The sequence below is a fragment of the Nerophis ophidion genome, linkage group LG06 (genome assembly GCF_033978795.1).
Source record: "Nerophis ophidion isolate RoL-2023_Sa linkage group LG06, RoL_Noph_v1.0, whole genome shotgun sequence".
Classification (NCBI taxonomy): Eukaryota; Metazoa; Chordata; class Actinopteri; order Syngnathiformes; family Syngnathidae; genus Nerophis; species Nerophis ophidion.
This window is the reverse complement of record NC_084616.1, coordinates 70,850,997-70,958,548: the sequence shown is the minus strand read 5'-3', so window position 1 is coordinate 70,958,548 and position 107,552 is coordinate 70,850,997. Positions and strand designations below refer to the sequence as shown.

Genomic DNA, 107,552 nt, shown 5'->3' with positions numbered 1-107,552 from the left:
CACACAGCATCTGTTTGTCTTGTTGGTCTTTTCAAGGGGCTTTGCTTAAGTACATCTCCCCCGGCAACAGCACCCTTGCCTATATGATGAGAGTCCTGTTTCCATAGCAACCAAGACGATCCCACCTTTAAAAGTGTCTAATTAGCAGACGGAGGATGTTCATATTGGAATATCACGTGATGAAGAGGGAATGCTGACATTTGGTATAGTAATAATATATTTGAAAAAGTGAATTGGAGTAAAATTATATTTGGGATTAAGCATATTCCTAAATTAAATGTTGTATAAACTTGACAAATGGAGGCAGCACGCTGTTGCAGTATGAAAAATAACCCAAAAAGTGTCTAAACATAAACCACAGATATGTTTGAAAATAATACCAAACTGCACCGGAAGCACAAATGACTTATTTTTACTCACCGCCAACGAACAATAACAGTATGCATGTCTGCTTTTTTTGTCTAAAGGAAATCACTCAATAGGATTTTGTGGAGTGGCATGGCAGCACAGAGGACCCCTGCAATCCCTTTATAGGCTTTTACACCCCCAGGAACGTCAACAAGCAGCTTTCACACGCTTCCAGGGGAAAGAGGATGCAATTGCTTCAAGTAATTTCCTAACATGTTTTAAACACATTTAACCACACATTGTCCTTGAAGGGAACTCAACATGTAATCATGCTAGAATAGAATAGAATGGACTTTATTATCATTATACAAACCTCGTTTCCATATGAGTTGGGAATTTGTGTTAGATGTAAATATAAACTGAATGCAATGCTTTGCAAATCCTTTTCAACCCATATTCAGTTAAATGCACTACAAAGACAAGATATTTGATGTTCAAAACTCATAAACATTATTTTCTTTTGCAAATAATAATTAACTTACAACCTCATGGCTGCAACACGTGCCAAAGTAGTTGGGAAAGGGCATGTTCACCACTGTGTTACATCACATTTTCTTATAACAACACCCAATAAACATTTGGGAACTGAGGAGACACATTTTTTAAGCTTTTCATGTGGAATTTTTTCCCATTCTTGCTTTATGTACAGCTTAAGTTGTCTCTGTTGTCGTATTTTAGGCTTCACAATTTTCAATGGGAGACAGGTCTGGACTACAGGCAGTCATTCTAGTTCCCGCACTCTTTTACTATGAAGCCACGCTATTGTAACACGTGGTGTGGCGTTGTCTTGCTGAAATAAGCAGGGGCGTCCATGATAACGTTGTTTGAATGGCAGTATATGTTGCTCCAAAACCTGTATCATTTCAGCATTAATGGTGCCTTCACAGATGTGTAAGTTACCCATGCCTTAGGCACTAATACACCCCCATACCATCACAGATGCTGGCTTTTGAACTTTGCGCCTATAAAAATCCGGATGGTTCTTTACCACTTTGTTCCCGAGGACACAAATGTACAGTTACCAAAAACAATTTGAAATGTGGACTCGTCAGACCACACAACACTTTTCCACTTTGCATCAGTCCATCTTAGCCGGCGGCGTTTCTGGATGTTGTTGATAAATGGCTTTCCCTTTGCACAGTAGAGCTTAAACTTGCACTTACAGATGTAGCGACAAACTGTATTTAGTGACAGTGGTTATCTGAAGTGTTCCTGAGCCCATGTGGTGATATCCTTTAGAGATTGACGTCGGTTTTTGATACAGTGCCGTCTGAGGGATGGAAGGTCACGGTCATTCAATGTTGGTTTCCGGCCATGCTGCTTACGTGAAGTGATTTATCCAGATTCTCTGAACCTTTTGATGATATTATGGACCGTAGATGTTGAAATCCCTAAATTTTTTGCAATTGCACTTTGAGAAACGTTGTTCTTAAACTGTTTGACTATTTTCTCACGCATTTGTGGACAAAGGGGTGTACCTCGCCCCATCCTTTCTTGTGAGAGACTGAGCATTTTTTGGCAAGCTGTTTTTATACCCAATCATGGCACCCACCTGTTCCCAATTATCCTGCACATCTGTGGGATGTTCCAAATAAGTGTTTGATGAGCATTCCTCAACCTTATCAGTATTTATTGCCACCTTTCCCAACTTCTTTGTCACGTGTTGCTGGTATGAAATTCTAAAGTTAATGATTATCTGCAAAAAAAAAATGTTTATCAGTTTGAACATCAAATATGTTGTCTTTGTAGCATATTCAACTGAATATGGGTTGAAAAGGGCTTGCAAATCATTGTATTCTGTTTATATTTACATCTAACACAATTTCCCCAAATCATATGGAAACGGGGTTTGTATTTGCATATAACGAGAATAAGGACTCCAATTTAAGGTGCGGTAGTGGGAACAAATATGGGATAAAAATAAATTTCACAAGAAGTAATAAAGATAAAACTAAGAATTGAAATAAATAGATGACTATCCTATAAAGATAATAAGCAATCCTGTACAATATACAAAACAATATATAAACCCCGTTTCCATATGAGTTGGAAAATTGTGTTAGATGTAAATATAAACGGAATACAATGATTTGCAAATCATTTTCAACCCATATTCAGTTGAATATGCTACAAAGACAACATATTTGATGTTCAAACTGATAAAAAGTTTTTTTGCAAATAATCATTAACTTTAGAATGTGATGCGGGGGGGCATAGCTCGGTTGGTAGAGCGGCCGTGCCCGCAACTTGAGGGTTGCAGGTTCGATTCCCCCTTCTGCCATCCTAGTCACTGCCGTTGTGTCCTTGGGCAAGACACTTTACCCACCTGCTCCCAGTGCCACCCACAATGGTTTAAATGTAACTTAGATATTGGGTTTCACTATGTAAAGCGCTTTGAGTCACTAGAGAAAAGCGCTATATAAATATAATTCACTCACACTCACACATGCCAGCAACACGTGACAAAGAAGTTGGGAAAGGTGGAAATAAATACTGATAAAGTTGAGGAATGCTCATCAAACACCTATTTGGAACATCCCACAGGTGTGCAGGCTAATTGGGAACAGGTGGGTGCCATGATTGGGTGTAAAAGCAGCTTTTAGAACAACATTTCTCAACGAGCTATTGCAATGAATTTAGGGATTTTACCATCTACGGTCCGTAAAATCATCAAAAGGTTCAGAGAATTTGGAGAAATCACTGCACGAAAGCGATGATATTACGGACCTTTGACCCCTCAGGCGGTACTGCATCAAAAACCGACATCAGTGTGTAAAAGGATATCACTACATTGGCTCAGGAACACTTCATAAAACCACTGTTAGTAACTACAGTTGGTCGCTACATCTGTAAGTGCAAGTTAAAACTATACTATGCAAAGTGAAAGTCATTTATCAACAACACCCAGTAACGCCTCCGGCTTCGCTGGGCCTCAGCTCATCTAAGATGGACTGGTGCAAAGTGGAAAAGTGTTCTGTGGTCTGACGAGTCCACATTTCAAATTTTATTTGGAAACTGTGGACGTGGTGTCCTCCGGAACAAAGAGGAAAATAACCATCCGGATTGTTATAGGCGCAAAGTTCAAAAGCCAGCATGTGTGATGGTATGGGGGTGTATTAGTGCCCAAGGCATGGGTAACTTACACATCTGTGAAGGCGCCATTAATGCTGAAAGGTCCATACAGGTTTTGGAACAACATATGTTGTCATCCAAGCAACATTATCATGGGCGCCCCTGCTTATTTCAGCAAAACAATGCCAAGCCACGTGTTACAACAGCGAGGCTCCGTAGTAAAAGAGTGCGGGTATTTTCCTGGCCCGCCTGCAGTCCAGACCTGTCTCCCATCGAAAATGTGTGGCGCATTATGAAGCGTAAAATACGACAACAAGACACCGGACTGTTGAACAACTTAAGCTGTACATCAAACAAGAATGGTAAAGAATTCCACTTTCAAATCTTCAACAATTAGTTTCCCCAGTTCCCAAACGTTTATTGAGTGTTGTTAAAAGAAAATGTGATTTAACACAGTGGTGAACATGCCCTTTCCCAACTACTTTGGCACGTGTTGCAGCCATAAAATTCTAAGTTAATTATTATTTGCACAAAAAAAAAAAAGTTTATGAGTTTGAACATCAAATATCTTGTCTTTGTAGTGCATTCAATTGATTATGTGTTGAAAAGGATTTGCAAATTATTGTATTCCGTTTATATTTACATCTAACACAATTTCCCAACTCATATGGAAACAGGGTTTGTATAATGTACAGAACAAAACAAGAGTACCGGAGTGATAACAATCAATATTGGACGTATTGCACTCAAAGGGTAGTATTGCACAGTAGGGTATTAGGGTAGGATATTGTACAGGGGTGAATTATTTATTATAAGTTAGAGTTCAACATGGTGACAGCTCTGGGGAAGAAGCTGCCTCTGAGCCTGTTTGTTCTGGCTCTGATGCACCTGTAGCGCCTGCCCGATGGTAGCAGGACAAACAGGTGGAAGCCAGGGTGTGTGCTGTCCTCTGTAATGTTTTTTGCTCTGTTGAGGCAACGGGAGTTGTGTACATCCTTCAGGGAGGGGAGGGGGCAGCCGATAATTTTTTTTGTGCAGACTTTGTGACCCTCTAAATCGCCTTATTGTCTGCTTCAGTGCAGCTGGCGTACCACACTGATATGCAGTATGTGAGCAGAGCTCATTCTGGGTATTTTTTAGAAAATGGTGTCTGGGGTGAATGACTTCAGCGAAGCCTGCAAAAATGAGTTTAAAAAAATATTAAATTCAAACAAATGTGGGAAGATGATCTCAACATCACTATCAGTGATGTTGAAATCTACTCAGTGGCCTAGTGGTTAGTGTCTCCGCCCTGAGATCAAACCCCGGCAGAGTCATACCAAAGACTATAAAAATGGGACTCTTGGCACTCAGCATCAAGGGTTAAATCACCAAAAATGATTCCTGGGCGCGGCATTGCTGTTGCCCACTGCTCCCCTCACCTCCCAAGGGGTGAACAAGAGGATGGGTCAATCGCAGAGAACAAATTTCACCACACCTAGTGTGTGTGTGACAATCATCTGTACTTTAACTTAACTATACTTTAACTATCCAAGATGAGATATGGGAACAATGCTTTAAATTACATTCGCCATTGCTCAGTCAATGTTAGGTTACAATTGATTCAATTCAAAGTTATACGCAGGTTGCACGATTGATTGATTGATTGATTGATTGATTGATTGATTGAGACTTTTATTAGTAGATTGCACAGTACAGTACATATTCCGTACAATTGACCACTAAATGGTAACACCCCAATAAGTTTTTCAACTTGTTTAAGTCGGGGTCCACGTTAATCAATTCATGGTAAATCTACTCGAAGGTTAAATTGCATAGAATCTTTCCCCAAACTTCCCCTTTGTGTGAAAGATGCAAGAGATCAGATGCACACCAATTTTGGTTATGCCAGGAGATTAAAGATTTCTGGAGTTTGATTTTCAGATGGTTTCACGGTGGAAGAGGGGTTAATGCGTCTGCCTCACAATACGAAGGTCCTGAGTAGTCCTGGGTTCAATCCCGAGCTTGGGATCTTTCTGTGTGGAGTTTGCATGTTCTCCCCGTGAATGCGTGGGTTCCCTTCGGGTACTCCGGCTTCCTCCCACCTTCTAAGACATGCACCTGGGGATAAGTTGATTGGCAACACTTAATTGGCCCTAGTGTGTGAATGTGAGTGTGAATATGGGGACTTGTCCAGGGTGCACCCTGCCTTCCGCCCGATTGTAGCTGAGATAGGCAGCCCCGTGACCTCAAATGGAATAAGCGGTAGAATATGGATGAATGGATGGACTATACCAGGGGTCACCAACCTTTTTGAAACCAAGAGCTACTTCTTGGGTACTGATTAATGCGAAGGGCTACCAGTTTGATACACACTTAAATAAATTGCCAGAAATAGCCAATTTGCTCAATTTATCTTTAATATAAATATATATATATTTTATTTTTTTTTCACTTTTACGGAAGGTTTTTTGAACAGAATAAATGATGAAAAAAACACTTAATTGAACAGTTTAAAAGAGGAGAAAACACGAAAAAAATTAAAATTAAATTTTGAAACATAGTTTATCTTCAATTTCGACTCTTTAAAATTCAAAATTCAACCGAAAAAAATTATGACGAAAAACCAGCTAATTCGAATCTTTTTGAAAAAATTAAAAAAATAATTTATGGAACATCATTTGTAATTTTTCCTGATTGAGATTAATTTTAGAATTTTGACGTGTTTTAAATAGGTTTAAATCCAATCCGCACTTTGTTAGAATATATAACAAATTGGACCAAGCTATATTTCTAACAAAGACAAATCAATTTTTGTCTTTGAACAAAAATTTTAAAAGAAATTCAAAAGACTTTGAAATAAGATTTTAATTTGATTCTACAGATTTTCTAGATTTGCCAGAATATTTTTGGGGAATTTTAATCATAATAAGTTTAAAGAAATATTTCACAAATAAAACAGAAGCTAAAATGAAGAATTGAATTAAAATGTACCGTATTTCCTTTAATTGCCGCAGGGCATATAGTATGCGTCTGCCTTGAATTACTGCCGGGTCAAACTTGCTTCGTAAAATAATTAGCGCATGCTTAGTATTACCGCCTGGTCAAACTCCTGACGTCACGAGTGACACTTCACCTGTCATCATTTTCAAAATGGAGGAGGCTGATTTCAATACCGGTAATTTGAAATTGCATAGAGGGAAGAAGATTAAGAGCTATTCAGTAGGTTTTAAGGTCCAAGCTTACTTCACACTCAAATTTTTACTGCATGCCTTTTGTAAGTGCCGGAGTGAGAAGATGTTTTAAAATAATTAGTGCATGCTTACTTTTACCGCATGCCTTTGGTAAGCGCCGGAGTGAGAAGAGGTTTTAAATTAATTAGCGCTCCGGCGGCAATTCAAGGAAATACGGTATTTATTATTCTTTACAATAAAAACTAAAAACATACTTGAACATTGATTTAAATTGTCAGGAAAGAAGAGGAAGGAATTTAAAAGGTAAAAAGGTATATGTGTTTAAAAATAATTTTTAAGGTTGTATTTTTTCTCTAAAATTGTCCTCCTGAAAGTTATAAGAAGCAAAGTAAATTAAATAAATGAATTTATTTAAACAAATGAAGACCAAGTCTTTAAAATATTTTTGGGGGATTTTCGAATTCTATATGAGTTTTGTCTCTCCTAGGATTAAAAATGTCAAGCAAAGCGAGACCAGCTTGATAGTGTTGTAAGCATTTCACCAATCTTGCGCACTTTGCAAATTATACGTAATTTCCATTCTAATTTGCATATTGCAAGACGAGATTTAAGACAAGATTTTGTGGATGGTTTAGTCAGTAACCCTACATTATTATATTTTATAATGGGTTGTACTTGTATAGCGCTTTTCTACCTTCAAGGTACTCAAAGCGCTTTGACACTACTTCCACATTTACCCATTCACACACACATTCACACACTGATGGAGGGAGCTGCCATGCAAGGCGCCAACCAGCACCCATCAGGAGCAAGGGTGAAGTGTCTTGCTCAGGACACAACGGACGTGACGAGGTTTGTACTAGGTGGGATTTGAACCAGGGACCCTCGGGTTGCGCACGGCCACTCTCCCACTGCACCACGCCGTCCCAAATAAATAGTGAACCAAGTTGTGGTAGTAGTTTAGTCAGTAGTTTAGTCGTGGATGTACACTGTATAGTGGTTAGGGTTAGGGTTGGACTGATTTGAGGGCAATACTCAGTTATATTGTCCCGACTATAAATTTACATAAGTATTTCATAAATTATTTTGACACCAAAAACATGTATTTGCGCCCATTGATTTGCAAAATGTGCACCACACATTATTCAAATATATAGCTGGAAGCAATTTGCAAAAAGATTGCGCATTATACAAATTTGCAAAATGCGGTTGCACATTTTGCAAATTGCTCAAATTGGTATTGTGCCCACAACACTTGTTAATAAATAAAATTTTAAAAAATAGAGGCAGCCCACTGGTAAGTGCTGCTATTTGAGGTATTTTTAGAACAGGCCAGCGAGCGACTCATCTGGTCCTTACGGGCGACCTGGTGCCCGCGGGCACCGCGTTGGTGACCCCTGGACTATACTATATTTAAATTACAGTTGTGGTCAAATGTATTCAACCCCCACACAATTTTGGTGTTTTAGCAAGTTGGACATTTATTCCGTATTTTGTTTATAGTCATATCCAATAAAGATGCGTTAAATAGACAAATGCAACTTGAATTACAACATTATATTTTGTAACATACCAAACAGTGTCATTTCTCTTAATATCTCATTGACAAAATTATTCAACCCCTCGAAGATCATAACTCTTAAGAACAGAATTTGAATAAGGTATTTTCAATCAGGTGCTGAAAACACCTGTAGATGTGATTAGAACCATAATGAGCAACAATTAAACCGATCGAAAAAGACTGTGAGGTTCAGCTTCTTGTAGATGGTCAATAGTGTATTTGCAACTTGGTGAAGTCCAGGGAGTGGTCAAAGAAGTCAAGAGAGGAGGTAATTTCTCTTCATAAGAAAGGATATGGATATAAGAAAATAGCAAAGACATTACACATTCCAAGAGACACGGTTGGGAGCATAATTTGCAAGTTTAAAGCTAAAGGCACAGTGGAAACACTACCTGGGCGTGGTAGAAAGAAGATGCTGTGTGCAACTGCTGTCCGGTATTTAAAGCGTACAGCAATGAAAAACCCTACGGGTAACAGCTGAGGAACTACAACAGGACATTGCAGAGGGGGGAACGCAGGTTTCGTCCCAGACAATAAGGCACGCATTACAAGATGAAGGCCTCCATGCCAGAATTCCCAGGCGCACCCCACTTCTGACTACCAGGCACAAGAAAAATAGACTCCAGTACGGCAAAAATCATCTCGACAAACCCCAAAGGTTTTGAGAAACTGTTCTATTGAGTGATGAGACAAAACTGGAACTCTTTGGGCCTATGAATCAACGTTATGTCTGGAGGAGAAAAAATGAAGCTTACAAAGAGAAGAACACCTCCCCTACTGTTAAGCATGGTGGGGGGGGTCAATCATGCTGTGGGGCCGTTTCTCTGCCTCAGGTACCGGGAATCTCCTGCGCGTTCAAGGCATTATGAATTCTATTTCCTACCAGGATATATTAGCTGCAAATGTCATGAAGTCAGTGTGACCGACTTCCCACCATCACCGTGTGGGTTGTGAGGACACTTGACACACGACGCATCATAGCAGGTTTGATTCAGATTTATTTCCTCATTAAATCTGTCTTCTGGCCAGTCGGGCACTGCCGTTGGTCACGCCACTTTTCAGTGCACGCGTTCTGCCTGATCGTCGCCGTTGCACGCCTTTCGGCGTCCGGTGCTTGCGTCCGCTGCGGGGGTTTGTCATCTCGGTCTGGGTCGATCGTCGTGCTCGTGGTCTGGTTACCGTGGTTCCCTCGCCCTACTACTCTGCCTCGATCGTGCCCTCCTTCGCCTCTCTTATGATCTAGCAGCAGATGGAGAGATTGTGAGCAGGTGTGTGTTGTACGCACCTGACTCCAATTGCCGCTCTCGTGCCGCTCCTCGCCGCCGCATTCCCCGCCTCCTGGCCTCCATCTTGGCCAGGGCTGTCTCTCTCAGCCCGCTGTCGGCCCGTCGGCTGCGTCTCTCGACAGTCAGTGACGAAGCTAAAGCTCGGGAGACGTTGAACCTTCCAACAGGACAAGGATCCCAAGCATACCTCCAAATCAACATCAGAGTGGTTGCAGAAGAAGGGCTGGAAGACTCTGGAGTGGCCTTCACAGTCGCCAGACCTAAATCCTATAGAAAACCTGTGGTGGGACTTGAAAAAGGCAGTTGCAGCACACAAGTCCAAGAATATGTATCAACTGGAGGCCTTTGCCCAAGAGGAATGGGCTAAAATACCTGTAGATGCTTGCAAGAAGCTTGTGTCCGGTTATGTATCACCTTTGAAGGATGTCATTACTGCCAAAGGGTGTTCTACTAAGTACTAAAGATCAATCAATCAATCAATCAATCAATGTTTATTTATATAGCCCCAAATCACAAATGTCTCAAAGGACTGCAAAAATCATTACGACTACAACATCCTTGGAAGAACCCACAAAAGGCCAAGGAAAACTCACACCCAGTGGGCAGGGAGAATTCACATCCAGTGGGACGCCAGTGACAATGCTGACTATGAGAAACCTTGGAGAGGACCTCAGATGTGGGCAACCCCCCCCTCTAGGGGACCGAAAGCAATGGATGTCGAGTGGGTCTAACATGATACTGTGAAAGTTCAATCCATAGTGGCTCCAACACAGCCGCGAGAGTTCAGTTCAAGCGGATCCAAGACAGCAGCGAGAGTCCCGTCCACAGGAAACCATCTCAAGCGGATCAGCAGCGTAGAGATGTCCCCAACCGATACAGGCGAGCGGTCCATCCTGGGTCCCAACGAGCGGTCCATCCTGGGTCTCGACTCTGGACAGCCAGTACTTCATCCATGGTCATCGGACCGGACCCCCTCCACAAGGGAGGGGGGGACATAGGAGAAAGAAAAGAAGCGGCGGATCAACTGGTCTAAAAAGGAGGTCTATTTAAAGGCTAGAGTATACAGATGAGTTTTAAGGTGAGACTTAAATGCTTCTACTGAGGTAGCATCTCGAACTGTTACCGGGAGGGCATTCCAGAGTACTGGAGCCCGAACGGAAAACGCTCTATAGCCCGCAGACTTTTTTTGGGCTCCAGGAATCACTAATAAGCCGGAGTCTTTTGAACGCAGATTTCTTGCCGGGACATATGGTACAATACAATCGGCAAGATAGGCTGGAGCTAGACCGTGTAGTATTTTATACGTAAGTAGTAAAACCTTAAAGTCACATCTTAAGTGCACAGGAAGCCAGTGCAGGTGAGCCAGTACAGGCGTAATGTGATCAAACTTTCTTGTTCTTGTCAAAAGTCTAGCAGCCGCATTTTGTACCAACTGTAATCTTTTAATGCTAGACATGTAACTAGGGGGTTGAATCATTTTGTCAATGAGATGTTAAGAAAAATGTCCTTTTTTGGTATTTTGTAAAATACAGTGTTATAATTTAAGTTGCATTTGTCTATTTGACACATCTTTATTTGATATGACTGTAAACAAAATACGGAATAAATGCCCAACTTGCTAAAACACCAAAATTGTGTGGGGGTTGAAAAATTTGGATCACAACTGTATGTACTGAATAAGAATAACTTAGCTCTGTGACAAAGTGACCACCACAATAAATTAGGCGACTCCAACTGCACTTGTGTTTTGGCACCACCCCGCGGTTTAATACCGCCACTGCAGGTGCACACGGCGCATGCGCAGAGAATCAGAGCCGCCCGGTCCCTATCAATCGATCAGCGAGAGGAAGATGGCGCTGAGCGAAGTCAACTGCACAGCATCGATCGCCGAAAAACTCGATCGAGTGTTTACTCTTTAACCCAGACTGTGTGGTTGTCACACCGTCCCGGACCCAGCGTTTTGAGGTCGCTTCGAAGAGGCGACACGCCGTTCTGTGAGTATGTTATGCTAAAAAAGGAGCAGCTTCGGAGGCGTTTGGGGCGAGTTAGCTTCGGAAAGAACAAGCAATGATGTCGGCGTACGCCATCTTGTCTCCGCACCACATCCTCGCTAGACATGCTAAGTTCATCCCTGATAGCACCGCAGCAAGGATAGAGGCATTACAATCGATACAGTGCACCGTCAAACTCTTTGCAGTTGAAGTTTGTCATTTATGAACATTTTTTATTAGCCTATGTATTAAAGTTCTATACTAATGTTGTATCACAAACCGCGTTTCCATATGAGTTGGGGAATTGTGTTCGATGTAAATATAAACGGAATACAATGATTTGCAAATCATTTTCAACCCATATTCAGTTTGATATACTACAAAGACAAGATATTTGATGTCCAAACTCATAAACTTTTTTTTTTTGCAAATAATAATTAACTTAGAATGTCACGGTTGCAACATGTGCCAAAGTAGTTGGGAAAGGGCATGTTCACCACTGTGTTACATCACCTTTTCTTTTAACAACACTCAATAAACGTTTGGGAACTGAGGAAACTAATTGTTGAAGCTTTGAAAGTGGAATTCTTTCCCATTCTTGTTTTGGATTAGTTTAGATTAGATTAGATCAGATAAAAAATAGTACTTTATTTATTCCGTCAGGAGAGTTCCTTCAGGAAAATTAAAATCTTCAGCACAATCCCATTCAAGATCAGACAAACATTACAGGGAGACAGAACAGGATTGCTGACGGGTCTGCCGGCTTCCAGCGCCCCTTACAAAAAAGATGAGATACAGGTAAACAAGGTGAGGGGGCAAGGGATGGCGTGGCGCAGTGGAAGAGTGGCCATGCGCAACTCGAGGGGTCCCTGGTTCAATCCCCACCTAGTACCAACCTCCTCACGTCCGTTCTGTCCTGAGCAAGACACTTCACCCTTGCTCCTGATGGGTGCTGGTTAGCCCCTTGCATGGCAGCTCCCTCCATCAGTGTGTGAATGGGTAAATGTGGAAGTAGTGTCAAAGCGCTTTGAGTACCTTGAAGGTAGAAAAGGGCTATACAAGTACAACCCATTTATTTATTTATTTATTTATAAAGGGAGAAAAAAATAGAAGATTAAAATCCATCCATCCATCCGTTTCCTACCGCTTATTCCCTTTTGGGGTCGCGGGGGGCGCTGGCGCCTATCTCAGCTACAATCGGGCGGAAGGCGGGGTACAACCTGGACAAGTCGCCACCTCATCGCAGGGCCAACACAGATAGACAGACAACATTCACACTCACATTCACACACTAGGGCCAATTTAGTGTTGCCAATCAACCTATCCCCAGGTGCATGTCTTTGGAAGTGGGAGGAAGCCGGAAGATTAAAATAAAATTAAAAAATCTGTCTTTATGTAGAGCTTCAGTCGTTCAACAATTTTACGCTTCATAATGCGCCGCACATTTTCGATGGGAGACAGGTCTGGACTGCAGGCGGGCCAGGAAAGTACCCGCACTATTTTTTTACGTAGCCACGCTGTTGTAACACTTGTCTTGCTGAAATAAGCAACATATGTTGTACCTTTCAGCATTAATGGTGCCTTCACAGATGTGTAAGTTACCCATGCCTTGGGCACTAATGCACCCCCATACCATCACAGATACTGGCTTTTGAACTTTGCGCCTATAACAATCCAATGGTTATTTTCCTATTTGTTCTGGAGGACACCACGTCCTCCGTTTCCTAATATAATTCGAAATGTGGACTCGTCAGACCCCAGAACACTTGTGCCAGCTTTTTTGAAACATGATCCAGGCATCAACTTCCAAATGAACTAATATTTGCAAAAAAAATAACACTTTTCCAGTCTGAACTTTTAGTATCTTGTCTTTGCAGTGTATTCAATTGAATATAGGTTGAAAATGATTCGGCACTCATTGTATTCTGTTTTTATTTACGATGTACACAACGTGCAGACTTCACTGGTTTTGGTGTCTGTACAAATGTATATAATGGGATCTGAACCGAGGATGTCGTTGTGGCTTGTGCAGCCCTTTGAGACACTTGGGATTTTGGGCTATATAAATAAACAATGATTGATTGAAATAACTTACTGTTTAATTTTTGTCATGCCAAATGACACACATAAATTCATACTCATTTGTACATTATATATTTGTAAACTATTATGGATATATTTATTAATGCATCCAACGAATATTCTCCCTGGATTACACATCCCAAAACCATGCATATGAGGCTAATTGGAGATAAGTCAAGCTGGCATTTTGGAAAATGGGTGGATTATCAATCAATAACTTCAATTTGGTCTCACCCATCCTCAGATTTAGTGTCATCCTCCCCAGGCAAAGTCAAAAAGCCTTGACAGGCAATGGAGTTCCCTTGGCATAGTGGGAAGGTTCTGGAGCAGCTGAACCACCAGCGCAAGCAGGGCTTGCTGTGTGACTGCACCTTTGTCGTAGATGGAGTTGACTTTAAGGCACACAAGTCTGTACTGGCGGCCTGCAGCGTCTACTTCCGCACCCTCTTCTTAGACCAGAAGGACGTGGTGCATCTGGACATCAGTAATGCTGCAGGTGGGGTCGAGCTAGATTTGGAAATGTTTTGTTAAATACAATGTAAGCATAACATTCATTCTGCTGTTTACCATTGCAGGTTTGGGCCAAGTCCTGGAATTCATGTACACCTCTAAGCTGAATTTGAATACTGAGAATGTAGAAGATGTGATGGCAGTTGCTAACTTCCTGCAAATGCAAGAGATTATAAACGCTTGCTCCGTGTACCAGTCAGTGGCAAGTCCAGTGCCATCCCTTCTCACACTGGATATTGCCGTTGGTGAGTAGTCTCCGAAACCATGTGCTGTTTCTATATTTAAAGGCCTACTTAAATTAGATTTTCTTATTTAAACGGGGATAGCAGGTCCATTCTATGTGTCATACTTGATCATTTCGTGATGTTGCCATATTTTTGCTGAAAGGATTTAGTAGAGAACATCGACGATAAAGTTCGCAACTTTTGGTCGCTAATAAAAAAGCCTTGCCTGTACCGGAAGTAGCAGACGATGTGCGCGTGACGTCACGGGTTGTGGAGCTCCTCACATCCTCACATTGTTTACAATCATAGCCACCAGCAGTAAGTGCAATTCAGACCAAGAAAGTGACGATTTCCCCATTCATTTGAGCGAGGTTGAAAGATTCGTGGATGAGGAAGGTTAGAGTGACGCACTAAAAAAAAGAAAAGAAAAGGCGATGGCTCCAGGCGACGGCAGTGTGAGCGATTCAGATGTTATTGGACACATTTACTAGGATAATTCTGGAAAGTCCCTTATCTGCTTATTGTGTTAATAGTGTTTTAGTGAGATTATAAAGTCATACCTGAAAGTCGGAGGGCTGCGGTGAACGCCAGTGTCTCTCAGAGAAGCCAATGGACGAGCCAAGATCACAGCTGCCTTTTTGACAGCTACAGGAGGAGGTCGCATAATCCACTCAAGTCTCCGGTAAGAGCCGACTTATTATCACAATTTTCCCATCCAAAAATTTGCTGGTTGACGTAGAGAAACATGTTCGCTTGACCGCTCTGTGTTAAAGCTTCACAACAAACAAAGAAACACCGGCTGTGTTTCGGTGCTAAAGGCAGCTGCAATCCACCGCTTTCCACCAACAGCATTCTTCTTTATAGTCTCCATTATTAATTGGACAAATTGCAAAAGATTCAGTAACACAGATTGCAGGACTGCACAAATCATTACGACTACAACATCCTCGGAAGAACCCACAAAAGGGCAAGGAAAACTCACACCCAGTGGGCAGGGAGAATTCACATCCAGTGAGACGCCAGTGACAATGCTGACTATGAGAAACCTTGGAGAGGACCTCAGATGTGGGCAACCCCCCCCCCCTCTAGGGGACCGAAAGCAATGGATGTCGAGCAAGTCTAACATGATGCTGCGAAAGTTCAATCCATAGTGGCTCCAACACAGCCGCGAGAGTTCAGTCCAAAGCGGATCCAAGACAGCAGCGAGAGTCCCGTCCACAGGAGACCATCTCAAGCAGAGGCGGATCAGCAGGGTAGAGATGTCCCCAACCGATACAGGCGAGCGGTCCATCCTGGGTCCCGACGAGCGGACCATCCTGGGTCTCGACTCTGGACAGCCAGTACTTCATCCATGGTCATCGGACCGGACCCCCTCCACAAGGGAGGGGGGGACATAGGAGAAAGAAAAGAAGTGGCAGATCAACTGGTCTAAAAAGGAGGTCTATTTAAAGGCCAGAGTATACAGATGAGTTTTAAGGTGAGACTTAAATGCTTCTACTGAGGTAGCATCTCGAACTGTTACCGGGAGGGCATTCCAGAGTACTGGAGCCCGAACGGAAAACGCTCTATAGCCCGCAGACTTTTTTTGGGCTCTAGGAATCACTAATAAGCCGGAGTCTTTTGAACGCAGATTTCATATGGTACAATACAATCAGCAAGATAGGCTGGAGCTAGACCGTGTAGTATTTTATACGTAATTAGTAAAACCTTAAAGTCACATCTTAAGTGCACAGGAAGCCAGTGCAGGTGAGCCAGTACAGGCGTAATGTGATCAAACTTTCTTGTTCTTGTCAAAAGTCTAGCAGCCGCATTTTGTACCAACTGTAATCTTTTAATGCTAGACATGGGGAGACCCGAAAATAATACGTTACAGTAATCGAGACGAGACGTAACAAACGCATGGATAATGATCTCAGCGTCATTAGTGGACAAAATGGAGCGAATTTTAGCGATATTACGGAGATGAAAGAAGGCCGTTTTAGTAACGCTTTTAATGTGTGACTCAAAGGAGAGAGTTGGGTCGAAGATAATACCCAGATTTTTTACCGAGTCACCTTGTTTTATTATTTTGTTGTCAAATGTTAAAGTTGTATTATTAAATAGAGGTCGGTGTCTAGCAGGACCGATAATCAGCATTTCCGTTTTTTTGGCGTTAAGTTGCAAAAAGTTAGCGGACATCCACTGTTTAATTTCATTAAGACACACTTCCAACTGACTACATATATATATATATATATATATATATATATATATATATATATATATATATACTATATAAACTATCAGACTGGGTGGTCGGTAGTAGTGGGTTTCAGTAGGCCTTTAAGGGTCTGAGATTATAGTATTTTTCGCCAATTCAAAAAAATTTTCAATAGTGTTTTAAATGTTGAAAAAAATCATAATAAGGCTCCTTTTAATTGAATAGACAAAAACTGTTCTTATGTTGAAGTCAAGATAATTAACTTACTAATATATTATGTTATGCCCACTCACTCAAATTATTTTTTTTTTACTTGCATAGGTGAAAAAACAGGTGAAGAACAACCAAGTGAGGAGCATGACCGTGACCCAACAGAAGCGGCATTACCAGCAGAGCAAAGTCCCTCCACAATCCCCACAGTAGAAAGTGACAAGCAGGTGGAAGATCAGGACCTCACCGAAGAAAATGAAGACGTCTCCATTCAAACACAAAAGACTGCTTCCGAGATGAGCCCTGCTAAAACCCATCCAGGTCAGGCACAACCTGCCAAAACCAGCACTGCTCAAGGGGAGATGCCTGTAAAGGAGGTGGATGAAGCTGCACAGGAGGCTTCCACAATGCAGGATGACGGCTCTGACGGAGACTACACACCCCGTATGTCCATGGTTATATTTGTCATGCTAGTAGTGTGCTTTAGCTGCTTTAATACATCATAATATTACATCAGTTGCATGTCTTCCAGATACACCTATCAAATCTGTCACCACCCCCATTTTTACAAGCTTCCGTGGGAGACGAATTCGAAAACCTCCCCGTCGAAACTTCCCACCTGGTAAGCAATCAATGTTGTTGTTTTTTTTATTACACGTTTTACTTATTTGTAATCCGGATAACAAGTCACTTCATAACATTTTTCCGTTGGCGGGCTAAAAGACAACGACACAGATGATGAGGGGACAAAAAACGAAGAAAAGCAGATGACAGAATCGACGGAAGAGACCAGACCCGACCAGGAGGATGAAGGTGAGGATGAGACCGACGGGGAAGACATGGCAACTGAAGAAGACACCAATCAGCCCACGGAAGCGGGCGACGAGGACGAGGAGAAACAGGTTCCCTCCACTGGTTTCACCAATCGATCCGAATCGAAGCCTTACAGCTCTATGACGCACAAATGTGAGGTGAGAAGTGCGCAGACTACAAAGATCATTTCAATTCAAACATAGTGTCTGTTTGCGTAGATTAGGTAAGGGATTCATGTGGCCCCATTCCTGGGTGCATCTCGCGTCAGAGGAAGAGGAATAGGGTGGGGTTAATCAGTTTACAATACAGTCTGCTGAAAATGATGGAAAGCGCCACACTACATAGCAACTGATGTTGGGGTCGAAATTGGACTAGCCCCAAACTTTTAGACCTGCTCAGTGGCCTTGTGGTTAGATTGTCTGCCATGAGACTGGAAGGTCGTGAGTCATACCAAAGACTATAAAAATGGGACTCAGCATCCAGGTTTGGAATTGGGGGTTAAATCACCAAATGATTCCAGAGCGCGGCCACCGCTTCTGCTCACTGCTCCCCTCCCCTCCCCTCACCTCCCAGGGGATGGGTCAAATGCAGAGGATAATTTCACCACACCTACAGTTATGTGTATCTATCGTTGGGGGTTTAACTTTAACACCCTACTGCCATCTGGCAGCTAAAGAGGATAGTGCACCACCCAATTTGTTATTTCATATGTCAGGTAAACCGTGACCAATTGGGCCTCATGAATCCCTTTCCTACAGTACTTTCATTTGTTTTATCGTTCAATATAAATATGTTGCTTTATTTTTGAAGGACTGCGGCAAGAAATTCACACACACTGGGAATTTCAAAAGACACATGCGTATTCACACGGGTGAGAAGCCCTTCAAGTGTCGGGACTGCAACAAGGCCTTTTCAGACCCGGCGGCCTGTAAAGCTCATGAAAAAACGCACAGGTCAGCAATATTTCAGAGAATATCCCACATTAGTGGGTGCACCCCTCCCTCACATTACATCAACCATTTTTGTATTTTCTCAAGAGGAAATACTGTAGAGGGCAGCAAGGTGGAAGAGGGGTTAGTGCGTCTGCCTCACAATACGAAGGTCCTGGGTTCGCTCCTGCGCTCGGGATCTTTCTGTGTGGATTTTGCATGTTCTCCCCGTGACTGCGTGGGTTCCCTCCGGTTTCCTCCCACCTCCAAAGACATGCACCTGGGGATAGGCTGATTGGCAACACTAAATTGGCCCTAGTGGCCCTGCGATGAGGTGGCGACTTGTCCAGGGTTCACCCCGCCTTCCTACCGATTGTAACTGAGATAGGCACCAGCGCCCCCCGCGACCCCAAAGGGAATAAGCAGTAGAAAATGGATGGATGGATGGAAATTGGCCCTAGCGTGTGAATGTGAGTGTGAGTGTTGTCTGTCTATCTTTGTTGGCCTTGTGATGAGGTGGCGACTTGTCCAGGGTGTACACCGCCCTCCGTCCGATTGTAGCTGAGATAGGCTCCAGTGACCCCGAAGGGGATAAGCGGTAAAAAATGGATAGATGGATGGAAATACTGTAGAAAGAAAACCTGAATCAGTGTATACCAGTATATCATTGTCACAGCCATTATTGGCAAAATAGATGGCAAGCAAGGATGTTGAATTGCATTTGTATTTGAAGTGGAATTAAAGTATTTGCAACTGCAAATTCCTGACAGCCAAGTAACATGAATGCAATCCATTTGGAATACTTTGATGAATAAAACACTCTGGGAAGTGAACGATTTTCCACCATTTTTGATAATTTGGAAGTTGTTTAAGACTTTAATCTAGGGTTAATCCTACAAGATTCACCAGCTTGGTAACACTTAGCTCACTAGCAATATGTCATATGAATGTCAATTACCATTAATCTTTGGCTAACCTGCTAAATGTTAGCATGCTAGCAGCTAATATGACAACACAAACAAAATACAGATAGTGTTAAATGTCGTGAATGAGTTTAGCATTTGTGGGGGTTAATTGATTGTTGAATACATCAAAATGAATGACCATTTGGACTTTTATTTACTTTCTGTTTGCAACCTCAATATAAATCCCTGGAATGAAATAAGAATTTGATATACATTCTTCATCCAATTTGGAAGTTTGCACCAGTCTGTTCTCTGAAACTAATATGGTATCGTTGCCCTCCCACAGCCCACTTAAACCATACAGCTGCTCGACGTGTGGAAAGAGCTACCGGCAGATCAGCCTGCTCAACCTGCACCGCAAGCGACACACCGGAGAGGCGAAGTACAGCTGCGAGGCGTGCGGGAAGCTCTTCACTACATCAGGGAACCTGAAGCGCCACCGGCTGGTGCACAGCGGTTTGAAGCCGTACCACTGCGACTACTGCGACAAGGCCTTCTCCGACCCCACCGCTAAGATGCGGCACCTGGAAACGCACGACGCCAACAAGGGCAACAAGTGTCCACACTGTGAAAAACGTTTCAATCAGGTAAAGGTACCAGTTACGCTAGTAGAGAGAATCAAATATTGCATGTCCTCATTTTTTTTTGTGGTGTGGTCTGTTTAGATTGGAAATCTCAAGGCTCACTTAAAAATCCACATCAAAGACGGGCCCCTCATGTGCAGAGAATGCGGCAAACAGTTTACCACCTCAGGTAAGTGTTGTTAAATTTCTATGATCATGTCATGCATGTGCTCAGCCACCTGATTGCATGACAGAATTAAGCCCCAAAGCCTAACAGTGAAGAACAAAGTATACTTAAGATAAAGTTAAGAATACACACCGGGGCTGTCTTCCACTATGGATTTTCATGTACCGTATTTTTCGGATTGTAAATCGCACCGGAGTATAAATCGCACCGGCTGAAAATGCATAATAAAGAAGGAAAAAAACGTTATATACGTCGCACTAGAGCAGTGGTTCTCAAATGGGGTTACGCGTACCCCTTGGGGTACTTGAAGGAATGCCAAGGGGTACGTGAGATTTTTTAAAAATATTCTAAAAATAGCAACAATTCAAAAATCCTTTACAAATATATTTATTGAATAATACTTCAACAAAATATGAATGTAAGCTCATAAGGTGTGAAAAGAAATGCAACAGTGCAATAGTCAGTGTTGACAGCTAGATTTTTTGTGGACATGTTCCATAAATATTGATGTTACAGATTTGTGAAGAAATGTTAGAATGAAGTTCATGAATCCAGATGGATCTCTATTACAATCCCCAAAGAGGACACTTTAGGTTGATGATTACTTCTATGTGTAGAAATCTTTATTTATAATTGAATCACTTGTTAATTTTTCAACAATTTTTTAGTTATTTTTGTATCTTTTTTTCCAAATAGTTCAAGAAAGACCACTGCAAATGAGCAATATTTTGCACTGTTATACAATTTCATAAATCAGAAACTGATGACATAGTGCTGTATTTTACTTCATCTCTTTTTTTTTCAAACCAAAGATGCTTTGCTCTGATTAGGGGGTACTTAATTAAAAAAATCTTCACAGGGGGTACATCACTAAAAAAAGGTTGAGAACCACTGCACTAGAGTATAAGTCACATTTTAGGGGGAAATTTATTTGATAAAATCCAACACCAAGAATCGACATTTGAAAGGCAATTTAAGATAAATAAAGAATAGTGAACAACAGGCTGAATAAGTGTACGTTATATGATGCATAAATAACCAACTGAGAAGGTGCCTGGTATGTTAACGTAACATATTATGGTAAGAGTCATTCAAATAACTATAACATATAGAACATGCTATACGTTTACCAAACAATCTGTCACTCCTAATCGATAAATTCGATGAAATCTTCTTCCTCGATGTGGCTTCTAAAGACCTCTGCCAACTCCAAAGGTATGGCGCCGCTTCCTCTTGTCGTTATCTGCTGCATATTTCACTAACATCCAGCTTGTAATCTGCAGTACATGATTTTCCTTTTCGGTGCTATTTTTGTTCAGCCCTTCTCAGTTTTTATAAGTTACCGCCAACGATGAAATGATCCATTTTAATAGCTACGACAGTAGCATATAGCATATAGTAGTTAGCATTCCATGACCCACAATGCACTTCTGCCATGACCCTCCCCCGCCGAATTCTTATTGGTTGACGTGTGTGTGACGATTGCTGACATTTTCTTGGTCTCTTCCGCGAATGAGACAATTAATATTATTTGATATTGTGTAATCTGCAGTACATGATTTCCTTTTCGGTGCCATTTTTGTTAAGCCCTTCTCAGTTTTTATAAGTTACCGCCAACGATGAAATGATCCATTTTGATAGCTACGGCAGTAGCATATAGCATATAGCATATAGCAGTTAGCATCCCATGACCCACCAATTGCACTTCTGCCATGACACTCCCCCGCAGAATTCTTATTGGTTGATGTGTGTGTGACGATTGCTGACATTTTCTTTGTCTCTTCCGCGAAATAGATAAATAATATCATTTGATATTTTACGGTAATGTGTTAATAATTTCACACATAAGTCGCTCCGGGGTATATGTCGCACCCACGGCCAAACTATGAAAAAAAACTGCGACTTATAGTCCAAAAAATACGGTAGTCAAAAACCAATATGTCCATCCATCCATCCATTTTCTACCGCTTATTCCCTTTTGGGGTCGCGGGGGCGCTGGCGCCTATCTCAGCTACACTAAATTGGCCCTAGTGTGTGAATGTGAGTGTGAATGTTGTCTGTCTATCTGTGTTGGCCCTGCGATGAGGTGGCGACTTGTCCAGGGTGTACCCTGCCTTCCGCCCGATTGTAGCTGAGAAACCAATATGTAAATTACTCATATCAGTTGACTATGGGCAAAACGTTAAATCAAACTCAGTCGTAACAAGGTTCTTCGGATTTGAATCTGCAAATGGATCATTACCTTTGCCAGGAGGAAGCAGTACCTAAGAGAATTTGTCAAAGTCCTGTCGTCAGGTACTCAACTTAGGGCTTAATGCTCAAGAAAGGTACTGTTTGGTTGATATTCGAGACTCCCTCGAGTCAAATCATCAAATATTCTACTCCTCTAACACACCCCTAATACACACACTAATGAGGCTGGTTTATTTATGCACATTTACGGACTCGGAACTCAACACTGTAGCAAAAAGCAAACTTGCTTTTCACCACAGTACCATCTGCTGAATCTTATGAGGATAATAATACAAACTTGTATACATGTTATCTCTTTAGGAAATCTGAAGCGACATACACGGGTCCATAGCGGGGAGAAACCATACGTCTGTGTGCACTGCCAAAGGGCTTTCAGCGACCCAGGGGCTCTGCAACGGCATGAACGCATTCATACTGGTAATTTGATGACATTAAGACCCAGGACACGTACAGTAGGGCTTATTCACTGGTAATTTGATGACATTAAGACCCAGGACACGTACAGTAGGGCTTATTTCCCGTTCATAATGGCACTGTCTGTCTTCCAGGGGAAAAACCGTGTGTCTGTCACACCTGTGGCAAAGCCTTCACACAGGCCAGCTCCCTCATTGCACACGTTCGGCAGCACACTGAGAGAAAACCCTTTGTGTGTGACCGTTGTGGTAAAAGGTCAGCCTGGCAAACGAGCGTCTAAATATCATTACTGTATTGTTTTAAAAGGACAAAAATAATCTAATAGCTACCTGATAACATGACTCATCACCTCTTTTCTTTCTCCCTGGGCAGGTTTGTACAGTCCAGTCAGCTGGCCAATCACATTCGCCACCATGACAATGTCCGGCCTCACCAGTGTCAAATGTGTAACAAGGCCTTTGTCAATGTGGGAGACCTTTCAAAGCACATCATCATTCACACTGGTAAGCACTGTGGTATTCATTTGAATGGAGCACTTTTACTTTGCCCGTGTTCCTCACAAACCTGACTTGACTGTTCACTCCTCTTTAGGGGAGAAACCATTCCTGTGCGATAAATGCGGCAGGGGGTTTAACCGCGTAGACAACCTGCGCTCTCATGTCAAAACCGTCCACCAGTGTAAGGCTGGCATGAAGTCGCTGGGTGTAGCTGATGGTAGCACCGACGTGGGTGCCGACGGTTGCGCTGAGGCATCCACCTCCGACAACGAGATCAACATAGTAACTGTTAGCGAGGACGTTATCACCCTGGCGACGGAGGCCCTGACGGGCAACGCTGTAGCACAGCTAACAGGTCAGAATTTTTTAGAGCAGGACTGACACATAGAGATAACCATTCACAGTTAATGATCATTTAGAGTCTTGCATGAACCTAACATACTGTGTGTTGTTTTGGACTGTGTGAGGTAGCTGGAGACATGAATGTGTTGTTGTGTTGTTTACAGTGGTACCAGTAGAAGCACCAGTGTGTGCTGATCAAACAGAAGCTTTGAAAGCAGAAATTACCAAGGCGGTAGTGAAAGTGCAAGAAGCAGGTAAGATTACAAGGAACAAAGCTCGCTGTAAATGCAACTTCAGAGGATAACTCAACATGCATATCTCAACTTCCAAACAAAACACTAACTATGGCAGGGGTCGGGAACCTTTTTGGCTGAGAGAGCCATGGAAGCCAAATATTTCAAAATGTATTTCCGTGAGAGCCATATAAAAAATTTTAACACTGAATACAACTAAATGCGTGCATTTTTAAAACCAACATTTTGAGAGTATAATAAGTCTCTAATTGTTTTTAACAACATTGTTATTCTAAAGTTAACCAATAATAGATATAATACTTCTTACCATTAATGCGACATCTTGGACAGGTGCGATAGAAAACGGATGGTAGGATTAAAATGCATGAGAATGTTTTGTAACTAACATTATTTTAAACACTGTGATTACCGGCGGAATTATTCATGACTTATCGTGTTAAGCAATGTCAGCTAAGATTTATCTGAGAGCCAGATGCAGTCATCAAAAGAGCCACATCTGGCTCTAGAGCCATAGGTTCCCTACCCCTGAAGTATGGCATACAGTTAAGTGTATTGTGTTCTAACGCTTTTAAAATAGAATGCCTTTAAAGGCCTACTGAAACCCACTACTACCCACCACACAGTCTGATAGTTTATATATCAATGATGAAATATTAACATTGCAACACATGCCAATACGGCCGGTTTAGTTTACTAAATTGCAATTTTAGATTTCCCGCGGAGTTTCTTGTTAAAAACGTCGCGGAATGATGACGCGTGCGCGTGACGTCACGGACTGTCGGGACATATTAGCGCAGCACCATTTGCGGCTAAAAGTCGTCTCTTTTCATCGTGCAATTAAACAGTATTCTGGACATCTGTGTTGCTGAATCTTTTGCAATTTGTTCAATTAATAATAGAGAAGTCAAAGTAGAAAGATGGCGGTGGGAAGCTTTAGCCTTTAGCCACACAAACACACAGTGATTCCTTGTTTAAAATTCCCGGAGGTGGAGCTTTACTATGGATTAGAGCGGTCAAGCGAACATGGTTCCCGACCACTTGACAACCGGCAGGTTTCGGTGAGAAAATTGTGGTAAAAAGTTGCCACTTACCGGAGATCAGCTGAGCTTGCGCCGTCCATCCAGCTGCCGTCGACTTCCCTCAGGGACTGGCCTCAAAACACCCGTGGACACACCCCTCCGACTATCAGGTACTATTCAATCTCACTAAAACACTAGCAACACAATAGAAAGATAAGGGATTTCCCAGAATTATCCTAGTAAATGTGTCTAAAAACATCTGAATCCGTCCCAATGCAATCGCGTTTTGTTTTTTTTACTTTTTTTCTTAAACTTTTTTTTTTTTTTTCTAGTCCGTCGCTATCAATATCCTCAAACACGAATCTTTCATCCTCGCTCAAATTAATGGGGAAATTGTCGTTTTCTCGATCCGAATAGCACCTTTTGTTGGAGGCTCCCATTAAAAACAATGTGAATATGTGAGGAGCCATCAAACATGTGACGTCATCGTCTGCGACTTCCGGTAGAGGCAAGGCTTTTCTGTTAGCACTGAAAGTTGCGAACTTTATCGTGGATGTTCTCTACTAAATCCATCCATCCATCATCTTCCGCTTATCCGAGGTCGGGTCGCGGGGGCAACAGCCTAAGCAGGGAAACCCAGACTTCCCTCTCCCCAGCCACTTCGTCTAGCTCTTCCCGGGGGATCCCGAGGCGTTCCCAGGCCAGCCGGGAGACATAGTCTTCCCAACGTGTCCTGGGTCTTCCCCTTGGCCTCCTACCGGTTGGACGTGCCCTAAACACCTCCCTCGGGAGGCGTTCGGGTGGCATCCTGACCAGATGCCCGAACCACCTCATCTGGCTCCTCTCGATGTGGAGGAGCAGCGGCTTTACTTTGAGTTCCTCCCGGATGGTAGAGCTTCTCACCCTATCTCTAAGGGAGAGCCCCGCCACACGGCGGAGGAAACTCAATTCGGCCGCTTGTATCCGTGATCTTATCCTTTCGGTCATGACCCAAAGCTCATGACCATAGGTGAGGTTGGGAACATAGATCGACCGGTAAATTGAGAGCTTTGCCTTCCGGCTCAGCTCCTTCTCCACCACAACGGATCGGTACAACGTCCGCATTACTGAAGACGCCGCACCGATCCACTCTTCCCCCACTCGTGAACAAGACTCCTAGGTACTTGAACTCCTCCACTTGGGGCAGGGTCTCCTCCCCAACCCGGAGATGGCATTCCACCCTTTTCCGGGCGAGAACCATGGACTCGGACTTGGAGGTGCTGATTCTCATTCCGGTCGCTTCACACTCGGCTGCGAACCGATCCAGCGAGAGCTGAAGATCCCGGCCAGATGAAGCCATCAGGACCACATCATCTGCAAAAAGCAGAGACCTAATCCTGCGGTCACCAAACCGGAACTCCTCAACGCCTTGACTGCGCCTAGAAATTCTGTCCATAAAAGTTATGAACAGAATCGGTGACAAAGGACAGCCTTGGCGGAGTCCAACCCTCACTGGAAATGTGTTCGACTTACTGCCGGCAATGCGTGTGGGATCACACTCCTCAGCCTTCCCGGTAAGGTTTATTCAGGTGTACTGGAGAGGAGGCTACGTCGGATAATCGAACCTCGGATTCAGGAGGAACAGTGTGGTTTTCGTCCTGGTTGTGGAACTGTGGACCAGCTCTATACTCTCGGCAGGGTTCTTGAGGGTCCATGGGAGTTTGCCCAACCAGTCTACATGTGCTTTGTGGACTTGGAGAAGGCATTCGACCGTGTCCCCCGGGAAGTCCTGTGGGGAGTGCTCAGAGAGTATGGGGTATCGGACTGTCTTATTGTGGCGGTCCGTTCCCTGTACGATCAGTGCCAGAGCTTGGTCTACTAAATCCTTTCAGCAAAAATATGGCAATACCGCGAAATGATCAAGTATGACACATAGAATGGACCTGCTATCCCCGTTTGAATAAGAAAATCTAATTTCAGGAGGCCTTTTAGGCTGATTGTATGTATTTTTTCTAAATCCCCCAAAAATATATTTTGTCAAAAGATAGAATCATTGAAGAAGATGGCTTGCAGACGAAAAAACGGAATGGCAAAAAATGATATTTTAAGGTTCAAAGACAGTAAACAAATCAACTAAGATGATAAAAACATTACTCACTTTGCATGCTTCCTCTTTTCCCAGACCCCAACACCCAGATACTTTACGCTTGCGACTCGTGTGGTGATAAATTCCTGGATGCCAGTTCGCTTGCACAGCATGTACGCATCCACACAGCCCAGGCCCTGGTCATGTTTCAAGCAGACTCCGACTTCTACCAGTACACCACAATCACCACAGCTGAGGGGGAGACCACCACGGCCTGGACACCCACCGCCGAACCGGTGATCCAGGAAGGGGGCCTCATCTTCCGTGGCCAAGAAGGGGATGCAGAGGAGGGGATTGTGGCAGAACCGCAAACGGAAGCAACAGTGATTCTTGGGAAGAAAGGAGAGGAAGGACAAGTGTTGGGTGGGATCCAGACAGGTGTAAAAGTTGAAGGTGAGACTGAGTTAATTATGTGTGAGGTTCAGGTCTAGGCATTTTTAAAGGGTACTTTTCGTTTTAAAGCGCAGATACAACACTGTTAGATGTCCCAAATAATGAAGTCTGCCTTGTCGTATATCATATTTACACTCAAATTATGCATATAAGAAAAGTATCTGTCTTATTTTCCCCGTGGTACTCAGTTTATATTCAGTATGTACATTTTTCTTGGAGTCAGAATATTTAATGTATTTTCCTAATTCTGTAATTTGATCATCCATTGTATGTATGTTATTATTTCTTTCTAATATTTATTTAATGCCCCAAAGTCTTTGAAGTTAAAAACAGATAACTATGTGTGTAAATAAATAGTAATTGCTGCTTGTACGCCTATTAAAAGCATTTTCTTGGAGTACAGTAAAGTCAGCGATGGATAAGTGGTTAGCACGTCTACTACCCTTTAAGAAGGGGGACCGGAGGGTGTGTTCCAACTATCCTGGGATCACACTCCCCAGCCTTCCCGGTAAGGTTTATTCAGGTGTACTGGAGAGGAGGCTACACCGGATAGTCGAACCTCGGATTCAGGAGGAACAGTGTGGTTTTCGTCCTGGTCGTGGAACTGTGGACCAGCTCTATACTCTCGGCAGGATTCTTGAGGGTGCATGGGAGTTTGCCCAACCAGTCTACATGTGCTTTGTGGACTTGGAGAAGGCATTCGACCATGTCCCTCGGGAAGTCTTGTGGGGAGTGCTCAGAGAGTATGGGGTATCGGTCTGTCTTATTGTGGCGGTCCGCTCCCTGTACGATCAGTGCCAGAGCTTGGTCCGCTTTGCCGGCAGTAAGTCGGACACTTTTCCAGTGATGGTTGGACTCCCCCAAGGCTGTCCTTTGTCACCGATTCTGTTCATAACTTTTATGGACAGAATTTCTAGGCAAAATCAAGGCATTGAGGGATCCGGTTTGGTGGCCGTGGGATCAGGTCTCTGCTTTTTGCAGATGATGTGGTCCTGATGGCTTCATCTGACCGAGATCTTCAGCTCTCACTGGATCGGTTCGCAGCCAAGTGTGAAGCGACCAAAATGAGAATCAGCACCTCCAAGTCCGAGTCCATGGTTCTCGCCCGGAAAAGGGTGGAGTGCCATCTCCGGGTTGGGGAGGAGACCCTGCCCCAAGTGGAGGAGTTTAAGTACCTCGGAGTCTTGTTCACGAGTCGGGGAAGAGTGGATCAGGAGATCGACAGGTGGATCGGTGCGGCGTCTTCAGTAATGCGGACGTTGTACCGATCCGTTGTGGTGAAAAAGGAGCTGAGCCGGAAGGCAAAGTTCTCAATTTACCGGTCGATCTACGTTCCCATCCTCACCTATGGTCATGAGCTTTGGGTCATGACCGAAAGGATAAGATCACGGGTACAAGCGGCCGAAATGAGTTTCCTCCGCCGGGTGGCGGGGCTCTCCCTTAGAGATAGGGTGAGAAGCTCTGCCATCCGGGAGGAACTCAAAGTAAAGCCACTGCTCCTCCACATCGAGAGGAGCCAGATGAGGTGGTTCGGGCATCTGGTCAGGATGCCATCCGAACGCCTGTTTAGGGCACGTCCAACCGGTAGGAGGCCACAGGGAAGACCCAGGACACGTTGGAAAGACTATGTCTCCCGGCTGGCTTGGGAACGCTTCGGGAACCCCCGGGAGGAGCTGGACGAAGTGGCTGGGCTGGGCTTCCCTGCTTAGGCTGCTGCCCCCGCGACCCGACCTTGGTTAAGAGGAAGAAGATGAATGGATGGATGGATGGACGTCTACTACCCAGTCAAAATATTAGAGTTTGGAACATTTTTTGTGTGGAGTTGGATGTTGCTCCCCATTCTTGTGTGTGTTTGTCCCAAAAACATGCATAGTATGTAAATTGGAGTCTAACTTGTCCGTATGTGTGAATGAGTTTAAATAGTTTGTCTACATGGCCTGTGATTGACTGTATCGACTAGTCCATGGTGTACTACTCTCATCCAGAATTAGCTGGAATAGGCTGACCCTAATAAGTCCAACTGTTATAGACCAAAGGTGTGCAAACCTTTTCCACTACGACATTATCTTTATTGTCATTTTTAATTTCATTATCACCACAAACTCGTTCAAGATTAGACAAACATTGTATGGGATTACAGAACAGGAACGTTGTTGGTTTGCCACTCACGACGCCTTGTAAAAGGTGGGAAAAAAATAGACTCTGGGGGATGATGAGTAAAAAAAAATCAATCTCATACTGTGCTTCATTGGGGGTTCCCAATCTGGAGTGAGAGGAAAAACTCCATAGCAAAGCATATTTACATATTATGACATACAACTCAAGACTTGCAATGAGGGTTGAGGGGGCAGGCATCCGGCCCTTTGAACAGCTGCCATGTCGGGTCTAGCAACAACTGTTCCATCAGGACAAACAGCTTCTCCCAAACCCGAGATCTTGTCAATTTCGTTGAGAGGAAAGTTGATCGATTGTTTAGATTTTTGAGAGCAGTGCAAAAAGAGGCAACAAGAAATGTAAACCAGACAAAACAAAGAAGCAAGCAGGAAAGGGAAAAGGGTGCGTCCGCCTTCGATGAGTACCACAAAGCATAAAGGGCCGCACACTAAAAATGTTAAGAATTGTTTCACTTTCAAAACCTATACAATATATATTTATATATTACAAGCATTAAGGCTCCCCTTAATTTTGGTGAATGGATGGATGAATGTCATTTTTGTTACAAAAAACAAAACACAAACTAATGCAATATTTTCCCCAAAACATGTTTTCAAATGGAGTGTTTTATGGAGCCTCAAATATTTAAATAATCCATAATCAAATAATAATTGCTTTTGATTCATTTTTGTTTTTTTGATCAATGACAATTGAAACTATAGGTCCCAAGGATCAAAAAGGCCCCCACTCATATAAGTGTTAACATAAGTCATATTATCTATCTATCCATCTATCTATCTATCTATCTATCTATCTATCTATCTGTCTGTCTGTCTGTCTATCCATCTATATTATTTTTCACTTTCAAAGCCTAAATAGATCAGTGTCAATATTGCAAAATGTTCTTGTTACATTTCACCTGTTTGCTCTTTTAGTCCTCTGTTTTTTTGTTGTTTGTTTTTTGTAATGCCATGCATCCATTTTCTACCATTTGTCACTCTCAGTGTTACTTTTAAAATGTGCGGCAGGTTGTTAAAAAAATTGCCCCGGGCCACACTTGGGACACCCGTTGCTAGGTGGAGGATAGTTTGACATGAATCTGGCTGGAGCCTATCCAAGTGCACTCGGGTGGAAGGCATGAGTCATCAACTCATAAACAGTCACCCTGAAAATATATTGGTAGCCAGTGAAGTTAAACAACAATTTGTGAGGTATTTACATTTGAAGTTATATTATTTAACTTTTCTGAGAAACAGCATTTTCCAGACTGATATAAAAATGTCCCCTGGAGATGACACAGCTGGTCATAAAGTAAAAGTTGAAAGACACAAAAATGTACATGTTTTTCACTTGCTACCCCCAATGTTTACATTGTCACTTTAAAGAAATCAAATTTTACTAAAGATGACAGTTATTCAAACATAACTCCTAAAATATCTAATAATGCCTGGATCCATGTATCTTTGTAAGTTTTACTAGAAACGTGCGTTTGTAAGGTTTGCAAACACAAAAATCTTTTTTTTTTTTACTCAATATGACAGTTATTTAAACAGAACTCCTTACCCAAACATGCAAAATGTCTAATAATGCCTGAAATAATGTATTTTTGTGAGTTTTACTAGAAACGTGCTTTTGTACGGTCTGCAAATACAAAAATGTGTTTTTACTCAATATGACAGTTATTTAATCATAACTCATAAACCAAAAAAGCAAATCATCTAATACTGCCTGAAATCATGTATCTTTGTGAGTTTTACTAGAAACATGTGCTTTTGTAAGGTTTGCAAACACAAAAGTTAGTGTTTTACTCAATATGACAGTAATATTCTTAGAATCCCGAGATAATACAAAAAATGCAACACAAGTTGTTTACCATATCCCAATAAACATCTGTTCAGTATTTTAACATAAAAGTGTTTGATTGTGAGGCATATTAAAAGCCACAAAATGCAACGGGTCCATCAGACCCACAAACGCTGGCTGAGTAACAACAATATGAACGTTGCACGGAAAATTCCTCTGCCAGTTTCCGCATCCCAGAGGGATTCTTCTTTAGTGTTTCTGCACCTGCGGTTCCCACACAAGGTTGTAACGTTGTCAACACTGCCTGCTCTCATTTTGTCACACATTTGTAACATTGTCAACACTGCCTGCTCTCATTTTGTCACACATTTGACCTTCTGATGTTCTGTGTACCTTCACTCTGTCCTCCTCCTGTCTCAGCGTGTGTGTGTGTTAGTTACACAGAACATCAATTTCCACACTTCTATTAGCCCTGGGTCCAGTGAACCTGGACATCTTAAATGTAATAGAAATGTGATGGGGGGGTGTACGGTGTGTGGTCATTAAATATCTATCTATCTATCTATCCATCCATCCATCCATCCATCCATCCATCCATCCATCCATCCATCCATCCATCCATCCATCCATCCATCCATCCATCCATCCATCCATCCATCCATCCATCCATCCATCCATCCATCCATCCATCCATCCATCCATCCATCCATCTTCTTCCTACTCAGTGGCCTAGTGGTTAGAGTGTCCGCCCTGAGATCAGTAGGTTGTGAGTTCTAACCCTGGCCGAGTCATACCAAAGACTATAAAAACGGGACCCATTACCTCCCTGCTTGGCACTCAGCATTAAGGGTTGGAATTGGGGGTTAAATCACCATAAATGATTCCCGGGCCCACTGCTCCCCTCACTTCTCAGGGGGTGATCAAGGGGATGGGTCAAATGCAGAGGACACATTACGCCACACCTAGTGTGTGTGTGACAATCATTGGTACTTTAACTTACCGTATTTCCTTGAATTGCCGCCGGGGCGCTAATTAATTTAAAACCTCTTCTCACTCCTGCGCTTACCAAAGGCATGTGGTAAAAGTAAGCATACGCTAATTATTTTAAAACCTCTTCTCACTCCAGCACTTACCAAAAGCATGCAGTAAAAAATTGATTGTGATGTAAGCTTGGACCTTAAGTCCTACTGAATAGCTACTAATTTTCTTCCCTTTATGCGATTTCAAATTACCGGTATTGAAATCAGCCTCCTCCATTTTGAAAATAATGACAGGGGAAGTGTCAATCGTGATGTCACGAGTTTGACCAGGCGGTAATACTAAGCATGCGCTAATTATTTTGCGAAGCGAGTTTGACCCGGCAGTAATTTAAGACAGGCGCATACTATATTCCCTGCGGCAATTCAAGGTAATACGGTATTCCCTTTGGGGTCGCGGGGGGCGCTGGTGCCTATCTTAGCCACAATCGGGCGGAAGGCGGGCTACGCCCTGGACAAGTCCCCATCTCATCGCACCTGAAATACAGTGGGGCAAAAAAGTATTTAGTCAGCCACCGATTGTGCAAGTTTTTCCACTTAAAATGATGACAGAGGTCTGTAATTTTCATCATAGGTACACTTCAACTGTGAGAGACAGAATGTAAAAAAAAAAGAAATCTAGGAATTTTAAAGAATTTCTTTGTAAATTATGGTGGAAAATAAGTATTTGGTCAACCATTCAAAGCTCTCACTGATGGAAGGAGGTTTTGCCTGAAAATCTCACGATGCATGGCCCCATTCATTCTTTCCTTAACAAGGATCAAGTTGTCCTGTCCCTTTAGCAGAAAAACAGCCCCAAAGCATGATGTTTCCACCCCCATGCTTCACAGTAGGTGTGGTGTTCTTGGGATGCAACTCAGTATTCTTCTCCCTTAAACTCTTTAAAATTCCTCTAATGTGAATTCCTGGATTTTTTTTTCACATTCTGTCTCTCACAGTTGAAGTGTACCTATGATGAAAATTACAGACCTCTGTCATCATTTTAAGTGGGAGAACTTGCACAATCGGTGGCTGACTAAATACTTTTTTGCCCCACTCTATGTTCTTCACAGAAGATGAGCCAAAGTCAGTGAGTCTCAGTTTGAAAAATTCATTAACTGTATCATTTTTCTTTTAATAAAAAAATGAAAACTGGTCCAACAGACCCAAACACCACACAAGGGTTAATTTCCAAAAATGTAATGACAAAAAAGTACGCGAATGAATTTTCAATAATAAAAAAAATATGGCAAGAAATGGTGACAACTTCAACCGGAAGTGAACCTCCCATTGGTGGAGGCGACGCGTTCCTCCTTCTGATTGGTTGCTCCACCGGGGTGAAAGGTAAACGGCGTACTATGCTGACGTCTTCTTCCACAGCGTAATGGCCGCGTCGTCTGCAAGCATGCCGGCAACCCGGGCTCCTTCCAGGCTTTCGTCCAAAACACGCAGCGGGACGTTGATACAGAAGAGCAGAATAGTTTTCTTCCTTTCGTTGGCCTGGGTGTTGCATTGTGCTGCGGCCGACGGCAAGACGCTGGTCCTCCTCGACAACCTCAACATCAGAGACAGCCATTCTATCTTCTTCCGTAGTCTGGCAGGTATGTCTGCTTACTTCTCTTACATCGATATGTGTTTACTTCTATTACGTTGTTATTTGACCACTTTATTACATTGAAGCACTAACATGAACCATAAACTCGTTTTAGGATTTGCTATGTCGGCACTCTTTGATGTTAGCTTTGTGCTCGGGCTGGCGGAAGGAGATGCTAACATTAATCAATAAATCAATCAAAGTTTTTTTTATATAGCCCTAAATAAGTGTCTCAAAGGGCTGCACAAACCACAACGACATCCTCGGTAGGGCCCACATAAGGGCAAGGAAAAACTCATCCCAGTGGGACGTCGATGACAGTGACTATGAGAAACCTTGGAGAGGACCGCATATGTGGGAACGAATACAATGGATGTCGAGCGGATCTAACATGATATTATGAAAGTTCAATCCATAGTGCAGGGGTCACCAACGCGGTGCCCGCAGGCACCAGGTCGCCCGTAAGGACCAGATGAGTAGCCCGGTGGCCTGTTCTAAAAATAGCTCAAATAGCAGCACTTACCAGTGAGCTGCCTCTATTTTTAAAATTTTATTTATTTAATAGCAAGCTGGTCTCGCTTTACTCATTATTTTTAATTCTAAAAGAGACAAAACTCAAATAGAATTAGAAAATCCAAGAAATATTTCAAAGACTTGGTCTTCACTTGTTTAAATAATTTCATTTATTTTTGTAGTTTGCTTCTTATAACTTTCAGAAAGACAATTTTAGAGAAAAAATACAACCTTAAAAATGATTTTAGGATTTTTAAATACGTATACCTTTTTACCTTTTAAATTCCTTCCTCTTCTTTCCTGACAATTTAAATCAATGTTCAAGTAAATTATCATTTTTTTTATTGTTGTGTACATACATCTACTGATGCCTCTGGACACATCTTCAGTGATGTGCCTGGAATCATCGGGTGTTTCGGGTCTTTCAACATCATACACCCTCCTCCAAGTGACCCAGCCGGGGCTGATCAGACCCCAGCTTGTGTCCAGATGGCTAGCTAGCTACCATGACTCCATGGCTCTCCCCTTTTCAGCCACAGCCATCTTGAGGCCCTCTCTGCCGCATCGGTGGTACTGCGGATGGCTCTCCTCCTTCTCTCTCCCTCGATGCCCAAAGTGCTGAAGGCTCTGGTCAAGGAGCGGGCTGCAAAACCCCTGCATCCAACCTCAACTGGGAGGCACCTCACTCTCCAGCCAGCCTGCTGACAGTCACTGACCAGTCCCGCGTACTTGGAGAGCTTCCTCTCAAAGGCTTCTTCCAGGCGGTCTTCCCATGGGACGGTCAGCTCCAGCAGCACTACCTGCTTGGTGGACTCAGACACGAGGACAATGTCTGGTCGCAGGGTGGTGACTGCAATGTGGCTGGGGAACTTCAGCTGATGTTCAAGGTCCACCAACAGCTGCCAGTCTCTTGCAGAGGTTAGAATGCCCGCAGAAGTTCTTCTGGCAGGGGTTGGCTGCTCCCCAGCTCTGACAAAGGCGATGATTTTCTTGGAGGGTCGGAACTGCTTCGCCCACACAAGTCCTGCGCTGATGGTTTCAGCAATGGTCTTAAGGACTTGGTCATGCCTCCAGCGGTACCGACCATCTCCAAGTGCCCTGGTGCAGCAGCTGAGGATGTGTTCCAGGGTTCCTCGCTTGTAACACAATGGGCATGCTGGTGTCTCTGCTATGCCCCATGTGTGCAGGTTAGATGGGCTTGGAAGCACATCGTACACTGCCTGGATGAGGAATTTAATGCGGTGGGGCTCGGCTTTCCACAGCTCGGCCCAGGTCACTTTCCTCTCAACCGCATTCTCCCATCTTGTCCAAGCACCCTGTTGCTTCAATCCCACTGCCTTGCAAGTTCTCATTTCCTCCACTGCAGCTCTCACCTCCTCCTGAACAAGGCAGCGCCCTTCCTTCCCGCTGGTTTTCAATTGGGGAATTGGAAAGGAGCCTAGCCCAGCTCTGCCTCGAGTGACCACTCCCACCAGGCTTCTTTGACGCAGCCTTGCCTCTGCCTCTTGAACTGCATCCTCAGCCCTCCACTTCCTACCAGTCCTCACTTGGATCCCTGCTTTAGCCACCTTCGGATCTCGTGAGTCCCTGAGCTGAACCACTTCTCTGGCTCTTGCTACCTTGAACTCTTCCTCCAAGGATTTGAAGGGCAGTTGCAGTTTGTTGGTGTTCCCGTAGAGTGCGAGGCTGCTCAGGCTCTTTGGTAATCCCAGCCATCTCCGGAGGTGGCTACTGACCCTCCTCTCTAAGGTCTCCACTGTTGAGATGGGGACTGCATAGACAAGGAGGGGCCACAGGATCCTGGGAAGAATGCCATGTTGGTAGACCCAGGCTTTGAACTTTCCAGGTAGGCCTGACTTGTCCACGGATTTCAGCCAGCCATCCAACTCAGTGCAGGTCGACTGGATAGATGTGGTATCTCTCAGAGAGCTGTCAAAAACCTTGCCCAAGCTCTTGACTGGCTTCTCTGTGATGGTTAGAATGGCTGTGCCTGTGATGTTAAACCGGAACTTGTCTTCCACCTTCCCTTTCCTCAGCACCATAGACCTTGATTTGGCTGGCTTGAAACGCATCCGGGCCCACTCCATCACCTTTTCGAGTCCCTTCAGAATCCACCGGCAGCCTGGGACTGATTCTGTCATGACAGTGAGGTCATCCATGAACGCCCTGATGGGTGGTTGCCGTTGTCCAGATTTCGATAGAGGCCCTCTGCACTCTGGCTCAGCAGACTTGGTGAGCATGTTCATGGCCAGGGAGAATAGTGTCACAGAGAGAGTGCACCCTGTGATGATACCGATCTCCACCTTGTGCCAACGAGATGTTATTGCTCCCGAGGAGACCCTCATCCTGAAATTGGTGTAGTAATCAGCAATGAGGTCTCTACATCTGCTGGGGACATGATGTTTTGTTAATGTGAGCTGAACCAGCTTGTGTGGAATGGAGCCGAATGCATTTGCCAGGTCAAGCCAAAGCACTGACAGGTCGCCCTTGTTCTCTCTTGCCTCTCGAATGAGCTGTGTCACTACACCGGTATGCTCCAGACAGCCTGGCATTCCTGAAATGCCTCCCTTCTGGACAGATGTGTCGATGTAGGTGTTCTGACCCAGGTAGGTACACAGCCGTTTGGAAACAGTGCTGAAGAATATCTTTGCCTCGACGCACAGCAGGGAGATGATGCGGAACTGGTCTAGCTGGGTGGAGTTTTCCTCCTTCGGGATCCACACCCCTTCAGCTACTCTCCATTGTTCTGGGATCCTCCCTCTTCTCCAGAAGACTCGCAGGATTTTCCACAGACGCAGCAGGATTTTGGGACAGTTCTTATACACTTTGTATGAAGTGCCACTTGGTCCTGAAGCAGAGCGTGCCCTTGCTCTGCGGACAACCTCCCTGACTTCCTTTAGCTGCAGTTCTGACATGTCAAACTGCACCTCCGGTTCAGGGGGGTCTATGAGGATGTTACACTCTCCCAACTCCTGCTCTCTTGCGGGGTCGCTGTACGTCTGCTTCAGATGTTGGTCTATGTCTTCCTGCGAGGAGGCAAGTTTACCACTGCGCTTCTGCCCCAACAAATCCTTAGTGAACTTGAAGGGGTTGGAGATAAAGGCAGCACGCTTGCGTGCCCTCTCACGGCGCCGCCTCCGATGCCACTCAGCCCGGCGAAGAACCCTGATCTTATTCCGCAGGATGCACATTAGCTGGGCCAGGCCAATACGTTCCTTATCTCCGGCCTTCTTGTATTGGGACTTCAGTGCTTTCATCTCCTGCCTGATGTTGTGGATCCTCACAGCTCTTTGATTCTTTGAGTACGTTGTTCCGGAGCTTTTCTTCTCCTCCTCGCCGAATCGTTCAGCAGCGATACTGACAATGATTGTTGTCATAGCTTGGAGCTTCCCGTCAGCCTAAAGAATAATAAATACATTTTAATTACATTTTTAATTTTAGCTTCTGTTTTTTCGACAAAGAATATTTGTGAAATATTTCTTCAAAATATGCTGGCAATTCTAGAAAATCTGTAGAATCAAATTTTAATCTTATTTTAAAGTCTTTTGAATTTATTTGAAAATTTTTGTTCTGGAAAATCTAGAAGAAATAACTATTTGTCTTTGTTAGACATATAGCTTGGTCCAATTTGTCATATATTCTAAAAAAGTGCAGATTGGATTTTAACCTATTTAAAACATGTATTCAAAATTCTAAAAATCCTCTTAATCAGGAAAAATTACTAATGATGTTCCATAAATTATTTTTTTAATTTTTCAAAAACATTTGAATCAGCTAGTTTTTCTCTTCCTTTTTTCAGTGGAATTTTGAATTTTAAAGAGTCGAAATGGAAGATAAACTATGTTTCAAAATATAATTTTAATTTTTTTCGTGTTTTTTCCGCTTTTAAACCGTTCAATTAAGGGTTTTTTTCATCATTTATTCTCTACAAAAAACATTCCGTAGAAGGAAAAAAAATGTACGACCAAATGACAGACAGAAATACCCTTTTTTTTTGTATTTATCTGTTTCTATATATATTTATTGTGAGAAATCATTAAGATGATCAGTGTTTAATAACATAGAGTTAAAGGTAAATTGAGCAAATTGGCAATTTCTGGCAATGTATTTAAGTGTGTATCAAACTGGTAGCCCCTTCGCATTAATCAGTACCCAAGAAGTAGCTCTTGCTTTCAAAAAGGTTGGTGACCCCTTCCATAGTGGATCTAACGTAACCGTGAGCAGTGATGGGTTGATGAGGCATCATGTAGCGTTTCGACACATTGCAAAACTGTATTGATACTGTTTCATGAAATACTGACATCTGCTGGACATTAAAAATCCTTAAAGGCAACCTTTGGACCGACTCAACTGACACTGATTTTATGACCTATCACAGTGGTTCTAAAAGGGGGATACGCACACCCCTGGGGGTACTTGAAGGTATGCCAAGGGGTACATGAGATTTTTTTTTAAATATTTTAAAAATAGCAACACTTCAAAAATCCTTTATAAATATATTTATTAAATAATACTTCAACAAAATATGAATGTAAGTTCATAAACTGTGAAAAGAAATACAACAATGCAATATTCAGTGTTGACAGCTAGATTTTTTGTGGACATGTTCCATAAATATTAATGTTAAAGATTTCTTTTTTTATGAAGAAATGTTTAGAATTAATTTCATAAATCCAGTTGGATCTCTATTACAATCCCCAAAGAGGGCACTTTAAGTTGATGATTACTTCTATGTGTAGAAATCTTTATGTATAATTGAATCACTTGTTTATTTTTCTACAAGTTTTTAGTTTTTTTATATCTTTTTTTCCAAATAGTTCAAGAAAGACCACTACAAATGAGTAATATTTTACACTGTTATACAATTTGATAAATCAGAAACTGATGACATAGTGCTGTATTTTACTTCTTTATCTCTTTTTTCAACCAAAAATGCTTTGCTCTGATTAGGAGGTACTTGAATTAAAGAAATGTTCACAGCGGGTACATCACTGAAAAAAGGTTGAGAACCACTGGCCTAGCTTATACGTACTAACATTAGCCTAGCTTTGTTATGCTCGCTTGTCAAACTGTGTTCCTTAGTTTTGACAAATTGCAAGTTTTAGATTTTCAAACGTAATGTATTGCCTTTTTATCCATCTATTGTTTTAGTTTTTTTATGTTTATTTATACATTTCAACAATTACAAACAGTAGGTCCAACAACAATACAAAACATTGTGAAAACCGTACAAAACAGCGCCAGGGGGTTGTAAATTCAAAATAGCAAAAGTAAAATACAATAAAAAAATGTATATAACAAACAAAGTGCAAAGCCATAGGCTCATTCAGATTCATTAAATAACTGAAATTTGGAACACAGCATCGTCGTTTTCACAGCTTTTTTGTTGTTAGAGGTAACTAAATAAATAAACGGGTTGTACTTGTGTAGCGCTTTTCTACCTTCAAGGTACTCAAAGCGCTTTGACACTACTTCCACATTTACCCATTCACACACACATTCACACACTGATGGAGGGAGCTGCCATGCAAATTAAGGTAGAGAGCGTTTTAATGTAAAGTTCAAAATATTTTTTTAAAGGCACAAAAGACAGGTCAGGTTAGGGCTGGGCGATATTGCCTTTTTTTAATATTGCGATATTTTTAGGCCATATCGCGATATATGATTTATATTACGATATTTTGCCTTGGTCTTGAATGAAACCTTGATTCATATAATCACAGCAGTATGATGATTCTATGTGTCTACATTAAAACATTCTTCTTCATACTGCATTCATATATGCTACTTTTAAACTTTCATGCGGAGAGGGAAATCACAACTAAGTCAACTGACCCAAACTGTATTTATTAAAGTTATTAAGCAATGGCACAAACATTCAAGTCATTTCCAAAACAAAGTGCAAGATTGCAAAATGAGCTGCATAATAGGAAATCGAATAGTATTCGTCCTTCACTATGTGGTATGTTACTATGGTGATGAAATTCTCTTCATTCTCTAGCGAGTGACTTTTCAAATGATGCTACATAATTGCAGTAAAGCTACTTTTTATAGCAACGCTTGTACCGCATGCTTGACTTATTACGGTTGTCTGTTCGACAAATTCCCACCTGAAGCCGAACCACCGCCAGACGATGGATCCCCTGCTGTTTTTATTGGGAATTAAGTCTTCCTTCATTTGTTACCAGATCCGCACCTTCTTTCTCTCGTACGGCTACGTTAACAGCTAACGTAGCTCAGTCTGCTACCTCTCTGCTCTTTGAGGGCGGACACGTATGTGACGTATGTAAGAATGTCTGTGAGAAGGAAAGAGTGGGAAGAGCCTGAAGTGTACGCCCGCAGCTAAAAGCAACTGCTTGAGAACGTATACTCGAATATTACGATATAGTCATTTTCTATATCGCACAGAGACAAACCCGCGATATATCGTATATATCGATATATTGCCCAGCCCTAGGTCAGGTATTGAGAAACTTACATTTATGAATATAAAACTTAGCTAATAGAATAATGAGGTTGCAAAGGTAGAATTCATTTTCAAATTTTTGTTCATACAGTGTAAAACCAAATATCACATCTTGAAAACAAAGCACAAATTTGTCATGAATATTGTCCAGGATGAAGCGACAGATGCCCTGCCATAGTGATCGGGTGCTTTCACAAGTCCAAAACAAGTGGTTAACAGTCTCTGGATGCATGTTTCAAAAGGTGCAGGTAACATCAATGTCCTTCTTGTATCTAACCATCACAGTCTTTACAGGGTAATAACGATGAATGTTTTTAAAAGATATCTCTTTGACTTTGTAGGTAAGTAAATACCTGTTAGGAAGGGACCACGTTTTGACCCAACAGATGTCATTTACAACATTATTCCAGAGGGCAATTACATAGGAGACAGACACACAATCATTTTGGAATAAGCTGCGGATTTTTCTGTTATTTTTCTGATCAAAGCAAAGTTTCCCCACGGGAGTGTCAAGTGGATCATTCACAATTTTTACAGCAGAAAGAGGTGGTGTGTAAGCGCTGTACAACATAATAACACCTGTTGGAATGGCATCAAATACAATGGCAAATTGTTTGGGAGTCACAGGTATCTTAAAATGGTGTAGAAATTCTTCGTAATTAAAAAGTTGACCTGACTTATTGAAAAGCTGACTCACTACAATAATGTTATTGTTGAACCAATTGTTGAGGAAAAGAGATTTCCTTTTGTAACATATGTCTTTATTGTTCAAAATGAAATATTCGGTAGGTGAAAAATTGTGCTTGTATATAAGAGACCATGCTAGAAGGGCTTGTTTGAGGAAGTTTGAAAGAGCAACAGGAATCCTATCAATGCTATAATTACACAATAGCAAACATTTTAGGCCTCCAAGGTTAGAAAATACATGATGAGAAATAAAGTTCCAAATGGAGGTAGGGTCTTTCAAGTAGTGTCTTATCCAATTAATTTTAAAGGTGTTGTTTAGTGTAGTGAAATCAAGAAAGCTTAGATTTATATGTCTATTGTTATTGTATCACACAAAACACTTACCACGTCCTACAGCTTTCAACATTGAGCCAATCAGACTAGGGCTGGGTGATATGCCTTTTTTTAATATCTCGATATTTTAAGGCCATGTCACGATACACAATATATATCTCGATATTTTGCCTTAGCCTTAAATGAACAGTTAATGCATATAATCACAGCAGTATGATGATTCTATGTGTCTACATTAAAACAACCCATCCATCCATCCATTTCTACCGCTTATTCCCTTTCGGGGTCACGGGGGGCGCTGGCGCCTATCTCAGCTACAATCGGGCGGAAGGCGGGGTACACCCTGAACAAGTCGCCACCTCATCGCAGGGCCAACACAGATAGACAGACAACATTCACACTCACATTCACACACTAGGGCCAATTTTTAGTGTTGCCAATCAACCTATCCCCAGGTGCATGTCTTTGGAAGTGGGAGGAAGCGGGAGTACCCGGAGGGAACCCACGCTTTCACGGGGAGAACATGCAAACTCCACACAGAAAGATCCCGAGCCTGGATTTGAACCCAGGACTGCAGGAACTTCGTATTGTGAAGCAGACGCACTAACCCCTCTGCCACCGTGAAGCCCCCATTAAAACAACCATTAATTAATTAACATGGACTCCGACTTAAACAAGTTGAAAAACTTATTCGGGTGTTACCATTTAGTTGTCAATTGAACGAAATATGTACTGTAATGTGCAATCTACTAATAAAAATCAATCAACATTCTTCTTTATACTCCATTAATATATGCTCATTTTAAAGTTTTTAAACAGAAAGGAAAACCACAAGTCAATTTGCCAAAACTGTATTTAATAAACTGTTATTAAGCAGTGGCATAAACATTCATGTCATTTCAAAACAGAAAGTGCAAGATTGTCAGAGACATTTTAAAACACTTTTTGTGCATGATGTCACTAAGATGACATATCAAAACAGCACTAAAATAAAGTGCACTTTTTGTACGAACGCCACTACAATAGCTTAAAACAAATAAAGTGCACATTTGTGCATGATGCCACAATATATTTCAATAACTATTTAAAAAAAAGAGCTGCATAATAGGAAATCAAATAGTGTTAGTCCTTCACTATGTGGTAGGTTCCTGCAGACGTTATCTTCTTTTGTTGTTTACAATTTTTTCATACGGTGTTGATGTGGAAATGTTTGCCTCGGCATTTTATTGGTTTGGCACCGAACAGAGATGTTGACATGCGGAGTAAGTACTCTTCATTTTCTGGTAGGTGACTTTTCAAATGATGCTAGAAATTAGCAGTAATGCTACTTTTTGTATCAATTTGATCCATTCTAGGAAAAGGAAAACATTGCATTTAAGAATGGCAGACTTAGATCAAGTTTGACACTTTTAATAATAAGGACGTAAAACGTTATTCAAGTCTGTCTTCCCGTCTATGACGTCATCGCCATCAGTCGGCAAAACAAGAATGGCGGTTAGCGGTGGCGGAGCTATATCACAACAAATGCAAACCCGACAAGACAATATCATTAATTACAACACAACAACTTTCAGCTACAGCACGATTGCAAAAGCGAAATTTAGAAACGCCACAACACAATAATATAAAGCCGCAACACAACTTCAAGCCACAAAGGATGTGACGGGTACGACGGAAGTGACCGCGGAGCCAGTTACGGCGACAGGTCAACTTCCTGAACATAGTATATTAGTATTATTTACAAAGTAAACACGTTTATTCATGACTGGAAAAGTGGTCACCCTTCACTTACATTTCCAACTTAGTTCATTACACCATTTTCAACTTTACCGTCTCAGGAAGTCAGTAAGTTGTTGAAACTTGACCACTGTCACCTAAGCTCCATCTTTGCATTGTGTTTTGGCTTCTAGCTGTTGTGTTATTGTGTTGTGGTGTTTGCATTTGATGTGAGTTTTCTCTCAAATCGTAGCTGTTTTTTAAAATGAGAGTACTAGCACGTCAAACTAAAGAGCTACTAATGGTTTTTTTTTTAGGGCTACAACTGATACCAATTTGAATTAGTAGTCAAGGAGGCCTATAACCATTAATTGGAAATTATATTAATTTGCAGTAAAATTTAGCAAAACATGAATAGTGTACATCAGCAAGCAGCTGGACAAGGCTTTGTTTTTTTGTTTGTTTTGTTACCCTTTGTTTTAGGAAACATCAAACCAGTTTTGTGCGGTGCTAATGTTGTAATTGAATTTCACATACACCTTTTATTACGTGTGTCTATCATTTGTAATTCAAAATAGAGGAACTATCCTGAAAATTGGTAAAGATAACAGATTTTTCTAATCAGTTTTGTAGCAGTTTATAGATTTCATACCTTGTAAGGAACCCTGAAATATTTGTTTGTTTGTTGGTTGGTTGGTGAAGGTATATTTCCACCATGGATTCAGTTTCAATATGATACATCACATATTTTTATTTCTCTTTGCCCGTGTCCAGAAAAAAAAGCAGGAAGAAGCAATGTGTATTTCATCTTACCAGAGCAATTACTAACACACAGTTTCACTTCCTGTTCTCAATTTGTGAGACATTTTTTAAACTGGTTGACATTTTTTCCCCTCAATCTTACAGAAACAAGCTGTTGCCTGCTCTTCTTTACGTATCATAAGAGATATATTTTTTAATACCTAATACTGGTATCATAAGTGTATACATCTTATCTGCTGATGTATTTCTGTCGTATATATTTTTTATGTATTTAAAAATTAGCCGATACCGATAAAAGGGGCAATATCAAATTACATCCAAATGCCTACTAATATTGGTGCCAATAATTGGTTGATCCCTAGTTCAAACCATTGTTCATTTAAAACCTAAAGAGATCCTGTTTGCACTTCATTTTTTAAATAAATTCATTTTGTATTTGCTTTATTTCTACGTCAAAAACAGTAAATATATTAGCAGGTTAATAAGCTAATTCAACTTAAAGTCAATATTGTTTGCACTTTTTTTATATTAACATTGTATTTTATTTTATGTTGAATAAAAAATAGTCGCAGGTAAGTCTACTGTTAAAATGTTGGTTACTGTACTTTAATTGAACATTTCTTAAATATGACAGCACGGTGGTACAGGGGTTAGTGCTAGTGCCTCACATTCTTTCTGTGTGGAGTTTGCATGTTCTCCCCGTGAATGCGTGGGTTCCCTCCGGGTACTCCGGCTTCCTCCCACTTCCAAAGACATGCACCTGGGGATAGGTTGATTGGCAACACTAAATTGGCCCTAGTGTGTGAATGTGAGTGTGAACGTTGTCTGTCTATCTGTGTTAGCCCTGCGATGAGTGGTGACTTGTCCAGGGTGTAACCCGCCTTCCGCCGGAATGCAGCTGGTTTAGGCTCCAGCCATCCCCCGCAACCCAGAGAGGGACAAGCGGTAGAAATGGATTGATTGATTTCTTGAAAAATGGAAAATAAGAGCAGAAAATGTTTCCTCTCGTTATTTCAACCTAAAGGGTTGGTTCCACTTTATTTAAAAATATGGAAATGCTTTGGTCATTAAATGTTTTTTACTTGCTTGTTTGTATTGATAATTCATTAATACCTAATTCCCTTACAAGAAACAACAAGAATATAGGAAACTTCACTTGTAGTTTCTAGTAGCCAGTTTTTATTTAATAGACTGGTATTTTTTTTTTGCTAAAAAGTCACTGAATCGATTTTAACTCACTCTCTCCTGTTGGATATTATTGCTCTAAAAAAATATTGTCCCTGGATTGTATCAGCAACCACACATTCTAAATCAAATCGTTGTTAAAACAAATTATTACCCTCCTATACTGTGTGTTTGACAATTAATTTAATGTGATATGGTTGTTAACCTGTCTTTGCTTTTCAGATCGTGGCTTTGATCTTGTATTCAAGACAGCTGACGACCCTTCACTGTCGCTCATCAAATATGGACAATTCCCCTTCGACCACCTGATCATCTTTTCCCCATCAGTTGAGGGTACATTTAGCATTCGTCCTTCTAAATCAACTTGATTGTTTACTATTGAAACAGATCATTTATTGGTGCTGATTTGCAGACTTCGGAGGCAGTATAAACGTGGAGACAATAACAGCCTTCATTGATGGCGGAGGAAACGTCTTGGTTGCTGCCAGTTCTGAGATTGGTCAGGTCAACTCCACTGATTTTGATTTGTTCTAAAAGTCCGTGAATGAATAACCTCCATCCTCCTCAGGTGACCCCCTGAGGGAGCTGGGAAGCGAGTGTGGCATCGAGTTCGATGAGGAAAAGACCGCCGTCATCGACCACCATAACTACGATGTGTCTGATCCTGGAGAGGTAAGCCGCAATCCGGTCTTACTGTCATTTTACATCGTTATTTACCCATATTCTCTCATTTTTGTCTCCAGCACACCTTGATTGTTGCTGACCCAGAAAACATGCTGAAAGCTCCCACTATTGTCGGCAAACCCACCAATAAACCAGTTTTGTTTAAGGGCGTTGCGTAAGTAAGAAGGGTCATAATGGGCATCATTTTTCTAGCAAGAGACCTAATTCAAGTATTGCTCATTGGGGGGGGGGTTATTTTGAAAATTCTGTAGCAATTACACCTTCTAATATACAAATTCAGATGAAAAATATGGAAATGTATTTCTACGTACCAAACTCCAATACGTCCAAACAAAGCTGTGAATCTGAGGACATTAAACAGGAAACATTCTGTATAAATGATAGCACAAATTCATGTTTTTTTGTGTAATATAGGTGTAATGTTCTTCAAAAGTAACACATTACTGCAATATTTTGCTTCTTTTTTCCCTAATCTTACCCATTAAGTCTCTGGTGAACGTAAATTAGTAATCCATTACAATTCAGAATGTCTTTTGTAATTGAAGTATTAACAATGAATATAAAGTAATATCATCGATTGGTCTCCCAGCATGGTGGCTGACCCTGACAACCCTCTGGTCCTGGACATTCTTACCGGCTCGTCAACAGCCTACTCCTTTTTCCCTGACAGACCCATTTCTCAGGTAACAACACTCAATATGCAGTACAATGTGATATTTGGGGTTCATGTCAGTATTAATGCCCTCGCCTCGGCACAGGGGTTAGCGCATGTGCCTCACAATACGAAGGTCCTGAGTAGTCCCGGGCTCAGGATCTTTCTGTGTGGAGTTTGCATGTTCTCCCCGTGACTGCGTGGGTTCCCTCCCACCTCCAAAGACATGCACCTGGGGATAGGTTGATTGGCAACACTAAATTGGCCCTAGTGTGTGAATGTGAGTGTGAATGTTGTCTTCCTGTGTTGGCCCTGCGATGAGGTGGCGACTATTCCAGGGTGTACGACGCCTTCCGCCCAAATGCAGCTGAGATAGGCTCCAGCGACCCCAAAAGCGACAAGGGGTAGAAAATGGATGGATGGATGATGAAGTACTTCCTTTCCTTTATGCAGGCAGTAGACTGCACTTACTGTTAAACAGTGACTAAATAGAATATTTATATTTTGACATTTAGAAAATATACTTTGTGTTGTTTTATATAATGAATGTTTTTTGTGTTTCTCCTTAGTACCCCCACGCTGTTGGCAAAAATACCCTGCTGATTGCCGGCCTTCAGGCAAGAAACAACGCCAGAGTGGTTTTCAGTGGCTCCTTGGACTTCTTTAGTGATGCCTTCTTCAACTCCGCAGTGCAGAAAGCCACACCTGGATCTGAAAGGTCAGCTCTGGCTCACCCTATTATTTCCTATTTTATTTGTGGTATCACAACTTAACATTGTACTCCTTGCACACCGATCGCTTAATTGAAATATAAAAAAAAGGGCTAACAAGGGGTTTGGATCTTTTAATGAAGATTACTATAAGCAAAGTGCAACCTCGTTCAGCCAGTAATTTAATGGCATTTATACAAAACATTTACTGTGTTACTGTAGTCTGGTTGCAGTAGTTTACGAAAGTAATACCAAATGGCTAAACTAGGCCTGGGCCCAATATATTGGGCTGACAAACAATATTCTTGTCATCAATATTTTTACGCCAAATTCAGCACTAATGTAATTCTAATGTAATAATAATAATGATAGTATTGCAAATAGCCCTTTTAAAATGCAATCAATTTGAACTCATTAGATTCATTTTTCACCTTTTGTAGTTGCAAGGTAAAAACTTTAACCTAACAAAAAAAAAAAAAGGACTCTGTCTGTTACAAAAAAATGCACTTCAATAAATATTAATCTTAAGCAACTGACAGGTGTTTTTATTCATTTTTTTTGTTATCACTCTCTAACAAATCTGAGCGCTTCTGCCCACAGAGAAAAAGATTGTGGATGACTGACAAGAGCTTTCACTCCGTTCATTTAATTCTGCTATGGTGTAAACATGTACAGGTGCTAAGAGAGCGATGCTCAGAGTGAACCCTCTTGCACTTTGCTTTGAGGCAAGAGACAAAGAAAACACACAAGAACATGGCAATTTATGGATTCCGGAAAAATTATGAAGTTCAGTTAATTTATTGACGGCCTGGTTCTAGGCTGAACAACTACTCAGTATAGGTGATGGTGAGGTGCAGTGGGAGAGTGGCCGTGTGCAACCCAAAGGTCCCTGGTTCAATCCCCACCTAGTACCAACCTCGTCACGTCCGTTGTGTCCTGAGCAAGACACTTCACCCTTGCTCCTGATGGGTGCTGGTTAGCGCCTTGCATGGCAGCTCCCTCCATCAGTGTGTGTGTGAATGGGTAAATGTGGAAGTAGTGTCAAAGCGCTTTGAGTACCTTGAAGGTAGAAAAGCGCGATACAAGTACAACCCATTTATCATTATCATTTATGTTATATGCGCACATTGTTGTGATGTGTTTTTATATATTTCATTATGTGGATCACTTAATCTGCCGTTGATCAATGCAGTGAAATCACACACACGTGAACATTTACCACCAGCTAACACATACTATGTGAACCGAATCAAATTAGGTGGCCTTCAACTGTACAGACTAAAACAGGGGTGGGCATTACGTCGATCGCGATCGACTGGTCGATCTCGGAGGGTGTGTCAGTCGATCTCAAGCCAGGCATTAAAAAATAGACATAAAAATGAGCAATCATCAATCATACCAAGACTTCACTTTCGTCAGTTGTTTGACATTCTCGGCACCCGAGGATCTTGTGAGATGACGCTGGCTGCTGCGAGCTCATATTTAAGAAAAAAATCACTAACAGGGCGGACGCAGAGAAACACATTTTATTTCTAGAGACTCCGTACCTACTGTCAAAACTCTAAAGACCGACTGCACAGTTCCTGTCTTCACCATAAAAGACCTGTTTCATCCTGCCTGTGCTAACAAAATAAGAGTCTCAGAAAGCTAGCGTGCACAAGCTAGCAAGCTACGGAGTTTGATGCCAATGTATTTCTCCCCCGCCCTCAGTGACCGCTTTCTCACTTGCTTGCCCACCCGCACACTCACTGACGTCACTCACCTGCTGCCAGACATTAAAGGGCCACACACATATGCTACTCTCATAACAAAGTGTTTAAAAACGAGTATGCAAGTTGGACAAATGAGATGCCAAATCCAACCACTTTCATGTGGTATTGGACAGAAAGGAGGACTTTTTTTTTCTCCTCCATTTGAAAATGCGGACGTTATCAGCACCACTGTCTAATTCCAATCAATGCAAGTCATCAGAATCAAATACACCAACTTATATTCTTGTCTTCATGAAAGAAAGGAATCCATGTGTGTTAAACATGCTTGTATTATCATTAAACACCATTAACTTGTTAACAAAAATGTCTCTTTCATAAATAAATAAATATAAATTATAAATAGGAATGAGGTGGATCTCCTCGACTTGGTCAATTGAAAAGTAGCTCGCCTGCAGAAAAAGTGTGAGCGCCCCTGGACTAGATCAAGTATTCAAGCGAGTGTATTTCCTTGTCTCTTGTAGACACGAGCAGACCGGCAACAAGGAGCTGGCAGAGGCTCTCTCCCGCTGGGTGTTCAAAGAGGCCGGTGTCCTCAGGGTAGGTGCTGTTACCCATCATCCCGTGGGCGAGACCTCTCCCCCTGCGGCTTACACCGTCACCGATCTTGTGGTGAGTCAATTGACTAAGATGTTAAAAAAAAAAAAAAACCTGATCTGGGTTAATGTCAACTATACTGGCCTGGCAGGAGTACAGCGTGGTCATTGAGATGCTCTCTGAGGGCCGTTGGGTTCCTTTCGATGGTGACGACATTCAGCTGGAGTTTGTGAGGATTGACCCCTTCGTCAGGACTTACCTCAAGAAAAACGGTACAGTTAGTTTAAGCAGCATATTATTGCTTGGATTTTAAATAAGTGTTCATAGGATTTAAAATTGAATGCACTTAATTTGTTGTACAAGGTGGGAAATACAGCGTCCAATTCAAGCTGCCGGACGTGTACGGAGTCTTCCAGTTCAAGGTGGACTACAACCGACTGGGATATACACACCTGTACTCATCCACTCAGGTCAGTCTGTCAGACAAACACTCATTTTCATGCAACCTTCATGAACATGAAGACAGTATGATGAATTTTCATTATACATCTCTTTAATGAATGCTTAGGCTAACATTAGCTTGCTGCTCTGCAGGATTACACTCCATAGTCTCCACTTTGCTGCAGTGCTCCATAGGGATGAGTACCCAGTTAGGTAGTTTCATAAGCACCAACCAAATTCTCTGGGTACTACCCAGTACCGGTTCACGTATAATCAAACGCTGCGTGTGACATAATGTCTCCTGGCAGACTGGGACAGCATATGGACTCAGTCGGACTGCCTCTATGTAATGTTGCAATTTTCCGTGCAGTAAGGCCCCGGTTTCTAAAATGCGTTGGCTCAATGCTATTTTATTCATATAAAAAAAAAATCATAATTTGGCACAGTGGTTCTCAAATGGGGGTACTTGAAGGTATGCCAAGGGGTACGTGAGATTTTTCAAAAATATTCAAAAAATAGCAACAAATCCTTTATAAATTAATGTATTTAATAATACTTCAACAAAATATGAATGTGTTGACAGCTAGATTTTTTGTGGACATGTTCCATAAATATTGATGTAAAAGATTTATTTTTTTGTGACAAAATGTTAAGAATTAAGTTCATGAATCCAGATGGATCTCTATTACAATCCCCAAAGAGGGCACTTTAAGTTGATGACTACTTCTATGTGTAGAAATTTTTATTTATAGTTGAATCACTTGTTTTTTTTTTCAACAAGTTTTTAGTTATTTTTATATCTTGTTTTCCAAATAGTTCAAGAAAGACCACTGCAAATGAGCAATATTTTGCACCGTTATACAATTTAATAAATCAGAAACTGATGACATAGTGCTGTATTTTACTTCTTTATCTCTTTTTTTTTCAACCAAAAATGCTTTGCTCTGATTAGGGGGTACTTGAATTAAAAAAGTGTTTACAAGGGGACACTGAAAAAAGGTTGAGAACCACTGATCTAGCAGATACAAATGTGTCAGAGACAAGGTGCTTTTTTACACCTAAAGAAAAACGGAAGAAAATCCACAATATAAGTATTAGTGTCTTCACCAGTTTATCAATAAAATCCTTAAAAGTGAGAGAGTCATCAATTAAAACACCAAGGTATTTATATTCATGCACCACTTCAATGATATTTACTTTAAGAGTGGACACTACCAAGGGATTTTGAGGCACCTTCCTATGTTTGGAGAACAGCATAAGTTTTGTCTGTCAGCATTGAGAACCAGTTTTAAGTAAGTAAGTGACTTCTGCACAGCAACAAAATTTTTCTGCAGGGAATTAGCAGTCTGCTCCAGAGATGATCCAGAGCAATCAATAATTGTATCGTCAGTATAAAAGTGCATATTGGCATCAGAGATTAAATGCTCATTGGATGTGCCATAGACACGCTACTTATTAGCACTAGCGATTTTACATTGCAATTTCAACACATCCACATATGGCAGGGGTCGGCAACCCGCGCCTCCGGAGCCCCATGCGGCTCTTTGGCCACTCTGATGTGGCTCAGCTGCATAATCGCCGATCCCCCCGATTATTTCGGGGGGTTTCAAGATTTTGGTGCCTCTCTCGGACATCACCCGGGGCTAACATTTTCCGATTTTCACTCGGACTACAATATTGAGGGCGTGCCGTGATGGGTTTACTTTCAACGTCCTCTACAATATGTCATCGTGCCCGCCTTTACACCATGCTATCTGCGTGCCGGCCAGACGCATGTATTTCGCTTCTTCTATATGTCATCACGCCCGCCTTTACACCATGCTATCTGCGTGCCGGCCAGACGCATGTATTTCGCTGTTTCTATCGTCACACGTACGAGATTGCAAGGCATACTTGGTCAACAGCCATATAGGTTACACTGAAGGTTGTGATATAAACTACTTTAACACTCTTACTAATATGCGCCACACTGTGAACCCACACCACACAAGAATGACAAACACATTTCGGGAGAACGTCCTCACAGTAACACAACACAACAAATACCCAGAATCCCATGCATCCATGACTATTCCTGCCTATATCATACACCCCCGCACCCCTGCCTACCTCAACCGGCGCACGGGGGGTGGGGTTTGGTGCAAGTGGGGTGTATAATATACAGTAGCCAGGAATAGTCGTGGATGCATGGGATTCTGGGTAATTGTTATGTTGCGTTTATAATGTGTTACAGTGCGGATGTTTTCCCGAAATGTTTGTCATTCTTGTTTGGTGTGGGTCCACATTGTGGCGCATATTTGTAAGAATGTTAAAGTTGTTTATAACACAACCTTCAATGTGACCTGTATGGCTGTTGAACAACTATGCCTTGCAATCGTGTACGTGTATCTGCTGAAGCCACATACAACATATTACTGGGCTGGCAAGCTGTTTGTACATGTTGTAGAAGGCGTCAAAGACAGTGGCTTCATAGCACGCCTTTATTATTGTTATCTGGGTGACCATCAGCAGATATTCGCGAGAATGGTCGCTTTAAGAATTCGGGAACCTCCCGGAAAATTTGTGAGGGTTGACAAGTGTAATGCTGTGAACCGGAATTCATTGAAAAGTCGCGGGCTGCACTAACAATACAATTTCTCATCAAGGTGCGGGCCGCGTGTCTAAGACCCCTGGTTTACACATAGCACAAAGCAAAAAAAAAATGTCTTTATGCTGTGTTATTTCATTTTAAATTTCAAAAGAGCTTTGTGGCTCCCATTGTCTTCTTTATTTTGTGAAACGGTTCAAAATGGCTCTTTGAGTGGTAAAAGTTGCCGACCCCTGAAATATGGTAATGAAATCTTCAACTAAGATTCACGTTACTAACAGCTGGTGTGTAATAAGTACAATACAAGCACTTTTTAGGGTGCAACAAAAGACTACATTCAACATGATGGCAAAGGCTACTTCCTGAATAGGCAGCACACTGTAGTCTAAACACTACTCCCATTAACGTCTTGGATTTGCATGCAAAGTCTACTATATAATACTTGCAACTGAGACTCAGAAGTGTACAACTAGTGGACAGCACAGTTACCATTATCTTAAATAACGTTATTTTATTTTTAGTATAACACATGAACACACACATACAAGTATGGAAAATGGTGACGTTGAGTACCAGTATCAATTCCCAAGTACCGGGAATTGGTACCGTATCAATTTAAATGTGAAATTTACCCATCCTTATTGGTAAAAAAATATTTCTGCACTCAATCTCCTCTTGAATAAAATGTGTCCTTACCTTAAAGGTAAGGACACATAAGCAGCCTCAGGCTTTTGCTTTCCAGTTTTGCTTTAAGTGTTTTGTTTTAATTGACTAATAAAAAGGACACTGCATGCATCATTGTGTGTCTTACCTATCTTTTTTCTATGCAGTGTTTGTAGGCTGGACAGTATCCCATAGTCTTGATGTGCTACTATTGTTTGTGTACCACAGGTGTCCGTGCGGCCCCTGCAGCACACTCAATACGAGCGCTTCATCCCTTCCGCGTTCCCGTATTATGCCAGCGTCTTCTCCATGATGTCGGGACTGTTTATCTTCAGCATTGTCTTCCTGCACATGAAAGAGAAGGAAAAGTTTGACTAGATGGTAGGGAGTACAACAACCCCAGTGAACTTCTGAAAGCAACTTGGAAATTGAGTTTGGGGGCAATGCAGTTTGTTTTTGGCTGGGAGGACTCAAGTAATTGGGTCTTGACACTAAAATACTGTGCAGATGTTTTTCCTTTTCATTTTATTTGAACACAAAATGTTCATGTTTGTACTTGGTTGGTAAACCATTTTTAAAAAATGATCTGAAGCGAGTTCAGGAATGTCATTCACACATAATGATTGGCCCTTATTTCACTATTATGGTGGTCGCCACATGCACTGAACAAAATTATGCCAACTCATAATTTACCTGCAGTCTCTTTTTTTGTTTTTTAACAATAAACTATTGACATTCCAACTGTCAAGTGACATTATTTCTCACCGTGAGGCATTTTAATTGTATTTGAATGCGACTATTTTAGTGTTTCTATTACATAAACTATACTGAAAGTAAAGAAGGAGCTGAGCCGGAAGGCAAAGCTCTCAATTTACCGGTCGATCTACATTCCCATCCTCACCTATGGTCATGAGCTTTGGGTTATGACTGAAAGGACAAGATCACGGGTACAGGCGGCCGAAATGAGTTTCCTCTGCAGGGTGGCGGGGCTCTCCCTTAGAGATAGGGTGAGAAGCTCTGTCATCCGGGAGGAACTCAAACTAAAGCCGCCGCTCTTCCACGTTGAGAGGAGCCAGATGAGGTGGTTCAGGCATCTGGTCAGGATGCCACCCTCCTTAGGGATGTGTTTCGGGCACGTCCGACCGGTAGGAGGCCACGGGGAAGACCCAGGACATGTTGGGAAGACTATGTCTCCCGGCTGGCCTGGGAACGCCTTGAGATCCCCCGGGAGGAGCTGGACGAAGTGGCTGGGGACAGGGAAGTCTAGGCTTCGCTGCTTAGGCTGCTGCACCCGCAACCTGACCTCGGATAAGCGAAAGACGATGAATGGATATCTCAAAGTGGAATATTTATCGTGACATTGATTTGGATTTTTTTTTTTTTTTTTTTTCAAAGAAAATAACACCCTGCATGGCAGTTTTGTGCTATTAGAGTAAACACTGCAACATTTTCTTGTCACATTTCACCTGTTTACTGTTTTATACCCAAAAAAAGTCTGCGGGCTATACAGCGTTTTCCATTTGGGCTCCAGTACTCTGGAATGCCCTCCCGGTAACAGTTTGAGATGCTGCCTCAGTAGAAGCATTTAGGTGTCATCTTAAAACTCAATTGTATACCCTAGCCTTTAAATAGACTCCCTTTTTAGACCAGTTGATCTGCTGTTTCTTTCCTTTTTCTCCTCTGTCCCCCTCTCCCTTGTGGAGGGGGTCCGGTCCGGGGGCCATGGAGGAAGTACTGGCTGTCCAGAGTCGGGACCCAGGATGGACCGTTCGCCTGTGTATCGGCTGGGGACATCTCTGCGCTGCTGATCCGCTTCCGCTTGGGATGGTTTCCTGCTGGCTCCACTTTGGACGGGCCATTCGCTACTATATTGGATCCACTTTGGATTGGACTCTCACGGTTATGTTAGATCCACTACTTTCACAATATCATGTTGGACCCGCTTGACATCCATTGCTTTCGGTCCCCTCGATTGGTACCGGGCCGCAGAATAATTTTTTATTAATTTTAATTATTTTTTTATTAAGAAAAAAAAATACATATATATATATATAAACATACAAAACACAAGATACACTTACAATTAGTGCACCCATCCAAAAAAAACCTCAATTTTTCATGACAAAAACCTCCCTTTTTCATGACAAAGGGAAAGAAAAAAAAAAAACTCATCACCCGCCGGGCCGCGGGACGAATTATCAAGCGCTGACCGGTCCGCAGCTACAAGAAGGTTGGGGACCACTGCCCTAGGGGGGGGGGGTTGCCCACATATGTGGTCCTCTCCAAGGTTTCTCGTAGTCATCATTGTCACTGTAACCGACGTTCCACTGGGGTGAGTTTTCCTTGCCCTTATGTGGGCCCTACCGAGGATGTCGTTGTGGTTTGTGCAGCCCTTTGAGACACTGGTAATTTAGGGCTATATAAATAAACATTGATTGATTGATACCACTTTTTCTGTTTTGTTTTTTTTAATCGTATTTTTAAAATGTGCTTAGGACCGTTGAAAAATTACCCGTGGGCCGCACTTTGGACATCCCTGGGTGTCCCAAGATTCGATTCAATATCGATTCTTGGGGTCGCGATTTGATTAAAAAAAACAAATTTTTTTTTTCGATTCAACGCGATTCTCGATTAAAAAAACGATATTTTTCCGATTCAAAACGATTCTGTATTCATTCAATACAAAGGATTTCAGCAGGATCTACCCCAGTCTGCTGACATGCTAGCAGAGTAGTAGATTTAAAAAACAAAAAAGCTTTTATAATTGTAAAAAACAATGTTTTATCAACTGATTGCAATAATGTAAATTTGTTTTAACTATTAAACGGACCAAAAATCTGACTTACTTTATCTTTGTGAAAATATTGGACACAGTGTGTTGTCAAGCTTATGAGATGCGATACAAGTGTAAGCCACTGTGATACTGTTCCTTTTTTTTAATTTTATTTTTATAAATGTCTAATGATAATGTCAATTAGGAATTTTTAATCACTGCTATGCTGAAATTATAACTAATATTGATACTGTTATTGATAATATTCATTTTTGTTTCACTACTTTTAGTTTGTTCTGGCTTACCAGAAGTCTCCTCCGTGTTGGGGAGGAGACCCTGCCCCAAGTGGAGGAGTTCAAGTACCTAGGAGTTTTGTTCACGAGTGGGGGAAGAGTGGATCGTGAGATCGACAGGCGGATCGGTGCGGCGTCTTCAGTAATGCGGACGTTGTACTGATCCGTTGTGGTGAAGAAGGAGCTGAGCCGGAAGGCAAAGCTCTCAATTTACCGGTCGATCTACGTTCCCATCCTCACCTATGGTCATGAGCTTTGGGTCATGACCGAAAGGATAAGATCACGGGTTCAAGCGGCCGAAATGAGTTTCCTCCGCCGTGTGCCGGGGCTCTCCCTTAGAGATAGGGTGAGAAGCTCTGTCATCCGGGAGGAACTCAAAGTAAAGCCGCTGCTCCTCCACATCGAGAGGAGCCAGATGAGGTGGCTCGGGCATCTGGTCAGGATGCCACCCGAACGCCTCCCTAAGGAGGTGTTTAGGGCACGTAGAACCGGTAGAAGGCCACGGGGAAGACCCAGGACACTTTGGGAAGACTATGTCTCCCGGCTGGCCTGGGAACGCCTCGGGATCCCCCGGGAAGAGCTAGACGAAGTGGCTGGTGAGAGGGAAGTCTGGGCTTCCCCGCTTAGGCTGCTGCCCCCCGTGACCCGACCTCGGATAAGCGGAAGAAGATGGATGGATGGATGGTTTGTTCTGTGTCGTGTTTCTGTCTCCTCTCAATTGCTCTGTTTATTGCAGTTCTGAGTGTTGCTGGGTCAGGTTTGGTTTTGGAATTGGATTGCGTTGTTATGGTATTGCTGTGTAGTGTTTTTTTTGGATTCCATCCATCCATCCCATCCATATTCTACCGCTTATTCCCTTTAGGGGTTGCGGAGGACACTGGCGCCTATCTCAGCTACAATCGGGCGGAAGGCGGGGTACACCCTGGACAAGTTGCTACCTCATCACAGGGCCAACACAGATAGACAGACAACATTCACACTCACATTCAAACACTAGGGCCAATTCAGTGTTGCCAATCAACCTATCCCCAGGTGCATGTCTTTGGAAGTGGGAGGAAGCCGGAGTACCCGGAGGGAACCCACGCAGTCCCGGGGAGAACATGCAAGCTCCACACAGAAAGATCCCGAGGCTGGATTTGGACCCAGGACTGCAGGAACTTCGTATTGTGAGGCAGACGCACTAACACCTCCGCCACCGTGAAGGTTTTTTGGATTGATTAAAAAATTAATAATAATTATTAAAAAAAATGAGAATCGGTTCTGAATCGCACGACATGAGAATCGCAGTTCGTTTTCGAATCGATTTTCCCCCCTACCCCTGGTTTAAATCAATCAAAAAAAAATAAGGTGTCGACTTCCTGTTTCCGGTGAGTGACGTATGTATTGACTGGAGAGTCGTGCTGTATTAAAAAGTTAACGCTAGTTAGCCGCCAGTCAATACAATGTTTTTTTTTTTTAAGGCGAAAAAGATACTTAAATTATTTTTAATAAGAAGTGGTGTGAAGTTTAATTAACCGAAATATTGACCTCGGTAAGAAAACTATTACGGCTAATTGTTTTCGTTGGTTGCTGGTTGTCTTAACGTCAAGTGGCTAATACTGTAAATATCGTATTATTATATAGTGTAAATGTAATATTGTATATACGTTCTGGTTGTATGGAAGTAAGTTTAATAGCCTGCGAAACAACAACATTGACGTTCAGTTTATTACTTGGGTTGTCGCGAATGTTTAGTCCAAGCGGCAGCTAGCTCGCTAAGCTAAGCTAAGGCGCCGTTAGCCGAGGTCAGCTGACAGCGTCAACAGCAGTGATGGATCAACTCAAAGTCAAGGACCGCATTCTGGAAAACATCTCTCTATCCGTCAAGAAGGTAAGACTTTTGCCATCACGGTAACTACACTGTCACTTAATTAAAGTCATGTTTTGGACATCGTTGTCCGTCAAAGAAGGGCAACTACAGCAGCCACTGTGTTGTCGTCCAGACAAACCCTTCCCGTGTTTGCTAATATTTACACAGACTTACTGTTCTAATAATCATTTCTAACCCAGTGTTATTAAGTTAAATGATCGTCACACACATACTAGATGTGGCGAAATTATTCTCTCCATATGACCCATCACCCTTGATTACCCCCTGGGAGGTGAGGGGAGCAGTGAGCAGCAGCGGTGCCGCGCCCGGGAATCATTTTATGGTGATCCATCCCATCCATTTCCTACCGCTTTCGGGGTCGCGGGGGGCTCTGGCGCCTATCTCAGCTACAATCGGGCGGGAGGCGGGGTACACCCTGGACAAGTCGCCACCTCATCGCAGGGCCAACACAGATAGACAGACAACATTCACACTCACATTCACACACTAGGGCCAATTTAGTGTTGCCAATTAACCTATCCCCAGGTGCATGTCTTTGGAAGTGGGAGGAAGCCGGAGTACCCGGAGGGAACCCACGCATTCACGGGGAGAACATGCAAACTCCACACAGAAAGATCCTGAGTCTGGATTTGAACCCAGGACTGGAGGACCTTCGTATTGTGAGGCAGACGCACTAACCCCTCTGCACATTTAAACCAGTGTGGGTGGCACTGGGAGCAGGTGGGTAAAGGGTCTTGCCCAGGGACACAACGGCAGTGACTAGGATGGCAGAAGCGGGAATCGAACCTGCAACCCTCAAGTTGCTGGCACGGCCACTCTACCAACCGAGCTATACTGCTTTTATGGTGATTTAACCCCCAATTCCAACCCTTAATGCTGAGTACCAAGCAGGGAGGTAATGGGTCCCATTGTTATAGTCTTTGGTATGACTCGGCCGGGATTTGAACTCACGACCTACCGATCTCAGGGCGGACACTCTAACCCAGGGGTCACCAACGCGGCGTAAGGACCAGATGAGTAGCCCGCTGACCTGTTCTAAAAATAGCTCAAATAGCAGCACTTACCAGTGAGCTGCTTCTATTTTTTAAATCGTATTTATTTACTAGCAAGCTGGTCTCACTTTGCTCGACATTTTTAATTCTAAGCGAGACAAAAATCAAATAGAATTTGAAAATCCAAGAAAATATTTTAAAGACTTGGTCTTCACTTGTTTAAATAAATTGCGTTATTTTTTTTTTACTTTGCTTCTTATAACTTTCAGAAAGACAATTTTAGAGAAACAATACAACCTTAAAAATGATTTTAGGATTTTTAAACACATATACCTTTTTACCTTTTAAATTTCTTCCTCTTCTTTCCTGACAATTTAAATCAATGTTCAAGTAAATATTTTTTTTAATTGTAAATAATAATAAATACATTTTAATTAAATTCTTCATTTTAGCTTCTGTTTTTTCGACAAAGAATATTTGTGAAATATTTCTTCAAACTTATTATGATTAAAATTCAAAAAAAGTATTTGTATTTGTTAGAAATATAGCTCGGTCCAATTTGTTATATATTCTAACAAAGTGCAGATAGGATTTTAACCTATTTAAAAATTGGCCCTAGTGTGTGAATGTGAGTGTGAATGTTGTCTGTCTATCTGTGTTGGCCCTGCGATGAGGTGGCGACTTGTCCAGGGTGTACCCCGCCTTCCGCCCGATTGTAGCTGAGATAGGCGCCAGCGCCCCCCGCGACCCCAAAAGGGAATAAGCGATGTTCCATACATTCTTTTTTTAAATGTTTTCTAAAAGATTCGAATTAGCTAGATTTTGTCTTCTTTTTTTCGGTTGAATTTTGCATTTTAAAGAGTCGAAATATATTTATAAAAATATTTACCTGTTTCTATATATTTTTCTTGTGAGAAATCATTAAGATGATTAGTGTTTCCACAAAGATAAATATCATTAATTATTAATAATAACAGAGTTAAAGGTAAATTGAGCAAATTGGCTATTTCTGGCAATTGATTTAAGTGTGTATCAAACTGGTAGCCCTTCGCATTAATCAGTACCCAAGAAGTAGCTCTTGGTTTCGAAAAGGTTGGTGACCCCTGCTCTAACCACTAGGCCACTGAGTAGGTCATTATCCATCCATCCATTACCTACCGCTTATTCTCTTTTGGGTATCTCAGATACGATCGGGCAGAAGGTGGACAAGTCGCCACCTCATCGCAGGGCCGAGTAGGTCATTATGTGATAGTTCAAAGCAACTGCCGCATGTTTACATCATGTTTAATTTAGAGACCACTTCCTTATTTTGCACATTTCTGTTGTGGAGTCCTCCATAACACGTTAGACCAGTGGTTCTTAACCAGGGTTCGATGGAACCCTCGGGGTTCGGTGAGTCAGCCTCAGGAGTCCGGCAGAAGTCAAGACACACTCGACTCATCGTGTGAATAAAAACGTCTCCCTATCGGCTTTTTGTGGATACGGCAACACCAGAAGTCACACCGATTTGCAGGCGTGTAATTTGTTGTGAGGTCATGCACTGTTGGTTTTGTTGTTTGAACAAAGTGATGTTCCATCACGGTTCATTTTGTTCCCCAGTAAAAAAAACCCCATATAACTTTGTCTTGAATTTGAAAACATTTTAAAATAATTTTTCACTAAAGAATGGTTTGGTGACCGCGCATATGAAACTGGTAGGGTTAGGTACCTCAAACAAGGTTAAGAACCACTGCGTTAGACAATATTGTGAAAAGCCTAGTTTGTGGTTGTTGAAATTCCTACACCAGGCAACGACATACTTGCCAACCTTGAGACCTCCGATTTCGGGAGGTGGGGGCTGGGGGTCGTGGTCGGGGGTTGAGCGAGGGGCGTGGTTGGGAGGCGTGGTTAAGAGGGGAGGAGTATATTTGCAGCTATCCGTCCATCCATTTCCTACCACTTATTCCCTTTGGGGTCGCGGTGGGCGCTGGTGCCTATCTCAGCTACAATCGGGCGGAAGGCGGGGTACACTCTGGACAAGTTTCTACCTCATTGCAGTATGTGTAGAAATCTTTATTTATATTTGAATCACTTGTTTATTTTTCAACAAGTTTTTAGTTATTTTTATATCTTTGTTTCCAAACAGTTCAAGAAAGACCACTACAAATGAGCAATATTTTGCACTGTTATACAATTTAATAAATCAGAAACTGATGACATAGTGCTGTATTTTACTCCTTTATTTCTTTTTTCAACCAAAAATGCTTTGCTCTGATTAGGGGGTACTTGAATTAAAACAATGTTCACAGGGGTACATCACTGAAAAAAGGTTGATAACCACTGGCATAGTTTATGTTTGTTGAAGTTCCTACACCAGGCCACAACAACATGAGGTACACTTGCTCAATGGAACGACAGCTGCCATGCAGTTTTTAATACACAGAGTTTTTTTTAAGTGTGTTACAGTGAGCTTCCCTTTAGAAAATATAACACAGTTGCGAAATCCCAGATACTTCTTAAAAAAAACGTATTATCTCAAGTAGGGCTGGGCGATAAGGCCTTTTTTTAATATCTCAATATTTTTAGGCCACGTCACGATGCACGATATATATCTTGATATTTTGCCTTAGCCTTGAATTAACACTTGATGCATATAATGACACCCATATGATGATTCTATTTGTCTACATTGAAACATTCTTGTTCATACTGCATTAATATATGCTCATTTTAAACTTTCATGCAGGGAAAGAAATCACAACTAAGTCAATTGACCAAGACTGTATTTATTAAACAGTTATTAAGCAGTGGCACAAACATTCATGTCATTGAAAAACAGAAAGTGCAAGATTGTCAGAGACATTTCAAAAACCAGCAAATAGCGCACTATTGTGCATGATGTCACTAAGATAACGTACCAAAACAACACTAAATTAAAGTGCACTTTTTGTACAGAACGCCACTACAAAAGTTGAAAACAAACAAAGGCACTCTTGTGCATGATGTCACACAAGTTATTTCAATAACTGTCAAATATAAATGAGCTGCGTAAAAGGAAATCAAATTGCTATGTGGTGGGTTACTGCAGACGTTATCTCTTTATGTTGGTCACTATTTTTTTCATACGATGTTGATGTGGAAATGTTTGCCACGACATTTTGTTGGGTTGGCACCGAATGGAGATGTTGAAATGCGGAGTAATCACTCTTCATTCTCCAGCAGGTGACTTCTCAAAAAGTGCTACACATTAGCAGAAATGCTACTTTTTGTAGCAAATTTTCTGCACCACACTTGACAAATTGTGGTTGTCTGTTCGACATCTTCCCGCTTGAAGCCAAACCACCGGCAGGCGATGGACCCCCTGCTGTTTTTCTTAGGAATCAATTCTTCCTTCATTTGTTACTATATTGGCATCTTCCTTTCCTTGTATTACCTCTCGCAACACAGCTAACGTTACCCACCCTGCTACCTCTCTGCTCCGCGAGAGGTATGTGACTTTTGGAAGAAGGTGCGCTTGCTGTCTGTGAGAAGGAGAGACAAGAAAGAGTGGGAAGAGCCTGTAGTGCAGTGGTTCTCAACCTGGGTTCGATTGAACCGTAGGGGTTCGGTGAGTCGGCCTCAGGGGTTCGGCGGAACCTCCACCGTGGAGGTCAAGACACACCCGATTCATCGTGTAAAGAAAAACTTCTCCCTATCGGCGTATTAGGTATACCCCCAAACAATGTTCCCTCTAATTTTCCATCTGATTTTCAAGTGTGTAATTTGTTGTGAGTTCATGCACTGTGCTGGTTTTCGGCTTTGAACAAGGTGATGTTCATGCATGGTTCATTTTGTGCACCAGTAAAAAAAAAACCTTGTCTTGAATTTGAAAAAAATATATATATATATTTTTCACTAATGAAGGGTTCGGTGAATGCGCATATGAAACTGGTAGGGTTCGGTACCTCCAACAAGGTTAAAACCCACTGCTGTAGTGTAATGCCAGCAGCTAAAAACAACAGCGTGAGAACGTATACTCCAATATCACGATATAGTCATTTTTTATATCGCACAGAGACAAACCCGCTATACATCCCGTACATCGATATATCGCGCAGCCCTAATCTCAATGCAGTGGCGGGCCGTGCGTTTCCCACCTAATCCTTCGGTGATGTCCGACTTCGACGATTACCTCTCAAAATACCATAATTTAAGTCACCACATGACCATTGCTGGAGAAATACTATACAGAAACACATTTACGCACTACTGGGCAGTGTACAAAAGGGGTTATTTTCTGGCGCATTTAAAAATCAATGAACCTACATCATGAAGGCAGCACAGAGGAACAGGGGTTAGTGCATGTGCCTCACAATACGAAGGTCCTGAGTAGTCCTGTGTTAAATCCCGGGCTCGGGATCTTTCTGTGTGGAGTTTGCATGTTCTCCCCGTGACTGCCTGGGTTCCCTCCAAGTACTCCGGCTTCTTCCCATCGCCAAAGACATGCACCTGGGGATATATTGATTGGCAACACTAAATTGGCCCTGGTGTGTGGATATGAGTCTGAATGTTGTCTGTCTATCTGTGTTGGCCCTGCCATGAGGTGGCAACTTGTGCAGGGTGTACGCCGCCTTCCGCCCGAATGCAGATAAAATAGGCTCCAGCACCCCCCGTGACCCCAAAAGGGGCAAGCGGTAAAAAAATGGATGGATGGATGAACCTGCATCAGCAATTTAAACATATCTCATGTGAAATTATCAAAATTGAAATTGCAAAAACCATATCAAATGTGAAACAATAAATAAAATATCTGAAGTCACATTTCATTGCTGGGACAGCTGAGCTAGATTCCGGGGTTGGCCGATATCGTCTCACAAGATGTAGTTTCCCTTTAAATATCCTTCTTGAAAATGGCCTTGCAAATACATGTGTTGACTAGTCTAACCATAAAAGATGCAGACGAGGCGTGTTGGCTGAGTTCGAAAAGTTTACCTTACAGCGTTCTCATCAAAAACATCTCGCTGCATGTCTATATTCAACAACCTAAACGTGGCTACTGCGCATGCGCTTCACTACTGTGTAATGGAGTTCTTGTGTTACCTTAGTTTATAACATCACTATATATCTGCCTTAAGCCCGCTAGAAGGCCTTACTGACAACTCGTAATCTGATTGGCTATTGCAACTGTCCGTCAGATGTTTGTGTCCGTTCACTTAAAGTGCAAGGACACCCGCATTGTTGATTCTGAAGGCCTCAGGCAGATTTGGTACAGCATGGCAACGTAAGCTAGCAGAATTCTGATTAGATAAAAACTTTATAACCTAAGAACAACAGCGCTGGAAGGAGCATAATATGACATGAAGAGAATATGATTACTTTTAGATATTTAGGGAAAGTAAATAAGAAAATACTTTTATCTTTCATTATGTAATGATTTCTGGTTATGTTAGTCCAGCAGAGAAGGCTTTGCTGGCCCTGACTGATCACTACACATCATAATGGCAGCTACAGTTTACATCTTAAAGAGAAAATACATTATTTGGGGATTTCCGGCGGGCCAGATTGAAAAGCTTAACGGGCTGCGTGTGGCCCCCGAGCCTTAATTTGCCCATGTCTGTCTTAAAGTGTTACGCTTTTGTTTTCAATTCAGACAACACTCAATTTTTTGTTAACCCACATATGTCGTAACAAAATTAAATCAATGTGTCCTATTTGTAATTATTGTTATGGCGGCTTAATTACTGTGAATATATACATTTAATGCAATTGTTCTGTATCATATGGTGATAAACAAAGCCTACTTTTTAGAATCCAGACTGTAAAGGTTTCAAACCTGAGTGTGGGCCTCAATGAGACAGACTTATAAATTATAAACCTGCATTAGAGCTTCGGACATTCCAATTATGTTGGTAGAAATTGACAAATGATTTAAGTCAATCACATCCACAGGTTTAAATGATTAACCTTTCTGTAATCAGTTTAGCATGCACATGTTTTGCTTTGCCTTTATTGTGGCCTTCACTAGTGGATTGAGGTCACATCATAACATTTGCAGCTTTTGTTGTTGTTTTGCTGAACTGTAGCTTTATTGTATCGCAGAGACGTTTGGCAAAAGTTTAGGGATTAGTTCTAAAAAGGCGATCATTTCTGAGAATGATTATATTCCCTAACATTCTTACATGTTTTAACTCCCAATTACTTTGTTCAATGGCTCGTATATAATTTTTTTCTATAAGTATTAATTGTATTCTTTCTTTAGTCTTTATATTGTTAACATTTGCTTGTCATTACCAAACAGTTCTTGAAAATGTCTCTTATGTTTTCCAAAACATTGAAAATCCATTAAAAAGGAAAGGTTGTCTTTAATACAAATACTTTCCTAAATATAATACTTCATATAAAATGTGTACATTTTAGATAGGGATGTGCCGATGTATTAGCCACCAGTTGGTATCAGACTATTTACTACTATTTACTCAGTGGCCTAGTGGTTAGAGTATCCGCCCTGAGATCGGTTGGTTGTGAGTTCAAACCCCGGCCGAGTCATACCAAGGACTATAAAATGGGACCCATTACCTCCCTGATTGGCACTCAGCATCAAGGGTTGGAATTGGGTGTTAAATCACCAAAATGATTCCCGGGCGCAGCACCGTTGCTGCCCACTGCTCCCCTCACCTCCCAGGGGGTGAACAACGGGATGGGTCATATGCAGAAGACGAATTTCACCACACCTCTGTGTGTGACAATCGTTGGTATTTTAACTTAACTTTAACTTAACTTATGTTAATGATGATCACGGAAGCGATCCCCTCTGGCTAACATTGTATTTATCTGTAGCCCCCTGACTGACAAGCAGCTAGCTGCTAATTATGTGTTTCCATTAGGCATGTGAATATTTGGGCACCTAACAATCCGATCTGATTCCTGGGGTGATGGTATGATTGACTATCAATTCTCGATTCAACATAATTCTCGATTTAAACTGATTCTCGCAATGTATTATTTGGTATCATAATTATAAGTTGCAGGTTGGAAAAGCTCCTTCTGTTTCCATGGAGATGGCCTCTAAATGTGTGTGACTGTGCGCTTGCGTGCATTTTTTAAAAAACATTTTTGAACATTTTTGATAGATTTAGAGTTGGAATGAATAAGAATCACGATACAAGTGTGAATACATGTTTTTTGTGCACCCTCTATTTCCATACACAGTTGGGAGTCTCCTCTGTAAACTAATAATCTCCCCCATTACGGAACATAAACTGCATTTCTTACTCTCTTAGACATCATTATCACTGGAGGGCAAGGTTAAACGCTAAGCTGACTTTAAACAACAGAAGAAACAAGTGTTTTGTAAAGTCTAAGAAGTGTAGATGGAACCACGTTACAGCATAAAGTAAGCAGATATGAACAGGAAATTAACAAGTAGATTAATAAGAGTCGAGAGAGAGGATAATATAACTGTTGGTCTGTCAGCAAAGTCAATACACTACACGTAAGAGGAGGGTGCATCGATCCATAAATTGATGGTGTTGACACCAACGATACTACAGTGATTAGAGTGATATTTTTATTTTCTCGAAATCTTTTCTTTTCGTTGTTTTTGTGACAATAATAATTAAAATAATTACCTGAGGTCAGGAGGACTTTGAGGGCAAATCCAAAGGATTTAAAAGAGTAGTAAAGTTAAAGTACCAATAATTGTCACACACACACTAGGTGTGGTGAAATTTGTCCTCTGCATTTGACCCATCCCCTTGATCACCGCCTGGGAAGTGAGGAGAGCAGTGGGCAGCAGCGGTGCCGCGCCCGGGAATCATTTATGGTGATTTAGTAGATGCAGTAGTAATTTTTGCTTTTGTTTAATTATTGTGTAATATTTACTTTGTTATGATCAAACAATTGTTTTTAATAAACTAAAATAAGGAACTAGTTTAAATGATATGTAGATATCGTTACGCTGTAAATTCAAAAATCTCCAGCTTATGTGAATGGTATCAGTATTGATATTGGCTGATCTCACTTATGAACAGGCAGCGTAAAACCCTGATCGGAACATCTCTAATTATAGAATATCTGTGGTTCTAAATATCTTATTATCTTTAAACAAAAGGCATGCAACTCATATCTTTCTACAGTTGCAGAGTTACTTTGCAGCGTGCGAAGATGAGACTCCAGCCATCAGAAATCATGATCGTGTTCTACAGCGACTGTGCGAGCATCTTGATCACGCTCTCTTGTATGGGTAAGACAGTTGATCTATTTTTACACAAAATGTATGCATGGTGGATATATTCCAAATCATCTGACTTATGGTTTGTGCATACAAACAAGATGTTGATTGTTTTCTCCATTTAAGGCTTCAGGATATTTCCTCGGGCTACTGGGTTCTAGTCCTTCACTTCACTAGGAGCGAGGCTGTCCGCCAGATTGATGAGCTTCAGCACATAGCCACAAACCTCGGTCGAAGTGAGTCTTTCATGTTGGGAAGTGCATCCACATGTCTATTAGAATAAGCATTATTTGTTGACATTGCTTCTAGGTCGGGCCTGGTTATACCTGGCTTTGAGTGAGAGCTCTTTAGAGAGCTACCTGCGACTTTTCCAAGAGAACCAAGGACTGCTACAGAAGTATTACTTCAAGTAAGTCCTGCAGTGATGTCGTGACATGACACATTTATTTGCTCCATGCTCAGACACAAGTTACAGTGCATTAAAGGTCCCATGATATGCAAATTTGACTTTTTGTTGATGCAATAACAGTAATATACAGTATTGCTTGGATTTAAATGACGTCACATCCGGGTAATTAAATATGCGTGGCGGTCAAATGGTACTTAGCGCCATTTTGCCTTTCTCTAAGCAAAATGTCCTATGCTTGCATTGTTTTCGGCTGTACGAACTGTTCAAACTGCGAAAAAGGATAAACATAATGGAACATTTTAGGAAATTACGACAACTAAGTGGCACGCACTCCACTGCAAGGCAGCAGAGTCAAAGAACGCATGAGTTTGCAGTCACAACATTGTTAAAACTTTGTTTGATATATTTTTATTATAATTTACTCATTGAATATTTCCCATTGAGGTAGTTTGTTGATATTGTTTGTATTTTATTCTTAACAAATTGAAGCCAGAAAGTCATGGTCAATGATACTTTGTTAGGAAATGTACTTCTATGTGTCCCCTCTTGTTTATTTTGTAGACAAATGTGTCAGACTATATATAACGAGACAAAAATCAAATATGGTGATGATTTAGTAATTGTTAGTTTGTTAAATGGACATACAATCACGGGTGTCAGTTGTCGGGTGCTGGTTTTTTTTTACATGGACACGTCCTCGCAAGAAGGATAGATAAAACATCAAATGCAACCTCACACTTGCAAAAACATTGCATTTTTTTTCCCAAGAGTTTTGATACCAATTTCCTTGACCCAGCCACACAAAGAAGTTGTAGACCTTCATGTTTTTGCAAGTTTTCATCTGTTTTGTTGTGTAGAATGGTTTCTGGAGCACAAGATAGTTGATATGTCCTTGATATCACTCGACAAATCTTTTTTTAATAATGTATGGGGACCTATTCTATTGCGTAGTTAGATTTTTTTGCTCGTATCGGCTTTTTGCAGAAAGATCGATAGGCCCGTTGCGTACTCTGATAGTTTGCATGCTGCTTACTGCACAACAGCCATCTTGGCCTGGTTGACCACCGCTTTTTTCACTTCCGCAAAGTCACGTGACGGAATACAAGCTATAGGGATGTGATCATCTTACGAGACGAGACACCATATTGGGTTCTCGAGAACAAGATTTTAACATTAGTTTTAAGCAGGGGCGCCTTGCCTTGTAGGGTGGTAGAGTGGAGACGATACCAAGGGCCCCTGACTGGCAAACAAAATTAATATGAAAAAATATTTTAAAAATGATAAGAATACAAATAAAGTAAATATTCTTGCATTTATTTTTTGAAGCACTTAGTTCGGTCCTCAAATGGTCTGTCCGGAGCTCTTTTCTGTTGCGTCTTAGCGTCCATGATTGACAGTTTAGCCTGCTTTGACTTACACACGCGCCGTGTTTGCTGTGGAACTCAAATAAAGGAGAGCGGCCGCACTAGATTGGCGAGGTCGGCTCTGTTTGCTAGCTACCGGTTTGTAATGTGCGCAAAGCACTTAAAGTGAGGTTCAAATCCCTCGCTAAAATCTAAACTGACATGCATCTTCCTAATGTAGCTTGCTACCCCATCATCACGTGAATTTGGAGTGAATGGAAGATGGGTTTTCACTGTAAAGTGCTTTGAATGTCTAGAAAAGTGTCTAATAACTCAAATCCATTATTATTGTTAGTTTTAAAAAATTAACAATTCTGACTGTGTTCTGTCTGAAAGACAGCTTTTTTTTTTTAAACAAGAAGTATTTTTATTTTTTAATCCCTCACAGCGCTGCTAATATTTTTTATAATTTTTACTCTGTTTTTGCAAAGATGTGAAGTCCTAAAGTCAAGCAGGCTTTGCTACACATCTTAAAAACAAGCCAAGAGCTCTGCCAACTGTCTGTCATTCAGCTGCAGATGTGTGTGCTGTTAGTGTTGCTAACATTTGTGTCCTCCTGTCCCACTCTTTCATGTTTCATTGTTCTATGTGATAAAACATAGAACATAGACATTTATCACGTTGGTAGAGTGTAAGAAAACACACTCTGTCCAAGACAGGAATGGAAAGACTGGCTTATTAGCATTAAAGCTACACAAAACGGTGTGTTCCCAGTAGTAGTTACTGTCCAAAGCATCCATCCAGCTTCTTCCGCTTATCCGAGGTCGGGTCGCGGGGGCAGGAGCCTAAGCAGGGAAGCACTTCCCTCTCCCCTGCCACTTCGTCCAGCTTCTACCGGGGGATCCTGAGGCCTTCCCAGGCCAGCCGGGAGAGATTGTCTTCCCAACGTGTCCTGGGTCTTCTCCGTGGCCTCCTACCGGTATGACGTGCCTGAAACAACTCTAAGGGAGAGCCCCGCCACCCGGCGGAGGAAACTAATTTTGGCCGCTTGTACCCGTGATCTTGTCCTTTCGGTCATAACCCAAAGCACATGACCATAGGTGAGGATAGGAACATAGATCGACCGGTAAATTGAGACCTTTGCCTTCCGGCTCAGCTCCTTCTTCACCACAACGGATCGATACGGCGTCCACATTACTGAATACGCCGCACCGATCCGCCTGTCGATTCCCTCACTCGTGAACAAGTCTCCGAGGTACTTGAACTCCTCCGCTTGGGGCAAGATTTCCTCCCCAACCCGGAGATGGTACTCCACCCTTTTCCGGTCGAGAACCATGGACTCGGACTTGGAGGTGTCCTAAGCATCGGGTAGATATCGGGCGACACACTTCCAATACACTATTAATGGACCTTTTGAGATTTATTGGAAATAGTTGAACGTTACTTTAGTATGGGACCTTTCAAAAATGTTGCTCTTGTCAAATCAGCCCTTTTGTCGTAAGTTTGACAAATTCTTTGTACTTTATTTACAGAAATGCATTGGTGTGCAGTCACGACCACCTCACACTCTTCCTCACACTGGTGGCAGGGTTGGAGTTCATTCGATTTGATCTGGAGCTGGTCAGCATCTATTTCAGTTTTCTAACAAATTGTAACACATCTCTAACCAACAATGTTTGCTGCTGCTGTTACAGGATGTGCCCTATTTGGACGTGGCCCCTTACATGCCAGACTACTACAAACCACACAACTTGTTGGACTTTGAGGAAAGGCTGCCCAGTTCGGACAGTTTATCCCTGCACTCCTTCACCTCCCTGACTTCCACCAACCTGGAGTGGGATGACAGTGCCATCGCCCCCTCTAGTGAAGGTGAGCTGCACTGTCCCTTCACTTAATTTGTAACTCTGCTTGACTTTACCATCCCTACTGGCTCATATGATTTTGGGTCTTGAAATGACCACTTAACACAATATTACAACTCATTGAATAGAGAAGAAAATGCACAGGCCTAGTAGGTACTCACACCTACGTGATTTGGCACAAAAGTGTACACTGATGTCAGTTTAATAGCTTGCTGAGTGAGCCAGTAAGCACTTGTGTCGGACAGCAGAGTGCGTAGATCATTGCAGCTGTAGAGCCTGATGGGTACATCACTGTTCACAATGATTTACCATTTTTTTGTTGGTTTTCTTTTGTTTTATCCCATACCATAGTGTATTGTTTTATTTTGTTTTGCTGTCTCAACCTCCTTTGTGGTGACTTCACAACACCTCTCCCTAATGTTTAATGTCATTCCTCCTTTTTTTAGATTATGATTTCGGTGACATCTTCCCCGTGTTGCAGGCAATGCCAAGTGCAGACTGGGAAGGTTGGACATTAGTTAACGCTCCCCTTTGGCATGGTCCCACAATTGTTTTGTGCTTGCTATGTGTTGGGTACACTAAACACTACTTACTATGTCACTTTGGTATGCAAAAAACAAAGGCAAAGGAAAATATTTAAGTGGAAGTCATAATGATTGAAGTATTATGAGTGTGTAGCTTTGAATTGAACTGTGCCAATTGCTTTGTTAAACAATGTACTTTTTACTTCTAGAACGACTTAACATTTTAAATACAGTAACTATAAAACTATCATCAACATTGTTTATTATTATTTCTTCGGTCAGTGGTCAACAAAATAAACAAACAATTTTACATAAACAATCAATTGTACATTCATAAATTGAAAATGTTGCAGACCGGAAGGGTTTAGGCTGAAGTTGTATACTTATTGCGCCTAACCCTATAAACAAAAAAACATCATCATCATCATCATTATTATTAGTACTGTTATCCAGCAGTTAGGTTGGCAATTTCCAATGCAGGCTGTATTTCAGGCATGATACTCCATCCGAATGCTTATTTGTAATTTTTTGTTCAGCACAGTGGGACACATGTGGATGCCACTTGTACTGTACTCGTTTTGTCCAGTCTGTCTACTGTACCTGTCTTTGTTCTGTCCACTTGTTATTGTTGTGTTTTGTGACACTGGGCTAGATTTTGCAATATGTTGTAGTGTGAGCAAAGACCATCATCAGCAAGAGATTCAACATCCTTTTTTTTTTTTATAGCAAGCAAATATACCTTATTCCACATGAGACCAGGTACCCCTTACGGCACTGGAAGGCACTCTAGGGTAAAAATAAAATTATGATAAAATAACGAATAGTATAGATAGTATAGTTAGGATAATTTAGTAACTATACACCTGAAACAATATGGGTCGTATCTAAACCACCAAATCCACCTATCAAGTGCAATACAGTGGCCCTGCGATGAGGTGGCGACTTGTCCAGGGTGTACCCCGCCTGCCGCCCGATTGTAGCTGAGATAGGCGCGACCCCAAAAGGGAATAAGCGGTAGAAAATGGATGGAAGTGCAATACAGTGAACTACTTCTTATGAAATATATTTTTCAGCCAAGTACCCATTAACCCAGTTATGTATCTGATTCATCGATCCATCTATTTTCTACCGCTTGTCCCTCTCGGTGTCGCGGGAGGGCTGGAGCCTATCTCAGCTGCAGTCGAGTGCAGGGCAGAATACACCCTGGACAAATGGTCGCCTCTTCGCAGGGCCAACATAGACAGACAACCATTCACACAGTCTGTTCCACAACAGCGCTCATTTGTACTGGCTTTTTTTTTTTTTTTTTTTTTAATTAAACACACATAAAATATAGCAAATTTCAACAAATAAATTGTTAATTTAATTACAAATAAAGTTTTGTGCCCACAAAATAACTATCCTCCCGAAGTGCTGTAGTACTTTATTTATTCCGTCAGGAGAGTTCCTTCAGGAAAATATATATATATATATACACACACACAGACAGACAAGTCGCCACCTTATGGCAGGGCCAACACAGATAGACAAGCACAACATTCACACACACGAGGGACAATTTAGTCTTGCCAATCAACCTATCCCCAGGTGCATGTCTTTGGAAGTGGGAGGAAGCTGGAGTACCCGGAGGGAACCTGCGCAGTCACGGGGAGGACATGCAAACTCCACACAGAAAGATCCCGAGCCCGGTATTGAACTCAGGACTCCTCAGGACCTTCGTATTGTGAGGCACATGCACTATTACTGTTTTGGACAATAATAAATCAGATACAGATACAGCCCTGGGTTCGCGGGTACTTGGCTGAAAAAAATATTTCACAAAGTGTACTTCACTGTATTGTACATGATACATTACGCGACTTTGGTGATTTGGATACAAAAAATTTTTTCAAATGGACAGCAACTTTGCTGTTTTTTCCTTAACTTTAATGGCATAAGCCTGCGCTCAAACTACAGCATTGATGCTTGAACTAGGCGTGTGTCACTGCTGCTTTTGTAACTACTGGACGTGTTGTCTTCTGTATTGTCCTTGCTGATGAGCTTTAATAATAATGCAATACCTAACTGGTCATTGTTGTTCAATATTGATGTAGAAATACACAAGGCTTGTGTCATGTCAAATACAAACAATTTTCTCAGCTAAAGACTGAACTTTACGTTCCTCTAACAGGAAGTCAGTGCCAAATTGTCTTGTGTATTTCTGCACCCATTAAAGAAAATATGTCAAATTTTCGTTGGTTCTAATTCAGTCTTTCGCTGTCATCTTCCATGAAAGAAGGCGACCTTACCGACCAGGCGAGCTGCCCAAGGTCCAGTGGCTCCGATCCTCTGACCGTCATCAGTGACACGGTGGTCTTAACGGCCGGCACTGTTAAGGTGAAGGGGGGCGCTCACCTATCGCCACACAGTCCCACATCTAGATACAACCCCTTCAATGAGGACTCGGACGCCTACACCTCCGCTGAGATGACGCCGATTCATGTGTCTCGCTGTCACGTCGCCACTGCTGGAGATGATACTGAGCGCACCAACAACGAACTGGAAGTCATTCGGTACAGTACACTGAGTTGCTTGCTCATATTTTATTTGTATGCACTTGTGGCTGAATCCCTCCTTGGTGTCCAGAATGGCAAGAAGAAGGAGATCGGGCAAGAAACGACGTGGAAAGAGCTCCACAGATTCCATTAGCAGCATCCACAACTCTTTATCATCTGAGCACATAGAAATGGACAATGCCTTCCACGGCTCCGAGGATGTAGATTATTTGAACTGCACTGTAATCAACATTGATTGTGAAATGGAAGCGAGGAGGAGCAGGGCTGGAACAGAGGTGGCGGAGGAACATGACGAGGACGGAGTGGAAGCCCTGCTCAGGCTTCCTGAGATGACTGACACCTCCATGGATAGTGTTGGGCAACCCCTCCGTGATGTCATGGACAGACTTAATGGCGTTATGGATGGAGAAGAGGCCTGGGACCACCTCAAGTATGAGACGGAAAAACAAGGAGGTGAAAGGGGACCAGAGCCTCCCGCTCAGCAGCCCTTTCGAGAGGATTCTGGGGGCGAGCCTCCTGACCCAGCCTCAGGAGAGCGTTCCCCTCCCGCTGCCACAAGCACAATCCTGCAGGCCTCTTCAGCAACTCAAGACTTACTCAGCCCTACCCCCAACAGTGCAGGCTCTGCTCCCACAGGTGGTGGCTACCATGACGCTACAGAGCAAAGCCAGTCACAGACTCTATCAGGTGGCCATGAAGATCAAGGAGAGGCAACAGCGCCAGCAGGACAGGAATCCGACCTGAAGAAACAGGGTGAAAATAGTACGAAAAACTGTAAAATGACTTCTGATGATACAGAAGTAGGAGAGGAGAAGAATAGTCCTCCAGAAATCTCTCATCCGGCAGAGTTTAGGTAAGGAATTCCCTCATGTTATAATTTATTTGCTGTTTTTACTGATTGGGATTTGCAGATCATGTTTTTATTTATTGTGTGTTGTAGGGTGGACAACAACCACTTACTACTCCTCATGATCCATGTATTCAGAGAAAATGAGGAGAAGCTGTTTAGGGTAATGAACATATCTGTTTTAGTTTGATGGCTTTTTTTATTGCAATTTTATTAAGTGCATGAGTAAGTCATCCTCACTTTTTAGATTAATGCTCTTTGTATGTTTTATTGTATTATGTAATAGCCTCACACTTGCCTTTTGAATCAATCGTTTGGATTTGGTGGTTCAGTGGAAGTGTTGTTAGTTTCAATTTGCTCCAAGCTGTGCTCCCTCACACAACTCATTTATTTAGCTTTGTATTATAATATTCACACACTTTTCAGAATCATTTAAAGACAATTTAAGTGTAATTAGGATTGTTTCATTGCATGCATTGATAGCCCACCTGCTGATATTACCTTCATGCATTATCAATATTGTGCACTGCTTTTCTGCTGAATGTGTAGCACTAGCACCTGTTGTTTATGTCATGTACAATATTCCTTGAATGTTTAGATGGTGAGGATGAGTACAGGCCATATGGAGGGAGACCTGCAGCCTCTTTACCTGCTGCTGACTGACTGTTACATCTACCTGCTTAGGAAAGGTCAGTAGTAGTCACAATACATATATTTTAGCCATGGTTTACTGCCCCTGTTATTGTTAATTATCAAATACTTTATTATGTGATTATCCCCAATAAAATGATCAAAATCTGAAAATAATCCGAAATGTGTGACCACTGAGACAGTTCATTTCTAACACAAATATTTTACATTTGCTGTTATGCCTTTCTCTTACAATATCAATGCAGTTTTCTGGGATTAAAATAAAATGTTCTCCACAGGTGCTGCAGAGAAGCCTTACACTGTGGAAGAGGCTGTTTCATACAATGAGCTCGACTACCTTTCGGTAAGATCTTCTGCAAAATGTTCGATGTTGCATTTTTAAAGGGACTGTTTGCAACCTGTATGCTGATTCCTCGAGGGCTCTAAATTTCCAAAGTGTTGTAAGCGTTGCATCCATGATCCCGCCCTCTAATGGCCTTTAACACGTAATGTAACTAATCCCACACGTAATACGTGCATTAGCTTTGTGTGTTTTCAGCTATCGATAACCATTTGTCTAGGTAATGTTGGCTATCATAACAAAAACATGACTGCAAATTGTTAGTTGCTTCTCTGGGACCGCTTTTGCCTAAATGAACACACATTTGAGTGTGGACAAGGTAGCGATAAGTGACAAGCCTGAACGCCAGATTAACTACCTTGGGCCGAGAAGCAGTTTTAATTTATATAACTAGTAATTGTGAAAAATACACATTTTTAAATATATATGTTCTTGTTAAACTACTAATGGTAACAAAAGGTGGTGTTCTTTTTTGATATTTTCTGGTTTAGAAATGTATTGATCAAGTTGCAAACTGCACCTTTAAGCTGTCTGTATCCTGTAAAACCAATAAGTCATATGAGGTTGTAGTTCATCTGTGTTGTGGCAAAGACATTTTGTAACTTGTGTGCAACCACACAATCACAGCAGCAGTTTGACTTTTTGCTTGAATGTTCATGCAAAACACATTGTGTTTTTTCTTAATTAACATTTACACACTGTTTGGTACACCTTAAAGCCACTAAAGATGACTGACAAGCTTGAGTGCCAGATAAACTACCCCGGGCCGAGGAGTAATTTTAATTCATATAATTAGTAATTGTGAAAAATAGATGTTTTTAAATATATATGTTCTTGTTAAACCATAATGGTAACAAAAGGTGGTGTTCTTTTTTTAATATTTTTTGGTTTACAAAGGTTTCGATCAAGTTGCAAACTGCACCTTTAAACTTTCTGTATCCCGTAAAACTAAATACCGTATTTTTCGGATTATAAATCGCTCCGGAGTATAAATCGCACTGGCCAAAAATGCATAATAAAGAAGGAAAAAACATATATAAGTCGCACTAGAGTATAAGTCGCATTTTTGGGGGAAATTTATTTGATGAAATCCAACACCAACAATAGACATTTGGAAAGCAATTTAAAATAAATAAAGAATAGTGAACAACAGGCTGAATAAGTGTATGTTATGTGACGCATAAATAACGAACTGAGAACGTACCTGGTATGTTAACATAACATATTATGGTAAGAGTCATTCAAATAACTATAACATATTGAACATGCTATAGGTTACCAAACAATCTGTCACTCCTAATCACTAAATATTGGTTGAAGTGTGTGTGTGACGATTGCTGATATATGCCTAGTTTCTTACGTGAATTAGATAAATAATATTATTTGATATTTTACGGTACTGTGTTAATAGTTTTACACATAAGTCGCTCCAGAGGCCAAACTATAAAAAAAAAATGTGACTAATAATCCGAAAAATACGGTAGTAGAATAAGGTTGTAGTTCATCTGTGTTGTGGCAAACACATTTTGTAAGTTGTGTGCAACCACACAATCACAGCAGCAGTTTATGACTTTCTACTTGAATGTTTATGCAAAACACATTGTGTTTTGCTTAATTGACATTTACACACTGTTTGGTACACCTTAAGGCCACCAACGATAACTAGACGTTACCAAATCAAGTTAATGCTGTGATTACTTTTCATGTAATGTTTTAGGTGGGACTTGATCAACAGACAGTGACCATAGTTTGCACTAATCGAAGAAGGAAGTTCCTGTTGGACACAGCTGATGCCTCTTTGACTTTGTGAGTGTGTTCAAGCATCTCTGTCTATCGTTCCCTCATAATTCCTTCAAATGTATTTTATAACACAGCATATACCCTGTATGTCTTATAACATTTGAAACATATTGCAGCAAGGGGTTATCTCCTCACCATGTCATCTCTTGTTTCTCCTCTTTGCTTTCAGATGGTTCTTGTCAGCTCTAAAGACAGCCATGGTGAAAGGTTGTCGTGAGCCTCCATACCCCTCCATCCTGACTGATGCCACCATGGAAAAACTTGCTCTCACCAAGTTTATCTCCCAAGAATCTCACTGTGAGGTAAAACAAGACGTCTCCAATGGCCTTCTTTTTTATTTGGTTAAGCCTTAAAGCAGTGGTTAATCGGTGTTTCCCTTCATTTTAGGTTCCTGAAGTTTCCATACATTTGTATTCGCTGGTCCACTGGGAGGATCCCATGGATGTGGCCCTGTCTCCCCAAGGTGACGCTCCACACTTTAAATTACCTACCAGTACAAAGGAAGGGGTGGTGCAGTACAGGGCGGGCTCCACATACCTGGGCAAGGAACTGTGGAGAAGCTGCTACCTCGTCCTCAGGTAAGGACTTGTAAAAATGCATTATGTAAGAATGTAATACATTTTCACCTCATTATGTAATAAAATTCTTAAAAGCAATTGTGATAAACTTCAATGCATTTTGTGATAACTTGTTAAATATTGCAAAAGTTATTACAAATAGCAGGTGCTGCACTTTTTTTTTTAATGAAAAATGAAATGTAATAATTTGGTGTGTTATGTAATAAACTATCAATATGAACAGAAGCACAAAACATTTGATTATTTGATTGATTTCAAGAATATAGTATGTTGTATAATTGAGCATTTTTTAAATCAAATGCATCTTTATTGATTATAATTAAAGATTGTGAATTATATTTTATATAGCGCTTTTCTCTAGTGACTCAAAGCGCTTTACATAGTGAAACCCAATATCTAAGTTACATTCAAACCAGTGTGGGTGGCACCGGGAGCAGGTGGGTAAAGTGTCTTGCCCAAGGACACAACGGCAGTGACTAGGATGGCGGAAGCGGGGATCGTACCTGGAACCCTCAAGTTGCTGGCACGGCCGCTCTGCCAACCGAGCAATACCGCCCCACTTGCAAGCAAGAGTCAAAAGCTACACTAATAAAGTATTACTGACATGAAAATGACCAGTGCAATGAAATGCTGGAAGACATACACTCATACAATATGGATTATGTTATGATAATGCTAGACTAATTTTATCCCATTTTTGGAAATACAACAACATTCAATTAGTCATTGATGGAAAAAAATATTTTTCAGTTTCGTAGTTATATTTGTGTTTTATATTGTTATTATCATGTATAGTCTAGTATTGTCAAAGCATGAATAAAACATCGTATTACAATATGGATTATGTTATGATAATGCTATACTAATTTTATCCCATTTTTGGAAATACAACAACATTCAATTAGTCATTGATGGAAAAAAATATTTTTCAGTTTCATAGTTATATTTGTGTTTTATATTGTTATTATCATGTATAGTCTAGTATTGTCAAAGCATGAATAAAACATCGTATTAGATTTTTAAAATGAATTGAATGAAGGTGAAATGTTTGTAATAGTTTTTTTAATTAAAGCATCGAATTTAATAATTTAGTACATAATGCACCTAATTGTTACTTTTTTTTAAAAGTGCAGCACCTGCATAATTTTGTAACCTTTGGAAAATGTTGAAAAAATGCAGCATTTTACTGAATAATGAGGTGAACATTTATTCCAATATTACAAATTGCACCATTATGCCCCCAAGGATTAATAAAGTATTTCTGATCTGATATTACATAATGCATTGTCACATGGCTCATATAGCTGATCTGGTTGTTTTGAATACAGTATGAACATCTGAGTATGCTGGTTTGTAAGTACATCAAAGGTTAACATTGAATGTATAGCATAACTGTGGTTTTCTCCCCTTCTCTTAGCAATGGCGTACTGCACCTTTATGCTGAAAGAACCGATGTGACGCCTGTGCTCTCAGTTACTATGGGGTGAGTTTTATTACCTAATACAGTGGTACCTAGGTTTTTGTATGCCTTAATTTCTTTCTGGTTTGGTTTTCTAAAAAAAAATAAAAAATACCAAAGCTATTTATTTTGCGAGCGTATCATTCTAAGAAGTCAAGGGCATGAAGAAAAATGTGGCTTTTGTTATTTACTGTAGTACTGCTGCAGAATAACCCGCCATTGTGTAGCATACCGGCGTCATGTCTTATAACATACCGCTGTGGGTTTGCATAGTCTCGACAGTGTGACATGTTGTGCCATAAAGAGCGGTACAGCACATGCGTGTGAAATCATCAGTTGATGTAAATAAAGCTGCATTCATTGTCCGTGTATTCCTGGATTTAATATACAGTGGGGCAAACAAGTATTTAGTCAGCCACCGATTGTGCAAGTTCTCCCACTTAAAATGATGACATAGGTCTGTTTTTTCATCATTGGTACACTTCAACTGTGAGAGACAGAATGTGAAAAAAACAAGGAATTTTAAAGAATTTATTTGTAAATTATGGTGGAAAATAAGTATTTGGTCAACCATTCAAAGCTCTCACTGATGGAAGGAGGTTTTGGCTCAAAATCTCACGATACATGGCCCCATTCATTCTTTCCTTAACATGGATCAATCGTCCTGTCCCTTTAGTAGAAAAACAGCCCCAAAGCATGATGTTTCCACCCCCATGCTTCACAGTAGGTACGGTGTTCTTGGGATGCAACTCAGTATTCTTCTTCCTCCAAACACGACGAGTTGAGTTTATACCAAAATGGATACATGGATGATACAGCAGAGGATTGGGAGAATGTCATGTGGTCAGATGAAACCAAAATAGAACTTTTTGGTATAAACTCAACTCGTCATGTTTGGAGGAAGAAGAATACTGAGTTGCATCCCAAGAACACCACACCTACTGTGAAGCATGGGGGTGGAAGCATCATGCTTTGGGGCTGTTTTTCTACTAAGGGGACAGGACGATTTTTCCGTGTTAAGGAAAGAATGAATGGGGCCATGTATCGTGAGATTTTGAGCCAAAACCTCCTTTGATCAGTGAGAGCTTTGAAATTCTCTAAAATTCCTTACAATGTAAATTCCTGGATTTTTTTTTTCACATTCTGTCTCTCACAGTTGAAGTGTACCTATGATTAAAACTACAGACCTCTGTCATCATTTTAAGTGGGAGAACTTGCACAATCGGTGGCTGATTGAATACTTTTTTGCCCCACTGTATATAATCACTTTGATAAAGAAGGTGAGAAACAGCATGGCATCTGTGTGACTCTCCCTTCCCCTAGTTCTTTGCTGCTCCTTGTTGTCTTTGTCAACAAGTCTTTAATAGGGCAAAAAGCAATTTAATTTTTTTTATTTTTTTTATTATCCTTTTTACATATCATTTGTATGCTTATTGCATTTATTAAATGGTAAATGGGTTATACTTGTATAGCGCTTTTCTACCTTCAAGGTACCTAAAGCGCTTTGACACTACTTCCACATTTACCCATTCACACACACATTCACACACTGATGGCTGGAGCTGCCACCACCCATCAGGAGCAAGGGTGAAGTGTCTTGCTCAAGGACACAACATACATGACAAGGTTGGTAGAAGGTGGGGATCGAACCAGGAACCCTCAGGTTGCTGGCACGGCCACTCTCCCCAAAATTCCACGCGGCGTGTAAAATTATAATTATTCTCTATTAAATTAGTTTTGTGTAACTATTTTGGGCTTCAATTGGCTTTACATTATTACTTGTGGAAATATTTGCTTCAATTTTCTTCTGACCTTTTGGAATGGATTATTTACAAAAACCGTTGTACCACTACAAATACAAATAACCCATATTAAGTATTTACCCAACTACTGTCTTGTCCGCTCAATCTTCCATCAGTGGAGAATACTGCGGAGGCTGCCGTCGTTCTCACAGCGCTGAGCGTCCTCATGCGTTCCAAGTCATCCTGACAGAGCGCCCCCCCCTGGAGCTCAGTGCCAACAACGAACAGGACATGGCCGACTGGATGCAGCTGCTCTGCCAGTCTGTCTCTAAAGGAGTAAGTGTCAAATTTAGCTCACATCTTTTAACACAGTGGTCAACGCATCAATTGGAACCCACCAAACAAAGATGTAACTGAAATCTTCTTCCCTAAAGGTCATCCCTCAGGGTGTGGCCCCCACCCCATGTATCCCATGCTGCCTGGTAGTGACGGACAGCAAGCTCCTGACGTGCCATCAAGACTGCCAGACCAGCTTCTTCCGCTCGCTGGGCAGCGCCGACATCTGTGATATCATGGCCGTCAGCGTGGAGGCCAGCATGGAGTACTGCGTCATTGTGAGTGTCTTTTGCACTTCACTAACTTAAAATGTATCCCCACTAAATTTTAATTAAAGGGGAACATTATCACAATTTCAGAAGGGTTAAAACCAATAAAAATCAGTTCCCAGTGGCTTTTTTTATTTTTTTTACTTTTTTTCAAAATTTTACCCACCCTGGAATATCCCTAAGAAAAGCTTTAAAGTGCCTGATTTTTGCTATCTGTGAAGCCATTGTCCATTTTCCTGTGACGTCATCCAGTGATGCCAATACGCATAGCACAGTAAGATATAGCGACATTAGCTCGGATTCAGACTCGGATTTCAGCGGCTAAAGCGATTCAACAGATTACGCATGTATTGAAACGGATGGTTGGAGTATGGAAGCAGATAGCGAAAACGAAATTGAAGAAGAAACTGAAGCTATTGAGCATATAGCTATTGACGCTATTCGGGCATGTCTGCCTTAGCATCGCCGGTAAAATGTGCAGACCAACGATCGGAAGTTTCGCATCTTCTGACACTGGATCAACTTAAATCCATCGATTGGTAAGTGTTTGTTTGGCATTAAATGTGGGTGGAGGGAAACGCTGGATGTAAATATAGTTTCAAATGTACATACAGCTAGCCTAAATAGCATGTTAGCATCGATTAGCTGGCAGTCATGACGCGACCAAATATGTCTAATTTAGCACCTAAGTCAACAACATCAACAAAACTCACCTTTGTGATTTAGTTGACTCGATCGTTGGAAATGCATCTGCAGGTTATCCATACATCTCTGTGCCATGTCTGCCTTAGCATCGCCGGTAAAATGTGCAGACACTCTGGCACATTCAATGGGGGTCTGGCGGAAGATTTCTTTGACTTTATCGTTGAAAATGCATCTGCTTTGGTGTCGCAGGATATCCACACAATCTTGCCATCTCTGTAGTAGCATAGCTTTCGTCGGTTAAGTGTGCGGAACAAACGACAGACCATTTCGTAGGCTTTCCCCGCACCCGCGTATTTTGAACAAATTTCGTCCAATTTCTTGCCACTTTCGCATCTTTGGCCCGGTGGTGCAACTTGAATCCCTCCCTGTTAGTGTTGTTACACCCTCCAACAACACACCGACGAGGCATGATGTCTCCAAGGTTCCAGAAATTAGTCGAAAAAACGGAAAATAACAGAGCTGAGACACGGTGTTTGTAATGTGTTTGAGAAAATGGCGGCTTTATTACCTAGGTAACGTCACGTTCTGACCTCATCGCTCCGAGAGCGATGAATAGAAAGGCGTTTAATTCGCCAAAATTCACCCATTTAGAGTTCGGAAATCGGTTGAAAAAATATATGGTCTTTTTTTCTGCAACATCAAGGTATATATTGACGCTTACATAGGTCTGGTGATATTGTTCCCCTTTAAGGACTTAACAAAATTCCCTCACTTGACGCTTTTTGATTGTCCTTCCATCTTGTGAGCAGGAGTTTGTCGCAGACCGAGACCACTTTCTCCCGCCGTGGGTCTTGTACTTCAGTGGATGTGAGGAGCGGGATCGGCTACTGCAGGTGTTGGACACCGCATGGAGAAGCATATTCGAGGTAAGAGAGAAAACAAACTGATGTTGTAGAAGGATTTTCAAAGTTTTTTATTCGAAAATGGCATCGACATTGATAATTTCTTAATGAACATCATCCCTGATTACAGTATGTGTGTGCTCGTAAGACCCCTTAAGTACAATTTTAGGGGATGCCACAAATGCCTGTTGCAATAGAATGCCATGATTTAGTCAGGATGACTCCTGGCCAGTAAAAAGTATAAAAACTTACTCAGCCTGGGCCATATGGCATTTATAAAAAAAAAAAAAACCCTGATTTGTTTCCCCAAAATTTGATTTACGATTTTCTTTCCCCCCACTATTTAAAGAAACACTTCAATACAAAATGGCAGAGATAATTCAAAACAAGTTGTTTTTTATTTAATCAAAAACAAGTACCGGCAGCATGGCAAAATTCTAATGTGTATAATGTTGTTCTCTTAGACCAGATATAAATTGAACTTATTATGGAATAATTTTCAAATAATTAAATTAAGAGTATATTTCTACTTGAATAAAATACTTTTTAGAACAAACATGCAGCATTGCACATTTTGCATGCAAATAATCTCCGACATTGAGATCAATGAAGTGCAAACTTCTAACTCTGTCTTGAAAAACATACTTCTGGCCAAAAATTGTGGTATTAAACATTGTATCCAAATTCATAATGAAGTAAGCTGTGTCCCAATGTGTACGTGGCTAAACATTGTACTCATGGTAAAGATTCCTTCACAAGGAATGTACACTCAGGAAGACACAATTACATTTCTGTATTCCTTGTGACACACCTGCAGGACTGTGCATATATTCTAGGAGGCTGTGTGTCTTTTAAAGAACACCGGCTCTAATTTGAGACTAAATTGCAACGAATCCATAGCGCAAAGCTGCTTTTAAGATTCTAATCCTTACCACCAAGGATGCAAGAACCTAACTGCTAAAGCTTTCATGTAAAGTAGGAGTGGGTGATCCAGACTTCGATACTATTGACACCTTGTTTAGTATTAGTGTATAAAAGGGTGTCTAAAGTGCGGGTGGGGGGCCATTCGCGGCCCGCAGCTCCTTTTTTGACAGCTCGCGGCATATTCTATAAATACTATTTAGAAAAATGTATGACTTATTTTTTAACAATTTTAGAAGTGGGGCCCTTTTAGATCCCCAAGAATCTTAGTGGGATTTTCTTTAAACTGTCATTGCTCAAAAACTTATAACAAATCCAAATCAATCATGTTTGTTTTTTACACCTATTTAAGGCTACAATTACTCCACCAAATATTCCACTTAAAAACACTTTGAAGAAAAAACATGGCACATTTTGTTTTCTAAAAACAGGGTTATCGTTGACAAAAAGGGCATAAAACATCAATAAACAAAAATTCACTTCATACCGACTTGTACACCTGAAATTGATCTAGATTTTTATTGTTAGTGTTAAATAAAATAAAAAAAATAATATCTATATATGTATGATTTATTTTTACCACTGAGACCCGTGTGAGTCCCCGGGACCAAACTTGAGGGGAGCCTTAAGGTTAAAAAACAATATTTATTGTATTGGTTTTTATATGAAATATCAATAATATCAAAATGGTGGCCTGGATTAGATCCATAGTTTTTTTCCTTTTGTTTCATTTAAAACTACTTTTTTGGTTGTTTTTGTTATTGTTTCCAAACTGAGGGAGTAAGCTTTTGGATAGAGGAAGGCTTTGAGAGCAAAAGCCTTCCATCCATTTACTATTGCTTTTCCCTCTTGGAGTCAAATGGGGGCTGGAGCCTATACCAACTGCACCTGGGTGGAAGGTGGTGTACACCCTGGACAAGTCGCCACCTCATCACAGGGCCAACACCCATAGACGGACAACATTCACACTGACATTCACGCACTAGGGCCAATTTAGTGTTGCCAATCAACCTATCCCCAGGTGAATGTGTTTGAAGGTGGGAGGAAGCCAGAGTAACCCGAAGAGAACATGCAAACTCCACACAGAAAGACCTCAAGCCCGGGATTCAAACCAAGGAATAAATTATTTTAATGGAGGTATTAATTTTAGTTTTTGCTTAGTTATTGTGCATAAGCTACTTTTATTCTATTAAAACAATTGTATGCAACATCCAATACTAGAAATAACTATAAACCCTGTTTCCATATGAGTTTGGAAATTGTGTTGGATGTAAATATAAACAGAATACCATGATTTGCTCATCCTTTTCAACCCATATTCAATAGAATGCACTACAAAGACAAGATATTTGATGTTCAAACTCATAAACTTAATTTTTTTTTGCAAATAATAATTCACTTAGAATTTCATGGCTGCAACATGTGCCAAAGTAGTTGGGGAAGGGCATGTTCACCACTGTGTTATATCACATTTTCTTTTAATAACACTCAATAAACTTTTGGGAACTGAGGAAACTAATTGTTGAAGCTTTGAAAGTGGAATATTTACCATTTTTGCTTGATGTACAGCTTTAGTCGTTCAACAGTCTTGGTTTTCCATTGTTGTATTTTACGCTTCATAAAGCACCACACATTTTCGAAGGGAGACATGTCTGGACTGCAGGCTGGCCAGCAAAGTACCCGCACTCTTTTACTACGAAGCCACACTGTTCTAACAAGTGGCTTGGCATTGTTTTGCTGAAATAAGCAGGGGCGTCCATGATAACGTTGCTTGGATGACAACATATGTTGCTCCAAAACCTGTAAGGACCATTCAGCATTAATGGTGCCTTCACAGATGTGTAAGTTACCCATGCCCTGGGCACTAATACACCCCCATACCATCACAGATGCTGGCTTTTGGAACTTTGCGCCTTTAGCAATCCGGATGGTTATTTTCCTCTTTGTCTAGGAGGACACCACGTCCACAGTTTCCAAATGTAATTTGAAATGTGGACTCGTCAGACCACAGAACACTTTTCCACTTTGCATCAGTCCATCTTAGATGACCTCGGGCCCAGCGAAGCCGGCGGCGTTCATGGGTGTTGTTAATAAATGGCTTTCGCTTTGCAAAGTAGAGCTTTAACTTGCACTTACAGATGTAGCAACCAACTGTAGTTACTGACAGTGGTTTTATGAAGTGTTCCTGAGCCCATGTAGTGATATCCTTTACACACTGATGTCGGTTTTTGATGCAGTACTGCCTGAGGGCTCAAAGGTCAGTAATATCATGGCTTACGTGCAGTGATTTCTCCAGATTCTCTGAACCTTTTGATGGTTTTACGGACTGTAAATGGTAAAATCCCTAAATTCCTTGCAATAGCTCGTTGAGAAATGTTATTCTAAAACTGTTCGACAATTTGCTTACAAATTGATGACCCTCGCCCCATCCTTGTTTGTGGAAGCTGTTTTTATACCTAATCATGGCACCTGCTTGTTCCCAATTAGCCTGCCCACCTGTGGGATGTTCCAAGTAAGTGTTTGATAAGCATTCCTCAACTTAATCAGTATTTATTGCCACCTTTCCCAACTTCTTTGTCACGTGTTGCTGGCATCAAATTCTAAAGTTAATGATTATTTGCAAAAAAAAAAATGTTTATCGGTTTTAACATCAAATATGTTGTCTTTGTAGTGCATTCAACTGAATATGGGTTGAAAATTATGTGCAAATCATTGTATTCCGTTTATATTTACATCTAACACAATTTCCCAACTCATATGGAAACGGGGTTTGTACATCATCTGATTCAAAAGAATACCAGCAAATTCTAAATTGAAAAAGATACGCTTTTAAAAATGTGTTCTTGTGTTTACTTTAGTTACTTGCTATAAAAAACATTTTCAGTTTTATAATCTGTTGTCAAAGTATGGGATCAGGACTCGAAAACGAGTGTGAGGCAAAACGACCGTATCAAGATTAGAGGCCAAAAACGTTGATTTGGTCATCCCTACTAAAATTGTAATTACTACGTCCCCTCCCCACACTGTCCAATTATTAGCATGTTGTCCCTGTCAACAGGTGACCCTTCCCCACAGAGAGGTGACGGAGCCATCGGTGCAGAAGCGCTGCAGTGAAGCCCTTGCTTTGATGAAGAGCGCCTGGCAGCGCGCAGACAGTTTGGCCCGAGGCCGAGCGCAGCGTGAGCCGTGGTGCTGACACGCACACATGCACACGATTGTCAGTGATACCACCCTGATATGAGTTCAGAATAAGTGAAGGACAGTTCCGACTGAAATACTAAATATAAAGACCACAGAGGAACCTATGGCGGATCCTTGGTTTAATTGATGGGACCTTTCTTGTTTGTAGCAGCACAAGCAAGTGTTGCTGTTATTTCCTAATGGATGGAATGAACAGTTACTTGTTAATGAGTTTGCATCAACAGTGCCATGCACGCAGTATTTCATTGTGACACACAACTGTCTGGCATCGGTGCTGGCTGCACAGAAAAGTCACATCCATTTCCATTCTTCCTGTGCGTATTATACTCTCGTGGACTGCAGTCACACATCCCCATTCAACTGTACAGCGCTGCATATATTACCCATGATGCACAGTAACTTAACGGCTGCAGAGACTCCTCTGTTTGCATCACACTTGCACTGTTACACGTTTTTCTCACGCATCTGGCTTTTTAACCGCCGTGTTTTGTTGTCGTTCTTGAGATGAGAGCAACACACTCGCCTTTTTCTCTCACTTGTGAACGCTTCCATGCAGCCTTGCACATTGTTTTGACTAACGGTACGACAGACTTGTATTTGTACCGTGGTGTCCGCTACCATCACATGTGGTGTGTGTCCTTAATGCCGCTGTCTTTGTGAGGCTCAGTGTAGAGATTAGGGTTCCTTTGCAGTGACAATGTTGCCTTTGTGTGACAGCCTCGGCTAAACAGGATGTTGAAATGAAGCACTATTTTTTTTTTTTTTTTATATTTAGTAGTTGCCTTACACTGCACAATTCACAGAAACCTCTAAGCAATCACTAAGTTTTTTTTTTTTTTTTTAGCTTTTGTCTTTATGTTGTTGGTCATTAAAAAAAACATTAATTCTCAACAGGCAAAAAGCCAACCCAACACATGCACATGAATTTCACTTATATTTTTCTCAGTCCTGTCATGTCAAGTGCTTTAAATCGTTCCAAGTGCAACTTGTTAGCCCTTTTACAAAAAATGCTAATCTCAGGTGAAAACGGTACTCAACATCCTTTATTCACCATTTTTTAATTTGCTGCTGTTTTAAAGGTCTCTTTTTATTTCCATAGACATTGTATTTGCAAATGGAGTATAGAAGAGGGATTTTGTGTATTAACGCCAGAAGGGAAAGGCGATGGAAAATGAATGAAAGAAGACATGCAAGGTTAGTGTCTACATAAGGTATTCATACTCATTTTAAATAACTTATTAGAATTCATGTCAGCAAAAAATGTGCACTTCTCCAGCAGGTTGCCTGAAGTTTTATTTAAAGAGACATGCGTTCAGATTGCTATGAGGTAAGACGTTTTTAGACTGTGATCTATTAAAAAAAACAAAGGTTGACTTACTTGAAAGCTTTCTTCCAAGTTTAAGCAGAGTGTAGAATGTGCTCAGATGTCAAGTCGATGAAGTGAGTGTTGTATGCGACACATTGCTGGCCAATGATTAGTGACATCATTTATGTGATCCTCTGTAAAAAAAAAGAAGAAAAAAGCGCCTTTTGATTCCTCTTTTTATTGGAAATATGCTTCAAGTAAAAGGTGTATCATGTTTAATGGGGCTGTAAATAGAGCAAACAACACAGATGTGCATGTCCAGAGGTTTTTATACTGTTTATTGTGGTGATGATTTGGGGAGTAACCTTTTAAAAGAAAAGGCAGAACAGAATAAAGTACAGAAAAATGCACAAAACAACAATTGTGTGGTAATATTGTGCACTAACTCCTCTGTCCGAGCTGAAACAAAAAGTACTACAGTACATCAACATGATACATGTGTGAGACTGAGACTCTTACATAACCAAAGTATGTAACCTACGGCAATAAAATATATGTCTGCAATTAAAACACTGATACATCACTCCATAATAAGTATGGGTGCTCCAAGAAATCGATACAAATCAAAATTGAAATTTTATTTATTCCGATTCTGTATGACTTTATATTTGTTTTTTTAGAATACATTTTTATATTAAAACCATTAAACAACTGTTATTTATATGATTCATGATCCTTTATTGAATTTTTGGTTTCCCTTTTATTTTAGTATTGTATTTGTTTTAATTGCTTTGTACATTACTATCATGATTCATATTGTAAAGCTGGGATTGGGTATTTCTCTTTTCTTTTATTAGATTGACTAACATTCTTTAATTGTTGTTCATAAATTGTAAATGTTCGCCAAGAGGAGCTTTTGTAACCTGCAACCGGTTTTGAAAGTTATCATTTATATACCAAATAATATATTCCGAGAATCGTGTTGAATCGAATCGTCACCCCAAGATTCGGAATCTGATCGAATCATGTGCCCTAAGAGTCCCACTTTTAATAAAAAGGTACAAAAAGTTGAGTTGAGTACACTTAACTATAATCTAGACCAGTGGTTCTCAACCTTTTTTCAGTGATGTACCCCCTGTGAACATGTTTTTAATTCAAGTACCCCCTAATCAGAGCAAAGTATTTTTGGTTGAAAAAAAGAGATACAGAAGTATAATACAGCACTATGTCATCAGTTTCTGATTTATTAAATTGTATAACAGTGCACAATATTGCTCATTTGTAGTGCTCTTTTTTGAACTATTTAGAAAAAAATAACTAAAAACTTGTTGAAAATAAGTGATTCAATTATAAATAAAGATTTCTACACATAGAAGTAATCATCAACTTAAAGTGCCCTTTTTGGGGATTGTAATAGAGATCCATCTGGATTCATGAACTTAATTCTAAACATTTCTTCACAATAAAATAAATCTTTAACATCGATATTTATGGAACATGTGCACAAAAAAATCTAGTTGTCAACACTGAATATTGCATTGTTGCATTTCTTTTCACAGTTTTGAACTTGCATTCATATTTTGTTGAAGTATTATTCAATAAATATATTTCTTTATAAAAGGAATGTTGAATTATTTCTAATTTTAGAATATTTTAAAAAAATCTCACGTACCCCTTGGCATACCTTCAAGTACCCCCAGGGGTACGCGTACCCCCATTTGAGAACCACTGATCTAGACCAGTAGTTTTCAAACTTTTTCACCAAGTACCACTTTAGAAAACACTTGGCTCTCCAAGTACCATCTTAATGACTAACATTCAGATACATCAACGTAGTAGGCATAATTATTCATCAAAAACAAGGCAGAGGTTTTTAAAAATAGAGTATATTTATCATGTTTGACCGCTGTTACATTACACACTGTTTGAACAGTAACACTGTGATAGAATTGATGGCGTAAGACTATTGTTTGTGTCTTAATTTTTTTTTTTTTTTTTGTTGAGTATGGCTTAGTCAGATTGTAACGACTTCTATTGAAGACTGATAAAACTTTAATAACGGCTTGAGTCACATTATGACAAAATTTTATGCATGTGGTTTTTTGGCGTACCACTAGATGGAGCCTGCGTTCCACAGTTTGAGAATAACTGATTTACATATTTTCACAAATAGATATATGACCTGTCAAAATCATTCTTTAAATGCGTATTGCACTATTATAAGTAGTATTACGGTACAATAACTTTTTTTTAATGTACAGAAAAGTGTGCATTTAACATCAGCTTTTTGTTTTATATGAACTTGATGAATTCAATCACAAAATGAAATAATGTCAAATGAAATCATGCAATCAAAGTACAAAACCCAACACCAGTGAAGTTGGCACATTGTGTAATTCGTAAATAAAAACAGAATACAATGATTTGCAAATCATTTTCAACCTATATTCAGTTGAATAGACTGAAAATACATGTTACTTAACACTGGAACAGGTAAATTAATATTTTGCAATCATTAGCTCATTTGGAATTTGATGCCTGCCACTAAACAGCTGGCACAAGTGGCAAAAAACACAGAGTTAAGGAATACTCATCAAACACTTATTTGGAACATCCCACAGGTCCATCCACCCATCTCACAGGTGAACAGGCTAATTTGGAACAGGTGGGTGCCATGATTGGGTATAAAAGCAGCTTCCATGAAATGCTCAGTCATTCACAAACAAGGATGGGGTGAGGGTCACCACTGTGTGAACAAATGCGTGAGCAAATTGTCAAACAGTTTAAGAACAACATTTCTTAACGAGCTATTGCAAGGAATTTAAGGATTTCACCATCTACGGTCTGTAAAATCATCAAAAGGTTCAGAGAATCTGGAGAAATCACTGCGCGTATGCGGCAATGCCCGTGACCATGGATGCCTTAGGCGGTACTGCATCAAAAAGCGACATCAGTGTGTAAAGGATATCACTACATAGTCTCAGGAACACTTCAGAAAACCACTGTCAGTAACTACAGTTTGTCGCTACATCTTTAAGTGCTATTTAAAACTCTACTATGCAGAGCAAAAGCAATTTATCAACAACACCCAGAAACTCCGCCGGCTTAGCTGGGCCCAAGCTCATCTAAGATGGACTGATGAAAAGTGTTCTATTGTTTGACGAGTCCACATTTTAAAGTGTTTGTGGAAACTGGACGTATTGCCCTCCGGACCAAAGAGGAAAAGAACCATTCGGACTGTTCGAGGCGCCAAGTTGAAAAGCCAGCATCTGTGATGGTATGGGGGTGTATTAGCGCCCAAGGCAGGGGTAACTTACACATCTGTGAAGGCACCATTAATTCTGAAAGGTACATACAGGTTTGGGAGCAACATATGTTGACAATGCCAAGCCACGTGTTACAACAGTGTGGCTTTGTAGTATAAGAGTGAGGGTACTAGACTGGCCTGCCTGTAGTCCAGACCTGCCTCCCATTGAAAATGTGTGGCGCAATATGAAGCCTAAAATACTACAATGGAGACCGCGGACTGTTGAACAACTTAAACTTTACATCAAGCAAGAATGGGAAAGAATTCCACCTGAAAAGCTTCCAAAATTGGTCTCCTCAGTTCCAAAACGTTTACTGAGTGTTGTTAAAAGGAAAGGCCATGTAACACAGTGGTAAAAATGCCCGTGTGCCAACTTTTTTTCAATGTGTTGCTGCCATTAAATTCTAAGTTATTTGATAAGAAAACAATTCAAACAAGAAGAATCTTGTCTTTGCAGTCTATTCAATTAAATAGGTTGAAAAGGATTTGTAAATCATCGTATTCTGTTTTTATTTACCATTTACACAACGTGCCAACTTCACTGGTTTTGTGAAGTTTAAAGCATATTTATTGACATATTTACAACATTGGGTATAGTATCGTTATTCATCAAGTACCGGCTGTAGTATCATCTGCGTGTGAAGAATGAGAAAACTGACGAAAGCAAAACTGCTTGTAGTGTTTTTATAAATGGTTGATTTATATAGGCTATAAAAATACTAGCCTATATAAATCAACCATTTATAAATACACGTCAGTAGGCTAAATGAACCTCTTTGACATACTGCTTGTAGTGTTATTTCAACTTCAATCAATCAGTGTTTATTTATATAGCCCCTAAATCACAATTGTCTCAAAGGGCTGCACAAGCCACAAGGACATCAGCGGTACAGAGCCCACATGAGGGCAAGGAAAAACTTACCCCAGTGGTACGTTGATGTGAATGACTGAGAAACTTTGGAGAGGACCCCCTCCTTCTTTGGCAGACCGAAAGCATTGGACGTAGAGTGGGTCTAACATAATATTCTGAAAGTCCAGTCCATAGTGGATCTAACTTAATAGTGAGAGTCCAGTCCATAGTGGATCTAACATAATAGTAAGAGTCCAGTCTATAGTGGATCTAACATAAAAGTGAGAGTCCAGTCCAAAGTGGATTTATTAACATAATAGTGTGAAAGTCCAGTCCATAGCAGATCTAACAGAATAGTGAGAGTCCAGTCCATCGTGGATCTAACGTAATAGTGAGAGTCCAGTCCATAGTGGATTTAACATAATAGTAAGAGTCCAGTCCATAGTGGATCTGACATAATAGTGAGAGTCCAGTCCATCGTGGATCTAACGTAATAGTAAGAGTCCAGTCCATAGTGGATCCAAAATAATAGTAAGAGTCCAGTCCATAGGGGATCTAACATAATAGTGAGAGTCCAGTCCATAGTGGATCTAACATAATAGTAAGAGTCCAGTCCATAGTGGATCTAACATAAAAGTGCGAGTCCAGTCCAAAGTGGATTTATTAACAGAATAGTGAGAGTCCAGTCCATCGTGGATCTAACGTAATAGTGAGAGTCCAGTCCATAGTGGATCTAACATAATAGTGAGAGTCCAGTCCATCGTGGATCTAACGTAATAGTGAGAGTCCAGTCCAAAGTGGATTTATTAACATAATAGTGTGAAAGTCCAGTCCATAGCAGATCTAACAGAATAGTGAGAGTCCAGTCCATCATGGATCTAACATAATAGTAAGAGTCCAGTCCATAGTGGATCTAAAATAATAGTAAGAGTCCAGTCCATAGTGGATCTAACATAATAGTGAGAGTCCAGTCCATAGTGGATCTAACATAAAAGTGAGAGTCCAGTCCAAAGTAGATTTATTAACAGAATAGTGAGAGTCCAGTCCATCGTGGATCTAACGTAATAGTGAGAGTCCAGTCCATAGTGGATCTAACATAATAGTGAGAGTCCAGTCCATCGTGGATCTAACGTAATAGTGAGAGTCCAGTCCATAGTGGATCCAACATAATAGTAAGAGTCCAGTCCATAGTGGATCTAACATAATAGTGAGAGTCCAGTCCATAGTGGATCTAACATAATAGTGAGAGTCCAGTCCATAGTGGATCTAACATAATAGTAAGAGTCCAGTCCATAGTGGATCTAACATAATAGTGAGAGTCCAGTCCATAGTGGATCTAAAATAATAGTAAGAGTCCAGTCCATAGTGGATCTAACAAAATAGTAAGAGTCCAGTCCATAGTGGATCTAACATAAAAGTGAGAGTCCAGTCCAAAGTAGATTTATTAACATAATAGTGTGAAAGTCCAGTCCATAGCAGATCTAACATAATAGTGAGAATCCAGTCCATCGTGGATCTAACGTAATAGTGAGAGTCCAGTCCATAGTGGATCTAACGTAATAGTGAAAGTCCAGTCCATAGTGGATCTAACATAATAGTGAGAGTCCAGTCCACGGTGGATCTAACATAATAGTGAGAGTCCAGTCCACGGTGGATCTAACATAATAGTGAGAGTCCAGTCCATAGTGGACTGGACTAACTACTCAACTTCATGTTAATTTATTCAATTGTTAACAATGAAACAAACAAACAAAAATCAATATGGGCTCACCCTTTTCCCTGAGCAGGTGTATTGTTTTCAACAAAGTTCTGTATAGTGAGAAGTGTTCCTGTACAAGAAATACAGCATTAGGAATGTATTAACAGTATCCGTGTGTTCTCCTATTCGACCAGCAGAGGGCAGTGTTACCAATGTTTTGCACTATGCCATGTAAACTAATGCAGTGGTTCTCAACCTTTTTTTAGTGATGTACCCCCTGTGAACATTTTTTTTAATTCAAGTACCCCCTAATTAGAGCAAAGCATTTTTGGTTGAAAAAAAGGGACACAGAAGTAAAATACAGCACAATGTCATTAGTTTCTGATTTATTAAATTGTACAACAGTGCAAAATATTGCTCATTGGTAGTGGTCTTTCTTGAACTATTTGGAAGAAATATATATACAAATAACTAAACACTTGTTGAAAAATAAACAAGCGATTCAATTATAAATAAAGATTTCTACACGTAGAAGTAATCATCAACTTAAAGTGCCCTCAATGGGGATTGTAATAGAGATCCATCTGGATTCATGAATTTAATTCTAAACATTTCTTCAGAAAAAAATAAATCTTTAACATCAATATTTATGGAACATGTCCACAAAAAATCTAGCTGTCAACACTGAATATTGCATTGTTGCATTTCTTTTCACAGTTTATGAACTTACATTCATATTTTGTTGAAGTATTATTCAATAAATATATTTATAAAGGATTATTGAATTGTTGCTATTGTTAAAATATTTTTTAAAAGTCTCACGTACCCGTTGGCATATCTTAAAGTACCCCCAGGCAGGGACTCAAAGTCAGAAAAGGGCAGGAATTTTTTTTTGGGTCCTTTACACAATATTGAGTTTGAGTTTATTTCGAATAGGAAAATTAATGTAAAATTAAATTTGCTAATAGGAAGCTAACTACTTAGCTGTGTGTCCTTTGTAGGTAAAAGTGATTGCCATTTCTTTTGTGTCAACAAATTATCTTCATAATGAGTTAATTCACATTATCATAGGCTTGGAAGACATGAAAAGCAACAAAATACTGTTTTATTAGTAGGCTATTTATTGTTAAAGATAAGCACTTTAATATTGAACATTGAACAGTGCAAGATGAACTTTGAAAAAAATAAAAATAAATAAATACCCAAATTAAAAAAACTTCAATGTGAAAATCTGTCCTTCATTTAACTTGATGAAAACACCATCAAGTTGTAACTTATGGTCTTTCTCACTTAATGCTCAGACTAAACAACTGAAACGCAATACAACTTTATATCTAAACCTCTACTGCAGCGTTTCTCAAAGTGTGGGGCGGGCCCCACTGGTGGGGAATAGACACATGACAGGTGGGGCGCGAAGAATGGGAGGAAATTTCACGAAAGTTTGACAGACATAGCAACAGTAACTAATGGGGGCGGGGCTAAGCGGAACAAACTTTCGCGCGGATGGGTAGCAGGCTAATATGTGGACCACAATTACACAAAATGGATACATTTGTTACTTGCACCTCAAAGGTCATCGAACCAGAGCCAGCGGCTGCAGAGAAACAAAAATCTGAGGGTCTAATCAACCAAAAACTTGATGTTATTTTATGTTATTGAGTTTGAATGTATACTTGATGTTCAATAAATTGGAAAATGTTAAGCTTGGCATTAGCGTTCTGTTGGGGTGACAGGGGCAGGTGGGGCTTGAAAACTCACCCTTGTCCAAAGTGGGGGACCACAAAAAAAGTTTGAGAACCACTGCTCTACTGTGAGAGAAATGTGATCCGCCGTAAACACAGTGAATTTTATTTTGAAAATTACCCCCGTGTTTTATTTTGTATTTTGTACACTACTTCCTGTCCCGCACGATCCGCTCCGCTCTGCGCGGATTGATGTGCCGTGCTCAATTGATGCGTTGTGCTCCGACGTCCGGCAAAAACAGAAGCTGACACATTGAATAATAGAATAATACAGCGTTTTTCTGAAATATTACCCATATTAGGTGCTGAATAAGTGGACGGCGACTAGACCATAACTCACAGGTTCAAGTTGCTCCACTGTCACGTCTCCTCAGGCCGCAGTTGGCGCTCTCTCCTCTCTCTCACTCACTCGCCCTCTCTCTCTCTCTGTCGGAAGCGGCAGGCTCAAACAACCCGGTATTGCAAGAAAACGTGGAGTTTTTGTACCGCTGTTTTTTTTATTAATGTTGTTTAAAGAAAAAAGAAAAAAACAACAAACACACACACAGGCGGAGGGCACTTTTTAAGACGAGGCAAAAAAGGGCAGGGGCTCAAGCACCCATAGGGCCCTATGTGTGCACGTGCCAGCCCCCAGGGGTACGCGTACCCCCATTTGAGAACCACTGGACTAATGCAATAAGAGTATTAGACTCCAATTATTCAAATAAGTTTCATACCTTCCTTTTTAAAAAAAAAAATACATCTATATATACTTTATTAAAGTCCCGTGGGGAAATGCATGTGTGTTCAGCAGCACATTAAACAATCCCAAAAAAATACCCTTCGCCGATAAACGATAACCTCAAAATGGTTATCATGTTTCGTTTTTGTCATGACAGGTTCTATGGTGAACTTGACCTCATCACAGTTAAAAAAAAAAAGGGCATTAAACCTGTCACTTGATTTTCCTTCATCAGATTCCACATCTTTAGGACTTTTCCAGCCTGCAGCTCTGCAACGTGATCCTGAAACGTGGCGCATGGCCAGGTGACACAAATCATAGACTTTGTTCCTAATTAAATTGCTCATCCTGTCGTGACTCAATTTCACTAGAAAAGTCCAATTAGAGTCCAAATGAGAAGTTGCTTAAGTGGAAGTTCAATTGCTGCAATAGACTTGTCTTCTCATCACATTTACCAGCATTAAAAAAAAACAGTTTTCCCTCCATTTATGTAGGTGGAAGACACATGTTCAAATATCCCAAATACTTGTGCAGCACGTAGCAATTGAAAGAAAGGTTTAATGCTGGCCGACAGCTGCAAATTTTTGTCACGTGCTGCAGCAAACTGTGACTAACCTTGTCCTCTGTCCTGCATGGTTTTCTTTCTATGGCCCAATCCATCTGAAGGAAATTGGAACAGCTTTGGATCTCAGGTACCTGACATGTACAAACCCCGTTTCCATATGAGTTGGGATTGTGTTTGATGTAAATATAAACAGAATACAATGATTTGCAAATCATTTTCAACCCATATTCAGTTGAATATGCTACAAAGACAACATATTTGATGTTCAAACTGATAAACATTTTTTTTGTTGCAAATAATCATTAACCTTAGAATTTGATGCCAGCAACACGTGACAAAGAAGTTGGGAAAGGTGGCAATAAATACTGAGAAAGTTGAAGAATGCTCATCAAACACTTATTTGGAACATCCCAAGGGTGTGCAGGCTAATTGGGAACAGGTGGGTGCCATGATTAGGTGTAAAAACAGCTTCCCAAAAAATGCAAAGTGGAAAAGTGTTCTGTGGTCTGACGAGTCCACATTTCAAATTGTTTTTGGAAATATTCGACATCGTGTCATCCAGACAAAAGGGGAAGCGAACCATCCAGACTGTTATCGACGCAAAGTTCAAAAGCCAGCATCTGTGATGGTATGGGGGTGCATTAGTGCCCAAGACATGGGTAACTTACACATCTGTGAAGGCACCATTAATGCTGAAAGGGTACATACAAGTTTGGGAACAACATATGCTGCCATCTTAGCGCTGTCTTTTTCATGGACGCCCCTGCTTATTTTAGTAAGACAATGCCAAGCCACATTCAGCAAAATGTCAGTTTTTGGTCCGGCCCTCACTGACTTTGGACCATTCCAAAATTATGGAATGGTCACCAGCCTTGGCGTCACTATAGACAGCCATTTTAAACTAGACAAACAAGTCAATGGCGTTTTAAAATCGTGTTTTTATCACCTTCGTCTTTTAGTAAAGGTTAAACTGTTTTTATCTTTTAACCTTTTTGAACAAGTCGTGCATGCTTCTATTTCAAGTGATCTGGACTACTGCAATGCACTTTATGCTGGCATTAGCCAAAAAGCTCTCTCCCGGTTGCAGTTAGTCCAGAACGCTGCAGCACGACTTTTAACAGGGGCCAGGAAACGCCAGCATATAACCCCAATTCTTTAGAGTCTGCACTGGCTCTCTGTTCATTTTAGAATTGACTTAAACACACCTCAGCCTTTCCGGTAAGGTTTATTCAGGTGTACTGGAGAGGAGGCTACGCCGGATAGTCGGACCTCGGATTCAGGAGGAACAGTGTGGTTTCCGTCCTGGTCATGGAACTGTGGACTACCTCTGTACTCTCGGGAGGGTTCTTGAGGGTGCATGGGAGTTTGCCCAACCAGTCTACATGTGCTTTGTGGACTTGGAGAAGGCATTCGACCGTGTCCCCCGGGAAGTCCTGTGGGGAGTGCTCAGAGAGTATGGGGTATCGGACTGTCTTATTGTGGCGGTCCGCTCCCTGTATGATCAGTGTCAGAGCTTGGTCTGCATTGCCGGCAGTAAGTCGGAAACTTTTCCAGTGAGGGTTGGACTCCGCCAAGGCTGTCCTTTGTCACCGATTCTGTTCATAACTTTTATGGACAGAATTTCTAGGCGCAGTCAGGGCGTGGAGGGGTTCCAGTTTGGTGACCGCAGGATTAGGTCTCTGCTTTTTGCAGATGATGTGGTCCTGATGGCTTCATCTGACCGGGATCTTCAGCTCTCACTGGATCGGTTCGCAGCCGAGTGTGAAGCGACCGGAATGAGAATCCGCACCTCCAAGTCCGAGTCCATGGTTCTCGCCCAAAAAAGGGTGGAATGCCATCTCTGGGTTGGGGAGGAGACCCTGTCCCAAGTGGAGGAGTTCAAGTACCTAGGAGTCTTGTTCACGAGTGAGGGAAGAGTGGATCGTGAGATCGACAGGCGGATCGGTGCGGCGTCTTCAGTAATGCGGAGGTTGTACCGATCCGTTGTGGTGAAGAAGGAGCTGAGCCGGAAGGCAAAGCTCTCAATTTACCGGCCGATCTACATTCCCATCCTCACCTATGGTCATGAGCTTTGGGTCATGACCAAAGATAAGATCACGGGTACAAGCGGCCAAAATGAGTTTCCTCCGCCGTGTGGCGGGGCTCTCCCTTAGAGATAGGGTGAGAAGCTCTGCCATCCGGGAGGAACTCAAAGTAAAGCCGCTGCTCCTCCACATCGAGAGGAGCCAGATGAGGTGGTTCGGGCATCTGGTCAGGATGCCACCCGAACGCCTCCCTAGGGAGGTGTTTAGGGCACGTCCAACCGGTAGGAGGCCACGGGGAAGACCCAGGACACGTTGGGAAGACTTTGTCTCCCGGCTGGCCTGGGAACGCCTCGGGATACCCCGGGAAGAGCTAGACGAAGTGGCTGGGGAGAGGGAAGTCTGGGTTTCCCTGCTTAGGCTGTTGCCCCCGCGACCCGACCTCGGATAAGCGGAAGAAGATGGATGGATGGATGGCATTGCTATTTGTTTTAAAATCTTTACATGGACTGGCACCTCAATATATCTCGGACCTCATCCAAATTTACACTCATGCGCGTGTTCTGTGGTGCGAGAGCCAGCTCCAGCTCGTGGTGCCCAAGACCAGACTTAAGACCAGGGGAGACAGGGCCTTCTCTGTGGTCGGCCCTAAGCTCTGGAACACTCCGCCCCTCCATGTTCAAACTGCTCCCACAGTGGAGTGTTTTAAGTCTCGTCTTAAGACCCACTTTTATTCTTTGGCTTTTAACACTATGTGAGTTGTGTGGTCCTCTGTTGTCCTCTGTGTTTTTATACGTTTTGATTTCTATTTTTCTGTTTTAATTGATTTTACCCTTTAAAATTGTTTTTAATCATATTTATTTTTATATTGTTTTAATATTGGTTTTATATTTTTTGTTTTTATTCAGTCATTGGTGGAGCATAATATTGTTTTTTAATATTGTTTTTAACATGGCTGTGCAGCACTTTGGAAACGTTCTTGTTGTTTACATGTGCTATATAAATAAAGAGGATTGGATTGGATTGGGGTCGCGGGGAGTGCTGGAGCCTATCTCAGCTGCAATCGAGCAGAAGACGGGGTACACCCTGGACAAGTCGCCACCTCATCACAGGGCCATGTTCCCGACATCCACAAAGCTATTAGCTACCTGCTGCCACCTACTGATATGGAATCAATCAATCAATCAATCAATGTTTATTTATATAGCCTCAAATAACAAATGTCTCAAAGGACTGCACAAATCATTACGACTACAACATCCTCGGAAGAACCCACAAAAGGGCAAGGAAAACTCACACCCAGTGGGCAGGGAGAATTCACATCTAGTGGGACGCCAGTGACAATGCTGACTATGAGAAACCTTAGGGGACCGAAAGCAATGGATGTCGAGCGGGTCTAACATGATACTGTGAAAGTTCAATCCATAGTGGCTCCAACACAGCCGCGAGAGTTCAGTTCAAAGCGGATCCAAGACAGCAGCGAGAGTCCCGTCCACAGGAAACCATCTCAAGCGGAGGCGGATCAGCAGCGTAGAGATGTCCCCAACCGATACAGGCGAGTGGTCCATCCTGGGTCCCGACGAGCGGTCCATCCTGGGTCACGACTCTGGACAGCCAGTACTTCATCCATGGTCATCGGACCGGACCCCCTCCACAAGGGAGAGGGGGACATAGGAGAAAAAGAAAAGAAGCGGCAGATCAACTGTTCTAAAAAGGAGGTCTATTTAAAGGCTAGAGTATACAGATGAGTTTTATGGTGAGACATAAATGCTTCTACTGAGGTGGCATCTCGAACTGTTACCGGGAGGGCATTCCAGAGTACTGCAGCCCGAACGGAAAACGCTCTATAGCCCGCAGACTTTTTTTGGGCTCTAGGAATCACTAATAAGCCGGAGTCTTTTGAACTCAGATTTCTTGCCGGGACATATGGTACAATACAATCGGCAAGATAGGCTGGAGCTAGACCGTGTAGTATTTTATATGTAAGTAGTAAAACCTTAAAGTCACATCTTAAGTGCACAGGAAGCCAGTGCAGGTGAGCCAGTACAGGCGTAATATGATCAAACTTTCTTGTTCTTGTCAAAAGTCTAGCAGTCGCATTTTGTACCAACTGTAATCTTTTAATGCTAGACATGGGGAGACCCGAAAATAATACGTTACAGTAATCGAGACGAGGCGTAACAAACGCATGGATAATGATCTCGGCGTCTTTAGTGGACAAAATGGAGCGAATTTTAGCGATATTCCGGAGATGAAAGAAGGCCGTTTTAGTAACGCTTTTAATGTGTGACTCAAAGGAGAGAGTTGGGTCGAAGATAACACCCAGATTTTTTACCGAGTCACCTTGTTTTATTATGGAAGAGTATTACACGGTTACACTGCCGAGCTTTAGCCAGCATCGACACTCAACAACGACACATCATTTGCGGATTCTAATTCCTGGTTTGCTAAAAATATTTTTCACCTAATTAGATGAAATGACGACATCTCCCACGGCACACCAGCCAATATCTCACGGTACACTAGTGTGCCGCGGCACGGTGGTTGGAAAACACTGTTCTACACTACGGTAATTTAATGTTGGCCGCAACGATGGGACTTGGAGAGACATTTTTTGTCTGAGGTGGCACGTTTTGGAAAGAGGTTTGACAACCACTGGTCTAGGGTGACAGACAGGTGCTGGTTAATGATTTCCCTCTTCCTCTCCCTCCTCACCAGCGTCCATGGCCTTGAGCAACTCCTGCCTTTTATCCTCCACTCTTTCTTCACTTCGACCGCTCGTCCGTAACAGTTCCCCCCCTCCTCCGCTCCCCGCCTTTCCCTGAGCGTGGGCTATACCTTCATGAGTGACTGCCGCGCGTTCCTCCGCCATGGCCCGCAGGAAGAGGGAGTTGGTACATGTCAGCGAGCACAGGTATGTACTGCGGTCACCAGCTGGCTGCTGGGAGCACTCAGACTCTCACAGGATGCACACGCAGCATCGATACCTAATTATGTGCAGTGTTTATGTGCTCAACACTGACTACTTTCTACAGAAAATCTATTAAAAAAATGTTTGGGAATTGAAAAGCTTAACCGGCCGCATGTGGCCCCGGGGCCTTAATTTGCCCAGGTCTGGTCAGGAGTTGTGTTTAGCGCCGCCCTAGTGGCACTCTGGATTTTTTTTTAAATATATGAAAGATGGAAATGATGAGGGGGAAAAAAACATATTTTTTGTTTTAATTTGTTTTTTTCCGGTCTCTCACCTGTTTGTTGATTACCATCCTTATTTAAGCCTGCATTTTCTGTGACTCGTTCTCACATCCTAGCCTTGTTTCCCACAACAAGTGACAACGCTATCTTCCGACTTTGGTACTTGTTAGCTTCCATGCTATTCCTGTGTTTAGTTCCCTAGCTTCCATGCTAGCGCTTTTAATTTGTCTTTTCTACCTACCACCAGTGTTTTTGTTCTTAACCTATTTTTAGTTTAATAAATCAGTATTTCTTACCTGTACGCTGTGTACAAGCCCAATCTGCATCCTGAAAGAGCACCACCCTCACCACCATGCCCAGCAATCGTAACAATTTTGTCAGGCTTGGACAAAAGGATTGGACTCAGATGCAAAGTTGGGATAATTCCGTCAGGCTTTCATTTTGACGGTTTTCTTTCACTTCCAGAGTCAGGGTAATACAATATCTACAATAACAAAACGGTCGGCGAAAAAGGTTCCAAAAAAAAGGAACAACCGAGAATCACTCCTGAAAGGAGGAAAACACAAAAACAAAGACAAACTATAATTTGCGCCATATCTGCTATAAAACTTATTAACACAAAACGCTCTAACAGGAGGAAGAAACTATGGCTATAAAAAATTCTACACTCACTCTAATCTAATAAAAGTTTACAAAAAATCCCTCAAAAAAAAGGAAAGAAAGAATCGTAGGAAAAAATTATAACTCACCACTTCGGCTGAAAAAACTAAATAACAAAAAATCACTCTGCTGAGGAGGAGAAAAGTCAAACTCAAAACAGCAACAAAGGAATTCAGGATCAAGGAATATAAACGTGAGATGGATATGGATGCAAGAGAGGCACGGGAACTTGAGACAATCTGGCACAGAACAAGGGGAGGCGTGGGCTTATAAGACACATGAGGAACAATCAGGCTGATGACACAAAAGGAGGGGCAAGTGATCTGAAACGAGAGGAGGTACTTTTCAAAGTAAAACATGCTATTCACAAGACAAAAGAAACCAAGACAAGACATCCCTCACCGGGGTGTGACACATTTAGGCTCCGACAAAAAGTATTTCAATGGTTGAAATCCGCACTTTTAAATATTGTAAGAGTTATTAGTGTTTATCCTTTCCATCCTTTGTAGCTGAGCTACTGTGTGAAACAATTTCCCTAAATTTGTCTAAATCTAAGTTATATGCGTCGTTACGATAATCTACGTCAGACGAGGAACAAAGCAGAGTGGGCGGGGTTTGTTTTCAGAGCAGACAGCCTCCAAACGCGTGTGTCAGGAACAGTTGCAGAAGCACATTTTTACAACAAATATCTGCATAAAAGTAATAATATATAATATTGTAGGTGTTTATTAACCTCTTTTTTTTACATTTATGTCGTGTTTTGCTTGATTGTAAAAGATGTCTATCGAGGAGCGATGTTTATTTGTTGTCAATATTCAGTGTTTTATTGTTCATAGTTAATAGTGTAAATCCCACTTTCTTTGTTTTACTGTACATTTTGGGTGTCCCATTCAGTAAAAAACTGTAAAATTCCATTCCGTATTTTTTTTTTTTTGTGGTGGTTTGTCATAACTTTTTCAGTATTCTATCAGATGTTGTGACTTTTGGTATTAGTGTTCTTGAAAAAAATTAAAATAAAATAAAAGGCCCAAACACACATACTGTACTTTACAGCTAAATGTGTACATATTAGAGATGCGCGGTTTGCGGTCTCATACGCGGAGTGCGGATAAACTGCGGGTCGGGCGGGTGACTAGACAAAAAAATAGATTTTAATTAGATTCGGGCGGGTGGCGGTTATACCATTCGGAAATATTTGTTATACATGGTTCTGGGATCGGTATTCTTTACCATTCAAAGAGCCATTTAGGACCCGTGTCACAAAGCGAAGAAGACAATAAGAGACGCCAACTTTCTCTAGAATGACTACCGGCAGTCACCCAGATAATAAGTATTAGGGCGTGCAATGAAGTCATTGGCTTTGTCGCCTTCTACAGCATGTACGATCTGCTTGTCTGTCCAGCAACATGTTGTGTGTGGCTTCCGCAGACACACGCACACGACTGCAAGGCATACTGGGTGACACAGAGTACACTAATGGTTGTGATATAAACAATTTTTACACTCTTAGTAATATGCGCCACGCTGTGAAGCCACACCAAATAGGAATGACACATTTCGGGAGAACATCCTCACAGTAACACAACATAAACACAACACAACAAATACCCAGAATCCTTTGCATCCATGATACAACCTGACTACCCCGTGCGTCGGTAAGGTGGGCGGGGTTGGGGGTACAAGTATAACTTGTACAAGTATAACCAATGGGTTGTACTTGTACACTGCAAAAGCTGAAATGTAAGTAAGATTAAATATCTCAAATAAGGGTGATATTTGCTTATTTTCTGTCTGATAAGATAATTATTCTCGCTAAGCAGATTTTATGTTTGAATTTTTCACTTGTTTTAAGGGGTTTGGTCCTAAATTATCTCAGATATTACAGATATTACAGCTTGTTGCTGAGATTTTAAGACCTATATTGAGTAAAACATGCTTGAAACTAGAATATCAACTGTTGCAAAGCTGTGTCATCAACACTCACGAGTATAAAACTACTTTTTTAAAGTAATAATTTCTTATTTCAAGCATGAAAAAAAATAATGACTTTGACACAATTTTGTCTCATAATTAAAACAGATGACAGCCAAATGGACTTTGCTGTTTTATTTTCAATGAAACAATACAACATACGTACTCATATAGCAGTACAGTTGGCACAGTACAGTAAACTGACAGTTTATATTTTAACATTTAACATGTGACATTTCTAACAATTTTGAACAGAAATAGTTCATGCACAGTCAGATAAATTCTTCAAAATAACAATTAAAACATTTTTGGCCGCGGACCGGGCTGTATATATGTGCACTAGTTGACTGAAAAAATAAGCGCTTGACGCGATGATGTCATGTTATCGATGGAAAAATGCATCTTTAGACCATATGATTTACCTGGGTCGCTAGGATACCCAGAGAGTAACAAGCGGTTGCCTTGTTGCCTTTCCATTAGGAACAATAAATTAGTTTTTAGTATAAGTTTGCTGATTTCAAGAAATGTAATGCCGAGTTCATATCATCATGTCAGGATAAGCATTTACTTAATTTAAGAACATTTTTCAACATATTCAGCCTAAAGGACTCTTTTTTTTCTACCAAGAAAAGTGCACTTGTTATTAGTGAGAATATACTTATTTTAAGGTATTTTGGGGTTCATTGAAGTTAGCTGATTTTACTTATTTCGGAAAGTCTCGACAAGCCAAATTTTCTTGTTCTATTGGCAGATAATTTTGCTTAGTTCAAATAAAATAGCCCTCATTTTTGTATATTTTTTTCTGGTTTTTGAACACTGACTTTTTGCAGTGTATAGCGCTTTTCTACCTTCAGGGTACTCATTTCCACATTCACCCATTCACACACACATTCACACACTGATGGCGGGAGCTGCCATGCAAGGCTCTAACCGCGACCCATCAGGAGCAAGGGTGAAATAGCTTGCTCAAGGACACAACGGACGTGACTAGGTTGGTAGAAGCTGGGGATCGAACCAGGAACCCTCAGGTTGCTGGCACGGCCACTCTCCCAAATGCACCACGCCGTCCCCTATATCAGTGTTTTTCAACCTTTTCTGAGCCAAGGCACATTTTTTGCGATGGAAAAAATGCAGAGGCTCACCAGCAGCAGAAATCATTAAAAAACGAAACTCAGTTGACAATAAAAAGTCGTTGTCGCAATTGCTGGATACGACTTTAAAGCATAAATAACCAAATATGCGTCAATATAGCTCTTGTCTCAAAGTAGGTGTACT

General features: G+C 41.2%; 3 protein-coding genes across 7 annotated transcripts; all 3 read left to right on the top strand.

The window, feature by feature from the left end:
* The first annotated feature begins 11,308 nt into the window (after nucleotides 1-11,308).
* Nucleotides 11,309-27,855, top strand: zbtb17 (zinc finger and BTB domain containing 17). Of its 3 annotated transcripts, none has more exons than XM_061904771.1 (15): nucleotides 11,309-11,494; nucleotides 13,839-14,069; nucleotides 14,149-14,328; nucleotides 16,829-17,161; nucleotides 17,235-17,339; nucleotides 17,441-17,688; nucleotides 18,341-18,483; nucleotides 19,711-20,011; nucleotides 20,090-20,177; nucleotides 22,728-22,844; nucleotides 22,976-23,096; nucleotides 23,214-23,344; nucleotides 23,433-23,693; nucleotides 23,845-23,934; nucleotides 27,115-27,855. In XM_061904771.1, exons 2-15 carry the CDS (start codon nucleotides 13,865-13,867, stop codon nucleotides 27,507-27,509), a joined length of 2,718 nt encoding a protein of 905 aa, XP_061760755.1. In that variant the 5' UTR covers nucleotides 11,309-11,494; nucleotides 13,839-13,864; the 3' UTR covers nucleotides 27,510-27,855. The 3 variants fall into 3 exon arrangements, with proteins under 3 accessions (XP_061760755.1, XP_061760753.1, XP_061760756.1); XM_061904769.1 differs by having other exon boundaries at nucleotides 13,818-14,069; XM_061904772.1 differs by having other exon boundaries at nucleotides 11,310-11,494; nucleotides 13,818-14,069; nucleotides 17,250-17,339.
* A 5,925-nt stretch (nucleotides 27,856-33,780) lies between these two features.
* Nucleotides 33,781-54,484, top strand: ddost (dolichyl-diphosphooligosaccharide--protein glycosyltransferase subunit (non-catalytic)). The gene is made up of 11 exons (XM_061904768.1): nucleotides 33,781-34,045; nucleotides 45,923-46,033; nucleotides 46,113-46,199; nucleotides 46,269-46,372; nucleotides 46,444-46,538; nucleotides 46,974-47,067; nucleotides 47,606-47,754; nucleotides 49,980-50,127; nucleotides 50,204-50,324; nucleotides 50,416-50,522; nucleotides 53,972-54,484. The coding sequence occupies exons 1-11, from the start codon at nucleotides 33,829-33,831 to the stop codon at nucleotides 54,119-54,121; spliced, it is 1,383 nt and encodes a 460-aa protein (XP_061760752.1). The 5' UTR covers nucleotides 33,781-33,828; the 3' UTR covers nucleotides 54,122-54,484.
* A 3,683-nt stretch (nucleotides 54,485-58,167) lies between these two features.
* Nucleotides 58,168-90,270, top strand: plekhm2 (pleckstrin homology domain containing, family M (with RUN domain) member 2). Of its 3 annotated transcripts, XM_061904765.1 has the most exons (20): nucleotides 58,168-58,679; nucleotides 67,765-67,871; nucleotides 67,986-68,095; nucleotides 68,169-68,268; nucleotides 71,144-71,231; nucleotides 71,306-71,480; nucleotides 71,920-71,979; nucleotides 74,273-74,549; nucleotides 74,623-75,405; nucleotides 75,493-75,562; nucleotides 75,998-76,088; nucleotides 76,329-76,393; nucleotides 78,108-78,196; nucleotides 78,360-78,492; nucleotides 78,578-78,768; nucleotides 80,186-80,251; nucleotides 82,146-82,305; nucleotides 82,404-82,583; nucleotides 84,029-84,145; nucleotides 88,101-90,270. In XM_061904765.1, exons 1-20 carry the CDS (start codon nucleotides 58,620-58,622, stop codon nucleotides 88,236-88,238), a joined length of 3,060 nt encoding a protein of 1,019 aa, XP_061760749.1. In that variant the 5' UTR covers nucleotides 58,168-58,619; the 3' UTR covers nucleotides 88,239-90,270. The 3 variants fall into 3 exon arrangements, with proteins under 3 accessions (XP_061760749.1, XP_061760751.1, XP_061760750.1); XM_061904767.1 differs by lacking the exon at nucleotides 71,920-71,979 and having other exon boundaries at nucleotides 74,276-74,549; XM_061904766.1 differs by lacking the exon at nucleotides 71,920-71,979.
* The last annotated feature ends 17,282 nt before the right edge of the window (nucleotides 90,271-107,552 follow it).

Coding starts and splice junctions, on each gene's coding strand:
- ddost (XM_061904768.1), top strand. CDS start 33,829: ATGGCCGCGTCGTCTGCAAGCATGCCGGCAACCCGGGCTCCTTCCAGG. Junction 34,046..45,922: donor CTTCTTCCGTAGTCTGGCAG/GTATGTCTGCTT, acceptor TTTGCTTTTCAG/ATCGTGGCTTTGATCTTGTA. Junction 50,523..53,971: donor ACCTGTACTCATCCACTCAG/GTCAGTCTGTCA, acceptor TGTGTACCACAG/GTGTCCGTGCGGCCCCTGCA.
- zbtb17 (XM_061904771.1), top strand. CDS start 13,865: ATGGAGTTCCCTTGGCATAGTGGGAAGGTTCTGGAGCAGCTGAACCAC. Junction 14,329..16,828: donor CACACTGGATATTGCCGTTG/GTGAGTAGTCTC, acceptor TTACTTGCATAG/GTGAAAAAACAGGTGAAGAA. Junction 17,689..18,340: donor CTATGACGCACAAATGTGAG/GTGAGAAGTGCG, acceptor TTATTTTTGAAG/GACTGCGGCAAGAAATTCAC.
- plekhm2 (XM_061904765.1), top strand. CDS start 58,620: ATGGATCAACTCAAAGTCAAGGACCGCATTCTGGAAAACATCTCTCTA. Junction 76,394..78,107: donor ATGAGCTCGACTACCTTTCG/GTAAGATCTTCT, acceptor GTAATGTTTTAG/GTGGGACTTGATCAACAGAC. Junction 82,584..84,028: donor GCATGGAGTACTGCGTCATT/GTGAGTGTCTTT, acceptor TCTTGTGAGCAG/GAGTTTGTCGCAGACCGAGA.